Consider the following 115,126-nt stretch of genomic DNA (forward strand, 5'->3'; position numbering starts at 1 on the left):
CATACGCATACCCTGTTTAAAGATAAAAGCACTTTCATACACTTTGCATGTATGTGTGCTTAAACTGGTGTTCATATACAGGTCATTGAATAATTTGAATATCCTGCAAGTTCATTTATTTCACTAATGCCACTTGCACGATATTCTAATTATTTAAGTTTCACCTGTAAATACTACGTCTTAACTGGATGTATTGCTGCAGTAAATCAAACATTTTTTGCTGGAGAAATGATAATAATAGATCGCGTGGCACAAACATGCAGCACGCGGCCGCCATTATTGTTTGGGTAATACGCACGCCTACTAAATTAACACTTAATACGCATGCGTATGAAAACGCTGTCTTCAGAGTTTTCCCCTGAACTTCTTTTCCAAAAACATGCACTTTGAGACCTTTTTTTAAAAGTATGCGTTTGCAGTCCCCCAAAACAGCATAATGTTTCGCGTTTTTATTTAAAAACGGTCTCATAGCTGTTGCTGGTTTTATTTGATTATTTACATTACAGTTCATTTATTCATTTGGCAGACACTTTTATCCAAAGCGACTCACATTGCATTGCATTGCATTTAGTATGTACAATCCATGGGATCAAACTCATGACCTTGGCATTGCTAGCGCCTTGCTCTTTCCACTGAGCTACAGGAAAATATTCAAGCTTTCATCTTAGACTCTTTATCCAGAAGCTGTTCTTGAATATGTGTAACGTGTGGTTCTTAACTTGAAGAATTTGAATGTTGTAATCCTTCTCTTCATTACTCAACATGTCTTTATGTTGTGTTTGGCTGTGTTAAGAAGCGGAAGCACGGAAGCCCAGAGAAGGAGAGACTGTTAAATTAGAGACCGGCATTTCTCATCTACGGAGCGATGAGAAGATCCAGTGGAGATTTAAACCTAAAGTGTCAAGACATTTAAAGACTTGTTTTTGCTCAAAACAAGGTAAGCGTTTAGCCATCATGTCACCTGTGGCAGGAACCTGTTTCTAGAAGACATCAGACGTAATCCAGGAGTAACTACATTAAAGATTAAAAACATTTGTTAAACCGTGATTTTACAACCTGAGCACTGTGCTGCTTCACACCAACCGCACATCTCCTTTGTCAATCATTCCTATGCAAAGCACTTTGAATTACCTTAGTGTATGAATTGTGCTATAGACAGTAAATAACCTTCTCTTTCTTTGCCTAAAGATACCATCATAGCCGAATTCAACAAAAATGGTAAACAACTCCTTGAGAGATTTAAGAATGGCAGTCAGATAAGTAATCTCATCATCGCAAACATCAGATCTTCAGACGCTGGAGAATACGAGCTACACATCAAGACCAAAACCACAACATTATATAAGACGTTCCACATTATTGTCGTGTGTGAGTACATCAAATCTGTTTGAGCAGTAGTGATCAATGTGAGATATCCAATAATATTCCCCTGTTTTTTTTTCTTCATTTAGCAAACACATTAGAACACACAGTGGGTGATTCTGTTATTCTCAAAACGGACATCGTCCAGCTGCAGGCTGACGCTCAGGTTCTGTGGACTTTTGGGAAAAAGAACACCACAATCGCTGAAATCAATAGAGTCTGTGATCGCGAGTATGAATATGATGGTAATGATGAGAGATTCCGAGACAGACTGAAACTGAACAAACAGAACGGAGATCTGACCATCACGAACATCAGCAGAGGACATTCAGAAGTCTACAAACTACAGATCACCAGAGGCTCAGTCAAGACGTATAAAAAAATCATGCTAAAAGTACACGGTGACGCCGGTGGGTTACTAGAATCTTTGACTGTGATTGGTTGTTAAAAATGGTCAGATGTTCTAATGTTTTGTTTATTTGTGATGAAATGAAGAGAAACTGGAGTCGGTGAGTAAGGGAGGGTCAGTCACACTCCAACCTGATGATGCTGATGCTACCACACAGAGAGATCATGTGATGATGCTGTGGATGTTTGGACCGGATGATAATCTCATAGCTAAAGTGGATCAAAGCCAGGGGATTCCTTATGCTGGAGCTGACGGGAGATTTAAAGGGAAACTAGATCTTAACAAGGATACCGGATCTCTCACCATCTCAAACATCAACACTAAACACGCTGGACTTTATAAACTACAGATCATCAGCAACACACAGACCAAATACAAGAGATTCAGAGTTTCTGTTTCTGGTGAGATGTTTACCTTTACAGTAATACAAATTTACGATAAATTAAGTTAAAAAAACAATAAACTGTTCTATATTTGATCATATTGTTTTACATTCTTAATTGCATTTGAATATGTGAAGATGTTTGGCTATTTTAAATATTAATGAATATAATAAATATTGCCTATTTCAGCCGTTTGCTCATAAAACAACAATTGGTTGATGATAACTGATCATATAGAAACCATATATATATTTTTTATTATAAGTTCTGCTCACTATAGAAACTCTGTGATTTGTTTTCTCACAGGTGCCCAAGATCACATGGAGGAGCAGTCAGAGACGGATCCCTTACTTAAAGAGACAACCACAGACGATCTGTAAGGTACAAGAGTATTATAAGTGAAAGGTAGAATAGATCCCCGGTTCCCACTGTCAAAGCTATACAGACTTATGTACCTTACACCACTGGAGCCAGTGCAAATAGTCTCTGCCAACAAGGCTGGTTATTGTACTCAGTTCTGGTTCTTGATTCGCGTTCAAAGCAGTTACAAAATACCCCGATTTATTACTGCTTGCATGTCCGCTTTGTGTGGTGCCTAACAACGCCTCTTAGCTGTTATAAAATGCACTGTAACCCATGCTTCTTGGGGCTCATGCTTTGCTAAAACACTCAAACACATTGAAAAGTGCTTCTGTGTGAATCATCATTAAATAAAAATGAATATACTGTTTATAACATAATGTGTCATCAAAACAGTAAGAAATCCATCTGCGCATGTGCTCTTATAACTTTGTGCATAAATGTATATGTTCGTCTTGTAAAAACAGTGAAAACGTCTAGCACAAGTGAGAAAATTCTCAATACAGTATAAATGTCACATCAGCAAGAGTACGTTGGCTGTTTTATCATTATTTAAAATAAATGAAAAACAATTTGTATTCATAATCTGATTTCTCAGATTGAGGCAGTTCACCCTGCCAGTTCAGACGCCAGAAATCTGATCCAATCATTCTGACAACGTTCACTGAGTGTGTCATCTCCATGCATTTGTATATATCAAATGTATTTATGGTTGTCAACGTAACCTTTTTGTTTTCATATTGAAACATGATGTATGTTATATTACACGAATGGTGTTTTTGATGGAAATGGACATATAGTCATATTTGTTGTAAGTATGTTTCAGTATATTTTTGTTAAATGTCATTGCATGTTTTGTACTTAAGAACACTGCGCCACCATATTAGTCGTGGGAAAGAGTTTCCGTAAACAGATGCAAGAAAACGGGCGAGCTGCTTACACGATAAAAAGCACAACAATGTTTACAATTCAATGGTTTATGTGGATATGTGGAGTACAAAAAGATGTCATTAAAAATCTCAATATTTAGACTTAGAAAAATGTATTGTTGTATGAAACATTGTGTGAAATGTTCATTCATTGTGCCTGTTATTCTTGGAAATATACACCATGTGGAAGATGTTTGGTGATCATTCCGCTCCCATATTAGTCGGGGCAAGAGTATCCTATAAACAAATGCAAGTAAATGAGGAGCCTCGTATACATGCAAGAAAAAAACAATAATGTTTACATTGCAATGGTTTACATGGATATGTGGAGTACAAAAACATGTCTCTAAGTATCTCAAATCTCAATATTAAGACATATTTTAGAAATAATGTTGTAGGAAATATTGTGTGAAATATTTATTCATTTCGTCTGTTATTCTTGGAAATATACACTATATGGAAGATGTTTGGTGATATGTTATGGATATCCATAATGCAAGAAAATAAATAAATATATAATAAATAAAACCACATATTGAAGTATTGTTTTTCTATAAAACACATACATGATAAGATGATACCGAGAAGGTGATATATCTGAAAAAATATTTTTGTTTGTTTTAACTTTTTACAGGTCTTCATTGACACAAGATCTCAAATCATAATTTATCGTTTTAAAGAGCACATGTCAACTCATAAGTACAAATTATGTTGCTTGGGAAAGACTGTGAAACACTCAATGGTGCAATTCGCTCGTATTAAGAATCTCTTTAGTCTTTTTAAATATTGTAAACTGAAGTTGAACGTGTGCCTGCTTGCATTAAATATGTAGTTCTGTGACTTCTTTCCGTACCATGACGTACATCCAAGTGAAATGGCTTCTGAAATTTGAAAAACAAATGTAGGACAGGGCTTTATTTCGCCTTCCCTTTTTGATTGGTCTGTTTTAAGTTGGGCCTGGATGGGAGGGCTAAAGATACCTGGTCATTGGTTAGTGAGTACAGTCCTTCCTCTTTTTGTTGCTGAGGTCATGGTGAAGAGTTGTTATTGAGAGGTAACTTTTTTGATTAAAGAGTAAAAATTAATTAAGAAAAAAAAACTTGTGTGCACGGATAAATCATTTATAATAATCACTGCAACACTTTATAAACACCTTTTCCTGTTTGATTTCATGGTGAAATCAAAGATGATTAATGTCGCAGTCCTCATAACATATATATATATATACTAGCCTGAGCAAAACAGGTTTCCTTCATTAAAGTCAGACCAATTTTTTTTAACTGGCAGCTGTAATATCCACATATTAAACAATACTTGAAATTGTTAACATTATTCATAATGCTTCATCTGAGAATATTAAACCAGATTTAACAGTTTTTCTGCTGTAAAGTAAAAAAATATATATTTTCATATAATTCCCAGTCAACGTCCTGGTATGTCCTGGACTAAACAGCTATATTTGAGATTGATATGACAGTAGAGAAATATAAACTCAATAATGCCAAGTTTTATCATGACAGTAAATTACACAAATCTATTATTTGGAAAATATATAGCTGAAGGTGGAGATGTTACCACCATTACTTTAATACACCTTAAGAGTAACACATATAGTTAAAGCTATTGTCATATAGACATCCCACATCCTCGTTAATTTAAAAACACTCATTCGTCCTTGAATCAAGAATCAGAAGGGTGCTGATACTATGTGTGTACCGTAATACTCCTAATAAATGCACTCGTGCGTTTTATGGTGCCTTATGGTTAATAGGCTACTTTATAAGTAGTGATTTATTTTATTAATATAAAGACAATCTGTTAACCTCAGTCAACATTTTTGCATTTTTTTTAGTAGGGCCGTATAGTCTCCGTCAGTCGGTAAATCCTCTGACTATATTTGTTGACCTAACTGTGTTTGTTTGAGGAAGCTGAACACGACGAGCTGCAATACCTTATTACGAAATATACTCTGGATCTGGATTTCTCAAATTAATATCATAATGATGATGGAACCGCTGATGTCTGTCATCATCTTGTTAAGTTTGAAAAGTAAGTTTGTTCATTTCTGCTTTTTCTTTGAGGCTACTTTTGGTTTCACTTTTGAAAGCTGCATTTGAAAGAATTAGTTTTTCACAGTCATGTAACAAATCTTTACATGTTCTTGGGATCGACATTTGAAGATAGATATTTAAAATGCATTTTAGGTATAAAGAGTTACAGTTGCAAGGGGCTTTGGAGACGTGTAAGTCCCTAATGTTTTTCCAAAAGCCCCTGAACTTTTTGAAAATTGAAAACGTTTCACTTCCCAAATAAGTGAAGTATGCCATGTGTTTCCGTGCCGTGGGCTGATATAGGGGACACAATATATAGATATAGAGGGGCACAAAAAGGAAAAAGGGGTCAATGGTAACACGGATGTTTCTCACAAAGGGAGTGATTCGGGCTGTCTTAGACTCTCATTTGCATGACGATCAGCTGTGATTTGTTTGAAGTGTTGATGTGTTTAAAGGAGAAATAGGACAAATGTGTTTTCGCAGCATGAAGGTACATTTCTTCATGTGTGTTTTACAATTTCCATTTGGGTGTGTAATGCAGAACAAAACTTGTTCCTACTTCCTTCTTTTATCAAGTTGACTCCCTGTTTTTCCCTCGTCTCACGTATTGCAGAAATAGACGTGAGCCAGATGTTTGTGTGCTGCGGGTGTGCATTCCATTCATCATAATCAGAACTGAAATTACAACATTAGTCATTGACAATTATGATGTGTTGTATAAACGTGCAGCATTTTCTCATATATCTATTCGTTTGTGTTAATGTATAATAGAAGGATGGTTAGATGAGGGATTGCTGGATCTGTAGATATCTGTCTGTTATAGACAGATCTAAAAACATAGACACATAGTTTATAGACAGAATTATTTGTCTTGAAACATCATTTATATTCTCTGTATTTTACAATGAACCCCACCTGTGGGTTAAGATGTGACGTTTGCACTTCTGTCACTTTTTTAATGTTCTAAAAGAACATTATAGTGTTCATTTGTAGCAGATATGTGTATGTCGGTTGTGTAAAAGTCAGATTTTTTGATTGAGGTACAACCAAAAAGCGTCATGCTGGGTTCACACCAAACGCGAACAATCGCGTTCCACACTGTTTATTACTCTGAGGAAAGGTTTGTTGTTTTCGCTTGAGTGACGCGAGATGACAAATATTTTCGTTGCGAATATTACAAACAAATATTAAAATTGCGCAGAATACAAGATTGACGCACGTTCGCGCAATCACGCGCCCGATCGCGTACATTCTTATCGCCTGTCACGAGTTCACGTCTATTCGCGTCTTTGCGATGACTTTGTATGTTATTTACTCGTGCAAATCGTTTAATTCGCAGATTCTTATTTCTAAAACCTAAAGCTTTGTATGTTTTACTGTTTACAACGTTGTGTTATAGTTTAACCTATAATTAATAAGACAAATCAAATTATTTAGGCCTTGTTCATTGAGAACGATCGGATCATTTATGTTTTTAATGTGCACATGAATGAGCCAAGGTTCAGGGTATTTTTTTCACGTTTCAATTCAGATCGCAATCACATTTTTTAACCTTTAGTTAGTGTGTAATGTTGCTGTTAGAGCATCAACAATACCTGCAAAATGATAGAGCTCAAAGTTCAGTGCCAAGCGAGATATAGTCTTTAACAGAATTTGCTTTTCAAGGACCACAGAGAACGGGTGGATCGGACTACAGCCCTCTACTTCCCGGGTACATGATGTCAGTATTCCGAGTGCTTTTAATCACCTCCACCCAAAGGAATACGCCAAAAAAGTGGCGAGACCTTCCTCAGAGAGGAGAATGAGCTGCTGAAGAAGTTTTTGGTTATTAGAGATTGTTAACATTTGACTGAGCTTCGCGCTAAAGTACTTTTATCACAGTCTAATAAGAGTTCAGCTACACACATTCTTAGATAATCAATGGTCAAATAACAGCTTCCATGACTTTAACATCGGCTGTGAAAGCTGTGCATAGACTACGTCTAAAACACTTCTATGAAAGGTCCTTTGAAGTCCTGGTTGGAAATGTCTCCTGGTCAAACTGCTTGTTTTATCATCCAACTCGGGTCCATATAAAAAGGCAAAGCTAACGCTTCTGTTATTAGTGTTAATTAATATAACTGATCTGACACCAATCAGTCCGGTGTCGTTTCCCTCGCCATAGTAGGAAACAAATGTGTGCGATCTCTAACAAAGATTGACCTTTGCACACGCACTAGCAGACTTCCATTAGACTTCGATGGATCTGCATGTTTTTAACTGATGAAGTGAAGTTGACGCAATTGTTACTGTTTATTGTAACAAATTGCCAAAGCTTATGAATTCATGTGCACTGAGAGGGTTACCGACCAATCACAACAGCCTGAGAATCAGAAGCTCGCTGATATGATATGTGTGGGATATCTTCACACACTCTATGTGGGGAACCAATCATAACAGACTGGGTCAGCTTTACCAAGTTTTTTTTAAATAAGAATCATGAACATCCGTTACTAAACACCCAAAAAACATAATCAAAGCCTCTAAAACAGCTATAGATGGGGTCCTTCAAAATGGCTAAATTAGCAATTGTGTCACATTTTAAAATTGTCTGTTTGTGTGTTCAGGTGTGTTTGGTGTGTCTGTGTCCGTGTCCGTGCTGGAGGGAAATCCTGTCTGTCTCCACACTAATGTTACTGAGATACAGAAACTTTATCTGATGTGGTCGTACAGAAGTTCCATCATCGCTAAATTGGATGGAGCGACTCAGGAAATCTCACTGTATGATGTTGATGAAGGGATATTTGAAGACAGACTGCAGTTGGACAACCGGACTGGATCTCTCACCATCAATGACATCAGAACCAAACACTCTGGACTTTATCAACTTAAGATCATCAGCAACCAGACATTAATAAAAACCTTCACTCTTACTGTACAGGGTGAGTTCAAGACAAAAGTCACCAAAGTGACAATTTTCCTGGTCTTATACCCTCAGGAAATTCAAAAAAATGCTACTGTTTGTGTTCCAGATGTATTCTTTGCTGGTCTAGAAAACAAGAGAGAAGGAGATTCAGTGACTCTTAACACTGGAGTGACGGAAATGAAGAAACACAATCTAATGGTGTGGATGTTTGGACCTTTAAATCCAGACGTTCATCTTGCAGAAATCAAAATAAACACTTATAACATCACGTATGGTTTTGATGAGAGATACACAAACAGAGTTCATCTGAATCATGACTCTGGATCTCTGACCATCAGAGATCTCAAACCTACAGACACAGGAGTTTATCAACTACAAATCTCCAACAACAAAGAGACCATATACAGGAGATTCAACGTGTTTGTTGGTAACATCACGACTTTTAATTGATGATTAATGATATATTTGCATATGAAGGGTTCTAAAATTAGATATTTTTCAAAATTCAAGTTTTTTTATTGTGCATTCCAATTTATATTAATCAAACCGCAGTTGGTTTGTTTTGATTTAAGCCATAATAACTAAAAAAATAGAGTTTACTAATACAATAAAACAAATAAAAACATAATAACGTATAGACATATTTTTAATCTTAAAGACATCTCATTTTGGAACCAAACTCTTCACATATTGTTTGAAACCACTTTATGATATGACCACCACAGCCAGTTTATTTAAGTTGACAACATTTTTGCATTTGTAATATTTGCATTAATAACTGTCCGGGATAACAACGGTAAAAGTAGCTGTCAGTCATTAATGTCTGTTTCTCTTTAGGCGACGCAGAACCGGGACTCTCCTCTGGGTTCATAGTTCTGATTTGTGCTGCTGTTCTGCTGCCTGTGCTGGGAATTCTGGGTGTGGTTTACTTTCGTCACAAATACTCAAATCTCAAAGGTAATTGATTACAGATCCATTTTATGAAAAATAAAATAAAACAAATCCTAAAAAAGTAATATAATTACATCAGATTATAATTAGTAGTTAAGTTTTGGCAGTGTGTAGTTACTCGCATTCAAGAAATGAATGTAGAAATTAAATTCAGACCGAGTCGCAATAAATTCATAAACCGTCTGTGAATGTTTTTCTGTTTGTTCTCTGTATTTGTGTGAGACAGATGAAATGAAGACCGTGTCAGTGATGGCGGGAAATTCTGCCCTGCTAAAGACTGGAATCTCTGAAATGCAAAGAGATCACAAGATAGTCTGGAGGTTTGGAGCCAAAGGTTCCATCATTGTTCAGTTCCAGAAGAAGACTGATAATATTACATATGGTGATGATGAGAGATTCAGAAAAAAAATCTATCTGGACAGTCAAACTGGAGATCTCACCATCAATGACATCAAAATCAGAATCTCTGGAGATTATCATCTGGAGATCACCAACAGAACTAAAATCTCCAAATCTAAGAGATTCAAGGTTGTGGTTCGAGGTGAGAAACTCTTATTAATGTATAAACACTTTGTCTCTTGTCTCATTTTTGGATTGTGGAGCGTTCATAGATCTGAAGCTTCAGCTCCTATCCAACAAACCCCTTATATTTACAAGCTAGCATTATACAATCTCAAAACCTTAAGTTTAAATAAATAGCTGAAGCTGTACTTGAATATGTTGAAAATTGTTGAAGATGTGCTTCATATCCATCTCTTCATTGTTCGAAATGTTTTGTTTTGTGTTTTGTTGTGATGTGAAGTGGACACACTGAAGGTCAAAGAAGGAGAGACTGTCGAACTACAGAGCGGCATTTCTCAACTACAGAGCGATGAGAAGATCCAGTGGAGATGTGGACCTAAAGATGTCGTCATAGCGGAACTAGATGGAAAGACCAAAGAAAAGTCATTCAACACTAATGATAAGCAATACAGACAGAGACTTCATCTGAACCATCAGACCGGAACTCTCACCATCAAAAACATTAAAAACACAGACGCTGGAGGATACGAGCTACACATCAAGAGCAAAAACACAACATCATACAAGAAATTCAACGTTCTCATCTGGTGTGAGTACATCAAATCTGTATTTAGCAATAGTGACATGTTGATCAATGTGATGTTCAAAAAAGTTGTTTTTTGTAGTTCATACATTAAAGCACACGGCGGGTGATTCTGTCAATCTTCCCACGGGTATCTGTGAGTTAAAGGAAGATGATCGGATTCTGTGGACGTTTGGAGATAAAAACACCACCATCGCCGAAATCAACGGAGACGGCAGTCACGTGTCGGTGTATGACGGTAATGACGAGAGATTCAGAGACCGACTGAAACTGAACAAACACAATGGAGATCTGACCATCACAAACATCAGCAGAGGACATTCAGACGTCTACAATCTACAGATCACAACAAGCGCAGACAACACGTGCAAGAGATTTATGCTCATCGCAAACGGTAATTTATACTAAATAGATTGTTGGTTGAATTAAAAAAAAGAAGATACCTGGTTGCCTCAAAACTTTGAGTTAATACAACTTATCAATTGAATTATTTGAGTTAACTTATATGTTCAAGTTGAATTAACTCAAAACTTTAAGGCAAAGCAAAAAATACTGTTTACAATGTAACAATGAAGGCTGCGTTTACCAAAAGCATCGAAAGCCGTTGGTCGAAGCTTCACTGGTGACAATGGTTCTAAGATCAACTTTAGGTCACGAGGCTTTTAGAAAACGCAGCCCAGGTAAGTTTAAGTTTTCATTTGTTTATTCTTGTGATGAAATGAAGAGAAACTGGAGTTAGTGATGGAGGGAGATTCAGTCACACTACAACCTGATGATGATGATGATGCTGACATACAGAGAGATCATGTGATGATGCTGTGGATGTTTGGACCGGATGATAATCTCATAGCTAAATCTGACAAAAAACAGAAGATTCTTTATGATGGTGCTGACGGGAGATTTAAAGAGAAACTACATCTGAACGAGAGCGGATCTCTCACCATCACAAACATCAACACTAAACACGCTGGACTTTATAAACTACAGATCATCAGCAACACTCACACCAAATACAAGAGATTCAGAGTTTCTCTTCCTGGTGAGATGTTTATCTTTCCCATTAATATCTTTGTCAAGATACAAATTTAACTTGAAATACATGGAACAGTTAAATGTTAATTATAATTGATTAATATAGAAACGATATATTTAATATTAATATTAATGTTAAATTAACATACTTGCATTGCATAATAAAGGGATCAATATTATTACAGTCTCATGATGAGGCAATACTATTATGAATCATATAGAAACCTTATATTTTTTAAAGAAGTTCATAAATTCCGCTCATATATTGAAATCATATATTGTACATGTTTATATTTTGTTTTCTCACAGGTAATAAAGAGAGAGTCAGAAGTCAAGACTTCACGGGGATGGAGTCCGAAGGGATTCCTTTACTTCCACTACAAACATCACAACTGTAGAATGTTGTCTATTGCAATGCCAACACAGCTTGAAATCAAGCCCTACTTGATGTTTTCTGAACATTTAAGGCTCTGTTCACGCTGTTATTTCAGTGCACAGTCATTTGTTCAAACGGTAAAATGTGAAAAGCTTTGTATTAATATTTGACAACATAAACCTCTTGTTATAATCTGTGAAGTGAATAATTTTAAATGATATGAATGTGATGATTTGATTGATTGAATGAATGAAATAATGTGGATGTATTTTTGCTGGAAAGGGACTTTTTATTACTAATATTGACAGAATATTGTTTGTACAATGTATATTTCCAGTATATTGTTATTTGTTACTACATGTTTTATATTGAAGATCACTGAATTTAGAATTGAACGCGATCTGACAAACTATGAAAGCATTATAAGGGAGATGTCTACACTCTATCGAGACATGACATAATTATATACTTTATAAATATATATTATAAACATAATTTGCACAGTATTGACATATTGCACAATAATACTGAATATTATATTCACAAATGTATAATATATATATACACTACTCAAAATAAAGATGGTGCTCAGAAAGAGTTGTTCAGGTACTGTACAGTGAACTGTAAGTCAATTTTGTAAGTAAATGTATTGATCTGGACTGAAACGTGTGTGTGTTTTGTTATTTATTTATTGAATACATGTATCAATAATGTGATTTATGTAACTGCATCTTGATTATTTGATGAGTGATGTAAACGCAAAGGAAAGCGTTTTCAGTGTGTTTCCATGTTTAACCACCAGATGGCGCCGAAGTGTAATCTGCTTTGGGAGACACAGCTGGACTATTCACTGATCTGCTGATGTGTTTAAAAACACTAAATATACAGTCATAAACCTGAAGATATGTGTGTAAATAATGAGATCTTTAAGACAAGGTTTCTTTAAATTTCGTTTTGATGAACACAATCATTGATTCCTTTTAAACTAAAACATAAATCCATATAACTTGTAAGACCATAAACATAAAATGCAAAAATAGTCTGCATGCTGTTTACACGTTATTTCATGATTTCAGATTGAATCAATAACACAAAGAGAACACAGATGTTTAATGAACATGAAACACTCAAAGGAAGTGACATCACACATTTTCAAGCAAAAGCTCTACTGTAGATGAGATAAAACATCAGAATTATTTTAAAGCTGAACACAATACAATATCTTTACATGTTTTTCATGCAGGTCTGGTGCTGCACATTTTCTCGTCTTGCCCATGAACACATTTCTATCAGTCGAAAAGATCTGTAGATGTATGTCACTTGAGGCTCTATTATTTTAGTTTTCCGTGAGATCATTTCTCAAGAGTGCACCGCAAACACATTTACCGCAAGTGATGTGTTTCCTCTTTGTTTGGTTCTTCTGTCTATTCATTCTTTTAATAAATCAACTGAATTTAAACATTTTGCATTCGTGCATTTGACTGCCAGAGATATTAAAATGCATTTAAAGCATTGCATTTCAGTGTATCTGTTGTGGTGTTATCGTGGTGCAGAGTGACAAGAACTCAATCATGTGTTTAAGACATAAAAAAATCTGTTGATTGCAAACTAACTAAACTATAGATTTATGCTACAATTTACATTAGCTTTGGTTTCAAAATGGAAGTTATCAATCTGATTTAACAACAGACCTATCAGTCATCTGAATGTCTGATATCTTCTATTGTTCATCTCTTCTGGATCTGACATCATAAACCAGAACAGCAACAGTAGCCACACCCACCAAAGCAGAGACGACCAATCGGATCACAGCTTCGGTAAAACAACAGCAGGATAATTCTGTGGGAGGAGCTGTAAATAAAACTTATTTTTATCACAATCTCTGAAACAGAATGTGTTATTTGCTCTGTGTTTACTCAAATACAGCATGTCAAGTTCATTTGTGTGGGTCAGTGAATAAACACAAACATGTGACTCACCTGAACACTTGTGACAGACATCAGTGTTGAGATGTTGAGTCTGGTTTGTAATGGGATTGTTGATCACACATGTGTAAGAATCATTCAGACACTCCAGATGAAGAGAGATGTTGATGTTACTGTGTTCAGACACAATGATGCTGGACAATAAACTCTTTCCTTTGTACCAGGAGAGACTCACATGTGACACATTCACCGCTAAACACAACACTGAACACTTTGAGCTTCCTGATAATGATGAGACTCTCGAGATAACAGGAACAGGCAGACGAGCTGGAAATAATAAATGAAAGAATATAAATTAGATTGAGATTTTATTCACTCTTCATATTTAGATTGTAATTGACGCACAGTACATATATTTAATAATGTAGTGAAGCATCAGAAAAAAATATATGTTTTAATAACGTTGATTGCCAATAAAAATGTTTATGAGTGAATATTTGTTTTCTTCTCACCATAGACGGTGAGAGTAAATGTTGTGAGTTGTTCGTTTGTCTTGATGTTGGTCATTTGATAAAGTCCAGTGTGTGTGATGCTGGTGTTTGTGATGGTCAGATCTCCAGTATGTTTGTTTAGTTGCAGTTTGTCTTTGAATCTTTTATCAGGTTTGTCATCAGATATAGTGATGTGTCCACTCTTGATATCAGCGATGACACTTTCATAAGATCCAAACTTCCAGGAGATTCCCTTCTTCATCTTTGTTTCAGGCAGATCCACAAAAAAAGTAACACAATCTCCTTCAGTCACTGACACAGAGACACAACCAAACACACCTGAAAAATACACAACAACACTTACTGAAGTTCATTCAGATCTTATGATCTCTCAGACAGATCGTGTCTTCACATGTAAATGCTACTACACAACCTTCTGTTAAATTATTTTATATTTGATCCACACCGAAGCTCTTGAGCTCATCTTAAACAATATCTGTCTTTCCATCTTTGGCAGTTTTATTCTGTGCTGAAAAAGAAGTGAAACTTACCAAACTCACTCCAGAAGAGCACACACAATAAAATCACATGAGACATTTCTATCAATAGCTCACAAACCACAGACAAATAACAGAGATGTTATAAATGGATCCTGACACTCATGAACGACAAGTGAATATGTTCCGTCACTGACTTGAGTCTGATCAACACTTCTTGTTATAGTCATCTCTCATTTCCTTTAGATGTCTTGTGGGTGGGATCCGATTTTAAGTAGCCTATTATGATCATAAATGCGATCATTTCTTTTAATGTCCAAGCTGACACAATACTATTGATTTAATGTGAAAGGATAATCCCATTACATTATGAATTGTAACTGCATGAACTCCCCCTGTTTAAAAAAACATAAATGATGTCCAATATCTTTATATCATCATCCATTAGTGATGCGAGCGCCCCCTCCTGTTCAAACCTCTTAAAGCTGAACTGACCGCTCAGAAAACCAGATGAACACAAACATCAACCTGTTTTTACCTGTGAAACAATTAAATTAATATAATAATTAAATGTACAAATCCTGTAAGCTTAATACCGTTTACACATTATGACGCGTTTTCAACATGAGACACTAAATCAGCAAATTAGCAGGAAATGCAAATGAAGTGACGTCACACACGTTCATGGTTCTATGAAATAAGACCATCAGGGGCTGATCCTAAAACATCAATGGCCAGTTGCATAGAGCACCTTAAGTTTTTTACCTTAAGTGTTACACTTAAATTGGTGATATCCCTTTACCAAAGACAATAGGAGAATAACTCAAGTAAAACGTAAGGAATTTAAGGGCACACTTACGCGAAAATTGCACTTAAGGTGCTTTATGCAACCGGACCCAGGGACTAATGTAGTGAATTTGGATTAGGTTGTAAGGGGTGTTTTTTTCAAGGAAAAGTGCCCCGAATAAATAGTGCTGTCGAGGCCCATGGTCACACATCTAGTTTATTTAACACGGAAGAAAGACGGCCGGGCACTTTCGCAAACTATTACCAATAGATGGCGCCAGTATTCAGATGTATATTCACTGCTCCCTTGCGTGAATTAGTGAATAAAGAGAAATTGAACAGGGGCATGTTTATGAAAAAATGGACAGCACAAAAATAAATCGGTTCTTACAGAATTATAAAGAAAACTTCCAATGTATATCTACAGTACAGCAGTTACCAAGTCTTTATTTGTCATAGACATATAGGCCTTCGCTTGGATCGCATAAACTTAACGTGGGCTTTGAGTCACGTGGCTTGATTAAACTTAAAACTATCAAGAAAAGTTTAGATGTTTGAACATTAAAGCAAATAAAGCATACATTTGAGAGATTTTATCCTTGTTTTATTACACTTATCTTAATATTCAATTACATGTTTTCATTTCTAATGTCATACATTACAATCCATTGATTTACATGCAGATATTTTTTATTATTTAATATTTTAAAAAAGAAAACATGTCATGCAGTTTATGTATCTATAGCACATGTCACTGAATATACAAAGATAAAAACCAATGTGTAATATACAGTTAAAAACAAATGAATGTTACAATCTCCATGAATCATTTGTCAAATAATCTTTTTTATATCTTTTGTGCACTCATATTTCAGCAATTCATATCAAGACAGCAATGCAAAGAATAAACTACACTCACAGTGTTTGCTTGTATTGCATTCAATGACATTTAATACATTTTAAACGTGTGTGTTGAGCAGACATAGTTACTGTAATCTGATGGTCTATGGACAGGGAGTTTGATCATCTTCTCATGACTCCTGCATACACCACATCATCCTCCAGCACACTCTGACAGAAACACACAAAAACACTTCACATTATTATATTATTGACCATTTATGACAACACATTACACAAATGTTCTGTCCTGTTTAAATTCACACATCGAGGATTTGTTAAAACCCCTATAAAGCCATTAAACTTTTCCATAGTTTTGATCAATGCAATGTTTTTAATTGGCTAGAAAAATTGTAAAACCAGAAAGTCACATTGTCATAATTTATTTAAGATAGGAACACACTTTAAAACAATACACGCACACACACCTAGAGCTTCAAAGACATCACACAAATAAACAGGCAATTGTTTAAATGTGATAGATTACTGAAATACAGAGACACAGTCATGAATGATCTTACCTGTTTATATGTTTGTCTTTCATAGAATGTTGTCTCTGCGTAAGTGATCTCATCTTCACCAGCCTGATCTGCTTCAATAAAACACATTAAACACATTTGAGCAGGATTTCTCCACACAGTTTCTTAACTAAACTTTATCAGGAAAAAAAACATAAAGATATGTTTACAAATGTATTAGGGCTTTTAAATTTACCTTGTTGTTGTGTTTGAGTTTGTGTTTGTTTTCTGATGCAGAAGATGAGAAGTACAGCTACAATGATCCCAGATCCAACAACAGCACAACAGATCACAACTATATGAATGAAAACTGTTCAAAGAATTTGAGTCAATAACTGAATGTGTTGTTCATCAATTTATAAATGCTATATAAGTCAGTTTGATCTTTGATCACGCCAGGAAATAGAAACAAACATCACACGATGTGACTCACCTGAACATGGCTGACAGAGTTGAGTGATGTTGAGATGTTGTGTGAGGTTTGTGATGGGATTGTTGATGACACATCTGTATGTGTTTGTATCCTCATATTCCACCTCCAGAGGTAGAGAGAGTCTGATGTTTAGATCAGACGCAATGATCCTGGACAATAAACTCTTTCCTTTGTACCAGGAGAGACTCACATCATGTGAAACATTCATCACTGAGCACAACACAGAACAGTTTGAGCTTGATGATGAAGAACATTGAGAAGAGCCTCTTGAGATGTCAGGAACAGGCAGACGAGCTGAAAGCATTACAATCAAATAAGAGGGTCAGAAAATAACAAAAGAAAACAGAACTGGGAAAAAAGTGGCCCACCTCAGTCAAAAGGACAAAAAAAACAAAAGAGACAAAACATCACAAACAGAACAGGAAAGTAAACACAAGCGGACTGAAGGTGATAATGAGGATAATGGAGGCAGGTAGAGAAAACAAAATATTACGTGAATAATGGAAACACACAAGTGGTAAAGTACAGACCAACACAGGACTCCAGAACAAGACTAAACAAACTCAGACCCAAAGCGTGAATTTAGATCCTAAAACCCAAACCCAAAAGTCTAAACATCCAAATATCGTGCTCTTTGTTATAATATGTATTTATATTCAAATGAAATGTTATTTGAAAAGTTGATTACATTAAATTTATTGCTTAATAAAATGAATTCAACAATGAATATGAATATCATCACAATGTACCCATATCATTCCAATTTGATCATATTTTGAATCATTAATACAATGATATGGATTAGATTTCAATCACCAGTTCTACTCACCATAGACAGTGATGTTGACTGTCTTGAGTTTGGTCTTTGAGTCTGTGTTGATGACTTGATAAAGTCCCGAGTCTGTGATTGTGATGTTGTTGATGGTGAGAGATCCAGTGTGATCCAGCTTCAGTCTGTCTGTGAATCTTCCATCAGCTCTGTCTTCATGTAAACTGATGTTATTGTCCCCAGCTTTGATTTCAGCAATGACAATTTCTCCAAACTTCCAAGAGATTCCATCTTTTATTTCAGTCAGATCCGCAGACAGAGTGACAGAATCTCCTTCAGTCACTGACACAGACTCACAAAACACACCTGGATTTACATATAAATTATTTATATTTACATTTAGTCATTTAGCTGGCGCTTTCATCCAAAGCGACTTACGAATGAGGTAAACAACGGAAGCAATTGGCACAACATAAAAACAAAAAATAGAAGCGCAAAACTGGTCTCACGTAGCCAACCAAAGTATTTTTACAAACTTTACTTACTTTTCAATAAATGTGTTTAACGTGTATAATTCAAGTGTTTTTTTGTAATTATAAATGGACATACACTTAAAAACACGATTCATTTTAACGTCAGAATGAATGACGGAATAGGAACAAACTGATCCGTAAATGTTAAAATATTTTGCCTACACATGTTATTCCAATAAAAATATGATGAAGATCAGAACAATTCTTGAATCTTAAAACTGAAGATAAAACAACACGCTCAACTTACCAGATAGACCCCAGAAACACAATATAATCACATTCAACATTTTCTTCAACCGCTCGCAACAAATAAAAGAAATCGAATAAACAGAAATGTTCTCGCACTGTTAAAACTTCACTCAGCGTTTGGTAATAAAGCGACAGAAATTAAAGAACATGCTGAAGCTCCGCTCGGTTTGACTTCCAGCTTGTGAATAAATCCGCTTTTTTTTAATGATCCGCCCATCAACGAAATTATGATTTTGCGTTTTTGTTGTAGTTCTGTGACAACGATTTAAAAACGTTCAGCCAAAAAACCGCACCGATAAAGAATGACATAAGTGTTAAAGTGACTTTTCTTATAGCATACGTCATAAAACTGTTGAACAAAATGTTTGCGTAGAGTTGTCCTTGTGTGCGTGCGTGCGCGCGTGTGTTTTGTGGTGTCCAAATGTTCACGCAACGATGGTAAAAGTTTCACACACTTACGAATCAATTCAATTCAAGTTTATGTATAAAGCACTTTTCACAATGTGTATTGTTTCAAAGCAGCTTTACAGGGGCAAACAGGAAAAAGAGAAAAGGTAAAACACAGCACAGTGCATGGTATTTATACAACGAGTAAGATCATTCTGATAAATAATATCTAATTTATAAATAAATGCAGTCAATAAATTCAAGTTGATCAATAAGAATAATATATGATGTTTATTTGAAAATGTACAAATGCAGAAAGCGTGCAGAAATGCCCCACAGTGTAAAACAAACATGTGTGTTTCAAACAAACCATAGAAAGCTGCATGATTACATGTTTGTAAACATTTTAGCAGATGCTTCTATGCAAGTTACAATTTTACATTTTAATCAGCTTACAATTTTTTTAAATAATAAAGACAATCAAAGATACAATAATACCTGACAGCTATAACAAATCAACTGAAAAGGTTTTTGGTTGTTTCTTGGGTGTCTATAATCCCTGCTGAAAAAAATTGAACCCTGATAGAAATTGTTGAAGAAGTGAAGAAGTTCTTGAAGAAGAAGTTCACAATTTATTAGGGCCACTGTGCCTTAAAAGCAACGTTTAATAATATATAAAAAAGATTGTCCTCATCTTCATGTAAAAATAGGGGTACTTCAATTGCATCTGCTTCGTCCGCGATAAAAAAACACAGTCACAATCTCTTCCATTGCTGACTTTGCAGTCCAACAACACAGCGAGATTCTGGAAGTGTCCTGCTTGCCTGCACTTTTTTGACTCCTCCACTCACTGCAGCCGCCTACTCTCGTCTTCATTTCAGGCGAAGCAAGATGCATCTCAATCGACCCTAATCTCTTCTGGATCTGACGTCATAAACCATAACAGCAACACCAGCCACACCCACCAGAGCAGAGATGACCAATCGGATCACAGCTTCAGTAAAAGTACACTTGCAGATGTAGTCAGAGACATCTGCAACAATAACTCTGAATTAGGATTGATCACAATCTTTCAAACAGACAGTACCTTTACTGAACTGACTGTCGACTGTCCATTCATTTTAAAGTTGTATTATAATAACTTCAGCACCACAAAACAGAATTACAAAACTTCTCATTTTAAACCAGTTTCTCAATCAGCTAAGCGAATAAAGACTAATAACACTGCTTACGTACCTGAACACTTGTGACAGACATCAGTGTTGAGATGTTGAGTCTGCTTTGAGATGTGATTGTTCACTACACATGTGTAAGAATCATCCAGACACTCCAGACGAAGAGAGATGTTGATGTTACTGTTATCAGACACACTGATGCTGGACAATAAACTCTTTCCTTTGTACCAGGAGAGACTCACATGTGCCACATTCATCACTGAACACAACACAGAACAATTTGAGAATGAAGATGAAGAGTCTCTGGTGATGACAGGAACCGGCAGACGAGCTGAAAAACACAACACAAGAAAATGGGCTTATTTAGTTGTCAAGTTAATTTGTATTAAAATGACATATATTGCCTAAATCAAACCTGCAGAAAGGACAGTGCATAAATGAATTATTTCTCTACTATATTTTTAAAGATCAAGGCGTAATATCATTAAAGATATGCATGAGTTATTGTGTAGACCTACTCACCATAGACAGTCATGTTGAATAACTTGAGTTTGGTCTTTGAGTCTTTTTTGATGACTTTATAAAGTCCCGAGTCTGTGATTGTGATGTTCTTGATGGTAAGAGATCCGTTATGTAAGTTTAACTCCAGTCTGTCTTTGAATCTTCCATCAGCTCCGTCTTCACGGTAACTGGCGAACTTGATCTCATTTTCTGTTTCAGCTATTAGAATTTCTCCAAACATCCAGTAGATTCCCCCATTCATCTGCTGTTCAGTGAGATTCACAGATAGAGTAACAGAATCTCCTTCAGTCACAGACTCACTAAACACACCTGAAAAAGAAATAGATGGAATTAGAAAAGTCTGTTCGTTTGGGGGCCATCTGCGTTATTATTGATTTGCGCTACATGTGTTTCTAAAACTTGATAAATGTTAGCTATGGAATAAACTATCAAAGCAATATAGAACAAACAGATCTGTAAACATTCAACTAGAACACGATTTCAAGTGCAATGTATTTATTGAAGTTCAGAATGATTTGTGATCGTCATCACATATTAACACAGAACAAGTAAATACAAAAACACTGATAACTTACCAGACAGACTCCACAAGAACAAAATCAAACATGTTGACATTTTCCTCTTACTTTCAGAGAACACAACAAAATGATAAACCAAACCCTGAGAAGTGTTACAATATTGAGGTGCCTGGAGTCTGATGCAGAGATCCCGCCTTCTCACTGACCAGTGAACAACCGATTGACACAGATGTGACAAGGAATCAATACACAAAATCATCACTTTTGGATAAATATAATAAATAAATCATGTTAGTGCAGGTACCTTTCTTGAAAATGACTTTTATATGATACATTTTCACCGATTATTGCATGTTGACCCTGTGTAGGGGACCCAGTGATTTTCACATGATGGTTGGAGAAGGATGTTTTCTTAATCATGTTGTTTTTGTACAGTACAACTTATCTTGTAATCAAAGTGGATTTGTCTCTGTTAAAAAACATTGCTCAGTTGATAAGAGGCAGGCCTATATTATAGGTTATTATTCAACTGCGATACCAAGACTATGTAATTTGGTAATTAATAGCCAGCATTGTTTGGATAAAAGTTGAATTAACAGCGGTTTAAGATCACTTCTGGTGCAGAAAGTGTCACAGATCAGAGTAAGGGGTTCTGTCCGTTCCTTTTTACTCCCGGAAGCTAAAGAGGTTAAATTTTTATTATGAATCGTAATGAGTGTACTTCTTGTGGGACAGATGTAGTCAAATTAATTTTTCTTCATTTATTAGTAGTATTTTTCATTCAGTTTTACATTTTTTTGTGCTGCTACATGGTTATGTTGAAGTTAGATTTTTTACTGTATTATATGGCATTTTGTATTTTCTGTTTTAAACGAAACCTTGACAGTACAGTCCAATAGGTGGCGAAAACCTTTCTAATGCTGCTGCTTCAGGAACCGACAAACCGATCGGAAAGTTGTTGGCATAAAGATGACGTGACTTAGAATTACTGATTATAATGGCAGACATCGATTAGGCTTTTTATAGATAGATTTGGATTTAAGTAACTTTTTTTATTGAACTTCAATTTTCCTATGAAAGAAATAATGTTGCCAGAGCGTGTTTCCACATTAAACCAATAGGTGGCACCACAGCTTCTGTTTGACATCTATTTACATGCAACAGATGTTTATGTTGTTGAAAAGCTTTTTTATATTACATCAAACAATATCAATAGGGCATATAAAACATTGTTTAAAGCCCATATGTTATTATTCAAGACGAAGTAATAGAATTAACAAACGACAATAAATTTTGTAGGCCAATACATTTAAAACTGACCAGCAATATTAATCATTCCAATGCAGAAAATAATGTAGCCAAATGTAAAAAAAGTATAAAATAAATAATATCGTTACTCAGAATTGTTAGATAATATGTTACTTCTAAATATATTATTCAATAAACCTAATACATCCAAATGCAGTGTTTTATTTCCTTACTCTAATAAAGCATACGAAGAGTCCATAAAGCTTGTAACACGTGTCGTGTCCATTATACCAACTCTATTCACAAAAGGGCAAAAATATCACACGGTAGTGATCTTCTTTCCAACAAATAGGCTACACCAGGCAGCGAAACGACAAGACAGTAACCTGTTGATATTACAACGATGAAGACGGCCCGTTTCAATGAAGAGTTCAACCAAAACCGAGTTAAAATCTGAATTCTTAGTTGATTTGCACCGAGATGCGAAACATTGAGTTTTTGGTTTCAGAACAGCTGATTTGAGTAAGTTAGACTGGTTTGTCTTACCTTGAGTTGTAGCACCACGACTACAACAAGCCATGATCAATGGAGCTCCGATATGACGATTCGCCATGGCAACGGCAACATAGCGGAAGAAACACTTTCCGCTATGCGTATACAGTGGCTGTGCTGAAAATGACTTTAATCTAATAAATAGATAAATGTAACAATAAACAAATAAATTAATCGGTAAGTGGATTAATAAAGTTATGAAACAACAGAAAAAAAGAAAAAGTACCAAAAATCGATTTAATGAGATGTGACGTCATGGTGTATAGGACACTTGAGAGACTCTCGTGTCAGTCTCAGTCCCAGTCCATCGGTTCGAACCCTGCTCAAAGCAGATTCGGGTATAAATGGCTGCATGTTTAATTTAATTGTTTATTGTCTTTATGGATTCATTTATGTCTGTATTTATTAATTTCTTTATTCATGCACTTTATCTATTCACTTTATTAAGTGATTTCTCATCCTCCATAGAAAACAAAAAAAATTGAGAACATGGAAGGGAAAGAATCTGCTATGTAAATGAAAGATGGCTGTTGTTATTGATGTAAGGATGGATGATGTGTTTTGATATATCTAGTTCACTGTAAAGAAAAATGATCCCGTTTTAATAAAAATGCACCGGGAAATGACAAAAAATGTCTAAAATCCTAAATCATTCATCCCTGTGAATCAGTGCAGCCCCTATAAAAGCACATATGACATTGTAGTCACTGAGCTGGTCTTTGTGTGATTATAATGTAGGTCATGAATAACTGTTTCAATGATAAATTAATGAGGTACACCACTTGCTCCTGATATTCTAATGTGTGACCTTATCACTAACTTCAGCTGCTGCCTCAACTCTATTTGGTCCTGTTCACGAGAGGATGTAGGGACTTACGATTTCAATAGGCCACTCGGATGTTTATCACAGAGCACAATGACTGGGTAGGTTTTCTACTTCGCGCAAAATATTGTTAGAAGTCACTGTGCAATATTATTATTATTTTACTGATAATTTTTTTATTGTATTTGTTTATGTTGTTGTCGCTCTTGTTTTTTTATTATTATTGTCTTTTTGGAAAATTACCAAATTACCAAAAGTGACTTTACCAACAGTGGTTTTGACCAAGGTCGGATCAGATGATATCGGCCTAAAAACCTTGTAACAGTCATCCCTCTCTACCTATGTCCATCTAATGATGAGGCTATAGAAAGAAGGACTTCCATCTGAGATCCATGATCATTTTTAATCTTGTCTATGCTATACAAGCCAACAGCCACTGTTCAAAAGTAATCTGCCCATAATACATTCAATCTGCTGTTCAGGAATATTGATATGATAAAATTTTGGTGATATAAACAACACTGAATATTTTATACATTGTGCATGTATTATTCTGCGGTCAATTCCACGTATAACTGGTATTAAGAGTTTTTTTTCAGATGGTGTGTTGTTTCTCACCTCTGCCCTTTCACACATTAACACATTCATATCAGTAGTCTATGTGTCACTTTGAGATGCTGAAGAACTCAGTTTTCCATGAGCTCATTTCTTAACAGACAGATTCTGAGAACATTTACCACAGACGCCTATTTTTTCTCGACTTGTTCTGCACATTAATATTTTTATTTTAAGTACCGCATTTAAATCAATCTTGTCTAATGGACGTATGATTTGAGAAGTTAAAACGTCTGCGTTTTGAGTTTTTAATGCAGTTTAGTTAGCTGAGAATATACATTAATGCTCTATTGTGTTTGAATCGGCTCAATTTAAAAGGGACCCGTTCAAATACTTAACTGTGTATTTAACTCATACATCTTAGAATGAGAATATTATGGAAACCTGCATATGGTATTAGAACCCAAAACACATTAGAATCACAAAACACAAAAACTTTTATAAAAGGATAAACTTGAAAATATATGAAGACACATAAGGTAGCAATCTCACAATCAACAGAAGATGGGTGTGGAAAATAAACTGAAGAACACGTCTCGTACGTATTTTGGCCTTCGGGGGTTTGTGGTCGTGGTCAGTCGAGTCTTCACACCTCTGTTGGCGTCTTCTTTCACACTTGATGTGTTTCTCACCCTGAGGTTCAGTGTCCTCACTGACCCTTAAACTATGACTTTAACACGCGAACACTTTGTGCCATGATGCGATCTATGCTGTATAAAGTTGAGAAGATTTTAGAATATATATTTGTAATGAACAGGTATAGTTTTAAAATGTTATTTAAATCCATTAGCATAATGTATTTGTATTTGTAAATCTAAATTCGCTTTCATTCATATTGACATGAGTGGTTTCTTTACATGAGGAAATAACAAATTAGACATGAGTGGCTGTTTAATAAAAGACATTCTCCTGAACCATATGGCACAATTTTTGGAAGGCCTCTTGAGTTCTAGTATCATGTCTGTGTGAAAGAAGACGCCAACAGAGGTGTGAAGTTAATCTCAACATCGTTTAGATCTGTGCTTTGTGCAGTCAGGTCTTTTGGGGGGATATTGTAATGTGAATGAGGAAGTGATCTTATGAATGCATCAAACAAATAATCAATTACATATAAACCATTTAGAAAAAAGTAAAAATCAGGACCCATGCAACAATACCAAATTGTTAAATTTAGCAGTAATCCTGCAAAATACATCAGCACCATACAAACACGTCCAATCAGAGTTTCTTCATCTTCTCATGAGTCCTGCATACATGACATCTTCCTTCACTGCAGCGCTCTGACAGACACAAAACACACACAAACATAAATATATGCTTTAACTTGCTTATATAACATTATACAACGGTAACAACTTAAAAAACCCAAACTTAAAAAGATACCAAAACTCTCCTAGATCACAAAGATAAATCAACAAAAAAAGTTAACAGTTGAACTTGAAAATTAATCTCCTACTGCAGTCAGATACAAAGCATGCTGGGAACTAGATCAACTGCCAAGGTAAATATATTATATCTACAAAAAATATTTATGTGGCATGTAGACTCTTATTTGGATCAATTTAAATGGGTTTAACATTATACAATTAAGTTGGATTTACTTAATAATTTTTTCAAAATTAGTAGATTTTATCCCCAAGATTCATTTTCCAAGGTTATTTTCACTCAATTTTTTGGTTAAAAACAGGAACATAATACATTTTAATTATTTATTATCATACAATCTTCTAAGGCACATAGTCATCTTTTTTAGTGTACATTTTAAAATGTTTTATCATGTGATGATTATTACAAAGCTTTAATGTCCTCACGTCATGCTGTCCGAAGTTTATCTTATTTCTCACATCTTCAGACTACCACAATGAGGCCAGCAGAAATGTGTGTGAAATTTGACAGATGAGACAGATGATGACTGCTGAGGCTAACCTGAGCTCAAAGTCGTCACAAAAGTCAATCGGCTCGAGTTCTGAGAAAAAAAAGTCTAGCACCATGCTTGCACATGACACTTCATCTAATTCAAAGACATTTAGTCACCTTTAAGTGTGACTAAAGTGTCCAAAATCATATCAATGGTGTTTTTTATATAAAAAAATTTGCGTCCCCACCAGCTCCCCACCAGCGGACGATAACAACAATGTTTATGTTTACTCTAAGCTCTTATGCTGCAGTGTCCCCAATTACATAAATGAATGAAGCATATTTTAATGCTGCATTCACGTGCTCTCAGGATTACCGGAAATATGTGTTTCCCAGGTTAAAAGCGCACATGAAGTTTATGATATCGCGTTTCCCACTGGGAAGTTGTGAAATAATTTTGATACACTTCACGAGTTCCCGAGATGGACGGGCCTTAAACATGGCGGATAGAAGAAGGATTTCTGCTGTGACACATACACTTTACTAGTTTATTCGGCATCAGATTCATTTCTTTGTCTTGTCGTTAAATTAGTGCTTACATATATGAATAATCACTTTAAGCATATTGTATGTTTTATACACTGTGAAAATAGCATTCTTTTCATCAATATTCCAGAGTAGTCAGCAAGCTGACTTGTAGAACAATACAGTAGGATGTAAGGATAAAACCAATTACCATATAATATTTTCCCACGCAAGCATGAATCTGGCGCCCTCCATTGCTTCCAACTACAAAGCACCTGAACACAACCAGCTCGGAATCTTGATTTAAGAAATGGGAATAATCAAATTTCCTAGAGCACATGAAGGCAACATAAGTTTAGGGCCCATCCGTCTCTGGTATTTAGTGTATCAAAATGATTTCCCAACTTCCCAGTTGGAAATGCGACATTAGAGGGGGTCCACATGCTATTTTAACGCCAGAAGCTCATATTTAGTATAATCTAGAATGGGAATCGATTTCAAAAAGAATCCATTCCTCGATTCCAAGGTGTTGAGAATCGAGAGTCGATTCCAAAAGATTCCATAAAAAATATGTCCTCTTAAAGATCCATTATAAGCACAAGCCCCGACCCCTTAGCTTATGTCATTAGTCAACTAAATCACATTACTTTTTCAGAAAAAAACTGATGGATGAAGTCTAGAGCTGTGGAATGAGATCGAATATTCTGCATGCACAAAAGCGAAAGCTTTGTTTGAACACACAATGCAGATATACATGTATCCACACATTTAACAAATCATTTGAGTATGTTTTCTTTTCAGATGGACTATAATCTCTGACTAGACCTGTAGCGACATGACGCGTCGACGCTTCGCAGCAGCTCGCCACACACAAATGGGAGACAAAAACTTTTTTTCTTTGCCAAATGGAGTTGGAATACCACGCCAGCACAACAGCAATGTTGGAGCATCTGAAACGGAGTTACCCCATTGTCACTCGTGAAGGAGACAATAACAATTAAGTACAAACGTTGGCTATATTAATTACATGTTTGTGTAGTGTAGCTTGAGCTCTGCTCACAGTGGTGCTAGCTAACTATCTTAGCTCTCCATGCAGTTTGTTCATGCTAGGTAGCTACTGGCGCCTAGACCGCTGTGTTTAGCTAACGTTAGTTATCATCTAATGTTGGATTGAATGGAATGCAGAACACTGCTATCTATGTAGCTGACGTTAGCTAACGTGAACGTTAGCTACTAACCTAGCACGAACAAACTGCACAGAGAGCTAAGATACGTTGGTTAATTGGTTAGCCTAGCACCACCAAAGTGCACAGCTGCTAGATAGCCATGTTTGCTTCTAAAAAAAACTAATCATAGCATAGCACTACAATGATGTTAAGAGTAGATTTAAAATGCCCCACAGTCATTGGAGCTGTTGTTCTAATATGCATTGCTTTCTTGTTTTCCAGGACAAAGCAAAGAGCCTTGGCGTCCTATCTTGGGAAGGAGATGCAATGCACGCAAAATATATGCAAAACAGGAATTTTATATTGTGTTAAACACTGTACAGTGTTTTTTTTTGCACTACAACTTTAGAATTTTTTTAACAAGGGTACTGTAAAGAGTAAACAGGCTGGTTTTTCATTTTGTATATCAGTAAAATAATTGTATTTATTTTATTTTGTGTAAAGCAGATTTTTTTTGCTGTGCAAAACTGTTGTTCAATAAAGTATATTATTAAGATTTTTTTGGTATTTACTTGAGATACATTATGTTTTTATTAATCGAGCAACAGAAAAATAATCGTTAGATTAATTCGCCATGTAGTCGTTAGATTAGTCAACTAATCGATAAAATAACTGGCAGATTAATCGTTTAATAAATAATAGTTTACCCCCAGCCCTATCTCTTCTCTCAATGAGCTCAGTGTGTGTGGGAAGAGAATTACATGTAATGTAATGAATATGTAATGATATTATTGATGATACATTAGAATTGCAGGATGACAGCTCGACATATCTGTTTAAGGTTTTTGTTATAGAAACAAACAAACAATTAAACAATGTGAAAAGTGACATCTTAGATAATTGTATTGCATTACAAACATTTGTACATTTGTTAATAATAAATAAAAATCTGTAGTAAAACAGGGAATAGAGCAGTAATCAAAAACTCTTCTTCGAAACTATTCTTTCTATTCCCAAACCAGGAATTGAATCAAACAGGCCTGGGATTATCCCGAGAGCACGTCAATGCAGCATTTAAATTGCTACAGACTGTCCGCAAGAAAAAAGATCGCAGGCTGTCTTTGATCAGAAGACCCTGACAACGACCGTCTTTCAGTATCTCTCACTGTACTACGAAACACCAGCGTTTAGAGCCATGACCATAGAAATCACCACGGTTGTCATCTTTCGTCTGGAACACACCAAAATCGTACAATCTGAATCCGGCTTTAGTCAGATCCAACAAGCCACAGCCACAAGATATGGGGTGCGTTTCAGTCCAAATGTTTATGCCCTTCCCTCGCAAATTTGCCTCAGTCTCGTTGACACAGATGTTTGTCATTGCTTACAATGAACGAGTGCCTACTACTGGCAGAAGGATTAAAAGGAACGCACTTATTCACTTTGAAGCTGAATTGTTAAACAAACCCATGTTGACTAATGAATTTGGACCATTCCATATACATATTAGTTGTTGTAGGAAATTAAAAAATCCTATAGAAAGCTGTATAAACTATTGGAGAAAAATCAAATTACACAATCAAAACATCAATATAAACTTGACTGTAAACATAGACTAAACAAACTAAAAGTATTATGCAATCAAATCCCAGTGTTTGCCTATATTCACAAAAACATGAATATACCACACATTACAGTTGAGTGATCAACTGTGAAGTCACAATCAAGTTGAATTGTGGGATAGAGAGTATGGTGGTTTTTCTATTATAGTATTGAGTTTTCTTAAAATAAAACATTTAGTTAGTTAAAGGTTTCATGTATTCTTAGGAAACAATATTGGGCCTCGTGTATAAGTATGAGCTCATGAACACCTGCATAAACAACAAGCATCTTATCTTAGCTGCACGTACACCATAAATAAGTTTTAATAAGGAAGTTTGGTTTGTGTAGAGTCAAGGACGCTGGTATCTCTAAACAGTGAGCTCATTTTAACAAAGCTTATGTTATGAGTCTAAACACTTGAACATCTGCACACACACCAAATATCTTATAACACCAAGACGAACTCCCCACACACTTTTGTAGAGAAGTCTAATTAAATCACATACAACCGAGGACACTGGGTAGCTCTTTATCGCTAAACCATGAGCTCATCTTTGAAAGAAACATGGTTAAATCATGTATCTTCCTAAACCCCCAGGAAAGTGTCAAGATAAAGAGGCACTTGTTTTTGAGGGGCGCACGCAACCATTAAATCTTAATATGGTAGGCCGGAACTATGAGCTCAGAGGGACGGCTAATGAAAAAGTGATGTCATATGAAACCTGATTGGAAGAAGACGATGTCATGCACACATGATTGGTTTAAACTGTGATAACAACTGGAAAACAATGTTTAAAAGAAGGAGTCAGATATGTATTCGTTGGATCCCTTCAGATGAACTCTGAATATCCCACTTTGTTTGTCCGGGCAAATAAAGTTTAAACTCTTGGCACCTGGAACCCTTGTCTCTGAGATTTCTTTCTTCGATGGAAGGCCGATTCGCCACAACAAGAGCTGCCTGAAGTGTACATATGAAGTAGATATGCTCCCTCGGTCAAAATCGAGGGAATGAGGGCCAGTCCATATAAACTTCCCTCGTCCAATTTATGAAGTAGAACGCACCTCAAAATGGCGGCGGGGATTCGCCCGAGGGGAAGTGCTTAGGGAAATTTGTGCGGGCCTGTCTTGAAGTAAACGCACCCTTAATGAGAGCCTTATTTCATGTTTATATACATTTCTGACCATTTTTAAGCATGTTTTTTACTTTTTTTATGTCCAATGACACTAGAACTGAGAATACTTTGACGTGAAGCTGTGTTCAGATAGATGGCACTCATATTTCAATCAACCGCAAGAGTTTGTTTGAAAATGAAGTGATACCCATATTTTCAGCTGTCTTGTTTGGTGTGCACCATGGTTTGGATGGCAGCATTTACATTTAACCCAAACAAATCATGCCAAAATAACAATCGCACCAGAGTGTGTTTTAGTTGAACCAACCATGCCTTGTGTGAACACACCCTAAATCAAAATTGACCCTCTGGAGTGAATATCCTTCCCTCACGGAAATCTACTTTTCTCATAGTCAAAATTGGCCACTTCAAAAGGCCCTTCAGATTAAAAGATTTCGAAGACTACACCAATGATGAATAATTTTCACCCATGGTTCTCTGAATAGATTCTTAGCGTGATGGTGCCTCCGTATGGACAAAGAAGGTGACGCAGAAGTGTGTTCCAAGGAACAGTATTTTTGCCGTCTTTAAAGGCCCTGTTTATGCCTGGTATCAAGATGCGTTTTGGTCAATAAGTTCACAGAGTAGAGACCTACACGGGCAAAAAAATCCAACCCGTGGTGTTCAGCCCTAAACCCTGCCCCAGACCGACATCCTCTATAAATTTCATCCTGAACCCGACATGACCCGACCCGAGACACTACATCGCTCACTCTGACGCACGCGCTCTCGCAAACGCACACAGTGACTCGCTACTAGGTATACTTGTATTATAGGCCTGAAACATAAGTATCACCACCGACAATCATGCCCACAAATATCAATACAGACTGTCCATTACAGAAAAACCAACACATGGAAGTCGTTAAAAAGCATAACGGCATGCAGTATAGAGGACAGCCAAGCTATGTGATTCAGGAGCAAATAAGTAAATAAAGCCTATCTTCCTTACAAACATTGTTCTTCAGATACTTAACATCAAAGACCTTTTCGCCAACTGGTTAGTTTTGAAAAAGAATAAAAAAAAGAATAAATCCTTTGAATTACAGGCTGACCTGTGCCCGATCTGAAGAAAAACACCTGCTTCGGGATTCCGTATCTTCTGCACTTGTCATGATTTCTTTAAGAAAAATCCGATAAAAGCATTATTAATAAAAGATGTCCGTATGCGGAGAGTAGGCGGTCTCTTGTGGCTGTAAATCAAGCGCAGCTAAAACAAAAGCCGAAACAAAAGTTCACAAAAAATGCTGAAGTTTAACTAAAGCAGAATGTGCAACACCGCAACGCTGCTCTCCTATTGCAACACTCTCACTTATTGCCAGGGACAAAAATGTATAAATTGCTAACATTTAAATACAATAAAAATCGCAGTATATTGCTGCCTTGTGGTGCAACTGGGTAAGTACTACCTTAAATGCATAACCAGTCATTTAAAGGTTACATTATTTTGCTGCTCCAAACTAATTTTATTTGGTGGGAGAAGGCCCAATATGTCTCTTTTGGCAAAAAAGGTTGCCGAAGTAATCGGTTCCACTTGCCCCGCTCCGAACGGGCCCACGAACCGGCGTTGGTCCTTGCAGATAAACCATTCATGGTTTCATGGCCATGTGAGCTGCATTAAACAGTCTCTTAGATTTGACATGGGTTTGACATGAAAATTATGTTATGTTAGACATAAAGTATTTTCTTACACCTCACACCAACCCTGACATTCTTTCTACACAACACCTATCCCCTTCAGTCAACCCATCTCCTGCACTTCAGATCACTGAAGAGGATGTGTGCCGAGTCTTTAGGAAACAAAAGACAAGAAAAGCACCAGGCCCAGATGGTATCTCCCCAGCCTGTCTTAAAAGCTGTGCTATTCAACCGGCCTTCATCTTCTCAAAGTTCTTCAACAGATCACTGGATCTGTGCACAGTTCCTTCCTGTTTCATGAGAAACCCCCCTGAACTCCCCCCTCTCACCATCATGAACATCCACTGTGGCAGCAGTGGAGTCATTTAGGTTCCTGGGCACCACCACCTCTCAGGACCTGAAGTGGGACAATCACATTGGCTCCATTGCTAAAAATGCCCAGCAGAGGTTGTACTTCTTACATCATACCACAAACTCTATTACAATGTTTTTACTCAGCAGCCATAGAGTCTGTCCTCTGCACATCCATCACTGTCTGGTTTGGATCAGCCATCAGAAGACTTCAGAGGACGGTTCGGACTGCTGAGAAGATCATTGGTGCTCCCTTGACCACCCTTCATGAACTCTGTACATCCAGAGTGAGGAAAAGGGCTCAGAAGATCACCCTGGACCTCTCACATCCAAGCCATAATCTCTTCACAATGCTGCCATCTGGTCGGCGCTACAGAGCACCAAAACAACCAACGACAAAAACAGCGTCTTCCCTCGGGCCATCTACTTCTTTGTCATGGTTCCACTATCATGTCATGTTTTATTCTTGTCTCAAGTGGAGCCATGGCATTGCCTGATGGTTTTGTGTGGGGAGAGATGTTTTTGACAATGACGGTCTTCCATACTCTCCCCGAGTCGCGTGATCATTCCTACCCTCCTGTTTCCTAGTTTCTGTTAATTACCTTGCCTATAAAGAGTCCTCATGTTTCTTTGTCTCGTTGCTCGTGCATTACTTGTTGCTTCTTGCTGTTCCTGTTTGATGTTTGCTATTTGCTATTTGCTATATGCTATATGCTGTATGCTGTATGCTGTATGCTGTATGCTGTATGCTGTATGCTGTATGCTGTATGCTGTATGCTGTATGCTGTATGCTGTATGCTGTATGCTGTATGCTGTATGCTGTATGCTGTATGCTGTATGCTGTATGCTGTATGCTGTATGCTGTATGCTGTATGCTGTATGCTGTATGCTGTATGCTGTATGCTGTATGCTGTATGCTGTATGCTGTATGCTGTATGCTGTATGTGATACGTGATACCTAGTCGTTGTTTGCTGTTGAAAGTTTCTCGTTCCCATAGTTCCTGTACCTTCGTGTCTACGTAAGTGTTAGTTTAGTGTTTGTATCAAGTGTTTGTTTTATAGTTTAGTAAGTAAGTGTTTGTTGTTAAAGTTATATATATCCCTGTCTTGTTTTCCCCCTCGTGGGTTTTGTTTTGCCTGTTTTGTTAGTCTTGTTATTTGTTTAATAAATATTCATTGTTACCATCTATACCGTCTGTCTGCCTGCACTTGGGTTCTCACGCCATGTCTCAATTTGAGTTTCATGACACTTCTTGATCAGTTAAATGTTTTTTACCCACCATGCAATGCAATTAATAACTCTGTGCAATAATAATAAAGTGCAATATTAAATATATCCTGCAGATAATAAACTATCTATATTTTTATAAAACTTTTTCTGTAAATTATTTTTCATTCTGCTGCGTATATATACTATAGCACATACTGTTCCTTGTATTGCAATAGTCTATTCTTATTTTTCACTTGTACATATTCACATACACACATAGCTTTACTCTCTATATCTTATGTTTATTGTACTCTGTAATGCCATTTTCAAACAGTTTAATTAAACATTAATGTTTGATATTTTGGTTGCATTAGTGGGTTATTAAAAATGTTACTACTTGTCTAAACTTGCTCAGTAATGTCAAAAATATGGATTAAATTAATCAGAAAGCAAAAATTTCAGATGTATCTGCAAATATGGCATTACTGGTGGAAAAAAGCTATATTGAGGCAAATTGCGATGAACTGTCCGATTTACACCCCTAGTTGTAACAATTAATTTAACATGTTTAACATTTTATTACATTGCTGATTGTGTTTAGGCTTTATATTGAACCTCTTATTTGTTCCTTTAGTGGGGACACCATAAATTGTAGAAACTGCAAAAGTTGTCAAAATCTTGTTTAACACTTCAGTACACACTACCCATGATAATTAATTTGCATTAGAGGATGAAGGTCTGCTGTGACAGAGAATAAAACATTAGCCCCACAGTTACATGTCCAATTTTCATTTTTTGTTTTGACTTTGTTTGCTAAAAGGCCATGGCTTTCCAAATTTTCAAAGAGGTGGAAACAGCCTATCCTTAAAAGTTAATAGTAATTTGGAGAAAGGCCTTTCAATACTAAACTGTAGGAGGAGGCCGAGGATCAGAAAGACATTTTAAAGGAATACAGTCTGAAAAACCTTAAGTTTGGGTTTCTATGTATTTTTTATGTAAATGGTCTTAAAGTTAATAAGAATTTAAATATGCCTTAGGTCCTATTGGGTATCACCTATAATAAAGCCTTGGAAACCTGTCAGTCTAGTAATCGAACTTGAAATCTTTGAGTTTTAAATCTGGCTCTCTAACCATTAGGCCACAACTATCTTTAACCCAATGCATCAAATATTGCCTAATAAGTGAACAATTATATGCAATTGTTCTGCCCTTAAAATACTTCCCTATTAACATCCTTTAACTGTTGGAAATTGTCAGATGTTTATATTTATCCAGTGATATTTATCCAGTGAGACTTTTGGAGATCCGAATATATTTGTGTCATGGTCCTGGCCTTCCTATTCTACGTTCCGTGCCTTGTGGACTGGACGTGACAGTACCATGTTTTGTGTGTGTGTCTCCAATTTGGAGATAGCCTATTTGGAGAGTTTTTAATAAACCTAATTCAAAGTAAATACAGTCCTCAATATAAATACATAGTTCAACAATAACAGCTTACATTATTTTATTTAAAGATTATTTCATTTTAAAAGGTTAAATAATACAGTTAATAATACAATTAATTGTGTTATGTGTTATGTGTTAACCTTGTTGCATATCTTTGTTGTGGTTGGTATGGACAGCTTTTTATCGTGCTGTGACATCACATTGAATATAGTCTGACACAGTATTATACGTAATTCTGCTCGCAGTACAGTGTTTTTCTAGTTTGCATCAATTTAAAGACCTTAAGTTGGAAGCACAATCTGGGCTGTCTTTTGTCAACTAGGCCTTTTCATTGGGTAGATCTTGCTTGGCCTTCTAAAGTTTGGTGACGACCGATGATATTATTGTCCACTGAAAAATATGCTTTATTAAGAATTTCTTTATTTATCCAAAATAACAGGGAATATTGTCTAAAAAGTATTTTTTCCATATTGGGTTGTTTTTTCAAAGGTTTTTTTTCAAACCGACATACATTTCTTCATTATGCTGAACACAAAGAAAGATATTTGGAAGAATGACTTCTACTGTCGTAGTCAATGGTGCCTCAGAAATTGTCAGTTGCTAACATTCTTCCAGACATTTCTTTGTGTTCATCTGAACAAAGACATTTATACAGATTTGAAACAACTTTAGGGTGAGTCATTTTTATTTTTTGGCAGCGTTTCCCTTTAAAGCATCATTTTCACACAAACCTTCAGACAACCTATTCTTTTTTACTACTGAAACGATACAGACACACTTATGTCTTTAATGATCTTACCGCTTTAGGTGCATTTCGTTTGCAGAAGGTTGGATCTGCGTAAGTGATCTCTTCACGACCTGTTTCAACAACAATGACAGAAAGCATGTTAGCACAATAAGGTTGTTTCAGAATGATTGTTTCCCTTGCTCTACAATGCTTTTTTTCCATAGAATCACATTACTTTAACACACGTATCAGCTGTAGTTTACCACACTTACCATCGTGGGTCGTGTTCGTATGTTTTCTACAGATGCAGAAGATCACAGCTGAAATGATCAGAGATCCAGCAGCAGCACAACAGATGATGACTATATGATTGGAGGTGAAAGGTGAAGGTTCTGTAATGGATAAAAAGAGTCTTTACTGGAACTGAATCTGATTATAGATCACATCAGAACAATGATCACAGCGTATGTCACCTGAACACTTGTGACAGTCATCAGTGTTGAGATGTTGAGTCTGGTTTGTGATGGAATTGTTGATCACACATGTGTAAGAATCATCCAGACACTCCAGATGAAGAGAGATGTTGATGTTACTGTGTTCAGACACACTGATGCTGGACAATAAACTCTTTCCTTTGTACCAGGAGAGACTCACATGTGACACATTCATCACTGAACACAACACAGAACAATTTGATCTTGATGATGAAGAGACTCTGGTGATGACAGGAACAGGCAGACGAGCTGAAAAACACAACAGAAGAAAATGGGCTTATTAATTGTCAAGTTAATATGTATTAAAACATATATTGCATAAATCAAACATGCAGAAAGGACAGTGCATAAATGAATCGTTTATTTTTTCAAATCTTTCTCTACTCTTATATTTTTAAAGACCAAGGCAGAATATCATTAAAGATATGCATGAGTTATTGTGTAGACCTACTCACCATTGACAGTCAAGTTGAATAACTTGAGTTTGGTCTTTGAGTCTTTTTTGATGACTTTATAAAGTCCCGAGTCTGTGATTGTGATGTTCTTGATGGTAAGAGATCCGTTATGTAAGTTTAACTCCAGTCTGTCTTTGAATCTTCCATCAGCTCCGTCTACACGGTAACTGGCGAACTTGATCTCATTTTCTGTTTCAGCTATTAGAATTTCTCCAAACATCCAGTAGATTTCACCATTCATCTGCTGTTCAGTGAGATTCACAGATAGAGTAACAGAATCTCCTTCAGTCACCGACTCACTAAACACACCTGAAAAAGAAATAGATGGGCTACAGATGGGCTACAATCAGAAACATTTCTATCAGAATGAATATAAACAAAATGATTTGTGAATGTTCAAATTGGACAAGATCAGAATGACTATTTCTTATTAACATATTAACATATAAATTAATCAAGAAGTAAAGATATAAAAAATATATGCATAACTTACCAGAAATAGTCAATAAACACAACAAAATTACAGTAGACATTTTTTTTCAAAGTCTCAGAGAACACATCTATGTAATAACAGTTCTGAAGAGGCGTTATATTAACAAGCAGGTGCGTGACTGCAGTTATGAACGAAATCTCGTTTCAATGACCGCCCAGGAGTTTACAATGCTTGCGATTAAAAGACGTCGCAGAACCACGCCCCAAAACTACATGTAAGCATCTTATTCACCGTTCTCTTAAACTGTTCCTACGCGTGGTGATGCTTTTCGTAAAAACATGTTTGGAATGACTTATTTTCAACTATTAATGTCTAACTGAAAACGGTGCATTTTACACCCGACTCCATCTCCATTTAATCTTAATTTGTTTAATGAATAAGATGAATTTTTAATGATCTAAATGTCACCCTTGACGAATAAGGATACTGTTACATGCGCTGCATATGGTTCAAAATAAATTCCCCGAAGGTGAAGTTAAAGGGATAGTTCACACAAATTTATACTTCTTCACCCATTTCTATGTCAAACTGTATATATTTTCTTCTGCAAAACACTAAAGAAGATATTTTGTGGGAAATCAGACTTTTCCTGGAAACCTAGGCTACTGGGGCAATCGTGGGGCAATCGTGGCCTAATGGTTAGGGAGTCGAACTCGTGACCAGAATGTTGCCGGTTCGATCCTCAGGGCCGGAGGGTAACGATTGCGGTGCCCTTGAGCAAGGCACCTAACCCCTACATGCCGCCCCGGGAGCTGCAGTGATATCTGCCCACTGCTCCGGGTGTACTTGTGTTCACCACTTGCTGTGTGTGTGCTCACTAATCACTGGATGGGTTAAATGCAGAGGTCACATTTCGGGGATGGGTCACCATACCTGACGAATTGGTCACTTTCACTGTCTGGAAGCCTTTTTCCTTAGTAGTGCAGCTGTGTCGTGTTGACAATGTGACATTAACATTAATATTTTGAACATTGTGAATCTTGTTCATGTTTGGGAGAAACGATTTAGATAAAGAAATCTTGTTTTTATTTTCTTTATTAAAAGAGCAGTTAAGCCCAAATAGCAATACAATTTTCAATTCAATACATAAAATGTACAAATGAAGAGTTTGGTTCCAAAATTAGAAATTTCCGTTTTTTATTATGTTATCATGTTTTATTGTTTTTTTGTGTTAGTCAGCTGTATTTGTTTGTAATGATGGCTTTAATCAAAACAAACCAACTGATTGATATTAATTGGAATGCACAATAACAAAACTTTTGCGAAGTCTGAGTCATCTCATTCTGTTACCAAACTCTTCAGATTTTTCTGATCAATAACATGTGCTCACTAATCAACTGAAAAGGTTTATCAAGCAGACTTAAAAAAGGACCTTTGAGCATATTATAAAAACTTGTATGTTATGATCTGACAAGTTACCTGTTATAAATGGGCTCCAAACTGAAATTACCATGGTGACTGAAGAGATATCATAGAATTCTACGTAAGGATCCTTCTGTAATAAAGCCCCTGATCAATTGAGTTGAAAAATACAGAAGAATTTAATTACCAACATCTAACCCCAACAGCCAACTGAAAGGATTGATGTTTGTTGACATTTGTGAGATCAGTATGAATTAGAGAGGCCTTGTTTATGATTTGTGTTGTTAATATATATATGTGTGTATGTATTTGTGCTTATTTTTCTTTTAATATATATAGTTCTTTAATATATTTAATATATTACAGTCCAGATGGTGGCGGTAATGCACCTTAAGTTGGTTTGACAACTGCCGCTAAAGGAAGAAGAAGAAGTTACACTACGAAACAGGAGAGAGACAGACAAGATCATAACACTCTTCTTAGATAAGACAGAAAAATAGCCAGAATTCATCATTTAATTGAGTATCTGCTCTCTTCTGCCTCTGGATCTGATTTCATAAACCAGAACAGCAACAGTAGCCACGCCCACCACAGCAGAGATGACCAATCGGATCACAGCTTCAGTAGAACCACAACAGCAATAGCCTTGTGAGAAAAGAGCAACAATAATACATTTGTTTATTCATGAAAATCGCTGCTCTGGTTTTTTTGTGGATTCCTGAAGGCATAAGTTTAATATTGTTTGCATGCATTATTTTGTGGACATTCTATTAAATCTGAAGTGTTTCATTTATTCACCACTAAACAGAATTACAAAAAATAATGATATTTAATTTAAAAATCACACACGACTCACCTGAACACTTGTGACAGAGTTGATTGATGTCTAGATGTTGTGTGAGGTTTGTGATGGGATTGTTAATGACACATCTGTATGTGTTGTTGTCTTGATATTCCACCTCCAGAGGTAGAGAGAGTCTGATGTTGAGATGAGACACACTCATGCTGGACAATAAACTCTTTCCTTTGTACCAGGAGAGACTCACATCATGTGACACATTCATCACTGAACACAACACAAAACAATTTGACACTAAAGGTGAAGAATTCACCAAGTAACTCTCAACGGGAAAGTCTCTGGTGATTACAGGAACAGGAAGATGACCTTTAAAATAATAAATAATACTTTAAATAAACAGTAATCAAAAATCCTTCTTCAGAGATCCTATATTAAACGAAGGTGATATAAAATCGTGTGACATACACAGGGTCTTAAGAATGCATTCCTTTACTAAATTAAAGAATGTGTAATGAATAATGGGATCAGGTCATGATAATGTTAGTATCTAAAAGAATGTGTTTCATAAGAAGTTACAATAAAAAAAAAATAAGTAAGCCTAATCTATACAGTATATAACAATTGATTTTCTCACCATAGACAGTGATGTTGACTGTCTTGAGTTTGGTGTTTGAGTCTGTGATGATGACTTGATAAAGTCCCGAGTCTGTGATTGTGATGTTGTTGATGGTGAGAGATCCGTTTTGTAAGTTTAACTCCAGTCTGTGTCTGAATCTTCCATCAGCTCTGTCCTTATGTAATTTGATGTTATTGCCCCCAGCTTTGATTTCAGCAATGACAATTTCTCCAAACTTCCAAGAGATTCCATCTTTCATTTCAGTCAGATCCGCAGACAGAGTCACAGAATCTCCTTCAGTCACTGACACAGACTCACAACTAAACAAACCTGAAGAAAAAGAGGTAAATAAATTCAGTTTGTGGCCATCTGTATATTTTCTTTTCATACAAATAATTACATTAAATTATGAATTGTATTTTATATACTGTGTCTGCGGTGACACAGATTGACTCACCATCTACTCTTGTGCCCTCAAACCGAACGCTCTTGTTCAATTTGATTTTATTTGAACAAACCAATTTATGCCATTTTTGTAAAAAAAAATGTATTTGGAGCAAATGCTGTTTTGACACTTTTATTCATAAAGCTACAATATAATATTTTGAATGAATGTTTATGTATACACATTCATCCGTAAAATATCTGGCCCCATGTTTAATAAACACATTTCTGCACTACTGTACTTTCACAAACTGATAGGGAAACGAACTCATACATTTCTAGTTCGAGAAATATTGCTGATAGTTAAAACAAAGATTTGCATTGTGCAATGGAAAAATGTGAACCAGTATATAAAATCCTGACTAAAGATTATAATTCTGAGATAAAAGACATAAAAAGGCACTATGATTTCAATCTTTGACATGGTCTTACAGTATTAAAGATGTCAAGGTTTTATTTCCACAGAAGGTTCTTTATGTTACATATCATTTTATGTAAGAAACAGTAAATCCAGACTTTAGCTAGGTTTAGGCATGATAACAAATGAGGAGATTCAATTTATTCTAAAACCACAACTACTATTTAACAAGCATCAAACACCAATACACAACTTAGTCTAGTTATCTACCTTTTTTTAATTCACGCTCTTCTTGAGATCACATAACTTACCAAACAGATTCCACCAGCAGAAACAGAAGAAAATCACAACAGACATGTTCAACAACAGATCGCCAAACAGTAACTGAACAGTGAGAAAAGAAGTGTTGAATAATGAGGAGTGATGCGAGATCACGCCCCTTCACTGTGACGAAGATAAAAAACTAAGTGGTCAGTTTTGTGCGATGATCAATATGATGTATTTTCTATTTAGTTGTGAAAAGATAATGTATGTCTTGTGTGAAATGGATTTAGAAAACGACATTTATATTAGATATGCTAGATATAGCATTAACACATTAAATGACGTTCACTGAAAATTTCAATTTTTTGTTTAATACAAATATTACATATAAAACGTACATTCAGATATACCCTACCATTTTTTAAATTACGTTTTTTGATGTTATGCATTCACGGAAGTAGACGGGTATCTTTCTTTTTCAACAGCGAAATGTTACATTCAGTCTAATGGAGGGCTTAAGTGATGCTGACGCTGTTTCAGCAAACTCCCATAAACCGGAAGTTTGTGTTTAAAGTAGAACCCTCTAAATTTTGTTCTAAGCATCATAAAAATAAAACTCCATTAAAGATGACGTTTTAGCCAGTAAGACTTGTATTAGCTTTTAGTGGTCCCACGAAACTCTGAAGCTTTTCAGCCAAGTGGTTCACAAAAAAAGTTCATTTCTCACCATCTGGTGGCGAAATAGTGTAAAACATGCAGATTCACTAAATTACATTGCATACCATTATACATTTATATCTGAATACTGTATGTGTTATACCCTGGGATCAAACACATGTCCGCTAATGCCAGGCTGTAACCACTGAGCCACAGGAAAGCATTACAGATGTGCCTGATGTGATATGACTTTTTGCCAGTTGAACGTTTTTATTTTTTTATCAATAGACATCTATGAAAAAAACAATATAATACAAATCCTAAAATGGACCATACAAAGAAGAGAATGGGAAAAAAAAAAAAAAAACATGTATTTCTCCAACCAGGCATGACTTGTTACATATAGCTAAAATATGTAATTACTATTATTTTTTACAAGATGCATACGTGCAATCTTTTTACAAGACGCTATTTATAAACGCTACCTAAATGTCCTAATTGAACTATGGCTTACTATTTTAGTCCTGGCTTGATTTAAACCCTGTCTATTTGTATTCGTTTATCCAAAAACAATCGATTTACTACAAAAAGACAACTTTTTACCTTGTACTCTTTCTCCACCATGATGTTCCTTTAATTTACTTTTCACAACTTTGAGAAGGGGGAGTCTGCAGACCTGGAGCATGAAGTTTTACGCCCCAGCAGTTATAGGACCCTGTTGTTCCTTATTTCTCCACTAGGGGTTCGCTGTTCATTTTGAAACACCAGTACAGACCCAACAGAAAACTTCGTCGTCTATCGCGAATTAGTGGTATGGTAAATAATCGTCTTTGTTACTAAGAAATGGTCCAACATGCATCGTTTTTTGACGATTAATTGATATTGTTATGAATTAATTTAAACATCTTAACATATATATATATATATATATATATATATATATATATATATATAAAATATATATGTGTGTGTGTAATTTAAACTCAAAGACAATGCAATTAATATTATTATAATTAATATTATATTATTATGCAATAAACTTATTGGCGACCAGGTCAATGTTCTGTCTGGATAAACCTTAGCTAACCCCGTGTATGCCAACTCGATATTTCTTATTCATTTTCATATTTATTTTCTTTATAATTTATTCTCATTTTGTCTCTGGAGTCAATGCGAGATGGCCTTTCCTGGTAAGATATTCTTCTGACCCTGTTAACTTGCAATATATAAACCATTTCAGTTTAGCTGCACACATACTCAAGTTTTTAATTAAAAAAAATCAATAATTGAGCACCAACAACCACAAACATGTTCAAACTCAAATTGAAAACATGAGTTCCATATGGATCTTGATTTGACTCGTTAAAGAGATGACACAATTATATATTGTACATACAATATACCTCTTTGATATTTAATTGAATATTTTAACTTAATGATCTGGATTAAAATGTATATGCACCTTATGTGGGTTTTATCACGTTTGTGATTGTTAGTGCTCAATTAATCATCTACCTTGTTTTCTTAATAGTAGTTGTTGGCTGGCTAATTAGGCCCATTACAATGTGATATTATTGATCTCATTTGTAATAATACTCCGAAATAATAAAAAAAATATTAAATGATCATTTAGTTGAACTGTCAATTGAACTGTTATTTCAAAAAGTTTTAGAAAAATAAATCTCTCTGAATTTGAATGAATTATACAGCAGGGGCGTAAAACTGCACACCCCCTACTGGAGAAATAAGGAACAGCAGGGGCGCAAAACTGTATGCTCCAGGTCTGCAGATTCCCCATATAGACTTTCGATATGAGAATGTGACTCCGCCCAATTCCGGCTGCCGCCGTTCTGCTTTTCTGCAATCGGTTCTTCTTGGGACTTTTCGACACACCTGACCGTACGAAGTCTCGGTTACAGAACGTAACGTCACTGTTATTAATCTTTACATTATTGGACTCGGAGATAATAGCAAGTTTAGTTTGCACAGTGGTTGTCGTAGTCGCGTTAGGTTCGACTCAGAAAACGCATTGATGAGATGTATTCCTTACACCGAATATTTTAACTAAGCGATTTGTTACTGGGATCAACAGCAGCATGAGAAGCTTTATTCACAGCATTGTTTTATTGCACGTCTGCGGTAAGTGTTTCTTGATTTTCTATTTTTAAACCTTAACTTTAACTTTGAAACCGGAAATGGCATTTACTGATATTTGGGTGTTCTCAAACGAAGAATAACTTACAAAGAACTTTACCGAAACAATGTTATTAAAAATAATGCATCAGACGCGTGTGCTTAAAGTCGCTTGGGTGTTCAAATGTCATGATATAGGTAGCTTATACGGGCAATACCAGCATTATGGCTGTGACATTTAGCCAACACGTCTCATTTGCATTTTCACATGATGTATTTGTTATCAATATACTGGATAATCTGTTTTTATTTAATAAACCCCTGGTGATAGGAGCCCAGAACTGTATATGTGCATGAGTTTTCTGTTTTTGAAGAGAGATTTGAAAAGCATGTATGTGACAAAAGGGACGCACGTGTTTGAGAGACTGTATAGATAGATTCAGATTCGCGCTTATTGAGTGGTTTATGGTATATTCAGCGCTTTAAATTTTTTATTTAAAACGTAGATGATCCGTGTGTCTCTTGCATAATATATTTCTTGTCTTTCGTTTTTGTCGTAATTTAGGCACTTTTTCTACGAATGTTTGCATTAGGATTACCATGTCTCTGTCTGTAACTTGTAATTATTTCTTATTTTAATGCCTTTTTCACCTTTGTCCTGCAAATGAAATGGGAAAAAGTAGTTTTTCCCATTTCTCGTTTTTTTTGTCGTAAAAGTGTAGTTAACATGTGTTTTGTGTATTGACTACTATTGGCAAACCATTTTTTTTAATATAGTACCCATGGATTTGAGCAGTATGGTTTTGGAAAACAATTTGTAGCATTTTGTAGAAATACACATTTTTCAACTTTGAAACCCTATAGAAACATTATTTCTAATAAGTAGAAAAAACTGATGATGGGTTTCTGTAGGGGACATCCCACACTATATGCACACCATAGGGACTTATTTTACTGTAGCATTTTGTAAAAATTCGCATTTTTCAAATTTGAAAGCCTATAGAAACATAATTTCTAATATGTCACATTGTCATTTACTAAACCTGGCTTAGTGTTTAGTAACATTTGCTTAAATCAATATAATAATGTCTACTGTGTTCGTCTGTGACTAGTACAAACTAGTGTCCTGAAAAGTGTGTGTGTGTGTGATGCTTAGCAGATGTGAGGTCCATATCTGCTTGGTGCCCATCCTATGAGGCCCATAGCCTTTGTTAAAATAACAGAATACATGAACTTCTATAACTATCTTAAATGTATGCTTTTACATAAGAACCAAATGTAATGTATTTAGAAATTTTAAATGTAGTCTTTTATTACTGTAAGAAAACTCAGTTATATACTTAGGAAAACCACCATAGTTTCCGGTTTCTTATTATTCACGATCAGTTAGGGATCGTCTTGCTTTTCTCTTATTTCATTTTTTTTGCTGTTGTGTGTATGAAAGAATAATCTGCAGTGTCTAAATATTAATATATTTATTGTAAATCTCAACTTGAACATTACTTGATGAAATTAAATATAAATCAAAGCTATCTGCCACTGCCAGGGCATTAACATTCTGCATAGTTTGATATAGAAAATCAAGTTATAATGATTATTGATTTTATTGCTTATACACACTCTCTCTTTGAACACAGTGTATAGCAGGGGTATTCAATTAAAGAGTAAGTAGCATATGATTTTTAAGGTCTTACTTTGGTTTACGGTGTGTCCAACAAAAGGTTTATGTACACAGGTGTAAAAAAATGTGTACATGTCATAATAATAGGTAATTATTCTTACCTTACTTCTTGACTGACTCTCAAATGATTCGTTCCGCGATTCATCCATCTAGTCCCCTCCTAACCGCTAGCCTGGTGTCATGTGATTGGTCATATGGTGTAGTCTGCTGTGATTGGTTTGTAACGAGCAGGGCGAGACGAGAGCCTCAGGGAACGACGAGTGATGATAATGAGTGTCAGCTGTGTGTTGCACGAGTATCGCATCTCTTTGGAGGAGATCGGAAGCATAAAAGGAGCGACCCGAGTGTACGACAGGAGATGACAGGCCTAGATTTTATGTTATGTTTTATTATCTTTGTTTTTGCCGGCAGTCGACCATCATTGCTGGATAACGGTTTACAGGTGGTATTATACAGTATAGATGGAGATGGCAGGCATTTTACCTTACCAGTTTGAGCCCGAGTGTGACGAAGAAACATCCGAAGACGATAGTAGATAAAAGATAAACACTTAAATTAGCCGGGTTCATAGATCATTAAACAAACTGTAACACCCCAGAAATAACGGTACATGTTGAAGTTATATGCATTGGTTTAACACAGACATAAGGTACGCAAATATTTCTTGAAGTTCATACAAAAATAAATAGTCACACTAACAGGTTGTGATTCGGTGGAGCTAAAAGGTCCAAATAAGGTTGGTATTTCCCCTCTTTCTAGGATAGTCTTTTAACATATCCTGCAGTGAACGCGCCAAGATAATTGAAGCAATCTTTGGTGAAATTACGCTCTCAAAGTAAAACCCTGGGGTTATACTCCTGTGGTGTCATTTAAAAATGAATTGTAACCATTGTTTCCTCAGACGTTCTTCCTTTGGTAGTTTAAATAAAACGCAATTAGTTTTACAACGTAGAACACAGGTTTTAGACGGCACACGCATCACGAACGAGCAACAGTGTTTTGGGGAGGAGAGTGAAGTTTTCGCGACAGTACCAGCAAAAGTAGGCGGGGACAATGTCTAGTGATGTAGATACGGGGCGGTAAGAGACACGTCTCGTTTGAGGGATTCAGAGTCGCCCTTTTTTTTACAAGCCAATAACTTTATTTATTCACGTTTGGACTTACAACTTGTCAGACTGCTTACTTTCAAACACTGCAACATAACACATTGCATAAAATGTCACTTTCATGATTTGATGCTACTTACACTTTAAAGTTTCAAGAGGTCCGGTCTTTATATTTTCTTTCAAACGGAGGTCCAGACTAAATGTTTATTGAAAATAAATCAATTTAGCCCAGTTGGATATACTGTATATAAGAAACGCTCTTTTATCAGGCATTCATAGTGCAACGCATTGCATTAACAGAAAGAACATGACACTGACCAGCCGAGCAGGACCAGAGCCATAGAGAGAGAGAGTTTTGCCAACAGTAGTCCAAAACGCTGGAGCGTCATGCGATTCATGGAGCCTTCAGATAGTACCAGGAAGTTATATTGTATCTTTAAATGGTTTGTCTTTCAATTTTAATTGTATAAATGGTCTTGAATGGGTTTACCTCAGTTGGTATGTTTAGTCACTGCTCCAAGTGTTACTAGTAACTTCCGGGAACTATTGAGAGCCTCCATGAACCGTTCCATTGGAGTCAACGAAGTTGACGCAACTCTCTCTTTCAATGGCTATAAGCGAGACGAGGGGAGTGAGAGATGCGTTTTCTTAGCCCGTTAGGAGTTCGGAAGTAAAGCTGTCGCTATTGCTTTATTGTTGGCTGCACAGCTCTGAATTGCTGGGTTGCTAATAGTGTAAATGGGAGATGTGATTTCTCATATTTTTTGTGTTTCCAACGTATTTAATCCTAGTTAGACAGTTATTTGCACACAGCATGCCGTTTACAAAGTATACCGTTGTGAAGACGACTCAATATAATCAACCAGTCAAAAGTTTTAAATGGTTTATTAGGCTATGTCTCAAGGTCCGGATAGAACAAAGTAAAGCAAAGGTTCGGATCCGGCCCGCATGTTGAGGATGACTGGTGAAAAGTGTTCTGTTTTTAAAGTGTATTTAAAGCACTTCTTTAACCACTACATTATAGTGTTTTATATTTCAAATATAATGTTTATAATTCCTTAATTGTGAGTGAGTGTTTTGGGCCCGTCCTTTGTTGTTTGACATTATAAACATAAACATTTTAAACAGAGATCTTTATTATCCTGCTGTCACTTTAAGAGCGCTTTATAGAGATAACCTGATCTAATATCCTTTTTTTTTTACATGGACCCTTGCTAATATGGGTATGTTGATGTAGTTTTGTGTTTACCTGTCAGTTTGAGAGTAAGAATCTAGAAATAGCACATCTTTAGATTCTACAATCAGTCAGAAACACTAGCAGCTCTATTCACAACATAATAAGTCAAATCATGTTTATTAGACAAGACTCAATGTTGTCAGTTAGATTTGTGTAGCAGTTGTGTGACGGATAGTTGTGTATACTGTGTTAGGCTATATGAACCTTCTTTTTGATTGCACTTATGCTTTTGTTGTACTTATGCTGTCCTAATTGCTTCCATTACCTACCCCACTTGTAAGTCGCTTTGGATAAGAGCGTCTGCTAAATGACTAAATGTAAATGTAAAATATAATCTCTGAATGACTGTTTTTGTTTGTGTTGTTCAGGTGTGTTTGGAACTGTGACAGATGAGAAGTCAGTGGAAGTGTATGAAGGAGAATCGGTCACTCTACACAATGATGAAACTGAACTACAGAACACTGACACGATAAGGTGGAGGTTTGGAGAAGAAGGCTCTGCCAAACTTTTGGTTGAGATGACTGGCATCAGGATCACAAAAAAAGATTTGGATGATGGGAGATTTAGAGACAGACTGGAGTTATTAGACAGTAAGACTGGATCTCTCATTATCAAGAACATCAGACACAAACACTTTGGACGATATGAAGCAGAAATCAACCACCGCACTGGGACAGCATACTTGAGATTCAGAGTTACTGTCAAAGGTAAGGATTCATTTTGGGGATTTTTAATTAAGATGTTATGAAGTTTGCTTTTAACATTTAATTAAAGTATAGATTCAAAAGGCAAACTAGTTATGTGTGTGACGAAGCCGGGCCTCTTTGAAAATCACTTAACTTGTTAATACAACACGCTAAAAAAAGATCTGTGCTGTTACAATACCGGAATTTCTAACTTCAATACAACAGCAATTTTGATAGCACTGGGGAAAAAACTGCCACGACATTAATGCCTTAAATTTTGAGATTTGTATTAATAAATATAACAAGACTACAATATGACATTGATGAATATTTTTGCATTATTTATTGTTAATCTTATTCGAATTTCACCATTTACTTATACCTTGAAAGTAAGAACGTGTATCTGTTAACTAATATTGGTAATGACACAAATAGTTATATTCTTAGTAACTAACATTTAAACGATTACTAAATACATTAACATGAAATGTTCATTGTTGGTCAGTATAAATTAATTAATTTACATGAACAGATTTTAAGATGTTATTTTATTTAATTATTGATCAGTACACATGTAGCGCTATGGTTAACGAAAAAGGGTTCGACAACCGCATCAACTATGACTTAATCAAAAGGCAAAACAAAACGCAGACATTTGACGCAGTTTCACTTACTCTTTGCGGTTCATGACAGGCATCTTTTAATGCTATGACCAACCATCTGCCAATTCAGTGTTAAATCCACATTTATATAACATTTCGCACCGAAATGCAGTGAACAAACAAACACACTTGTACGGCTGAACAAAACACATTGATGTTCGTGCCCTTTCTCTCGCTTTCGATCTGGTTGATGTGTGCGTTTGTGCTATCATAGCGGAAATTGCCCACAAAAGGTATAATGACCTCTGTAACATAACAAGAGCCATGTTTGAAAAAACTTCTGAAAGTTGAGGGAGTGTATCTGGTGTAGAATTACTACATTATACGTCCAACTCGTTTTTTGTCCCTTTGCTCATGTTTAGCATGAGAATCCAGAAAGTTGAACAGTGTAAAAGACAGATCGCATAAAACGACATTGAACCCCAACAGTTTTCCTTCAGTATTCTGCATTCACTATTTAATGACTTGTTGAAATGAACTGATTCTGCACTGATTTCCAGAACACTGGTGCAGCTGTACTGCTGGTGAAATATTTTACAGCTGAATTCTGAATAAATTCATAATAAGCACTAGAATAAACATTTATATTATGTGGTAATAAGTTACCAAGTTAATATTGCAGTGACAGAGAGTCACTAAGCCTACAAACTTTGTCTGGTTTCAAGAGGGACTAGGGGTTATAAAACTGCAGAAAATAAAAGTTATTATTTAAGAAATGACAGATATTGAAGATCACGGAAACGTCTTCCACAGCTGCTGCTGTCTATTCTCCATTCAAAAGTATTCGTTCAGGGTGATATTCTCTCCAAGATGTTCTAATGTTCACATTACTCCGCAATGGTTTAAAATTAGCGTGCAAGTGTTCATGGGAGTCAATGAGACATTCAGATTACTGCCATTGAATTCAGCTGTAGTAAAGCAGCTTCTGTTTTTGCCTCCACCAGTTAATTTTTTTATATGGTATTAAAGCTCTGTTTACATCAGCTGACAACGTTTATAAATGTAATCTGTTTGTAAATCTTTTTCTTGTAGATACTCCAATTGTTTTCAGAGCTGAACAAAGTAACATCAAGTCGGAGTCATTGACTGAGGGAGGTTCAGTGACTCTACACACTGATGTTCAAACACAGAGAGGTGATATGATAGTGTGGAGGTTTGGAGAAGATGGTGTTCTTCTAGCTAAAGGTGACAAAGAAGACAATAAGAGCTCAGTATATGATGATGTTCTTGATGGGATGTTCAGAGACAGACTGAAGCTGGATGATCACACTGGATCTCTCATCATCATAAACACCAAAACCACAGACACTGGAGTTTATAAACTACAGATCATCAACAACAGAGACACAAAATACAAGACATTCAGTGTTTCTGTCAGTGGTGAGTATCTCAATTCTCTCATATTAATAATTATTAATATCAGCTAAGTGTGAAATCACATCATATCATGAAGAAACTCGTCTCCCTTCATATTGAGTTAAAACACACTGGAGCTGGAAAGCCACACAAACTGTTAGACTCAAGGAGCCTCCAAAATACAATAGCATCTGTCTTCAGAATTGCACTTGCACTGTCACACTTGCACTCTGACATCTTCTGTTCCTGTGACGTCACTTGCAGTCGACACCTACCTGTGACGTCACATGCAAATCGACACAAATAAACCGGGCAATTTATCAGAACTCCAACAAGGATTATATCTATGTTTTATTTTATTTTAACATTAAAAACAGTATGACTGGTATAGATGTGTATATATATAAATATTATTTAAAATAAATCTTATTGTAATAAGATTCAAATAGGGAAGGCAGGAGACGGGAACCGGAAGACATTTAAACATTTAATAACAGAAATAATTACAGCCGGCAGCCCCTCACGGACGACCGCCGGCGAAATAACATAAACATAAATACAAACACAAGTTCGGGCCCGATCCTCTCTCTTCGACGGGCCGGTCGCTCGTTCCTTTTATATGCTCCCAATCTCCTTCGAGATTCGAGCCCGGTGTGAGCACAGCTTGCGCTTATTCACAATTACTCACCGGACTCGACCACGGTCTCGCCCCGCCTACTCTACTACACTTATATTATAATATAACGGCAAAGTCTATCATGTATAAATGCAAAGTTTGTCGTGTATATATCCAGAGTGAGGAAATGGCTCAGAAATTCACCCTGGACCTCTCACATCCATGCCATCATCTCTTCACAATGCTGCAGTCTGGTCGGCACTACAGAGCACTGAGCACCAAAACAACCAGAATTAAAACATGTCTTCCCTCAGGCCATCTACCTCTTGAACAGTTAAATGTTTTTTGCCCATTGTGCAATTTAATAACTCTGTGCAATAATAATAATAAAGTGCAATATTAATTATATCCTCCAGATAATACACCATCTATTTTTTATAAAACTTTTTCTGTAAATGATATTTCACTCTGCTGTATATAGCACATACCTTGTACATACAATAGTCTAGTCTTATTTTTACTTGTAAATATTTATTTGGAAAACAACAGCTATTTTTAAATAGCGTTCCCATCGTAGCTTTATATTCCTCATTGAGGTTTGTTTCAGGGCAAGTCATAAACTACAGATTTACAATGTGCAGAAGCTTTCAGTGAAGAGCGTATCAAGGCTTGTATCGATTTAGACCAATATCGTCATAGATGAAGCCTCCCTTCCGCATTAGTGGTTCAGGAAGCGGTTTGAATCTTGCCGCGACATTTTGACAGCCATATAAACCACATTCACTGCCCTCTGCCCAGTTAAGCTGAGACACATTCCAGTTTTTATAATACAAATAATGCCTATTATGACTAAATAATTGATTTACACACATTTGATAGCCCCTTCATTTCAAGTCAACATGCTTAATACACAGTTATGTTATACAATCATGATATACCACCAGGAAATACACTATATATTAATATAAATAGATTAGTCTGTGTGGATTTTTTTTTTTCTTCACCCTTATTTCCAAGCCTTCACTGTGGAAAAATACAGTGCATCACAGACCGCATCAGGCACATCTTTAATGTATCTGCTTGTTTTAAGCTCTTTGGCCACCAGATGGTATTGTGAGCAAATTAAGCCTCGAGAAATTAACCCTTTTGTGAACCACCTGGCTGAAAAGGTTCAATGCTTCATCTAGCCACCACTCATAAAACCGTATTGAAAGAATCATTGAATATTCTTCTCTCAAAAATGGTAAAACAGGAAGTGACATACACCAAAAGGCATCATGGGAATTCTCAAAAATGAACCCCAAAACCTTTAATAAAGGAATACGTTGTACAAAAATAAGCGATATTGTCGTGTATGTGTCAAATAATCATTATTAAATAGTTGAAATATGAAAATAAACCAGTTAAACTAATCAACAAATGAACAAAGTATATACACATGGAAACGAAAAAGTATCACCCAGTGGACGCAAAAAACAAGTCCCAGAGATCGCAGACGCACTTCAATCTGATGACGACTAAAGTTATGCTGGGCAAAACAGATACAAACTACATTAATTGTACAATGTTCAATTTGATTATTCACACGCATTGTGCCGTTCAATTGACGTCATTTGAGCTCGTCTTGGAAACCGATATACTTCCGGTTAGTATAAACCGTTTAGTTTTCCATTTGAGGCGATACTACCCTTCTTAAATTCATACACTACATGGTTGAGTGCATAGTGCATAGTATGTCATTTGGGACACCGCTTCAGCCTCACTTTGCTTGTTTTGTCATAGGGTGTGCATGTCTGCATTTAGTTCCGAGCAGATCATTCAGTGTCTGATAAAGTATCACAAGATTGACTTGGACTAGAAATGCAAGTATGGGATGATTCAATCTCAATGTTATTTGATGTGTTTATAACTTGAGGGGTTGTTGTATTTTAAGTTGAAGCACTATTTCCACTTCTTAAAATGCTGGATTAAGAAATCATTGATGATACTTTTGGTCAACTTCCATGTTTTTATGTGGGTTTTGGCGAATAGTTGATCAATAAATAGTATTTTATTTAGTTTGCGAACTTTGATAGTTTTGCAAGGTTTAAGGGCAACGGTGACGAAATATTATAATAATGTAAAAAACTAATAATAATATGATTTGCTCTACTTCTGCATGCTGTCAAGTGTGTAGTACTTGTATATCTGGGACATATTTGATGTGTTGAGGTAGGTCAATAAATACTGTATGTCATGATGAGGGAACCTGCTGAACAACAGGGTTGCCAGATCTGCTTAATAAAACCCGCCCGGTGACCACTTAACACCGTCGGTCACAGGCCGTTACGTAACATAAAGAAACAATATCAGATTTGGATAGTTCATGCATCATTGATTTCAGAAATGGTCATAGAAGATAGATTGTTATAAGAAAAAATACTGTGACTAAAAACTTTCTCTTCTTTCATGTCCCAGTTTAAGAAGGAATCTGATGTTATATAACAGATCTAAAGTGTCTAGTTGTTATAGCAGGAATACTTGTGTGATGTTATTTGAAGTGTTTCTCTCTGTCATTACAGAACCAGGTCTATCTGCAAGACAGGTGACAGGAATAATCTGTGGGTTCCTGCTGGTTTTTGCTGTTGTTGGTGTGATTGTGTATCGCTGCATTAAATATGAACAACAGAAACAAAAGAGTGAGTTTAATCTCCAGCTGATAAGAAGTCATATATATTCATTGTATTAATATAAAGATGTTTTTCTTTTGTTTCCAAATGTTTGACTTGATTTGTATTTAGTAACACTTCATGACTTCAAGAACAGATTTTAACAGATTTTAAAACATTTAACACCATACACAAGCGGACGTTTCAATCTTTATGAACATAAATTTATACAAAAACACAAAATAACAAAGTGACATGAGATGGATTCAGACTCTGTTACCAGAGTGTCACAAAAACATAAAATGAGTGCATGAGAATGTGATCTTGCTAGGATTGATGAATCATTTGCTATGATATGATAATAAAGTCAGTTTTAAATAGCATAGCAACAAACAACAACTATTTCTGACTCATCCAGACTGCAGATCATATTTAAAGTCAGTAACTGTTGTTTATATACTGTACTCAAAGTTTTTTCTAATTTTAGTTTTCTTGTTTGCAGAAAGAAACTTTGCTTTGATATATCACAGAATATAACGTTGGTAGATTTAATGGTTAGGTTTAATGTTAGTTGAACTTGTATCAAAACTAGGACTGTCAAACAATTAATTGTGATTAAAACCCGCTGTTTGAAACCAATTCTGTGAATACTTGATATACACATTTTTCTTTCTCTCAACAGGAAGTGGTGTAGCTTTAGTTGAAACCAGTAGCTTTGTATTGTCACATAATGTATTATGGCTCCTGTATGAAATATCGCTTATTGCTCCCTGAACTCTCTCTAAGTTGCTTTGGATAAAAGCTTCTGCTAAATGACTAAATGTAAATTGTTTATATAATATAATAACAATTAGTAAACTGTAATTTAGAATTTCAATTATCTGTAAATATAAATTAATACATTTTAATATTTCCTAAATATATAGACGAGTACGTTTATGTTTTGTGTTTATAAAAACAAAATAATTTAGCACCGTACACAGATATACAGGTGCATCGCAGCTCATTAGAATATCGCGAAAAGGTCAATAGTTTTCTCACTCATTTCAGAAAGTAAAACCCATATATTATATAGATTCATTACACTTATAGTGAAATATTTGAAGCTTTTATTTCTTGAAATTTTGATGATTATGGCTAACAGATCATGAAAATCCAAAATTCAGTGTCTCAGAAAATTAAAATAGTACATAAGATCAATAAGTTTATTTTAAACTGAAGCGTCAGGATTCTGAAAAGTATGTTTATTTTGTATGCACTCAATATTTGGTTGGGCCTCCTTTTGCATGAATGCTGCGTGACATGGAGTCTATCAGTCTGTGGCACTGATCAGGTGTAATGGAAGCACAGGTTGATCTGTGGGTCTGGTGTCTCATCATATGTTCTCCGTGGGGTTCAGGCCAGGCGAGTTTGCTGGCCAATCAAGCACAGTACCACCATGGTCATTGAACCATCTTTTGGTACCTTTGGCAGTGTGGGCAGGTTTACAAGTCCTGCTGGAACATAAAATCACCATCTCCATTAAGCTTGTCTGCATGAAGTGCTCTAAAATTTCCTGGTAGATGGCTGCGTTGACTGTGGACTGAAAACACAGTGGACCAACACCAGCAAATGACATGGCAGCCCGAATCATCACTGACTGGAAACTTCACACTGGACTTCAAGCAACATGGATTCTGTGCCTCTCATCTCTTCCTCCAGACTCTTGGACCTTGATTTCCAAATAAAATGGAATCTTTACTTTCATCTGAAAAGAGGACTTTGGTCCACTGTGTTTTCTTAGGTCCACAGTCAACACGGCCATCTACCAGGACATTTTAGAGCACTTCATGCTTTACGGAGATTCTGATTAGAAGTGTCGCTAGTCATTTGCTATGAGGTGTTCAGAAGGCGTTCCTAGCTTTGGTTGCTATAGTAACATTTATAAACAAACTCTGCAGTAACTGATGAGATACGGACGACTTGATCTACGATGCTTTACTCCTGTTGGTAGTCGCTCCCGAAAGTCAATCATCATTTGCACAAAGTTGAGCAAAATCTCATCTTTGTCGCATTGCTAGACATGGCCACTATCGCTTGTGTCACCAGAGGTCGCCGGCTTTCCATTGAAACAAATGACATCTCCTCGCTTTGTCGCTGGGTGTGTGAATGCACAATAATCCAAAGCCTTATGGTGCATTTGGGGTGCACATTTCATCAGTTTGGTTGATTCCTTCTAATCATCTGAGATTGTTGATCATCTTCACCTGAACACTGATGAGTTATGATGTTTATATTTCTCTCTCTTGTGTTTGTGTGACAGTTACAGTGATGACGGTGCCTGAGGGACATTCTGTCACTCTAGAGTCTGATGTCACTAAACCTCAGTCTGATGATGTCATTGAGTTGAGCTACAGAGATAAAGTGATAGCCACATTAAATAAGAACAAGATCTCTAGTCATGAAGAGAGATTCAGAGACAGACTGAAGATGGATGATCAGACTGGATCTTTCACCATCACATACATCAGAACAGAAGACGCTGGACTGTATAAAGTAAAGATCAGCAGCAGCAGTCGAGTGAAATCATTCCTGCAGTTCATCACCTGTCGAGGACCATTATACCGTCAATTCAATGTTATTGTCACAGGTAAGAAGCTCAATTCTATTGATAATATTTAAATGTTCTACACACATTTCTGCAATTCAGCTCATCAAACACAATGTGCACCTGAACAAGTCAACACTTCAAGCCAGTAGTTGACTTAAAAAGACACAAATCGAGCACAGGAGTAATAAAGATAAATGTTATTTAGTGTTATATGGCGCTCTGGAAAACTCAATGCTGATCCCAAGGTCTATTATTCCCCATTAACAACCTCTCAAAACCGCTTTAAAGGTGTCAAATGACATGGCTTAAACTAATATTAACATTTGTTTAAGATGTCATGTAATGTGTGTACATGATTTAAGGTTAAAAAACGCTGTATTTTCCACATACTGTGGATGTTTGTATCTCCTCTTTGCCCCGCCTCTCGAGAACGTGCAGATTTTTACAAGGACAGGAAGCATAATAAATAACGCGTGCCCATTGGCCCTTCTTGATCAACCAGTGTTAAGCCATGCCTCGTCGCGATGCAGCAAAGACAATAAACCCAAAATAAATACTTATTAAAAAGATATCAAAAAGACGACATTTGTTGTCTCTTGCTTGAACATTATTATTGATTATTAGGACTTAAGCTGTCTTTTTTCATTTTGCACACGTGTCTGCATTTGCAGATCACCAACACACAACAAACTCAACTTGCGTTAGTCCGTAACAAAGTCTTTTACAATGACAATATACTAACAGGCTGCGAATCTGAAGTGCCTGTCATTGTGAAGTGGCAATGGTTGGAATGGCCCCACTTTTTAACCAAAGCTTTCATGCATTGCCGGTCTTTATATCTTCCAGATTTGTGAAGCAACTTATAACACACTAAAGACACAGAAAAACACGTATTCGCGCCCCATGACCCCTTTAATATATAAACCTTATTCACCAAAGATTAACGGTCTTCCTTGAAGAAGTTGTTCTGCATTCATTACAACTGAACTAATAAAAGATTTAAAATAAAAATGGCCATTAAATTGTGCATTCTCCATGAACATATTGTACAGATTTATAAAAGTTATAAAACTTCAACATGTAAACATGTGCACACTGTACAGACAATCTTGACTGTGAGCACATACAATAGCATTTGAAGAACAAAATCCATCTTTTTCCCCATAAAGCCCATTTAACACTTGACAACCCATTGACTAATGGTCACCAGCTCACACTGAAAAATTACACATCTGTTAAAACGCTTATTTCTGTAATGCTTTATGAAAATAAAGTGTTTTCTTAGTTCTTTTGTAGATATTTGCAACATATTTCTATGTTAGTAGTAAGCTGAGGTGGAAAGAGTAGCCAAAATCTAGAAAGTAACTATTTAAAAAATAACTTGAGTAAAAGTAAAAAAGTATGCAATTAAAAAACAACTCAAGTAGCTAGTTACTAGTTACTTTGTATCTGATTATATACTAATTATAAAATGTATATTAATGTCTATATTTTTGAATCAATGTTATAATTAATGTTATTGTAATAAGCAGATATCTTTGCAGTATACACATAGACACTAAAGAATAGAAAACACAGAGGAGACAAGCATTTCTGTAAATTTCATCTAGTCCTAATGTTAATTATGTATCATACACAACTTATTTAGAATAACAAAACCACGTCAAACTAAAGTGAACCTGCGGAGTTTTGTGTTTACATCTAAACTCTGAGCATTTTCTAAAATGATCTACGACAGCTTACTGCGTGTTACGTGTTATTGTTGTTTTGCGCATGCGATTCAGTTTATAACCATCACGAGTTCACATTGGAATCTGATATTAGCCACATGTTAAAATCGTGTGAACTGCCGAACAAAAAGTCGGAATTGAGCATTAAGACTTGCAGTGTGAACGTAGTCTAAGACGCAGCCTGTTTATTTCCTTTATTTTACAAAACCCCAACGTTTTGTTGTTATTTTGAGCATACACGTATCGGTAGACCCTTTAAACCTGTGCTAAATATATGTATGACCACAAATGACAGAGTATTCACGAGTTCACCTACACATATAACAGTGATGTTGATAGGGATAATGATAGAGCTTGGTTATGAAGGTTATGCGTATTTGGCGTGCTGTCCGGGAAGCGGGCTCCGAGCTCGCCAGATCTATCCGAGCCCGAAACACTCTACCTTGGTACGGGTGAGTGCGCCGAGCTCGGAACCGGTCTGAGCCCAGAGCACACCCCCCGGGGTTCCTGCGGGATATTTAGCTTTGGAGAGGAGCAGGGGTGGAGGAGGGATGCTTAATCTTAGGAGATCGAGCAGGTAAGATGGTTTCCCTATTTATTAGCGAGCTCGCTAGGGCTAAATGTGTACAGCTGTGGTTGCTGATTATAGACCAGCCGGCTGATTATATGCTCCGGCTCCTCCCGAACTTTGTTAATTAAACATCATTTCACGAGTTCACCTACACGTATAACAGTGATGTTGATAGGGATAATGATAGAGCTTGGTTATGAAGGTTATGCGTATTTGGCGTGCTGTCCGGGAAGCGGGCTCCGAGCTCGCCAGATCTATCCGAGCCCGAAACACTCTACCTTGGTACGGGTGAGTGCGCCGAGCTCGGAACCGGTCTGAGCCCAGAGCACACCCCCATAAAGCGAAAAAGTGGGACAGCCGCCGGAGTACGCAAACCCCCCCAACACAATGCTGAGCCCTGCGGAGGCGTGGCCTGCGTTTGGATAGAGGATGAGGGCTCCTCAGGAGATGTGGTTCGTTATGAGACGAGAAAGGGGCAGGGGTTCCTCCGAGGATGGTTGAGACTGAAAAGATGAAATTAGGGTGGCTGCTGCCGTGATGAGAGGTTTGAATCCAGGCGCTGCTTGTAGTAGTGCTTGGAGATTGTAATATTGGGGTTTCGGGAACTATCCAAATGAACATTGCTTCATGGGTGCCCCTGTTGTTAAGACTGATACTGGAAAGAGGCAACTGAAGGCGGGGGCCGGCTGTAGCAGGGCGCCTGATGGAGGCTCCTGCTGTGGTGATCGCTGCTGTGATGCTTGCTTCCTGGAAAGTTGTAGATGGCCGAAGGCGAGGCGGAAGCACTGGGCGACGCTGGCTTCGACGCCTTAGATGGAAGCTCTGGCCTCTGCGGAGGCGATCGCTGCGGCGACGCTGGCTTTGACGTCTTAGATGGAAGCTCTGGCCTCTGCGGAGGCGATCGCTGCGGCGACGCTGGCTTCGACGTCTTAGATGGAAGCACTGGCCTCTGCGGAGGCGATCGCTGTGGCGACGCTGGCTTCTGCGCATTAGATGGAAGCTCTGGCCTCTGCGGAGGCGGTCACTGCGGTGATGCTGGCTTCTGTGCCTTAGATGGAAGCACGGGCCTCTGCGGAGGCGATCGCTGCTGCGACGCTGGCTTCGGCACTTGTGATGGAACTACGGACCTCTGTGGAGGCGGTCACTGCTGCGACGCTGGCTTCAGCCCTTGTGACGGAAGCATAGGCTTCTGTGGATGATTCTTAGTTGCAGCACTTGGTTCCATGCCTGACATGGGAAAGCTGGCCTTGGCTGAGGCTGTTGCTGTGGCAACGCTGGTTTCTATGCTTGAAATGGAAGTGCTGGTCTCTGCCAGGGTAGTCGCTGCGGCGACGCTGGCTTCTTTGCTTTAAACGGAAGTGTTGGTCTCTGCCAGGGTAGTCGCTGCGGCGACGCTGGCTTCTTTGCTTGAAACGGAAGTGTTGGTCTCTGCCAGGGTAGTCGCTGCTGCGATGTTGGCTCCTGCTGTTAAATCTGCTGCAGAGCCTGAGACTTGGGAACTGGCCCCTGAGCCGGCTGAATCGGCGGTGAGATCTCCTGTTAGTGAGATTTCGGCTGGCATGGAGGATGTTCGAGCCCATGCGTGTGAAGTATGGATTCTCTAGATGATCTTGGAAATGAGGGTTCGATGAGCTTCCCTGATGATAGACCGATCTGACCTGATGTAGCTCTTGAAAGCTTCCGATGTCCAGCGCCCTAGTGCTTGGATTTGAGAGTGCGAGAGGCCTTTTTTGGGCTGCTGTGGTTGCTGCACCTATGCGGAAGAAGTGGCCGGAAAAGTGGTCTGCGGGGATGCCGGATAGGAGCAGGACAGCTTTGAGGTGCTTTTGGAACCAGAAGCGTGTAGCTGGGCGGCTAGACTCGTCGACGAATAGAGGATCCGATGTGGTTTTGGTCTGGGATTTCCTGAAGTGGAGGTAGGCTAGGAGGGTCTGATAAGGTTGAATTGGTGAGTGGAGATTGAATATGTAGATGAAATGTCCTCTCCTGGTTTGGTCCGTCTTGCTCTGTTTAATGGAGAATGACATCATCTCTGAATCGACTACTGACAGGTCGGATACCGTTGGATGGGTTAGGGGGTTGAAAGTGGATGTTGTGAAAATTTCTGAACATCTTAGAAATCCGAAGAATGCTAGGATAAACATGGTGTCAAGTGTGCGATCGACGTGTTTGGAGTGGTATCCTTTACGGAGGGTGGAAATGCGTCTGGTCAATATATCCAGGGTTATAGGTTGCCTTGCATCCTGGCGAGCAGGCTGGGTACGTTGAATGCCCTTAATAAGCATAGATGTTTGGGAGCTGGCTATGGCTGCAGATGGCGAATTGAATACGAGTTGTGGAAGAACTGGACTCCACTCATGTAGCCTTTAATTGAGCTGGCCTGGAGGTTTTTTGAAGAGTTTAGGAAGGAGATGAAGGAGGTGATGGTGAGGACAGAAAACTCGGGAAAGGGAATGTTGAACGCCAGGTGAAAAGACTTGAAGCTTTTCCATGCAGTGAGATAAGATAGGAGGGTCCTGAGGGAGACTGCTTGGATGATGGAGTTTAGAGAGGCATCGAGGAGGGTTTTTAGGGGGTGGTTAACCGGAATATCAGCTCCGAATAGGGATGTACCGGTGTTGGCAAAGGGTCTGCTTCGGGTGCCAGCCGCCTGAACTTCTGTCAAGATCTGTGATCTGATGTTGCCTGGAACTGGAGGCGGTTCCAACGCTGGTGCGTTAACCGGCACTGGCATTGCTGTCGCCGTGGCCAATGTGAAATTTGATCGGCTCTGCGGGAGAGAGAAAAGGGAGGGGATTGCAGCCACCTGAGCGGCTAGCGGAGTCATGCTCGCGCTAGCGGCGGCTTCTAAGGGGGCGGTGAAATGGCTGAGGACCGGCGCCTGCATCGCTAGCTGAGGCAGCCTCGCGCTAGTGGTCGATGGAGGCGCCGTGGGCCAAGAGCCAGGGGCGGGGAATGGGTGGGAAAGCACCGGAGCTCCGGGTGCTTGTGAGCTTGTGAGCTTATGTCTCCTGGGTAACTAGCATTGTCAGCTGCTGGCGGGGCGTTGTTGGGAGACTTGTGCTGGGATGCGGAGTGAAGGACAAGCCACTGGAAGCTCCCGACTGAGGGTTCCATAGCAACCAGGGAATCTGTGGTGCTGGCTACGTTCGCCAATGGCCTGCTACTGCAACCTGACGATAATGGCTCTTTCTTGTGAGGGAATGTCGACATGTGTGGCTGGAATCTGATGCAGAAAGTCTGCGGACTTGTTTGCTTCTGACCAGGGACTCCCCGAGAGCCCATATGGCTGGCAGGCATGTGATTATGTTGAGTGACGCATGGCGAGGTTGTGAACGTATAATGCCTCTGAAACCTAGGGAAGACGCAATGTCTGTTTGCAAAAGTTAAAATCGAGCTTACGTCGATTGTGATGAAGTCGCTGAAATTGATACCTCTGCTTGCAGATGGAGTTAATCCGGAGTGTGCAAGACGCTTAGCTGTGGAGGGTGGGCATGTTACGGACACCCCAATAAATTTGCTGTTTTAACTTGAATTGCTGTGCACACTGTATGGGTTGAACACAATTAATTATTTCGGAGTCAACATAGCAGCTGGGATTTGATTCCAAGATGCGGTTGAGTTCATGTAGAGAGACAAGGGAGATCTTGCGGTGAAGCAACTAGTAAATATGCTTAGGCGTGCTGCTGTTTGTCTAACTTAAGGTAACAGCGGCAAGCATTGACCTTGTTCGAGTATGTACGATTTAAAACGTGATAACTGTATGGACGCATAAACATGAACACAAACGCATTTTAGCTGTTCGACCAAAGTGACTGCTGGTGTACAGTTACGAGGTTTAGTTCACTCATCACAAAGCCTTGTTGTCTGCCCAACAGATACAGAAAATAAGTCATTAAGAACCCACTTATTGTGCATTTGGCTGTATTGCTTTAAAATAAGCTCTATACAACCACTGAGAGAGTATAAATATGAAGCGGAACTAAAGTGCATAGCTAGTCCGATGTTACATGGTGACGTCACTGATGTGCAATTGGCACTTGACGTTGTCTGGAGACATTTAGCTACTTTTCGGGCAGGCTTAGCAACTTTCAAATGAAAGGAATTGGCAACACTGGTTCACTGGACAGCACGGGCACAGAGTTTATACATAAAACATTGTCCCTGTAAAATAAACAACAAAGTGAGTGCGCTCGTGCCGGCCAGCGATAAACAATTCTTGAGCGCAGCCGAGGCGACGGCATGACGGTGGATAAAACTAAATGTATTTTCGAGTAAAAGATTGTACTCACCCAGCTTCTTCCGTTTCCGCGGTTCAAACCCAAATAAACTCAGTTTATAAGTTCATTGTGATTTATCGGAAATGAGTCGTAGAAATTGGGGTTGATCAGAGTGACTGCATGGAACAACAGAATTAATTATTTCCCCCAAATGATTGTTTCCCTTCGCAGAAAATGAGTGTACACCCGTTGAAACGACATCGTATTGGCATTGGCGTATCGTATTGATCGGTTCAAAATGCGGAGGCCTTGCGAGCCTTAATAGCAAATGATTACTGGTGGAGCCTTCGTCTGAAACACTGCAGCCCCTTTAGCAGTGAGCTCTCGCTAGCAGCGCTGGTGTTTACAACGAGCCGGCGTTTTAGCATCGAGCTGGCGTTGAGTAGCGAGCTAGCGTGCCGGCAGCAGTTGAACAAGGAAACGAAAGAGGCGACGAGCGCTACTTATTCCAGCGGGAATCACATTCCAAAATTGCGGGGAAGAAGTATTTGAAATGTTGCTTTACGGATCGGGCCTGTCGCGTGGCTGCTCGGCGTTTAAAGATCCGTAAGGTCCCTTGAATACATGACATTCTTCCTGTGTTGATGAACTCATTAAGAGTTTGATTTTCATTTGTAAATAGCTGTCGAAAAGCGGAAAGAAATGTATAACGTAAACAAGCTGCTGTTTGCGTCTGCGTCGATGGGCATTGCAGTTGCGAAACGTTTGAGGCATGATTATTTGCCTACTCGTAGAGAATCGTCGGACATTGCTTCGAACGAACAAATCGATGCTTAATCTTAGGAGATCGAGCAGGTAAGATGGTTTCCCTATTTATTAGCGAGCTCGCTAGGGCTAAATGTGTACAGCTGTGGTTGCTGATTATAGACCAGCCGGCTGATTATATGCTCCGGCTCCTCCCGAACTTTGTTAATTAAACATCATTTTTAAGTGGTTTCTGTGGCTATGAGAAAAGAATCAATTGTCACGCACCGATGCCTTTTTTAACCCTTGAGGGTTAATCCAGCACCTTTAATAGCTGCCACTCGGATCTGATGCGTTTCCCTTTTTTACAACTCTATGCATTCATTTACGACCTTCTTTTACTCGTAGAAGTCTGTGCTTACAAAGATTTTGTTCATTCAAGCAATAAGAAAACTTAATTCTGGTGGCGCTGTCTGACAGAGAACAGCAGGAGCTCTATGCGCTCCGCCTGTACTGGATGCGTCAAAGCAATCGTTTCAAATCCTGTTCAAGTGGTTTAAAGTCTTTACATGAGTGCGTGATTATGGAACGCTAGGCAAAATATGAAAAAATAAACGGATTCTGCATTAATTGTATTCAATATTTTCAACGCATAAATCTGAATTTATGAATCGCATGTTAACGTGTTATTTTTGACAGCACTAGAAGTAAATATTATCTTTATTTCAGAAATAAATAATCAATTTGTTTTTATAAAAGTTTATAAAAGAAATTTATTGTATTGTAAGGATCTGATGATGTTTGATGGTTTTGTCATCAGTTATATATATTGTATATTTACAGATGAGTGAAATCATAAACCGCATGTTCAATGCACATTTGATCTGATGGATGTTCTTCTGTGTTTTTCTCTTCTATGTGCTGCTGTTATAAATGAAGAGAGGATCAGATCAGTAGAGTTTGGACATTCTGTCATTCTATCCACTCATGTTACTGGAATACAGAGAGGTGATAAGATTCAGTGGACATTTGAAGATGACAAAACTCTCATAGCTGAAATGACTGTAGGGACTGAACCCTCATATGACTCGACTGATGAGAGATTCAGAAACAGACTGAAGATGAACCAAGAGACTGGAGATCTCACCATCACACACATCACAGCTAAACGCACTGGAGTTTATAAAGCTCAGATCATCAGCAGAAAAATTGGAACAGAATAAAGATACAGGGTTGTCATACCTGGTGAGTGGATTTGTTTCAGTGATTTATATCTGACATGATGATGAGAGATGATGTAATGACCAGAAGAGTTTTACACTAAACACTCTTAACATTTAACTTTAGTTTCATATCAGAATCCATTGACTTTACACATAAAGAGTTACCACGTGGATTAAAGTTATTCGTCGCTACGACAAATTCCGTCAATTGCAGGGTTCCAGGCTGTCCTTAATGATTTGAATTCACATTCATAATGTTGTTAACCCTTTGAAGCGTACGATCACACTGGTGTGATTAGAACCACAGGGGCTTGCACAGACATTTTGAGGGGCATGGGCTCAAGTGGGAAAAAAATGCACTTCTCATATTGTTTTAATTTTTTCTAAATAAAACAACTTTTTTTTTTAAATCCCTCACACGGACCCAATTGTTTCATGTTTCATTTTTCAAGAATGTCTACAAAATAATCAGTTCACATAGAGACAATTGTCTTCTTTAGAATTCACTAATTTTATCACAAGAACAGGCAACAACAAAGGAAACTAAGCCACAATGTGTATGTTTTATAAGTTATACTTTAAAAAATAAATTTAGAATGAATGACTCCAGAAAGGAAAATTACATATTTTCACTAATAATTTGTTCATTTTGCACGAGTCAATAAGCTGTTTTAATTATTTTGGTTTTATTGGGATACCACCAATGACCTTCAAACTAAACTGAAAAAGGAAGTTGGTGCTAATTTGTTATTTTACATGACAAAAACCTGCAAAAATCATTATAACACTGCAAAAAAATGATTGACAAAGTTAAAAAATACAGTACCTTACCAATTATTATTATTATTATTATGGTTATAATTACAATCACTGTACCATGCTACACACACACTGATGGTGACGAGAACTTTGTTTCACATTTGAGAGATGGCTGTTTAGATCTATCAGCATACACAACATATAATGGATATAGTTATTAGATGAGGAGTCTCACATCAAACTTATCAAGTTATTGTTGATAAGATTGTTGTTATTGACACTTAAAGGTTTCATGAACTGTGCTTGTTTATTGTTTTATACTGTTATATGAGGTTTACTTATGACGTTCGTGTGGTTTTTACATTAAAAAGGCTATTTTTTACCCAGGTTTTGAGGCCAGCTCTGCAAACACTTTGTTTTAATGGGCGTGCTGCACTGAAGGCTTAAGTACTAAAAGTAAACGCCCACTGGTTTGATTGGATAACAGTTAGAGTAGTTAAAGCCTTCTGTGAATTTGGTTAGAGACGTTACGTTAGGTTACACATTAGCACCATTCACAGTTTTCGCAGGGCATTAGTTTTATCTGGAGAACTTCTGTGGATTATAAATAACCTCTACACATCAGTATTTCATGTGACACAATCGCTCGGGCTTAAGATCACAGACAACCTCTGCAATTAATACAAATGACTAACTGTCCCCAGGTAATATTAATCTCGTGTATCATCAGGCGATCTTTGATGTATAGTACAACATTTTTTTACTCGCATAAGATTGCTATACCATTCCTATCGCATCCAATATTGACGGCACAGCATTGCTTTTAATTTTTAGTCTCTTCCAAATCCAGTTTTGATCTCTGCCTTGTTCAGAGGAAGGAATCCTCAGAGAAATGAAACAAACAAATGCTTCTTGTTTTTCCCACATGAGTTGGAATGTCTTAACTTTAAAATAAACTTTAACCCTTCATTAATTATGTCGGAATCAGAAGGAAGGTTATGCAGCGACTTTGTTCTTCCACAAACAGGGATGGCACAATATTTAGCTATCTTCAACAGCATGTTTGTTTATTGCTTGCTCGCTTCTGGTTCCGCGCCATATGTGTTACCTCAGAACTGTCATGTGCGAACCAGTGGGCGGGGCTAGAGAAGTAGCTGTTGATATTTTTCTGTGTTGGTGGTGTTCAACCTATCAATGTTGTCATAGATAGGTGCATTCCAGACCCTGGCATTAGCTGGGCCTGGTGTCAATAACGGATGAAATCTCAGTAACAAGGGTGTTTTCAGTTCTCACACTTACGTGATGTTCGCGTGAATACGATTCTCTCTTATATAACAAAAGCTCGGGTTGAAGTTCATCACTCCTTTAACTCTTTCAACACCATTGATGATTTATCTTGTCATTTAAAAAAACGGTTCCCACCAAAGCAGGTTATTACTGCAATCAGTGGTTGTACTGTTGTACAGCAGGTGGCGGTGTTACACACCTTTGGGGAAAAGTACAGAATCACAGAACCTAAAATGTATATTTCTTAACGGTTTTTAATGATTGTTCGGAGTGTAATCTGAGCGGAATCTTTGACAAAAAACGTTAATTAGCTGTTTAATCAAAGTGATGCATTTTAAGCCATTTAAGTTTGGTGAAAATGTAAAAAAACGCTGGCCTAAGCTGGCGGGGAAAGAGTTAATGTACTATTCAATTTTAACATGTTTGTCTATTTTGCTTTCATGTCTTCATTTGGTCTAATTGAAACGACATTTCCAAAATACACATTAAGGTTTTGTTTTAAGCCTTCAATACCCTCATCTGTTTGCTTCTGTAGATTTTTGCTAAATTATCCAAAACAAGCTGCATATATATCTGCTTATTTAAACATAACTTCCCTTTATGTCGGTCTCTTGACGTTGTGTCGAACCGACAGATAGGGTTTGTACTTTATTTATAGAATTTAGAATTTATCAACTTCGACTAGCTTAGAAAAGGCCAATGAAATTGGCGAATCAAATTTGCATGCCGGAGTCCGCCCCCGGATATCCGGGTATGAAAGGGAGATGGTGCATTAATTCATCCACCTTTTGTTCTTTGGAGCCTTCGCTTATGACTGAGCAAACTTCGAGGTTAGTATCTCTATCTACACTGCTGGATTCTACGACGTGGTGCAGCAGACTGTCCCTTACTGCAGTGACTTCCCCTAGGCGTCTCGGCAGTTCCAGCTTTTTCGCTAAAAGAGCAAATCTCTCCAGTGCGGCATGTCCCGCTGTTCTCTCGGGTGCAACACACTCATCGAGGAGGGGGACGGACACGATGTCTGCCTCAAGTGTTTGGGTTTCCACCACATCGGGCAGCCGTTGTGGAAACGTCCTGCCCTAGTGTGGATTCAGACGTTGCGTTCACGGGTGGCTGTCTTCCCACGGGAACCCGTTCCGTGACAGCAGTGGCCACGGCCCAGCAGTCCGCTTCGGCGAGCAGCGAGGGTGATATGAGGATTATTGTGATCGATAATCTGTAAACTTTGGCTCGCGGACTGCACACACCTCGTCTCGCTCGTTTGATCGGTCCCGCCTTCTTGTTCCTCACCCTCGCATTCGGAAAAGGTGCGTGATAATGATATGTCCTTTGCAGCATCGGAGGTTGACCTACTGGCGCACGGGAACTATGCCACAACGCGTCCTGCCCACTGCGGCAGTCGTGAGAGGCTCTCAGGCTCCTCAGAACTAAGTTGAATGAATACAGTACACTGTCTCCCTTTTAAACTTGGACATCCAGGGTTGGAGTTCGGCATGCAAATTTCATTTACCAATTTCATAGGCCTTTTCTAAGCTAGTCGAAGTTTATAGATCTCAAGGGCGAACCCCATCTGTCGGTTCGAAGCAAGGTCTCGTTACCTCCAGCAGGGACCTGAGGTTACATCCGTAACCAAGACGATTTCAATAGAAGACTCCTGACGTCATATTAACTAATAACGGGTGATATTCAAGTTATTTTGTTTATCCTATTCCTCTGCATTGCCTGACAAATGTCTGCAAATTAGCACATTTTAATCACTTTATGCCTGATTTGCACATCAATTAGACTATTCTGATGACGTTATTAATTTAACTGTATTCAGCTGTCGTTTCTCCATTAAGATAGCAAATAAACAAGACTTATTTTCTTAGGTCACTTTGCTCATCGAGAAAATGTATCTTGATTCAAGAATTTGTAGACATTTTAACTGGAAACAAGAAAAAAAGACTAAGTTAGAAAGTAATTTTGATAGGGCTGCAACTAACGATTATTTTAATAATCTGTAAATTATTTTTTCGATTAATCGATGAATCGGATAAAAACATAAACCAAGAAAAGCATTCATTTTCAACCTTTTATTCAAAAACAGAACTAAAATCTTTAGAAAGTGCACAAACATGTTGCTCCTCGAACATCCCTGAGCTGTTATAATAATAAGAAAATAAAAATGGACTAACACAAAAAACATACACATGTATGCTTTACTTCTGCCAAATATATAGACTTTTTTTTAAATAAAGTGCCACCTGAGCTGCCAGAACAATAAATAATTTATAAAAAATAAAGAATGATACAAATCAGAAAATTTAACAGGATTTGTTTGAATGTCAGAACTTGTTCTCTACACTACACTGCAGACAGACACTCGCAGATGCACACTTTTGCAGACGCACACACTCACAAACTCACACTCTCTCTCAAATTCAGTTGAAGCTTATTCATTCAATTATTACCATCATTGTAGTAAGTGCAAGCTTCATTTATACACCACATTTAAACACAGCTTAAGATGGCAGAGTGCTATAAAATAACTTTAAAATTAAATTAAAAAGTACAACACACACAAATATATTTGTCAATAATGACCTATATGGGACAAAGCACAGAATATACACTGCAAAAATTGCTTTTCTAACTGTCCTGTTGTCAGTCCAAATATCAAAAAAATCTTAAATCAAGATACATTTACTAGACACATGAAATAGCATAAGAAATTATGTCTTGTTTTCTGAAAAAACACCTCAAAATGAAGTGACTGTTTGCTTAAAACAAGCAAAATTATCTGCCAATGGGGTGAGAAAAATAATCTTAATGAGATATAATTTCAAACAGAAGTTTTAAGCATCAATTAATTTTCTCATGACATTTTTCTTGTCTAGTAATCTTGATTTTTTTTTAGAAACTTGGACTGGAAACGAGAAATAAATTACTAAATAAGAAAAGCTTTTTTTTGCAGTGTAGCTATACATGACAACAGATTGATAAATGAATGGTTCAAAAACGGCGAGTGAATGAAAACTTGTCTTTAGTCTTTCAATGCAAAGTGCAAAGTAACTACACCGCCCCTGCTTTACTACTGTTATTAACGAGCTAATGCTAACTTGTCATGCTTGTCAAGCTGGATGACGAGTAAACACTAGCACCAGGGACATTACGTTCATCACTTCAAAACAGAACAAAAGTACGACAACGTAATGACTTAACCTGCTGTTGAACTCCCTTCCTCCTCATCAAAGACTTCAACATGTTTGCGTTTCAGGTGATGGATCATTGCCGTGGTGCTCACGCCATGTCGCTTTTGCATATTTTGCAGTTAACGCACTTTTTCTGTTTATTTAGTGTGAAATGCTCCCGCATCTTGGATGACTTTGGTCGTGCGGATTTCTCTGCCTCCGTCATGTATCTTTCCTCCGTTCATTTTTTTTATTTTTGCTCCGCCCTGTATATGAGGCGCCGAACTCTGCTAGCATCAGTGCGCGAGAGAGACCGAGTGTGTTCACTCCGCTCTGCGTTCAAATAAAGTTTTTTTTTTATAATCAAACGTCTCCGTGTCGCGCGACACAACGATTCAATTATGAAATTCGTTGCCAAATCTTTTAGTAATCGATTCGTTGTTGCAGCCCTACATTTTGATGGGTCGTGGATGTGCCTTTAACGCGACAAAGACCCAAAACCTATTGTCACGACAACCAAAGGGTGGCTTAAGGAGAAGCCAGTCTCTAGACACTAGTCCTATAGAACATATATGAGGGAGGATAAACTCCAATTTGTTGAGCGACAGCCAAGAAACCTTATGTGCAAACCTGGTGATCAACTATCAGAAATGTCTGACCTCTGTGCTTGCTTCAAACACTGAAACAGGTTTCAGGTGAATCCAAACTTCAGGAATATGGTTTCACAGCCAAAAGGCAGAAAAAGTGAAAAGCACTGTGGAGACATACCAACAAAATATTCGGTCTTTAGTGGTGCTTATAATTTGTTCTATTTTCTGTTAATTATTAAGAGTTTCAGAAAACATTGTTTGGTCATATAAGATAAATAAAAAATGCACTGAAAAGTTACAGATAGTTGAATATTGTCTCGGCAGATAATTTGTTTCATGTTTTGTGTTAATCCACGTAACCTTACTATAAATGTAATAATATCAACAATCTTTATCATGTTAACATGTGGTAAGAGAGAGCTACAGTATTAGACTATTACAAACACTCATTACTGACAAAGTTGACAGTAAATGGATCTCTTATATATACCCAATATGACACGAGTAGTCGAGCACATTGTTGATGTGGATCAGTAAAAGAACACCAGCAGCTTTATATTGCAGGTACAGACTGGTGTGAGTCAAAGACTGGATCTGATGTGAGACCAGTGTCAAACACCTTCATGATCACTGGTGTTACTGGTGTTTAGAGTGGGATGATGACTGATGTCGTTGAGAGGTTTTTACATACACAGAGTAAATACAGAAGAGTGAATGAGGAGAGACCACATGATCATTGTTGAGTGAACCGTCTCTTAAAGGAAACAAAATAACATTCATGAGCTCTTTAACCACAAGATCTCACATCACAGCTGTGTGTGTTTCTGACAGTATATTATCACATTGACTCTTGTTTTCTGTGTTTTTCAGTGATCGCTGACGGAGGAGAATCTGTCACTCTACACACTGAGAGTAAAATACAGAGAGGCAGTGAGATCAAGTGGACCTCTGAAGATAAAACCATTCTGGTAACTGGAAAGAGTGGAGATGACAAAGAGACCAAATTTATTGATGAGAGATTCAAAGACAGACTGAAGATGAATCATCACACTGGAGATCTCACCATCACAGACATCAGACACCGAGATGCTGGACTTTACACATTACAGCAGATCAACAGTGATGGAAAGATCTCATACAGAATATTCAGTGTTTGGATCAAAGGTGAGTAACTCAAGATATTAATTATTATATCAGATACAATCATTCATAAACTGATTCATTTCATAGCAGTTGATATTTCTACATATAATATCTTATACCAGATAAATATATTGTTTACACATATAAAAGTTTATAAAATAATTTCACTTGTATTGTAAGGGTCTTATGATATTATTTCTTGAGTCTCTGATAATGTTTACATAAATTGTATATTTCCAGATGAGTGAAATGATAAACCGTATGTTCTTCAGCACATCTGATCTGATGGATGTTCTTCTGTGTTTTTCTCTTCTATGTGCTGCTGTTGTAAATGAAGAGAGGATTGTAACAGTAATGTTGGGAGGTTCTGTTACTTTAAAGATTGATGTTACTGGAATACAGACTGATGATGTGATTCAGTGGAGATTTGGAGATGAAGAAACTCTCATAGCTGAAATGACTGTAGGGACTAAACCCTCATATGACTCGACTGATGAGAGATTCAGAAACAGACTGATGCTGGTCCAAGAGACTGGAGATCTCACCATCACACACATCACACAGAGAGATGATGGACTTTACACATTACAGCAGATCAACAGTGATGGAAAGATCTCATGCAGAATATTCAGGGTTTGTGTTCGTGGTGAGTAACTCAAGATATGAATTATTATATCAGATACAATCTTTCATAAACTGATTCAGTTCAGAGCAGTAGATATTTCTGTAAATAATATCTTTCACAAATGAATAATTTTTTGTTCACATTGTTTTTATAAAAGTTTATAATATAATTTCAAGTGTATTGTAAGTATCTTATGATGTTATTTCTTGAGTTTCTGATGATGTTTACATAAATTGTATATTTACAGATGAGTGAAATCATAAACCGTATGTTCTTCAGCACATTTGATCTGATGGATGTTCTTCTGTGTTTATCTCTTCTATGTGCTACAGTTATAAAAGAGGAGAGGATAAAATCAGTAATGTCTGGAGGTTTTGTTACTTTAAAGACTGATGTTACTGAAATACAGACTGATGATGTGATTCAGTGGAGATTTGGAGATGAAGAAACTCTCATAGCTGAAATGACTGTAGGGACTGAACCCTCATATGACTCGAATGATGAGAGATTCAGAAACAGACTGAAGATGAACCAAGAGACTGGAGATCTCACCATCACAAACATCACATCTGAACTCTATGGAGTTTATAAAGCTCAGATCATCAGCAGTAGAGGAACAGAATATAGGAAATACAGGGTTGTCATCTCAAGTGAGTGGATTTGTTTTAGTGTTTTATATCTGACATGATGATGAGAGATGTTGAAATGACCAAAAGTTTCCATTTAAAACAAAATGTGTAAACTATATATTGTTTTATTCCTGTTCAGATTTAAAATTATTTGGATAAAAGCATTGTCTTCATCCAGATTTTAGTATTTGATAATAACATATTTTTAAATCCATTATTTCTATTAATATTAATAATATTAACAATCTACATCCTGTCAACATGTTGAAAGATGAGCTAGTTGTGGTTGGGCATTGTAACACTGGTGCCAAGGTGTCCACACCAAAAGGGCACCACATCCCGAGAAACACAGAACATCATCCAAGACATTGAACTCCTCACAGGGTTTTCATCTCCATCTTAGACAGCGTATAACAATGAATGATGATTACCAACTCACACCTTTACATCCATTCTCTTCTCCCCCTCTCATCTCTCTCCAACTGAACTCAGAGCAATTCAAAGCTCACCCATGAACTGGATTTGACAAATACCAGATCTTATATGAATATAGAATCTTCATATGCATATTTGGTATCATTTGAAATATCTCAGTGCGATTGGTACAATGGTCACATATCCACAGCAGTAGAGCAGATCATAACATAGGTTTAAGGCTTTAAAGATTTTTAATTTTAATCTATGTAACCTTACTATAAATCTTTATAAATGTAATGATATCAACAATCTATATCATGTGAACATGTTGAATGAGAGAGCTACAGTTTTCGACTATTACAAAAACAAACATATATTGTCCGCTTATCATTACAAACACAAATGACAGAAAGTGGATCTCTTATATTTCCCCAATATGACACAAGTAGTCGAGCACACTGTTGATGTGGATCAGTAAAAGAACACCAGCAGCTTTATACTGCAGGTACAGACTGGTGTGAGTCAAAGACTGGATCTGATGTGAGACCAGTGTCAAACACCTTCATGATCACTGGTGTAACTGGTGTTTAGTGTGGGATGATGACTGATGTCATTGAGAGGTTTTTACACTCACAGAGTAAATACACAAGAGTGAATGAGGAGAGACCACATGATCATTGTCGAGTGAACCGTCTCTTAAAGGAAACAAAATAACATTCATGAGCTCTTTAAACACAAGATCTCACATCACAGCTGTGTGTGTTTCTGACAATATATTATCACATTGACTCTTGTGTTCTGTGTGTTTCAGTGATCACATACAAGGGAGAATCTGTCACTCTAAAGACTGAGAGTGAAATACAGAGAGACAGTGAGATCAAGTGGATCTCTGAAGATAAAACCATTCTGGTCACTGGAAAGAATGGAGATGACAAAGAGACCAAATATAAACATGTTTGGAGATTCAGAGACAGACTGAAGATGAATCATGAGACTGGAGATCTCACCATCAGAGACATCAAACAGACAGATGATGGACTTTACACATTACAGCAGATCAACAGTGATGGAAAGATCTCATGCAGAATATTCAGGGTTTGTGTTCGTGGTGAGTAACTCAAGATATGAATTATTATATCAGATACAATCTTTCATAAACTGATTCAGTTCAGAGCAGTAGATATTTCTGTAAATAATATCTTTCACAAATGAATATTTTTTTGTTCACATTGTTTTTATAAAAGTTTATAAAATAATTTCAAGTGTATTGTAAGTATCTTATGATGTTATTTCTTGAGTTTCTGATGATGTTTATATAAATTGTATATTTACAGATGAGTAAAATCATAAGCTGTATGTTCTTCAGCACATTTGATCTGATGGATGTTCTTCTGTGTTTTTCTCTTCTATGTGCTGCTGTTATAAATGAAGAGAGGATTATAACAGTAATGTTGGGAGGTTTTGTTACTCTAAAGACTGATGTTACTGAAATACAGACTGATGATGTGATTCAGTGGAGATTTGGAGATGAAGAAACTCTCATAGCTGAAATGACTGTAGGGACTAAATCCTCATATGACTCGACTGATGAGAGATTCAGAAACAGACTGAAGCTGGACCAAGAGACTGGAGATCTCACCATCACAGACATCACAACTGAACTCTCTGGAGTTTATAGAGCAAAGATCATCAGCAACAGTAGAGGAACAGAATACAGAACATACAGGGTTAACATCTCTGGTGAGTGGAATTGTTTTAGTGTTTTATATCTGACATGATGATGAGAGATGATGTAATGACCAGAAGTTTCCATTATAAAAAAATGTGTTAATAATATCTTATTTAATTTATTTGATTATAAAATATCTTTAAATCTGTTATTTCTATTCATATTAATAATATTAACAATCTATATCCTGTCAACATGTTGAAAGATGAGCTAGTTGTGGTTGGGCATTCTTAGGATGGTGCCAAGGTGCCCACACCAAAAGTAATTCTGGCGAAATGAATCGCATAGCTAAGACAGATCGTTTCCCGTAGCCACCGTGACGGTATGGAAATCTTGAGCCAAGCTCCCAGGATCCCACGATCTGCTTCATCAGGGTGGTTCGATGGCTGGAAGTGAAACTTCCTAGCCGTGGGGAGGCCCTCAGTGAGGAAATCAGCTATGTTGGTTTTCCTGCCTGGAGTCGCAGGTCAAGGCGTTATCGTTTTGATAGTGCTGAGGGCTGCAGTGTATGCTCGACATTGGGCCTCGCCATGACGCAACGTCGGGTTGCCAAACACCGTTGTGTAGAGGGTGAGAGGGGCTGTATGAAACACCCAGATAGATTGGAAAGTCTTTTTGTGAGAATGTGGGCACTAGGCCCCCGATGGGGCCTATCTGGTATTATGACGGGGCAGGAACCGTCCCAGATCGACCAACCAACGATGTTATGGCTGGGGTCGGGCCCCAATGATGTTAATCTCCCTTGGGTCTTCCTATCAGTGTCGCTTCTGGTCCTCTTCCAGGGGGCCGATGAGGGAGCACCGGAGCTGCCGTCAGAGAGGGCTGCCGCACGGGATCACATAGTCCTGTAGGCAGCCGAGTCGTGGCGAGATATGATATGGCTGATCACCTCCGTCTGCTTCTTCACCGTCGAGAACTGTTGTGAGAAGTCCTTGACAGTGCCTGTGATCAGCCCACCTTGCGCGATGGGTGCGTCAAGAAAGCGGACTTTATCGGCGTCACGCATCTGCACCAGGTTGAGCCAGAGATGCCTCTCCTGCTCCATGAGTATGGACATCGCCCGTCGGTCTTACCCTCGTGGAGCTCTTTCAACGCCTTGGCCTGGTGGACCTGCCGGTTGCCCATGGCGTTGAGAGAGGAGGCAGCTTGGCCCACAGCAGGAAGGGACAATCCGATAGACCTCATCATAGATCCAGCAGTGTTGTAGCAGTCTAGTAGATTCTAGAGATTTGTTAGTCATGTGTGAGGGCTCCGAAGAACAAAAGGCGAATGAATACTGCACGCCGTCTCCCTTTTATACCCGGATCTCCGGGGACGGAGCCCGGCATGCAAATTTCATTCACCAATTTCATTAGCCTTTTCTAAGTTAGTCGGAGTTGATAGGTTCTCGAGGGGGAACCCCATCTGTCGGTTCAACATAATGTTGAGAGATTTACAGCTAATCAACCTAGTCCTTTCTTAAAATAATCCCTGTCCAGGAAAACGCCCCTGTACTAGATTATTAGTTAAATAAATAAGATTATCTTTACACTTGTTTAGCAACGGAGTTGGTTTACATGTACACTCAATCTGAGCCAAAATTGTTTGATCTTAACATATACTTAAATCTGAGATTTTATACCAGAAGAAATTTGAATAGCTGCTATAAAAATGCAATTTCTGATATAATAATTCACTTCATCTAATATCAACATTAAACTATTTATGATCTGAAAGAAACATGATCTTATTAAATTAATCTGAATTTTAGTGAAAGCTGTTTTGTGTTGTGTTGGTTTGTTGTGTTAATTTTGTAAGAAATTTCATTAAAAATACAATGAAAAGAAAAAAATGACCTTTTAATTAAACAGAGCAAGCATTAAATGCATAATTCTCTCCATTAGTTGATAAAGTGACTTTAGTCTGATATTCACACTGTTCATAAATCAAGTCTTGTTTATTACTGCAGTGCTTCACAATAAACGGCTTCATTTCAAATGAACTTTACAAACTTATGTGTGATGTTATAAAACCAAGTGATTTTTGCGCTGACTAAAGATATGATTGTGTTCAAACTAACATGTGTTCAATTGTGTGTGTGATTTTTAACAGATGAACATTTTCTACATCTGGACGAGCCGAACTTGATTTGGTTTCCGGACAGATTTGAATTTCCGCCACATTGTGACTTTCAAAATCTATTTTTAGGTTTGTTTGCTTTTCAACACTTCTCTTAAAAGTGACATTTGTCAGCTGATCAAAGTGATTACTGTTTCTGTGAGACATTTGGGATTTTTGCAGATGCTGAATTTCTAATGAACTAAATGTTTGTTCAAACAGACAATGATGATGAAACAGACACTGATTATGAAACAGTGACTGATTATGAAACGGAACTGAACAAACAGAGATCAGGTAACAAATCGAAATTTATTTACAATTTCATAATGAAAAACTGTGTATTTTAGAATTAACAGTGAGATTTTAGTCCTGAAGTTTCTGTAAACAATAAAAACTCTCCTGTTAGACATAAACATGTGTCAAAACTGTCCTGAGTAGTTCATACGAATGGAGTTATTTAAATGGTTAATTTTATCATGTGAAAGCTAGTATGTAATTTAATTTGTAACATATCACAGAAACCAATAATAGTAGGGATGCACCAAAACGAAAATTCTTGGCATGTTAAAATTCTTCATGCAGTTAAACACTTGGCCGAAAGCTGGATAATATCGTACCGAACATGTTTTTTTGCATTTCTTCTATTTATTAAGCCATTATTTTCACTATTGCACAAACTGATAAGTCAAAGTGTGCATTTTATAATTTGTCTTGCTTTTTAATAAAATTCAATACAACTTCATATAAAATTGAGCAAAACAAAGTAAATTAAAACAAAAACAACGAATTCTGACGGATGCTGACTGACACCATATCAGTTCACGTCTCTCCTCCAAACTCCTATCAAAAAAGATGACAGCTCTCTCGCAAACAAAACTTAATAAAATTTAACTTTGAGAAGGTGCCCTCTCCCCTCCCTCGCATTTGTTACAGATCAGATGTGCTGTCTGATGTAAAAGCCGGCGCAAATATTTCATTGTGCACCATAGCCTACTATTACTTCCGTTTTCATCTAAAGGTGCAAAGCAAACATTTATAAAATCCTTACTTTCTAACTGGTTTGCTGTAAAGCACATTGATCTGTGACGGCGGGTGATGCGAAATATTGCTGCTGCTACCGGGAATTTCCTCGGGCACGGATGTTTTATACGAAAGTGATCAGAAGTAGTTGGTTAGTTTTAGAATTATAGCTGTAAGATTTCAACTTTATTTCTCCTATTTGTTCACCACTATCATTTTTCGAACACCAGCGAGCGGGATACTTCGTATTCGCGACATGTTAACAATAACGCAAAGAGGCCTTACTGACATAATTAGATTAGATTCAACTCTATTGTCATTATGCAGAGTACAAGTACAGAGCTAATGAAATGCAGTTGGCATCTAACCAAAAGTGCAAGAGTATGGTGTTATATATACATAAAAGTGCAGTATTGATCAGAGTATATACAGAATATAAATAGAAGTGCAATGCAGAGATTGTATATACATTATGAACAGAGCAATGTAGGATTAAAAATACACATTATGAAAAGCAGCAACGTTAGAAAAGTGGTAATAAGTACATTTGGATGAGTGTGCAAAGTATTGTTAGAATGTATTCTATGCTAATAACAGTAGTGCAATGATATTTTTATAGAGTAGTTTACTGTGCTTTGTACAGTAACAACTTGGACAGTTTACAGTGATCTAGTTAGAACAATGTGCAATCTGTGCAAAATATGAATAATGGCACAAGCTGTAAAGTGATTTTGAATGGACAGGGAATTATATCAGTCAGGAACATTTTCCAATAGTGTTAGGACAGCTCCCATTTCCTCCAGCAAATCAAGAGCCCCCTCTTTAATGTGACATTTGTCGATGAAAATGAAAACCAGATTAACAATTTCATTTTACACAACTGCCTGCACAATATTTGCCAAAAATAAAAATAAAATTATTATATTTTCAGTTTTACACTGACAATGCTTTGTCCCTGTCAAATTGAAAAAGAAAATGCAGTTGTTGATTTGACATTTCATTCGACATTTTCAAACTGCCAATATAAAAAATGAAAAGGCAAATGTGAAAAAGAAATTGCAAAAACAATTGTATAAAGGTTTTTAGTAATGCTCACACAATAATACTGACACAATCCAAAATAAAACTTGAAGTTTGATTTTATTTTATTTTAGATATTTATTTAATTTTCAATGTCATGCAAATTACTTGTTAATCAGTGAGTGTGGATGAATGTCTTCATTTCTTGGAACGGCCACAAAAACGTCATATCTGTTTATTTAAATGAACGTGTGTAGACCTTGTTAAGCACTTGGTCTAGCTCTTTGTAATGATTACGACCTACTGTGCCAGGTGCATAACCGAAAAGTTGCATTGTGGTATTCATCTCTGAGAAGTTAACTGACGTCTGAACAGACAAACAAACTAAAGCATTAGAGAGTCCTGCATCTATAGCGTTCCCTGAACCGTTCCGGAGGGCAATGTTGTCATTCCCCGGCTTGCCTGCGCTCATACTGTATACCATCCGCACCGGAGCACGCTTTCATTATTACATTGTGACTGCTTTTAAGAAAACATAAACAAAGCAATCTCTCTCAGCACTATAGTATCTATCATAATGTTTGGTTTGAGGTCAAAGAAGTAGTTCACTTTCAGAATAAAGGAAGGATTTTGATGAAAACATTCCAGGATTTTTCTCCATGTAGTGGACTTCAATGGACTCCAAACGGTTGAATGTCAAAATGGCAGTTTCAATGCAGCTTCAAATGATACCAGACAATGAATAAAGGTCTTATCTACCGAAACGATCGGTCATTCTCCAAAAAAATTAAAAGGTATATGCTTTATAAACACAAATGTAAAAATGCCAGTGTAAAAATGGCACATATTGTGCAAGCAGTTGTGTATTATGAAATTGTTAATCTGGTTATTAATTTAAATTTGGCAGGTTTCACCTTCCATAACACACTGGCAAAATGTTTAAGTAATAAAGTGCAGGCGTGTCACTCTTGATCGTATCACGAGTCATGTTCGGTTAAATATATTCGTCCTTTTCACATATTCACAGAACATGCATCTTTTGCAATTTCGGTGGCCGAACATTCGGTGCATCCCTAAATAATAATAATATTCCAAGAGATATTTAAGACTGCAAAGAATAATGGCAAACTACACACACCTCTTGTGAGCAAATTGTTTGCCTCAATGCCTTGTTTAATCCATTTAACTTCAGTACAAACCGCGTTTCCCCACGGACCATTATTAGTGACGCACAGCCCACTAAACTCAGTACAGGTTTTATAAACACAGAAGACCCTGCAGAATAAATTATAGAAAAATATATGACAAGACTACGACAAACAGTTTGTGTGTGAGTAGGCATGTTAGAATGGTGAGAGAACATTGTGCTTGGTATGATCCTTCTCTTTAAACCAAACTTTTAGGACTTTAGCCGGCAAAGTTTATCCTTTCTGACAAGAGCGTGTCACAGTACATATTATGTCCAAAGGCTGAAATGGGTCTTTGTGGCTGTTAAAAACACATGCGTGCCTAACAGGGCTGTAAACTGTGCGACGTATAACTTTATGTATTTACCAGTTTAGCATGCATGCGATACAGTTTGACAATTGCATTAAACAGAGCCGCTTGTTTTGTGTGAAGTGCTTTTGTCGTTGTGCTTGTTTCCGGACATTATGGCGCACCGCTATTTTACTTAGTTTTAGTCTATTTTGCAAGTGAAACTTGTCTTGTGTTCTGTTGAATTGTCCCAAACTGTCAGATTTTCCTACTGCAGGCACAATTTAATATAATCTAAACCACATCGACAAATAAACGGGTAGAATGATTTTACAATGCAAAATTCCCCCATAGTCCTAGCTGCTTAAAAAAAAGCTTAGACCGTAAATACCCTATCAGACTATCCTAACGTATAAAATAAACATGTAGGATGAATTTACACCGCAATACCCTATCAAATTGTCCTACCAGTAAGAAATAAATATGTAGAATGATTTATCAATGAAAATTCCACTTCAGATTGTTCTACAAATATAAAATTAACAGGTAGGATGATTTCACACGCAAAAAAATTACGTTATATTGATGTGCGCATGCCTGGTAGGACATTCTGATGGGTAGGATGACATTTCAGGACACAGGCTGCATTGAGTCCAAATCACTAGATGCAGACTTGTGGATGCTGAATCCTGTTGTTTAAACTGGTCATCTGGCTGTTCTGCGTGTCTAGGTGAATGAACAGCACAGTTTAACGTGCTACATGCACGTGGATTTTTCCGCATCTGCGCCTTATGAGGACATGAACACATGAACTTCATCTACAGAGTTGCTCTGAGAGTTTATTTATGAACATTTTATTACACAAATAAGCGTCTTCCGAAGACCTGCCAAAAATAAAAGTCTGGTTAACTACAGTAGTTTTAGGTGGACAAAGATTTTTACACTATTTAAAAGTAAAAAAATAGAACTTTCTAAATGTAAACTAATTTAGGTGAAGTAAACCCAGGGAATGCATCATTCATAAGCTGAAGTGAGTTGTTTACCTTTGAAATTATTCTTTCTATTTTTATTCATGTTCCTTATTTATATATTTGTATTGTATTGAATTTTGAATATTATATTGCAATGGAATCTACTAAATGAGTTTCGTTTTCACAGATATTCATGTTTGCAATTTCAGCAATAAATGTGTTAATTTTTCCTAAAATGAAACAAATTAGTTGGTTGTTCATTGTTTTCTTTTGTATAGTATTGCTCTTTAATAAAGAAAAGGTACTTGTTATCCGAATACTCTAATAATAATAAATAATTCTTAGAAAACTCAATTACTAAAATAATCGACAGCTACAGCCCTTAAACAAACGTTTGTTATGTTATTTTTCTTGAGTTTCTGTTGTTGTTTTATTGATTTCTCACGAGTCGGTAAACTATGAGACCGTTATAGAAAGTTTCTCTCTTGTGTGTCAGAAGTTTATATATATTATATATTTACTGATGAGTGAAATCATAAACCGTATGTTCTGCAGCACATTTGATCTGATGGATGTTCTTCTGTGTTTTATAACAGCAGCACATAGAAGAGAAAATGAAGACAGAATCACATCAGTAGAGTTGGGAGGTTTTGTTACTCTAGACACTGGAATACAGAGAGTTGATGTGATTCAGTGGAGATTTGGAGATGAAGAAACTCTCATAGCTGAAATGACTGGAGACACTGAACCCTCATATGACTCGACTGATGAGAGATTCAGAAACAGACTGAAGATGAACCCTTGGACTGGAGATCTCACCATCAGAGACATCACATCTGAACTCTCTGGAGTTTATAGAGCAAAGATCATCAGCAGTAGAGGAACAGAATACAGAACATACAGGGTTGTCATATCTGGTGAGTGGATTTCTGACGTGATGATGAGAGATGATGTAATGACCAGAAGAGTTTAACACTTAACACTCTTAACATTTAACTTCTGTTTCATGTCAGAATGTATTGACTTTAGACATAAAGAGTTACCATTTACTATATATGTGTTCATCATATCTTGTTTATTCCTGTTCAGATTTTAAATTCTTTGGCTAAAATCATGTTCAGATTAAGATGTTTTCAACCGCATTCAATATTTGATGGTAGAATCTCTATAAATCTGTTGTTTCTATTAATAAGACATTAAAGGGGTCAAATTGCGCGAATACATGTTTTTCTGTGTCTTTGATGTGTTATAAGTTGCCCATCTAGGTATAAGACACATAAAATTGCAAAAATGAAAGTGTCGGAACAAAAGAAGCATTCTATCTAAAAGCAAATGCTCACCCAGACTCGCCTGAAAAGCCTCGTGTAACCACACCCCGGCGAATGTACGTCATATCGTAAAATGACTTGACTAAAACCGTCAAAATCAAAACACAAGTAAAGTGGGTGTACTTGTAAATCTCATTGTATCGTCACCGCAGCAGCCATGTCGTAGAGACGCTGTGTGTTTCATTGCGAAAAGAATGACTCTTTGTTAACACCGCCACAAGATGAGACAACTTAAAACGAATGATTACATTCTATTTTCAACACTGTTCAAAGTTGATGTGTCTTTATTTGCCGTATCGGATTCGGGCTCGAATTGATAAAAGGAAGTACCGAAGACATATTATCATCTGTCAGTACAATTGCTTTGGAAACTGATGTTCGAATATGAATGAGGTGTTACATTTCCTTGAAATGCTTGCAGTATTCAACCAATCACAACGCACTGATTAACTGGCCTATCATAGCACACCTCGCTTTTCAGAGCGATGAGCTTTGTAAAAAAATCAGCTCCTTTCGGAGTGGTGGGGCAAAGAGAAGACCCAAACATGAACGATATGTCGAAAATTCCGTGTTTTTTTAACCTTAAATCGTATATATATAATACATTACATCTAAAACAAATGATAATATTCATTTTTGCCTAGTCATATGACCCCTTTAACAATCTATATCATGTGAACATATTGAAAGAAAGAGCTAAATTATAATACTATTACAAACACACACATATATTGTCCGCTTATCATTACAAACAAAAATGACAGTAAATGGATCTCTTATATTTCCTCAATATGACACGAGTAGTCGAGTACACTGTTTATGTGGATCAGTAAAAGAACAACAGCAGCTTTATACTGCAGGTACAGACTGGTGTGAGTCAAAGACTGGATCTGATGTGAGACCAGTGTCAAACACCTTCATGATCACTGGTGTTACTGGTGTTTAGTGTGGGATGATGACTGATGTCATTGAGAGGTTTTTACATACACAGAGTAAATACAGAAGAGTGAATGAGGAGAGACCACATGATCATTGTTGAGTGAACCGTCTCTTAAAGGAAACAAAATAACATTCATGAGCTCTTTAAACACAAGATCTCACATCACAGCTGTGTGTGTTTCTGACAATATATTATCACATTGACTCTTGTGTTCTGTGTGTTTCAGTGATCACTGACGGAGGAGAATCTGTCACTCTAAAGACTGAGAGTAAAATACAGAGAGACAGTAAGATCAAGTGGATCTCTGAAGATGAAACCATTCTGGTAACTGGAAAGAACAGAGACCACAATGAGACCAAATTCATTGATGAGAGATTCAAAGACAGACTGAACATGAATCATCTCACTGGAGATCTCACCATCACAGACATCAGACACCGAGATGCTGGACTCTACACATTACAGCAGATCAACAGTGATGGAAAGATCTCATGCAGAATATTCAGTGTTTGCGTCCGTGGTGAGTAACTCAAGATATGAATTATTATATCAGATACAATCATTCATAAACTGATTCATTTCAGAGCAGCTTTAAACTTACGTGTAATGTTAGAAAACGATTTGATCTTCAGCTGACTGAAGAAATGAAAAACATGTGTAAAAAACGAGTGATTCTTAACAGTGAATCCTATTCCAGAACAAGCAGAAATCAGATGAGATTCTGTACAGCTTTGAGTTTCTGACCGACACAAAATAAATAAATAAAATGTATTGTTTGCTAGTCAGAACTTTTTAAGAGTTTTGTATTTGAAGTTCTTGTTGATATTGACACTGAAGCTATTTCAGAAATGTGTGAGGAGTCCTGAAGATTAACATGTAGATATTATCTATAAATATTATCTTTCACAAATAAATCATTAGTTTGTTCACATTGTTTTTATAAAAGTTTCTAAAACATTAACTTGTAGTGTAATGTTTGATATTTTCTCATCCGTTTGTAAACTGAAACTGTGAGACAGCAATAGAAAGTTTCAGAAGTTTATATATATTGTATATTTACAGATGAGTGAAATGATAAACCGTATGTTCTTCAGCACATTTGATCTGATGGATGTTCTTCTGTGTTTTTCTCTTCTATGTGCTGCTGTTATAAATGAAGAGAGAATAAAACCAGTAATGTTGGGAGGTTTTGTTACTCTAAAGACTGATGTTACTGAAATACAGACTGATGATGTGATTCAGTGGAGATTTGGAGATGAAGAAACTCTCATAGCTGAAATGACTGTAGGGACTAAACCCTCATATGACTCGACTGATGAGAGATTCACTGACAGACTGACGATGAACCCAAAGACTGGAGATCTCACCATCACAAACATCACATCTGAACTCTCTGGAGTTTATAAAGCTCAGATCATCAGCAGTAGAGGAACAACATACAGAACATACAGGGTTGTCGTCTCTGGTGAGTGGATTTGTTTCAGTGATTTATATCTGACATGATGATGAGAGATGATGTAATGACCAGATGTTTCCATTTAAAACAAAATGTGTTTGTATCATATTTCAGTTTATTCCTGTTCAGACTTTAAAATATTTTGCTAAAATCATGTTGACATTGTCCAGATTAAGATATTTTCAACCACATTCAATATTTGATGATAGAATCTGTTGTTTCTCTTAATAAAAATACCAATAATAATATATCTATATCCTGTCAACATGTTGAAAGAGGTCTTTGTGGCCGTTTAAACACATGCGTGCTGTAAACTGTGTGACAAATAACTTTATGTATTGAGGAGTGTAACACGCATACAGTTATGGGAAGTTCGAGTCATTTTCGTGATTCGGATGTTTGAATCTCGTTCAGTTAAATTAATGTTGCATGTTGATAGCCAAATTACCTCATAAAATTTGTTTATGTTTTGATCAGATTTATAAGAAATATGCTCTTTCCCCGCCTGCTTTTTTTTTTTTTTTGCCAGCCGCCGGCAGCGTTTTTTTTACATTTTCACCAAACTGTAATGGCTCACAATACATTTTCTGTAACGAATATATGGACGACAAACAATATGTACAATGAAAGAACAGCTGCTTGTAAACAAAAGTAACAGTATTCTTCTTTCTTCATTTATTCTTTTTTTATGACTCAGATGTGGGAAGTTTTCCTCAAAAATGCATAACTTTGATTAAACAGCCGAGATCATTTTTTTTTGTCAAAGATTCAGTTAAGGCTGGGCTGTCCAGACGAAGGGCTCCGCTTGAGTGTTTGTAAACAGCGGGTCGTTATTGATGAATTTAAAGTCCGGTTTCCGATATGCCACTTTAGAACCTATATCCAGGTTTGTCTGTCGTAGTCAATAAGGCAGACAGCATCCAGTACAAACAATACAAGAAAAGTCGACAAAAAGCTTGGTTCAGAGCTCGCCACGCAGCAGCTATACTCTGTGCCATCTTGTATCACCTGATAGCATGAGACTGCGGAGGAAGTTTGACATGAACCACCACATCCTCACACGGTTCTACACTAGCAGTATTGAGAGCATCCTAACTGGCTGCATCACTGCCTGGTACAGCTTTAGCACCGCTCTCAACCGCAAAGCCCTGCAGAGAGTAGTACGAGCTGCCAAGCACATCGTCAAGATTGTGCAAGACCTCTACAACAGAGGATTTGTGAAAAAAGCAAGGAGGATCATCAGAGACTCCAGACACCCTAGACACAGCCCACTCACACTGCTTCCATCAGGGAAGTGATAATGCACCCTAAAAACTCGCACCAGCAGACTACTCGACAGCTTCTTTCCACGAGCTGTCAGATTCTTCAACACTTTTTCACATCTGTCAATAAGCACTGCACTTTACCCCATAACACATTTATAACCCATCTCATATTATATTTAAACTGGACTACCAATAACTGACAGCACATTCTGTTATTCTGCTACCTCACCTGCGTTATTCACACATTATATTGCTACTATGTAGTTACATGTATAGAGAGTTCTGTAAACTTTAGACATTTCCTCTACATACAACAAATGACAATGTCAGAACTGTGTTTTTGTACAGATGTTTATTTTATTTAATGTCCTGTAATTGTTAGAACTGCTATATTGGCTGGAATTGCAGATAAACTTTTCACCTACTGTTGCACTTGTGCATATGGTAGTGACAATAAAAGTGATTTGATTTTGATTTGAAAGATTCCGCCCAGATTACACTCAGAACAATGATTAAAAACCGAAAAGATAAACGTTCTAGGTTCAGAGATTCTGTACTTTTCCACAAGGTGTGTAACAGTGCCACCTGCTGTACAACACTACAAACACCGATTGCTCTAAAAACTCGTCTTTGGCGGGGAACGTTTTTTTTTAATATCGAGATTACTCCTCTATGGCGGAGAAAGAGTTAGGGACAAGTTATAAGAAACATTTATTTAATTATTTCCCGACAGCCATGATCTCTGCAATCTGTACAAGAAACAAAAATGAGTATAGCTCAACTCTAGAGACTTAATGCTCGAGTCATTCCATATTTTGCCCATATAGGCTGCATCTACAGAAACATCAATTATTAGTTCACCTACCGAGTCCACAGGTCCGAGTCGTTCGTATTTCACTTGTTTCCTGACTTTCCTTAGAAATATTCATATACACTGAACAAAATTATATACGCAACACTTTTGTTTTTGCCCCCATTTTTCATGAGCTGAATTCAAAGATCGAAGACTTTTTCTACTTGCACAAAAGGCCTATTTCTCTCATATTGTTCACAAATCTGTCTAAATCTGTATTAGTGAGCACTTCTCCTTTGCTGAGATAATCCACCTCACAGGTATGGCATATCAAGATGCTGATAGGACCGCATGATTATTGCACAGGTCTGCCTTAGGCTTGACACAATAAAAGGCCACTCTAATATGTGCAGTTTTACTGTATTTGATGGGTCCGGGTGGGTTCGAAAACCAGTCAGTTTCTGTTGTGACCACCATTTGCCTCACACAGTGCAACACATCTCCATCACATGGAGTTGATCAGGTTGTTGATTGTTGATTGTGGCCTGTGGAATGTTGGTCCACTTCTCTTCAATGGCTGTGCGAAGATGCTGGGTGTTGGCAGGAACTGGAACATGCTGTCGTATACGCCGATCCAGAGCATCCCAAACATGCTCAATGTTTGACATGCCCGGTGAGTATGCTGGCCATGCAAGAACCGGGAGATTTTCAGCTTCCAGGACTTGTGTACAGATTCTTGCAACATAGGGCCGTGCATTATCATGCTGCAACATGAGGTGATGGTTGTGGATGAATGGCACGACAAGGGGCCTCAGGATCTCGTCACAGTATCTCTGTGCATAACATACGCTCCTGCCCATACCATAACCCCACCGCTACCATGGGCCACTCAATCCACAACGTTGACATCAGCAAACCGCTCACCCACACAACGCCATTCAAACAGTCTGCCATCTGCCCTGTACAGTGAAAACCGGGATTCTTCCGTGAAGAGAACACCTCTCCAAAGTGCCAGACGCCATTGAATGGGAGCATTTGCCCACTGAAGTCCATTACGACATTCCTACAGTCAGCATGCCAATTGCACGCTCTCTCAAAACTTGCAATATCTGTGGCATTGTGCTGTGTGATAAAACTGCACATTTTAGAGTGGCCTTTTATTGTGGCCAGCCTAAAGCACACCTGTGCAATAATCACGTTCAGTCAGCATCTTGATATGTGAGGTTGATAGATTGTCTCGGCAAAGGAGAGAAGTGCTCACTAACACAGATTTAGACAGATTTGTGAACAATATTTGAGAGAAATAGGCCTTTTGTGTATGTAGAAAAAGTCTTCGATCTTTGAGTTCAGCTCATGAAAAATGGGGACAAAAACAAAAGAGTTGCGTTTATTATTTTGTTCAGTGTTGTTAGTTTTTAACTTCTGCTTTTTTTTGCATTTCAATAGTAGTATGTATTTAAAATTCATGAACAATTATGAGTCACTCAGGTATGAAATAAAGATTTACAGGTTGTTTTTAACTAAAAAGTCTCCTGCAGTTAGCCAGTTATAATAATAGGCTACTGATATCATTTAAATGTGCAATAATTTATTAAGTCAACACAAAATGAATGATACATTCTCTGAGACTCGTTACTCCCGAGTCATGTTAAAGATTCTGTATTTGTGAAGTGCGGTTGTCGTTGTGCTTGTTTTTGTGTGATGTTATGGTCCATTGCTTTTTTCCTTAGTTTTAGTCTATTTTGCGAATGAAACTTGTCTGGCTGCATTGAGTCCATATCACTAGATTCGGACTTTTGGACATCAAGTCTTGTTATTTAAACATGTCATCCGTCTGTTCTGCATGTCTAAGGGAATGAACAGCACAACTCTGAGACTTTATTTCTGAATGTTTTATTGCACCTATTACATAAGCGTCTTCTGACGACTTGCCAAAATAAAAGTCTGATTAACTACAGTAGTTTTATGTGGACAAATATATTATTATTATATTTAATGGTAAACATTAAAAAACAGAACTTAAAAAACGCAAACTAATTTAGATAAAGATGCATCATGCATAAGCTGAAGTGAGTTGTTTACCTTTGAAATTATTCTTTCTATTTTTATTCATGTTCCTTATTTATATATTTGTATTGTATTGAATTTTGAATATTATATTTCAATGGAATCTACTTAATGAGTTTAGTTTTCACTGATATTCATGTTTGCAATTTCAGCAATAAACGTGTTAATTTTTCTAAAAAGGAAACAAATTAGTTGCTCATTTTAAGAGACCTGTCTTGTTTTCTTTTGTATAGTATTGCTCTTTAATAAAGAAAAGGTACTTGTTATCCGAATACTCGATTAATTGATGGAATAATTCTTAGAATACTCAATTACTAAAATAATCGACAGCTACAGCCCTTAAACAAACGTTTTGTTATGTTATTTTTCTTGAGTTTCTGTTGTTGTTTTATTGATTTCTCACGAGTCGGTAAACTATGAGACCGTTTTAGAAAGTTTCTCTCTTGTGTGTCAGAAGTTTATATATATTATATATTTACTGATGAGTGAAATCATAAACCGTATGTTCTGCAGCACATTTGATCTGATGGATGTTCTTCTGTGTTTTTCTCTTCTATGTGCTGCTGTTATAAATGAAGAGAGAATAAAATCAGTAGAGTTGGGAGGTTTTGTTACTCTAAACACGGCTGCTTCTGGAATACAGACTGATGATGTGATTCAGTGGAGATTTGGAGATGAAGAAACTCTCATAGCTGAAATGACTAGAGGCACTGAACCCTCATATGACTCGACTGATGAGAGACTGAAGATGAACCCTTGGACTGGAGATCTCACCATCACAAACATCACATCTGAACTCACTGGAGTTTATAGAGCTCAGATCATCAGCAGGAGAGGAACAGAATACAGAACGTACAGAATTGTCATCTCTGGTGAGTGGATTTGTTTCAGTGATTTATATCTGACATGATGTTGAGAGATGATGTAATGACCAGAAGAGTTTTACACTAGACACTCTTAACATTTAACTTTAGTTTCTTGTCAGAATCCATTGACTTTACACATACAGTGTAACCATTTACTATATATGTGTTCATCATATCTTGGTTTATTCCTGTTCAAATTTTAAATTCTTTGGCTAAAATCATGTTGTCAATGTCTGGATTAAGATGTTTTCAGCCACAGGAAATATATGATGATAGAATCTATTTAAATCTGTTGTTTCTATTAATAATAATATTTACAATCTATATCATGTAAACATGTTGAAAAAGAGAGCTAAAGTATAAGACTATTACAAACACACACATATATTATCTGCTTATCATTACTGCCAAAATGACAGAAAATGGAGCTCTTATTTTACACCAACACGAGTAGACAAGCACAGGGGTTCCCAAACTTTTCAACCCGTGACCCCCAAAATAACTTCTGCTCTTATGCAAAAATAAACTGCATTATATTAATCTGCCATACTGGAACTTCAACCAGGACTGGGGTCTATGGCCATATGGAATGAAAAATAGATTTTTTGGGCAGCAATAACACAAGATAGGTTTGGTGCACACATGAATAAAAGAATGCCCCATATCCACAGTTAAATATGTCACCAAGTCTTCATTGTTGTGAACCTATTTTTATACCAGAGGTTGTGGCGTTTTGTTCAGATACGTTTTATATCAAATTCCACCAAGTAAAAGAATCAAAACCTTACTTGCTCTGCTAGAAATATTCTAATGGGTCGTGGTTACATCGTCCACCAGCACATTGGTTCAAAATAAACATCAACATCAATAAAAAGGTTCAATGAACACAAAATCAAGATCCGGCCATAGCCATCCCAGTTCCATCATGAAGTGTTGGAATTTTGTAGATTTTTTTAATAAAAGATCAAAAGGAGAAAGATTGCATATTTATTTTTACAGCCTTCTTTGCTCATATTTACCAAGGGTGTCAATAATGGTGAGAAGGACTGTATTATCACATTAACTCATGTTTTCTGTGTGTTTCAGTGATCACTGACAGAGGAGAATCTGTCACTCTAAACACTGAGAGTGAAATACAGAGAGACAGTGAGATCAAGTGGATCTCTGAAGATAAAACGTTTCTGGTCACTGGAAAGAATGGAGACGACAGAGAGACCAAATATACAGATGATGTCATATTCAGAGACAGACTGAAGATGAATCATCAGACTGGAGATCTCACCATCACACACATCACACAGAGAGATGATGGACTCTACACATTACAGCAGATCAACAGTGATGGAAAGATCTCATGCAGAATATTCAGTGTTTGGGTCAAAGGTGAGTAACTCAAGATATGAATTATTATATCAGATACAATCATTCATAAACTGATTTATTTCAGAGCAGCTTTAAACTTATGTGTGATGTTAGAAAACCATTTGATCTTCAGCTGACTGAAGAAATGAAAAACATGTGTAAAAAACACTTGTGTTAGATTTGTGTGTGTGATTGTTAACAGTGGATCGAACAAGCAGAAATCAGATGAGATTCTGTACAGCTTTGAGTTTCTGACCGACACAAAATCTCTTTTGTCAAAAAAGTCCTGAAGCTTAACATGTAGATACAGTTGTGTTCAAAATTATTCAACCCCCACTGAAATTGATTGTTTTGGTCGGTTTGACATTGATTATGATCATTCAGTCATCCTGCTTACAATTAAATCAAAGAGGCATGTGTAGGTCAGACAAATATAACATAACATTTATAATGAAATAACCACAAATGTCTTTTCTGAGCTCACATCATTATCAGTTTTATTCAACCCCCAAGTGACATTCAATCTTAGTACAACATCCTTTTACAGTTATAACAGCTTTTAAACGTGAAGCATAGCTTGACACAAGTGTCTTGCAGCGATCTACGGGTATCTTCGCCCATTCATCATGGGCAATAGCCTCCAGTTCAGTCACATTCTTAGGCTTGCGCACTGCAACTGCTTTCTTTAAGTCCCACCGGAGGTTCTCAATCGGATTTAAGTCTGGTCACTGCGATGGCCACTTCAAAATGTTCCAGCCTTTAATCTGCAACCATGCTCTAGTGGACTTGGAGGTATGGTTGGGATCATTGTCCTGTTGAAAGGTCCAACGTCTTCCAAGCCTCAGGTTTGTGACGGACTGCATCACATTGTCATCCAATATCTCCTGGTACTGAAGAGAATTCATGGTACCTTGCACACGCTGAAGCTTCCCAGTACCTGCAGAAGCAAAACAGCCCCAAAGCATGATTGACCCCCAGCCATGCTTCACAGTAGGCAAGGTGTTCTTTTCTTGTTCTTCCTCCTCCAAACATAGCGTTGATCCATGGGCCCAAACAGTTCTAATTTTGTTTCATCAGTCCACAGAACACTATCCCAAAACTTCTGTGGTTTGTCCACATGACTTTTGGCATACTGCAGTCGACTCTTCTTATTCTTTTGGGACAGCAAGGGGGTGCGCCTGGGAGTTCTGGCATGGAGGCCTTCATTACGCAGGGTGCGCCGTATTTTCTGAGCAGAAACTTCAGTACCCACATCTGACAAATCTTTTCTCAGTTCCTCAGCAGTCACACGGGGACTTTTCTCCACTCTACGCTTCAGGTAGCGCACAGCAGTCGAAGTCAGCATCTTCTTTCTGCAACGACCAGGTAGCGTTTCAACAGGACCCTTTGCCTTGAATTTGCGAATGATGCTTCCTATGGTGTCTCTTGGTATGTTTAACATCTTTGCAATCTTCTTATAGCCATTGCCCTTCCTGTGAAGAGTAATCACCTGTTCTCTTGTCTTCCTGGACCATTCTCTTGACCTCACCATGTTTGTAACCACACCAGTAAATGTCTAGATGGAGCTGAGTATCACAGTCATTTTAAAGCTGCCTAATTGGTGCTTATTAGGCTTTATTGCTGCTCCCTGATATCCACAGGTGTTTTCAATACCTGATTGAAAACACTTCATTGAACCTCTGTTCTTCAGAGTGGTAGTCTTTAAGGGGTTGAATAATTATGTCAATGAAGAATTCACAAAAGAAATATTTACTACTGTATTACAAAATTAATTGATGTCATTTTAGTTGCATATGGTTCTTTAAGAAGTCCTTGTAGGATTTCATTCTGAATACAATTACAAATGTACACTAAATTCCCTAAAACCATTTACAGCATTGGGGGTTGAATAATTTTGAACACAACTGTATGATCTGTATATATTATCTTTTTCAAATGAATCATTACTTTGTTCACATTGCTTTTATAAAAGTTTATAAAAGATTAACGTGTAGTGTAAGGATCTTATGATGTTATTTCTAGAGTTTATGATGATGGGTTATTGATTTCTCATGAGTCCGTAAACTGTGAGACAGTAATAGAAAGTTTCTCTCATGTGTGTCAGAATTTTATATAAATTGTATATTTCCAGATGAGTGAAATCATAAACCGTTTGTTCTCCAGCACAACTGATCTGATGGATGTTCTTCTGTGTTTTTCTCTTCTATGTGCTGCTGTAAAAAAATGAAGAGAACGTCAGATCAGTAATGTTGGGAGATTCTGTTGCTCTAGAGACTGATGTTACTGAAATACAGACTGATGATGTGATTCAGTGGAGATTTGGAGATGAAGAAACTGTCATAGCTGAAATGACTGGAGACACTGAACCCTCATATGACTCGACTGATGAGAGATTCAGAAACAGACTGAAGCTGGACCAAGAGACTGGAGATCTCACCATCACAAACATCACATCTGAACTCTCTGGAGTTTATAGAGCAAAGATCATCAGCAGTAGAGGAACAGAATACAGAACATTCAGGGTTAACATCTCTGGTGAGTGGATTTGTTTTAGTGATTTATATCTGACATGATGATGAGAGCTGATGAAATGACCAGAAGTTTCCATTTCAAACAAAATGTGTTTATATCATATTTTGGTTTATTCCCGTTGAGACTTTAAATTCTTTGGCTAAAATCAGGTTGACATTGTCCAGATTAAGATATTTTCAGCCGCATTCAATATTTGATGATATAATCTCTTTAAATCTATTGTTCCCATTAATAATAATAATGTACTCTGCTACTAACGTAACCTCGGTTCCCTGAGATACTGGAAAGAGTAATGCCTAGTAGTACGCTATGGGGTTATACTCTTTTTTTTTTTTTCCTCCGATGACTGAAGCTTTTAATTATGCAGTGAATACTGCACGGCCATTGGTTAGTGCAAAGTAAAACATTGAACCAATGGAAGCGAGACAGACCTATGGCGATGTAGCCCGCCAAACTGGGCAGGGCTTATGGCTATAAAAGCAGACACATCGCTGCTGTGTCCTCAGGTTACTTTGACTGAAGTGACGACCAGCTGCATTTTGTAAGCACAGCTAGGAGCATAGTACTCTTTCGATAGTTCCCTATCGATACTTCACTCGTACTCGTACACTATGGGGAACAAATATAATCCTGCTGTGCTACAAGAGGAACAACACCGCCAGTTTACCCCCGGAACCAGAGCTCGGGTGCTAAGTTTGGAGGAGTGGAGCCCTGCGGTAGAGGCCAAGCTAAGAGATGGTCTTCCTCCTTTCGCTCTGTGAGCGTCAGCTATAAGTGGCACTTGAGCACCACGAGACTGGCCACGGATCTCCCTATCGCATTGGCTGGTTGCCCTCCGCAGCTCTCTGAAGGACGCGGGGTCTATCCCAGTCTCGTCCATTCCCTGGAGGAGTTTTGCCTGGTATACCTGGAGCACCGCCATGGAGTCCAGCGAGGGCTGAAGTCGCCTTACACGGCTTAGATGGGCATTCCATCCAACAGCCGTGGGCTGACACAGATGTGCGGCCACAGACTCATCAAGGGTAGAGTAGGCGAAGCACGACTTGAATGTCCAAATTTAAAGGGCCGCTAATCCAGGTGTTTTCTGCAATGTAAAAATACCCACTGGTATCCCCAGAATGTGTCTGTAAAGTTTCAGCTCAATATACACCACATGTCTTTCATTATAATATGTTCGACATGGCCATTTGTGGCTGCAGTGGAAAACAAGCTGTTTTTCGCAGGTTAATTACTCCGGCCTGATAATGGCTGACAGGGTGTCTCTGGCAAAAGGTGTAACTAAGGTGGAGTCCGTGAGTGGTCATGGGCGGAGTAAATCAATTTGACACATTGATAGGGGATCCCTACAACCTGTTTTGTGTCACTGTTGTGGTTTAAAGGAGATAAGAAAAAGAAGAATAGATGAATTTGTATATTTACAGGGTGTTTCTACACACACGCTGGAGACTAAATTTCTGGTAGATAAACATTTAAAAGTGCATTTTCTGGGATAGCAGCCCTTTAGCTATAACTTAGTCCTGCCTTAAAACAATCCCTGTACAAGAAACCGCGCCCATATTAGATTAATAGATGAATAAATTTATTTGTTTACCTGTACACTCAATCTAATTAAAATTTGTCTGATATCAACATCTACTTAAATCTGAGATTTTACACCAGGAAAATTTGAATAGCCGCAATAAAAATGGTCATTCTTGTATAATAATTCACTTCATTTTATATCAGTATTATCTATAAATTACCAATAATCTGAAAGAAACACAAAGTGTGATGATATAAAATCAAGTGATTTTTGAGCTGAGTGAAGATATGACTGTTCACACTAACACATGTTCATGTTTCATTTGCGTGTGTGATTCTTAACTCTTTCCACACCCGCCTTTTAAAAAAAGTTGCCAGTCTACGTCAGTGTTTTTTTAACATTTTCACCAAACTTTAATGGTTATTTTTTATCACTCTGTAGGTGTGGGTAGGTTTCTTTAAAAAATGATCACTTCGACAAATAATGTTTATTATCTCAGCTGTTTAATCAAAGATTCCGCTCAGATTAAACTCAGAACAATCATTAAAAGCAGATAAGAAATATACATACTAGGTTCTGGGATTCTGTACTTTTTCCCCAAAGGTGTTCAACAGTATAAACACTGATTGCCGTAATAACTCGTCTTTGGCGGGGAACCATTTTTTAAAATGTTTTTTTTTTTAAATCATTGAAAAATATTTTTTTCAAATCATAAACCGTATGTTCTCCAGTACATCTGATCTGATGGATGTTCTTCTGTGTTTATCTCTTCTATGTGCTGCTGTTATAAAAGAGGAGAGGATAAAAACAGTAATGTTGGGAGGTTTTGTTACTCTAAAGACTGATGTTACTGAAATACAGACTGATGATGTGATTCAGTGGAGATTTGGAGATGAAGAAACTCTCATAGCTGAAATGAATGGAGGGACTAAGCACTCATTTTACTCGACTGATGAGAGATTCACAGACAGACTGAAGATGAAGCCAAAGACTGGAGATCTCACCATCACAAACATCACATCTGAACTCTCTGGAGTTTACAGAGTTCAGATCCGCAGCAGGGGAAGAGAGACGATATACAAGGTTGTCATCTCTGGTGAGTGGATTTGTGTTAGTGATTTATATCTGACATGATGATGAGAGATGATGTAATGACCAGAAGAGTTTTACACTAAACAATTTTAACATTTAACTTAAGTTTCATGTCAGAATCCATTGACTTTACACATAAATCTGAATCAGAAAGAGCTTTATTGCCAGGTATGCTTGGGACACAAAAGGAATTTGTATTAGTGCAAATGGTATAGAGTTACCATTTACAATAAATATGTTAATCATACATTGATTTATTCCAGTTCAAATTTTATATTATTTGGCTAAAATCATGTTGTTAATGTCTGGATTGTATGGTAGCCGCTAGATGTCACTGTGCTGCAATGGAAGAAAACGCATGCAAACAGAAAAAAACACTATGCGAACCTCATAAGTATACCTCACACAAGAGCATAAAACAATAAACAAGCACAGTTCATCGCACCTTTAATAATTTCATAGTACATTGGTGTTCTTATAGATAATGTATTATGTTAACGAATTCTGTGGCTCACCAATGATGTGAGCAGAGCATAACTGGATCCAATTCATCTGAATGAATAAAGATAGGTAGATAGCTACAAATGATTAATTTATGTGTATTATTAATAATTAAAGATGAAACAATTAAAGTCATGCACACCCCTATAATATACACATAACACGCATCGATATAATCATAACTTTTGTTAATACTTGTATTTATTTAACTGCTGTGGCTTTGACTATTAATATATGTGAATCTCTGTAACTCTCTAAAAATATGAAAATACATTTTAATTAGGTCAACCATCTGAAGATGTGTCGAGTGGGTTTCGTCTCGTGCGGGTTTTTTTTCACATATGTGCAGCCATATTAATTTCTTAGTTAAACCTAAAATAATAAAATAGAATGTCTGCCTCTTACAAACAGGGGCTTGTTGACCATTTTGGGGGTACTAACCAAAGTCAAGACCTGAGGCCCCGACACGTTGCCTAACTTTTTTGTTTGAATTGCACAGCAGTATTGAGTATATGGAATTAATGAGACATATATACATACAAATATAAACTGGAATTATTTAACGTTGAACCACAATTTCTCGGTTTTGGTATAAAAAGTGTCCTTAGTTTTATTCAGAATAATACAGAATGCTTTTAGCCACAGTATACAAAAAGAAAAAGGTGCAAGATTGTTCTTTTTATTCTTCTTTTCATAACATTGCTTTGCTATATTTGCAAAATTTGTATTATGTTTCTTTTCTTTTCTTTAGTTTTTGAGCACCGCTTCGAGAAGTGCCCTTCATTGGTTATATCTAAGTGTTTAAATCAAGCGTCAAATGATTTTACCGCTTCTAGGGGGCCCCCAAGCTTGCAGAGCCCTACCCATTTGCGGGGTGGTTAACAACGCTACTGCTTACAACTTTAATATTAGTTTGTATGATAATAGTTAAATTAATTAATTCTCCTATCCATATGTAACGTCTTTTGATTCCATTATAAAATAAATATCTCAAAAATTATATATAATCAGTGAAGACATTCATCATCTCAAATGTAAAACGATAACAATGCTACAAAAAGTACAGATTTAGTTCATAGTAGTTCATTAAAAATCATTTAAAATTGTAAACTAATCTGTGACTATATGTAAACTCGTCCGTTGTTTATCTGACTCGTGATGCTGCGCTGTTGGGTGGTATTCCCTCTCCACTTCTAGCAAGTAGATGTAAATGTTCCCTTATTCCTTAACAGTTCACATTCCCCTTCGAACTGAACATGTTTTCTCACTTCGGATTGTAATCTCACTGAAATGACACGCGTCCCAGCCATGGGACATCAGATTTGGAGTCCACTGGAAACGCTTCCGTTGTGGTCTGTCACACTTGCAGCACATTTCTGTATTGGTTTGCATTGCGAGTATTTGCAGTGCATCTGTCACCAAACAAATGAAAATGCTTTCTGAATGTTCTTGTGTTTTTTTCTATTTGCATGATTTTTTTTGTATTGCAACGCTGTGACACCTAGCGACTTTCATAGGATTAAAATGTTTTCAGCCGCATTAAATATTTGAAGATAGAATCTCTTTAAATTTGTTGTTTCAATTAATAATATTAACAATCTTTATCCAGTTGTAATAAGGTTCAATAAAAGGAAGGAAGGAGGTGGGAACCGGTGAACATTTAGACCCATTTAATCAAAATAAATAAACAAAAACATGGAAGTTAAATGCCGGCAGCCAACCGTAACAAAACATACAAACGTAAAACATATGTCAGGTCCCTGTCCTCTCTCGTCAGAAAGTCCCGTCGCTCGTCCTCTTATGCTCCCGATTTCGTCCGTGAGATATGCAGGACCGGTGTGCGCACAGCTGATTCCAGCTATCAATCACACCACCGGCCCTGCCACACGGCTCTCGTCACGCCTTCCTCACCACACCAGTAAACACGTTGAAAGAGAGAGCTACAGTGTTAGACTATTTCAAACACAATTGACAGAAAATGGATCTCTTATATTTCCCCAATATGACACGAGTAGTCGAGTACACTGTTGATGTGGATCAGTAAAAGAACAGCAGCAGCTTTATACTGCAGGTACAGACTGGTGTGAGTCAAAGACTGGATTTGATGTGAGACCAGTGTCAAACACCTTCATGATCACTGGTGTTACTGGTGTTTAGTGTGGGATGATGACTGATGTCATTGAGAGGGTTTTACACTCACAGAGTAAATACACAAGAGTGAATGAGGAGAGACCACATGATCATTGTCGAGTGAACCGTCTCTTAAAGGAAACAAAATAACATTCATGAGCTCTTTAAACACAAGATCTCACATCACAGCTGTTTGTGTTTCTGACAATATATTATCACATTGACTCATGTGTTCTGTGTGTTTCAGTGATCACATACACAGGAGAATCTGTCACTCTAAACACTGAGAGTGAAATACAGAGAGACAGTGAGATCAAGTGGATCTCTGAAGATGAAACCATTCTAGTAACTGGAAAGAATGGAGACGACAGAGAGACCAAATATACTGATCATATAAGATTCAAAGACAGACTGAAGATGAACTCTGAGACTGGAGATCTCACCATCACAGACATCATACAGACAAATGATGGACTTTACACATTACAGCAGATCAACGGTGATGGAAAGATCTCATGCAAAATATTCAGTGTTTGGGTCTACGGTGAGTAACTCAAGATTTCTGATATAATAATTCACTTCATCTTGACCCATGAAATGATAACATTAACTTGGATTTTGAGTTTGTCCTTTGTTTCTCTCGTGCAGAACTTACAATGTACATGTTTGGTCTTTTTTTGTATTTTAAATTTATGTGAGAGTATTTGTGCACTTTTGTTTGTGTGTGTGTTTGCGTGCGTGGTCAAAACATACAATTGACAATTACTATCCAATATTGTTAACATCGACAAAAGTAAAAGTTCCACCGTTTTAACATCAGCTTTAGATAGTAAGCATTAAATTATAACATGAAAATATAGTAATGCCTATAATGCTAATATCACATATTTGCATGAAATATTACATATTTGCATTAAGCATGATCACATACGTGCTACAATCAACAACACATACTTCTAGAGCAGTCTCTGTTTCACAAACGCATATTTAACCTTGTTTACCCGCAAAAGAGCAAGATATATTGCATGAATATTTTAAAAAGCAATATAAACCCGTAAATGTCTACAAAAAACATAAAAACACAAGTGTATTACATTATCCTCTTAAACAGCGATCTACAAAGCCACATATCAGAAACTATTAATACACTTAAACAACGTACGAACTACTCACCACACTGCAAATATGTAGTTTTAACTTATTTTTCATTTTTTTCAAATTCCAGTTTGAAACTGAGACAACATGGCTTTTCCCTCTTAATGAGTTGTGTCCACCAATGGCGTTTACGCCTGCGGAAAGCATTGTTTTTAAACGGTAACTCCTTACTTTTAAAAAAGCCACCAGTTTACGTTTTTTTCTCGCTCAGCGCTGGTTCTATGCGTTTTTCCCACGATCAGCGCCAGTGTTCGACCAGGTCCCCAGAGTTGAAAATTGCTCAACTTTGAGCAGAACGCTGTGCCTGCTGCTGTTACACTGTGTTGTGTTGTTTTGTTATGTTGATTTTTGTAGTAAATGCATAATTCTCTCCATTAGTTGATAAAGTGACTTTAGTCTGATATTCACACTGTTCATAAATCAAGTCTTGTTTATTACTGTAGTGCTTCACAATAAACGGCTTCATTTCAATGTGTGATGATATAAAATCAAGTGATTTAAGAGCTGAATGAAGACATGACTGTTCACACTAACACATGTTCATATGTTTCATTTGTGTGTGATTCTTAACAGGCCGTCGTCCATATCAGATCAAGCCGAACTCAGGTGAGATTCTGTACAGATGTGAATTTCTGCCACATTCTGTCTCACAAAATCTATTTGAATTGGGTTTGTTTTCTATTCAAAGCATAAACTAAACAGCTAAACAGCTTTCCTGTAGCTCAGTGATAAGAGCATTGCGTTAACAACGCAAGATTGTGGGTTTAATCCCAGGGGATTGCACATACCCATGTATAAATGTTTAGGATAATGCAATGCAAGTCTTTTTGGATAAAAGCGTCTGGCAAATATGTAAATGTAAACTGTATGTTCTCCAGCACATTTGATCTGATGGATGTTCTTCTGTGTTTTTCTCTTCTATGTGCTGCTGTTATAAAAGAGGAGAGAATAAAATCAGTGAAGTCTGAAGGTTCTGTTACTTTAAAGACTGATGTTACTGAAATACAGAGAGGTGATGTGATTCAGTGGAGATTTGGAGATGAAGAAACTCTCATAGCTGAAATGACTGGAAGGACTGAACCCTCATATGACTCGACTGATGAGAGATTCAGTGACAGACTTATGCTGGACCAAGAGACTGGAGATCTCACCATCACAAACATCACATCTGAACTCTCTGGAGTTTATAAAGCAAAGATCATCAGCAGCAGTAGAGACACAGAATACAGAACATACAGGGTTGTCATCCGTGGTGAGTGGATTTGTTTCAGTGTTTTATATCTGACATGATGATGAGAGATGATGCAATGACCAGAATGTAGTTTAACATGAAACTTAACCTAAATGTTAAGACATTGTTCAATGTCAGAATCCATTGTGATTTACACATAAAGAGTCTCAATTTACTATAAATGTGTTCATCATATTTTGATTTATTTCTTGTCATACTTTAAATTCTTTGGCTAAAATCATGTTGTTAATGTCTGGATTAATATGTTTTCAGCCGCATTAAATATTTAATGATAAAATCTCTTTAAATCTTTCTATTAATAATAACAATCTATATCATGTTAACATGTTGAAAGAGAGAGCTACAGTACAAACACACACATATATTGTCTGCTTATCATTACTGGCAAAATGACAGAAAATTAAGCTCTTATAAAGAGGATAAATGAGTATCGAACACGTCAACATGTATATTTCTCAAGGTGCTGTTGATATAAAATGTTCACCAGATGTCATTAACATCCCAAGTAATCCATACATACAAAGAAAACAAAACAAATAAGTTCACAAATAATGTTATGTGTAATAAAATGGAATGACATAGGGGAAAAGTATTGAACACACTTACTGAAATGTATTTAATACTTTGTACAAAAGCCTTTGTTGGTAATGAGAGCTTCAAGACGCCTCTTATATGGAGAAATGAGTCGCATGCATTGCTCAGGTGTGATTTTGGCCCATTCTTCCACACACCACACAAATAATCTTCAAATCTTGAATGTGCCTCTTCTATGAACTCTGATCTTTAGTTCTTTACATAGATTTTATATTGGTTTCAAGTCAGGTGATTGGCTGGGCCATTCTCACAGCTTTATTCTCTTTCTCTGAAACCAATTGAGAGTTTTCTTGGTTGTGTGTTTGGATCATCGTCTTGCTGAAATGTCCACCCTCATTTAATCTTCATCATTCTGGCAGGATTGCTTTCAAATTACTGATAGATTTAAGATGTTGTCCTGGCTTTACATGCCTTTTTGCACCTCACGTTCTTTATGTGTCCAATACTTTTTCCCTGTCTCGTTCCTTTTTATTATACATAACTTAAATTGTGAACGTATTTATTTTGTTTTCTTTGTATGTATTGATTATTTGGGTTGTTACAGACACCTTCAGAAATATGGTTTACTGAGAAAAATGGTGACGTGTTCAATACTTATTTTACCCACTGTATTTCCCCAATATGACACGAGTAGTCGAGCACACTGTTGATGTGGATCAGTAAAAGAACAGCAGCAGCTTTATACTGCAGGTACAGACTGGTGTGAGTCAAAGACTGGATTTGATGTGAGACCAGTGTCAAACACCTTCATGATCACTGGTGTTACTGGTGTTTAGTGTGGATGATGACTGATGTCATTGAGAGGTTTTAACATACACAGAGTAAATACACAAGAGTGAATGAGGAGAGACCACATGATCATTGTTGAGTGAACCGTCTCTTAAAGGAAACAAAATAACATTCATGAGCTCTTTAAACACAAGATCTCACATCACAGCTGTGTGTGTTTCTGACAATATATTATCACATTGACTCTTGTTTTCTGTGTTTTTCAGTGATCGCATACAAGAGAGAATCTGTCACTCTAAAGACTGAGAGTGAAATACAGAGAGACAGTGAGATCAAGTGGATCTCTGAAGATGAAAACATTCTGGTAACTGGAAAGAATGGAGACGACAAAGAGACCAAATATAAAGATAATAAGAGATACAAAGACAGACTGAAGATGAATCATCACACTGGAGATCTCACCATCACAGATATCAGACAGACAGACATGGGCCTTTACAAATTACAGCTGATCAACAGTCATGGAAAGACCTCATACAGAATATTCAGTGTTTGGGTCTACGGTGAGTCACTCGAGATTTCTGATATAATAATTCACTTCATCTTATATCAGTATTATCTATAAACTACCAATAATCTGAAAGAAACACAAAGTGTGATGATATAAAATCAAGTGATTTAAGAGCTGACTGAAGATATGATTGTTCACACTAACACATGTTCATATGTTTCATTTGTGTGTGTGATTCTTAACAGACTGTCGTCCTCTAAATCAGATGAAGTTGGACTCAGGTGGGATTCTGGACAGATGTGAATTTCTGCCACATCCAGGTAGATTTTTATTGGGTTTGTTTGCTTTTCAAAACTTCTCTTAAAAGTGACATATGGCAGTTGATTTGGGATTTTTGCGGATTCTAAATTTGTTGAAAGAGAGACGGATGCCGTGAGCTCCACTGCTTTACTCCTACTGGTAGTTGCTCGCGAGGGTCAATCATTATTTTCAAAAAGTTGAAATTTTCTCAACTTTTATCGCTTCACTTCAGGCTGGACACGCCCACTTTCTGTTGCCAACAGTCACTGTCACTCTTGTTAACGGAAGTCGCCAGCTCTCCATTGAAATTGATGAGATTGTGTCGCTCTGCAGCTGCATGTTTGAATGGGGCTTGAATGGGGCTTTACGCGTGTCAAACGCCCGAAACGCACATTTTGCGCCACGCTAATCTTGCCGCAGGATGTCTATCGCATCTTTGCATTGATTTAACTTGCAAGTCGCTCGCACTTAATGCTTCATTCGCATCTGGTGGGAACGCAGCATTAGACTGAAGCATTTGTTAAAAAAAAATAGTGCAATAAAAAAAATTTATGACTTAGTTATTTAGATGGTTAATTTTATCCAGTGAAAGCTAACGTGTTATATTTATTTTAGTATACTTTCAAACACATTTATATTTAGCTCTCTGAATCTGTTTTAACTGCAGACATCTTTTTCATGAATGAATGAATGTTCATTTGTGCACTTCAGTGGAGTGAACGACAATTTTTGAAAGAATGTAGAGATATAATTTACATCAACGTAGAGAATAAATCAATGTATAACTCTATTGCTGATGCTTTGTTTAAATGATTCACTAAATATTATTCTATGCCAAATTGTCGACTTTTCATCTCTTTTCTGGCAGATTCACCAGGAATTGAAGAAAATGAATCAACAATAGTTCTGATGCCTTTACTGAATGAAGCAGAAGATAGATTTTGATCAGATGATAGATGCTCAACATCACATCATCAACATCTACAGTTTTAAAACTTCATGATCCGTCCTCTTTTAAAGATCATCTTCATGTGTGCTGTTGAGCTCAAATGATAAAAACTTTTAAAGCTTAAGTTACATGTTTTGTAATATACAGTGAAACAAACTTTAATGTATTTGTCGTAGACACTGATCAGTATTCAGAATCCCTTTATATTTTTATATTTTGTATCTGTTACTCGTTGCATATTTTATTATCAGTTTGACTCTCATGTGTTTGATATTGTGTGATTGTAGACAGTATTGATTTAATATCTGATGATGAAGATGATATATTATATATACATGAAGAACATCTTCAGATTTTCTCTAACCGTCTCTAATCTGATTTTATACACATTTATATAACAGCTAACACCAAAAACAAGTTCATGTTGATGACAATCTGTGTTTATCATTGTGAGGAAGATTCTAGGAAATACACGTGAGAAACGGTCTTGAACGTTCAGCGTTAGATTGTGATGTCTGTTCTGTTTTTATTGTTGAAGATTATTTTAGTGTTTCATGTACAGTATTATTTGCCACATTATGTGCCTATATATTATTTTTTGTAACGCAAATATTTTGCTTCTCTGAACAGATCTGAATATGAAAGTATAAATGTAAATTCAGATTCCGATATAATAACTTCCTGAAGCACTTGACTGAATAACACCTGCCTGTTACCTTTTTATTATAAAAAATTTAATCTTTTAATACATATCTGTTAATATGTTCTGCTTTGGATGAATCTCATTTTTATTTTACTTCAGATGTCATACATGAACATGTAACAGTATTGATAAGTGTTTGTGCCTGATCATTTCTGTCCATTGATAGATACATTGATTATTTTGAACTGCCGGTTTTTACCGTTAACTCATCCTAGTGTGTTCAACTTTGACATGTTTGATTGAATATACAATATGTGCCATTTTCATTTTTAATAAATCAATAAAAGTTCAATTCAAATGTGTATTAGCTTCATACATTTCAGCTTTCAAAATAATTCATTTCAGTATTATGAATATTGAGTATTGTAAACTGAAATCTATAACTTACAGTGATAAACACACATTTTTCATTGCTTATGGTCGTGACTACTTTAATGCTCTCAATGTCATGATTACATTATAAGACTTGTCACATATTCTTGTTATTTGAACAATCATGTTGTCTTATTCTTTTCCTCTTTTGTACGCACATGTCTGTTACATGATTAAATATGTATACAATAAGTTTTAGGTTTGTTTCTGTTTTGCCTGTAGTTATTTTATGTCGTGTTTTGGACAGTGTTAAACAATATTTTTAAACATGTTAAGTGTATTATTGAGGCTCATGCTGCAAGAAAGTAAAAATCAGTCTGACACATATCTTAACTAGTACATCACAATATATTGTGTTTCTGTATTACATTAGTTTAAATGTATAACATGTTGCGTCATCAGGGGGGCGCTCTGAAAAAAGTCCATACATGAACATACATCACTACCATTGTTTTGTATCAAAATGCACACAAGTAATGCTTTTTGGTATAAGGCCTCTTAGTAATAACCACTTAAATGTCATAATTTAACTAAGGCCTAATCCTGAAACCAGTCCATAAAGTTTGATAGTTATACACTGCTGACTCGTGATTTGTAAGGTTAGAGACACAAATCCATTTACATTTCTGCATTTAACTGACAGTTTTGTCCACATGTGTTTACAATGCATTTCCTTACAACTGTTGACTGGAAATTAAACTCATAACCATTGTGGTGTTATAGTGAAATGGTCTCCCAGCTGAACTTGACTTGAATGTGGTCTTATTTCACCTGAGCCAGAAAACAATCATTTGATGACACCTGCATTCACCACCTCAATGACAATTTGCCAATGAAACATATTATACTGAAACAAAATTGGATTTAAAAAAATATATTTTTGTGTGTTTGTTTTACTGCTGGTTAGCCTTTAGCAGGTTTGATCAGCAGCAGTGGTCGTTGCGTTGTGGGTCCTGCTTAGACAACAAACTGAGGAGATTTAGATGTTTTACTTGAATACTGATCTGAATATCTCCATTAAATGATTTATAACTGGAATCAAAGGCAGGATGAGGAGCTTTTGTGAGAGCATCGTTGTATTACTCGTGTGCGGTAAGTGTTTTCATATGTTAATTTGGTAACACTTTCCTTGAAGCATGTATGTATAATGCATTATAAAAGTAACGTAGTTTTAAAGCATTGTAATGCACCTTTTAATGCAATGTAATGTCTTATAAATAATTGTTATCACAGTGAATGGATTATGACACTTAGCAATTAATTATTACACTACACATTTTAAATTGGTTATAATTCTTTACAACTACATATAATGCATTAAAACACATTATGAAGAATTATGATGCATTTTACCCTTTAATAATCCTTTATGATGAATTATACATACATGCTTCAAGGAAAGTGTTACCGTTGAAATTAATACTTTCACATCGAAACCGGAAACGGTATTATATGCTTATGCTTCCCCGTACTCTCGTAAATTTGATAATTCCCACTTCAACCTGCAAATAATTTATGGAATGATGCTCTTTTAATCTTAGCAGATACTTTGAGTCAATACTGTAACGAGTTGTGTAAGGTGTGGCCCCTTTAAGAGCGTTTATTTTAAGTTTTTCTTATTCAACATATATGTTAAGTTTTGTTAAGTTACACGTTTTCCCTGTGCTTACCATACAGCACTAGTCTCAAGAATCGTATTGCTTATTTACACAATACAAATATGATTGCCAAAAAACAATGTATCAATGCAACTTGAAATGTGAAATATTCCATATTCTTGAACGCAAGACTCTTCCAGCACCAGCAGTCGTTTACTTTAAATGGAAGTGTTGAGCAGTAACTGTTTTTCAGCTGTGCTTAACATGCACTCATTTAAGTTAAGCAACTTCATGCTTTTGTTGCAGTGTTCATTTAAAAATCTGATGGTCATCTCAATCCTGACTCTGGTTTGATTGAGGGCCATGTTGAAGTGGTTCTGCGGTCAGGATAGCAAAAACCTCTGGCATACATAGGGACCCCCGTTTCCCACCAACAGGCTATCAAACAGCCCTGTCATAGAACAAAGAAGAGAAGATTGTAGTGAAGTTTGTATTTAATTCATTTAAAAGGTTTTGTACTGTTCCCCATTTACTTTACCTTCCTTAAAGCACTGACAAATACACAGATGCATAGGGAATGTTGTAGGCATTATAAGTATAAAAAACGTCTTATACATTTAAAATGGATGTATGTAGTACAATAAAAGAATGGAATATTAATACATTTAACTTCATGTGTAAGGGAAAGCCAGCAAATGTCATCTCTAAAATCAGATTTTACCAACATAGTGACCATTAATTGATTTTATATTTGTAATGTATATTTACATCTTTTTATGTTAGTATTTTTATTTTATTAAACATTATTAAAAATAACTAGCCATTGTAACACGCACTGTTAGTTGTTGCCTCATTTATATGTAAATTTGCTCGCCGTTGATTGGTTTATTTTCGGTGTGAGATCTCTAATCTAGATCACAACCTGCTCTGGAGCAGCGTAAGTTAACATGGCGATGAACACCGATCACCAAAGCTGAGTTACTTTCATGGTACCTAAAACCCAGGGTTGGCGCAAAGTAATCCTAAACTTACCTGGCTAGCCACCTAAACCGGCTTCATGGTACAGGCCCCAGGTCAATGTTGTGTCTGGATCAACCTTAGCTAACCACATGTATGCCATCTCGATATCTCTTACTCATTTTCATATTTATTTTCTTTATAATTTATTCTCATTTTGTCTCTGTAGTCAATGCGAGATGGCCTTTCCTGGTAAGATATTCTTCTGACCCTGTTAACTTGCATTATATATTATATATAAACCATTTCAGTTTAGCTGCACACGTACTCAAGTTTTTTTATAAAAAAAATCAATAATTAAGCACCAACAACCACAGACATGTTCAAACATAAATTGAAAACATAAGTCCCATATGGATCTTGATTTGTTTTGAGTTGTTAAAGAGATGATCCAATTATCTATTGTACATACAATATACCTCTTTGATATTTTCCAGTGAATATTTTAACTTAATGATCTGTTTTAAAATGAATGTGTAACTTATGTGGGTTTTATCACGTTTGTGATTGTTAGTGCTCAATAAATCGTCCATCTTGTTTTCTTAATATTAGTTGTTGGCTGGCTAATTAGGCCCATTACGATGTGATATTATTGATCTCATTTGTAATAATTTTGGAAATAATAAAAAAAATATTAAATGATCATGCAGTTGTACGGTCTTGTTATTTCAAAAAGTTAAAAAAAAAATCTCTATGAACTTTCCTGTAGCTCAGTGCTTTCCTGTAGCTCAGTGGTAATTGCGCTAACAACGCAAGGTTGTTGGTTCGATGCCAAAGGATTGCAAATGCCTAGGATAAAGCAATGTAAGACGCATTGGATAAAAGGGTCTGCCAAATGCCTCAATGTAAATGTAAACTTGTATGAATTATACAGCAGGGGCGTGTAAAACTGCATGCTCCCCTACTGGAGACATAAGGAACAGCAGGGGCGTGTAAAACTGCATGCTCCCCTACTGGAGACATAAGGAACAGCAGGGGCGTGTAAAACTGCATGCTCCCCTACTGGAGACATAAGGAACAGCAGGGGCGTAAAACTGCTTGGGGCGCAAAACTGCATGCTCCAGGTCTGCAGACTCCCCATATAGTCACAGGTGGCGATAAAAAAAACATTATTGTATGTGTTACCTGAAATAAAACCCAAAAGAAGAAGACGAAAAGGAAGCAGAAAGCATCCAGAAACTGAGGTGATGGTGAATTAATTATTTTCGCTATGTCGGTTAGTAAAATAATCGTGTAATTTCAAAAATAGTGTGCTTGATAGCAATTTACATTAAAACAATTTATAGTGACCTAAAGTTTTCAAAAAATGATATTGTCCAAAAGCTGATTTTTTTTACGGCAATTAAAGCGACGGAGCCTTACATTTTTTACTTTTCCTTCAGTTTAATACAATTATTCTAGTGTAGGCTAAAGCTGCCTGCTGCAGAGAAGTATAATATTAAATAGTATTGAAACAACAGGTCCTGTCTCACTGTCTTATATACCATATACAACTCACAAACATATAACTGTAATATCTTTTATCTCACCAGTGCTTGTCTGAAACTCATTACCCTTATCAAATCAGTGTCACTGTTCAATTTTGTTCAGAGATAAACACACACAAAAAATATATATACACTCAAAAAAACTATTCATTGGTTGAACTCAATTTAATTGAGGGCAGGATTTCCATCCAATAAATACGTGTTGGTCAAACTCATAAAAAACAGACTCGTTCAATAAAATTGAATTGAGTCGGTCCAACTCAATTTTAATAAATACAGCTTCAATAAAACTTACAGACTTATACAATGAAATGTTATTGGGTTGACCCAACTTGATTTGGTCAAATAGAGTTAAAATTAAATGTTTATGTTTAAGTGTGATCTTTACGCTTGACAAATTAAAATAAAATACCAGAAATGTAAAATTGTGTGAAAATCTTTTTTTATTATTCCACTTTAGAGACAATTATTTAAACCAACTTTAGCTTAAACTTTCTGTAACAGCATAAAAGTACATATTTTAAGAAATGTTTAAATGCATGTCCGGCAATTTGTAAAACGGGTAAATATTAAACTGTACAATCTTTTACAAAAGTAGCTGTGGAAGTACACAATGTAACAATTTTCAATGGCATGTCAGTTAATAGGTACATTGAACAATTCATAAAACAGGTGTACAAGTTAAACTGTAAAGTGTATTAAGGTACCTATAGGCAAGTACAAATTTAAACAATTTTTAAAATGCATGTCTGAAAAACTATTCATAGTTTTTCAAAAGATAACAGTTAAAATGTATACTTATTTAACAAAATAAGCAACATTATGTTACAGTCAAAGAACACATTTTAAAACATTTAAAACGCCTCTGTAAATTTCCAGGTGACAAACATTAACAAGCCTGACAACAACTTTCAAAATAAATTGGACCATGAATAATAAAAGTAACTTCTGAAGCCAAATGACTTGAACTATAAACAACTATAAATACCCGTTCATGTGGATAAACTAAAGTACTGACAACAAGTCATACTTAGTCATATATATGAAAACATGAAAAATAATATAGATGCAGGCAAAATCATCCGTGGGCTATGTGATGGAACAGGTGTTTTTGCATTGATGTAGAATTCCACATTAATCCTAAATTCATGCAAATGTCTTCAAATGTCTATGTCATTCAAACAGTTTAATTTTAAACTGCTGGATCTTTGTGGTCAGCTTATGTCCATCCAAGTTCATTAGGATTTTCTGGATAAACTCAAAGGTGTTCTTAAGGTTTAGGTCAAGAGCATAAATAAGACTGTTCAGCATGATGAATGCCAAAATCACACAGTCTAGGTTACTCAAAATCTTGATGCCCTCGATCACAATTCCTACATCATCTGGTTTAGTAGTATCCTCGGATTGTGTAAATCCCCATCCACAGTCCTTGCAATTCCCTTTTCTGCATCCTCAATGGTTGAGGCCTAGACAAAACACAGAACATTACATGACAAGGTTAATTTTGATACAACAGGTAACTCAAGTTTACATTAGGGCAACACTTATTTGATTAAAATATATTATGGTTTTCTTTCGTATAAACATAGCATTTTGTTTCAACGTTATGCAACACCACTTCATAAACTATAAGTGTAAAGAGAATTTTACATGACATGACGACAAACACAGATGCAACATTTCCTTTATCAGCAGCATGTTCTATACATCATTACATGATTATGTCACTTCGACATCACCTTAAAAACGAATGTATTTTTGACAATATTACAATTGAGGTGTTTATATGAAGCATTTTTATTCGAATTATATATACAAACAGTCGAAAGCAGTGACATATTCTGTACTCTATTGTTAACGTGTCCGCCACTGTAAGGTGAACTAATTGTGGTAACTTGTTCGCGGTACAGAGTAGGCCCTGAGAAAGAGATCCATGCGGCGGGAAAGCGAGACCTCGCGCTCTCGGGGCAGTACTGTCGACAATTTCCCACTAAATGAAGGCTGATGTTTATCCAAAAAAACACGCTAGATTTGTTGCTATGCGCTTCTTCCGATCAAATTTTGCTAAAGGGGTCGACAAAGTAACTTAATCTTGTAAAAGAGACTTGCCAACACTGGCTGTACAAAATATTTTGTGGAAAACACGGTGTCATCGAAAAGGGGGGATTTGAGCGGAAACGCTGTATTTTATAACATCGAACTTTATAATATAGTTGGTCATGTGTATGGACGAAAAGCGCCAAGCTGCTGAATTCACACATAACGTTAACATAAAGCTAACGTAACAGCACACTGACATAACTTTACACATGCTGAATAACAATTCATGAAGCAATAAAATATTTTCCCACAAAAATATAAGTATATATTGCAGCCTGAGCCGTGTATAAAGTCAGTTTGTGAAATAAAGACGTTTTAAAATTTAGGAGGTTATAAAGGGGCGGGAATGCCACAATGTGAAGCAAGCAGCGGCTCCGAAACTGAGGAGACCAATTCACCTGACTTGATCTTTCAACGCTGTTGCATATTTAACTCAAAATTACGACATAGACAGTATTTAATAGTGGGAAAAAAGCGAATACTTACCAATTACGAATTCTACAGCAAGAGAATCCGTTGTGACTCCTCTTTGCAGCAGAGACCACAGTGAAAAATGGCGGCCACACACTGACACTTCAAGTTCGTTCGTTTGAGTTTCTCTTGCTCATGCGCAAACAGAGCCTCCGAAACCAAGTTAATTTGAGTTGGTCAAACTAAAATAAATCTCATAGTTGACACTATTTATTAATTTTATGTCAGAATAAATCAATATTAACATGTATTGCTAATAATTACATTTTTTTAATAAAGTCAACTCAATTTTAATGTTTCTTGTGAAAGACGTTCTTCAATCGTTTTTTTGAGTGATATTGTTAGACATTGAGGTATTGATGTTGATTACTATAAAGCGGCATGTTATTATTTGATGTAAAAAAAGTGACAACTCATGCAAACAGAGACATGGTGCTAACGGGGGAACTTCATGATTCGAGTTTATATTTGTTTTGATTGTGTTGTAGAAATTATGTCTAGATCATGCTAGTTAAGCATTATTAGTTTAATGTATCAATTTTCCCTTTTTACATATTTGCTTTTTATTTGGATGTGATTGTACTCCATTTTAATGATTTTAGATCGATGAGGTCTGCAAATATCAACCTTTTTTTTGTTTGGTTGAATAAACTACAATATTATAGTATAACTACCAAGGTCTGTTTCAGAAATTCCTGCAGTTTACCATATTTAAATCTGAACAGCGGCATGAAAAATGCATTGTGCATTATTGTAAAAGTTACTTAGAACAGTTTCTGACATCAGGACAAAATAAATATATTTCATTTTACTTGCTGTTATAATTGCCATTTTAAAAACAACTTAAACAGACTACCTACATAGAACAATAAATATTCAGACTTTCATTGAAAATGTGAATCAACACAAGCTTTGTGTTGACACAAAGAACACCAGATTGTGCTCTTGTAACCAGAGTGCATTTAGTGATTTGTACGTGGGTACGTTCCAAGCACTTTTCATGGGTAAGACTTTTAAATGTAAAACATTTTTATTTTTCAATGTAAATTTTAGAACCTTGACAGTTTTTTGCAGGACAGACACTATAAACAACTTTCCTTCCTACCTTCAAGGAAAAACTAACCTAAATTGATCTGTTGTTAGATGCTTTGTTTAGTAAAATACAACTGAGGTACAGGATAGCGCCCTCTTTTTTCAGCCCGTAGGGACTGCATGCACATTTAGGGCCAGATATTGGTGGTAATGTATAAGAATAAACATTACAGACACAATAGCAAAATACTTGAAGACTAATAAAATGAAAAGAGACATTAAGATGAAGAAGGCTTTGGATGTAAATACTTGCTTTTTATTAAATGAATGAAATCATACTGTACATCAACCCAATGGCCTGAACAGTGAGAAAAATCTGAACAACTGATCTTACCAGCATTTAAGGCAGACATTTTG

The 115,126-nt window shown here is 36.8% G+C and overlaps 7 protein-coding genes across 9 annotated transcripts; 3 read left to right on the top strand and 4 right to left on the bottom strand.

Moving 5' to 3' along the window:
* The first annotated feature begins 5,262 nt into the window (after positions 1-5,262).
* On the top strand, positions 5,263-12,458 carry LOC130430243 (uncharacterized). The gene is made up of 9 exons (XM_056759279.1): positions 5,263-5,492; positions 8,104-8,418; positions 8,509-8,829; positions 9,240-9,359; positions 9,580-9,894; positions 10,156-10,464; positions 10,541-10,852; positions 11,183-11,497; positions 11,800-12,458. Exons 1-9 carry the CDS (start codon positions 5,444-5,446, stop codon positions 11,886-11,888), a joined length of 2,145 nt encoding a protein of 714 aa, XP_056615257.1. The 5' UTR covers positions 5,263-5,443; the 3' UTR covers positions 11,889-12,458.
* Positions 12,459-13,129: 671 nt separating this feature from the next.
* LOC130430481 (SLAM family member 9-like) lies at positions 13,130-14,960 on the bottom strand. Its single transcript, XM_056759594.1, has 4 exons — positions 14,834-14,960; positions 14,304-14,621; positions 13,846-14,118; positions 13,130-13,717 (listed from the first exon to the last, which is right to left on the bottom strand). Exons 1-4 carry the CDS (start codon positions 14,877-14,879, stop codon positions 13,587-13,589), a joined length of 768 nt encoding a protein of 255 aa, XP_056615572.1. The 5' UTR covers positions 14,880-14,960; the 3' UTR covers positions 13,130-13,586.
* A 1,620-nt stretch (positions 14,961-16,580) lies between these two features.
* LOC130429859 (natural killer cell receptor 2B4-like) lies at positions 16,581-20,251 on the bottom strand. Its single transcript, XM_056758683.1, has 6 exons — positions 20,206-20,251; positions 18,246-18,551; positions 17,417-17,710; positions 17,180-17,293; positions 16,987-17,057; positions 16,581-16,636 (listed from the first exon to the last, which is right to left on the bottom strand). Exons 1-6 carry the CDS (start codon positions 20,249-20,251, stop codon positions 16,589-16,591), a joined length of 879 nt encoding a protein of 292 aa, XP_056614661.1. The 3' UTR covers positions 16,581-16,588.
* Positions 19,623-23,422, bottom strand: LOC130430237 (uncharacterized). 3 transcript variants are annotated; one of them, XM_056759271.1, is made up of 5 exons: positions 21,874-22,882; positions 21,627-21,770; positions 21,052-21,360; positions 20,591-20,860; positions 19,623-20,387 (listed from the first exon to the last, which is right to left on the bottom strand). In XM_056759271.1, the coding sequence occupies exons 1-5, from the start codon at positions 21,902-21,904 to the stop codon at positions 20,263-20,265; spliced, it is 879 nt and encodes a 292-aa protein (XP_056615249.1). In that variant the 5' UTR covers positions 21,905-22,882; the 3' UTR covers positions 19,623-20,262. The 3 variants fall into 3 exon arrangements, with proteins under 3 accessions (XP_056615249.1, XP_056615250.1, XP_056615248.1); XM_056759272.1 differs by lacking the exons at positions 21,627-21,770; positions 21,874-22,882 and adding an exon at positions 23,364-23,422; XM_056759270.1 differs by having other exon boundaries at positions 21,627-22,882.
* A 15,702-nt stretch (positions 23,423-39,124) lies between these two features.
* LOC130429860 (carcinoembryonic antigen-related cell adhesion molecule 7-like) lies at positions 39,125-43,067 on the bottom strand. Its single transcript, XM_056758684.1, has 5 exons — positions 43,047-43,067; positions 41,834-41,906; positions 40,739-41,050; positions 40,162-40,470; positions 39,125-39,950 (listed from the first exon to the last, which is right to left on the bottom strand). The coding sequence occupies exons 1-5, from the start codon at positions 43,065-43,067 to the stop codon at positions 39,820-39,822; spliced, it is 846 nt and encodes a 281-aa protein (XP_056614662.1). The 3' UTR covers positions 39,125-39,819.
* Positions 43,068-44,307: 1,240 nt separating this feature from the next.
* LOC130429385 (uncharacterized) lies at positions 44,308-72,462 on the top strand. The gene is made up of 7 exons (XM_056757916.1): positions 44,308-44,582; positions 48,969-49,307; positions 50,981-51,328; positions 54,482-54,598; positions 56,871-57,197; positions 65,363-65,668; positions 72,326-72,462. The coding sequence occupies exons 1-6, from the start codon at positions 44,540-44,542 to the stop codon at positions 65,644-65,646; spliced, it is 1,458 nt and encodes a 485-aa protein (XP_056613894.1). The 5' UTR covers positions 44,308-44,539; the 3' UTR covers positions 65,647-65,668; positions 72,326-72,462.
* LOC130429861 (uncharacterized) lies at positions 68,503-106,930 on the top strand. Its single transcript, XM_056758686.1, has 23 exons — positions 68,503-68,674; positions 68,751-68,879; positions 69,028-69,093; positions 72,326-72,619; positions 72,936-73,244; positions 73,556-73,873; positions 75,081-75,377; positions 75,701-76,009; positions 78,090-78,185; positions 78,318-78,392; positions 83,182-83,502; positions 85,080-85,373; positions 86,013-86,318; positions 91,013-91,306; positions 92,387-92,683; positions 94,892-95,197; positions 97,510-97,812; positions 100,687-100,983; positions 102,168-102,200; positions 102,535-102,846; positions 104,436-104,732; positions 104,926-105,000; positions 105,849-106,930. The coding sequence occupies exons 1-23, from the start codon at positions 68,503-68,505 to the stop codon at positions 105,923-105,925; spliced, it is 5,277 nt and encodes a 1,758-aa protein (XP_056614664.1). The 3' UTR covers positions 105,926-106,930.
* Positions 106,931-115,126: the final 8,196 nt, after the last annotated feature.

The sequence above is a fragment of the Triplophysa dalaica genome, chromosome 10, assembly GCF_015846415.1.
Source record: "Triplophysa dalaica isolate WHDGS20190420 chromosome 10, ASM1584641v1, whole genome shotgun sequence".
NCBI classification, from domain to species: Eukaryota; Metazoa; Chordata; class Actinopteri; order Cypriniformes; family Nemacheilidae; genus Triplophysa; species Triplophysa dalaica.

Bases quoted from the DNA above. Each gene is read 5' to 3' on its own strand.
- LOC130430243 (XM_056759279.1), top strand. From the start codon at position 5,444: ATGATGATGGAACCGCTGATGTCTGTCATCATCTTGTTAAGTTTGAAA. The intron at 8,419-8,508 runs GTGAGTTCAAGA...TTTGTGTTCCAG, and splicing joins CTTCACTCTTACTGTACAGG to ATGTATTCTTTGCTGGTCTA. The intron at 10,465-10,540 runs GTGAGTACATCA...TGTTTTTTGTAG, and splicing joins ATTCAACGTTCTCATCTGGT to TTCATACATTAAAGCACACG.
- LOC130430481 (XM_056759594.1), bottom strand. From the start codon at position 14,879: ATGTCTCATGTGATTTTATTGTGTGTGCTCTTCTGGAGTGAGTTTG. The intron at 14,119-14,303 runs GTGAGAAGAAAA...TATTATTTCCAG, and splicing joins ATTTACTCTCACCGTCTATG to CTCGTCTGCCTGTTCCTGTT. The intron at 13,718-13,845 runs GTGAGTCACATG...TTTTATTTACAG, and splicing joins TGTCTGTCACAAGTGTTCAG to CTCCTCCCACAGAATTATCC.
- LOC130429859 (XM_056758683.1), bottom strand. From the start codon at position 20,251: ATGCATCTTGCTTCGCCTGAAATGAAGACGAGAGTAGGCGGCTGCA. The intron at 18,552-20,205 runs GTGAGTGGAGGA...ATGTAAATCCAG, and splicing joins GACGAGAGTAGGCGGCTGCA to GTGTGTTTTGTGAGTCTGTG. The intron at 17,294-17,416 runs GTGAGTCACATC...TTCTTTGAACAG, and splicing joins ACTCTGTCAGCCATGTTCAG to TTTTCATTCATATAGTTGTG.
- LOC130430237 (XM_056759270.1), bottom strand. From the start codon at position 21,828: ATGATTTTGTGTATTGATTCCTTGTCACATCTGTGTCAATCGGTTGTT. The intron at 21,361-21,626 runs GTAAGTTATCAG...TTTCTTTTTCAG, and splicing joins GTTCTTGTGGAGTCTGTCTG to GTGTGTTTAGTGAGTCTGTG. The intron at 20,861-21,051 runs GTGAGTAGGTCT...TGTGTTTTTCAG, and splicing joins ATTCAACATGACTGTCTATG to CTCGTCTGCCGGTTCCTGTC.
- LOC130429860 (XM_056758684.1), bottom strand. From the start codon at position 43,067: ATGGTGGAGAAAGAGTACAAG. The intron at 41,907-43,046 runs GTAAAAAGTTGT...CTCACTGTTCAG, and splicing joins TGGTGGAGAAAGAGTACAAG to TTACTGTTTGGCGATCTGTT. The intron at 41,051-41,833 runs GTAAGTTATGTG...CTTTTTCTTCAG, and splicing joins CTGCTGGTGGAATCTGTTTG to GTTTGTTTAGTTGTGAGTCT.
- LOC130429385 (XM_056757916.1), top strand. From the start codon at position 44,540: ATGAGAAGCTTTATTCACAGCATTGTTTTATTGCACGTCTGCG. The intron at 54,599-56,870 runs GTGAGTTTAATC...TTTGTGTGACAG, and splicing joins TGAACAACAGAAACAAAAGA to TTACAGTGATGACGGTGCCT. The intron at 57,198-65,362 runs GTAAGAAGCTCA...TTATAAATGAAG, and splicing joins ATTCAATGTTATTGTCACAG to AGAGGATCAGATCAGTAGAG.
- LOC130429861 (XM_056758686.1), top strand. From the start codon at position 68,503: ATGACTGAGCAAACTTCGAGGTTAGTATCTCTATCTACACTGCTGGAT. The intron at 92,684-94,891 runs GTGAGTAACTCA...AAAAAAATGAAG, and splicing joins ATTCAGTGTTTGGGTCAAAG to AGAACGTCAGATCAGTAATG. The intron at 105,001-105,848 runs GTAGATTTTTAT...CTTTTCTGGCAG, and splicing joins TGAATTTCTGCCACATCCAG to ATTCACCAGGAATTGAAGAA.